Source organism: Anomalospiza imberbis, chromosome 1 (genome assembly GCF_031753505.1).
Source record: "Anomalospiza imberbis isolate Cuckoo-Finch-1a 21T00152 chromosome 1, ASM3175350v1, whole genome shotgun sequence".
Lineage (NCBI taxonomy): Eukaryota > Metazoa > Chordata > Aves > Passeriformes > Viduidae > Anomalospiza > Anomalospiza imberbis.
Window position 1 is genome coordinate 50,508,625 of NC_089681.1, and position 121,896 is coordinate 50,630,520.

At 38.6% G+C, this 121,896-nt stretch overlaps 1 protein-coding gene across 3 annotated transcripts; it reads left to right on the forward strand.

Annotated features, from left to right (window-relative positions):
* Positions 1 to 50,081: 50,081 nt before the first annotated feature.
* On the forward strand, positions 50,082 to 121,636 carry ARHGAP28 (Rho GTPase activating protein 28). Of its 3 annotated transcripts, none has more exons than XM_068192003.1 (15): positions 50,082 to 50,483; positions 90,475 to 90,674; positions 95,207 to 95,424; positions 100,983 to 101,070; positions 102,984 to 103,141; positions 106,755 to 106,920; positions 107,033 to 107,124; positions 108,463 to 108,540; positions 111,708 to 111,870; positions 113,073 to 113,155; positions 116,005 to 116,202; positions 116,898 to 117,041; positions 118,575 to 118,729; positions 119,389 to 119,453; positions 121,307 to 121,636. In XM_068192003.1, the coding sequence occupies exons 1-15, from the start codon at positions 50,353 to 50,355 to the stop codon at positions 121,396 to 121,398; spliced, it is 2,031 nt and encodes a 676-aa protein (XP_068048104.1). In that variant the 5' UTR covers positions 50,082 to 50,352; the 3' UTR covers positions 121,399 to 121,636. The 3 variants fall into 3 exon arrangements, with proteins under 3 accessions (XP_068048104.1, XP_068048109.1, XP_068048107.1); XM_068192008.1 differs by lacking the exon at positions 50,082 to 50,483 and adding an exon at positions 62,501 to 62,673; XM_068192006.1 differs by lacking the exon at positions 50,082 to 50,483 and adding an exon at positions 74,635 to 74,854.
* Positions 121,637 to 121,896: the final 260 nt, after the last annotated feature.

Genomic DNA, 121,896 nt, shown 5'->3' on the forward strand with positions numbered 1-121,896 from the left:
CAGAAATCTTGCCCCCTTGTTATGGGTCTTACCTGCTTTCACATGACTATGCAAATACATAAAATCTGAAGAAATACTGAGCTGAATGAGAGCAAAGAGCCATCTAGAGTGCACAGCTGGGAAAATGTAGAAAGGTAAGGCACACACAGCAAGGCCTGTGTACTTGCAGCTTTCAGCCAGCAGCACTCTTAAAATTTCAAAGGTAGAGTCTGCATTGAGAAGGTGCATTTAACCTCTTCTGAAACACCTGGGATCGAGCAGAAGTCCTGATTCAAGTAGCTCCTCTCCTTGCTCATTAACTGACTGCATAATAAACTCTTGAGACTCATGAAATTGTGTCACTGAACAGGAGATGAGCAGTTAAGTAATGTTACTTAAAAACAATTTTTTGACCAAACAAAGCAGTGAGATTGATGGAAGCACAAGAAGATTTGTGTCATCATGGCTGGTACAGAATAAAGACAGTATATTCATCTATCTTTATCTGTACCTTCAGCTAACAGAAGTACGGATTATCAGATACTACTGGCATCACACAGGCAAAATATTCACTTAGCATGTAGCCTATACACTTATTTTTTCAAGAACATAGAGGATCCTTGTGTGAAAAGAAATCTAGGGACACTTCATGTTTGCTTTTGCAAATAGATTAGCAATAGTCATTTTCATGGTCTTTCAGAATGTTATTTTTGACAGTACACCGACAATGATTGTGTTATAATTAATGTTCTTTCCTATGACTTATCACATTAAACTGAAATATTTAATTATTGATATGTTTAATATGCCATGAATTATTATGCAGTATTTTATTTTATAATATTGAATCTTAATTACTCTTTATTCTACATTCCTGCATTAAGTATAATTATGCATGTTAGCAGAGGAAAATAAATCTTTCCTTTTGTGAAGGGCAGCTGTCTTGTGTTTTCACCTTTTCTCTGCCCACGTTTAAAAATTGCACATTAGTCCATACAATAATCAGTTCAATACCGTAAGCATGCTAAGAACAGTAGCTATTCTTTAAAGCGTATCCCGTCTGTCTACTTAAGTGTTGAATAACAGCAATTTTAGCATTATGTAGACATTTAAAAAGCAGCAGTACAATAGTTCAGAGTTGTGCCTTAAGAAATTAAGGTGTTTCACTCTGGAAAATAAAATACTGTCAACTGCACATGTAACTTGTTGGACAGGAATGGGCATTTAGTAAGAATGACCAGATGATATCTCAGCTACTAATGTATCTTCACCAGATCCTTATAGTCTAAAATAATGCACCTTAATCTTTAATAATTAATCATAAGCATCTTGAATTTTTAAAGACACATACATACGTACATACACATATATAAATAATACAAATGTTACTGAAAGAGCCTAGCACTGCAAACTGTCCATAGTTTTTCAAATAGGATAGTATAAAAACGCCATGAATGGAAGGGTCAATGTAATTTCACCTTTTTGAAGACCTAATCTATAGCTCAACAGAGTCTTTGGAAGTCATCTTAGAACATTCCAAATAGTTATATTAGCAATTATTTTGGTTAATAGATCAAGTTTAAAAATTCAGATAATGTGTGCCATTGAAAGTATTTATACTATATAAATATAATGTTTATCCATCTGTGAGTAAAAGTTATTTTGCATTAAAGCTTCTTCAGTAAACCCTTACTTTTCAAACATTTCTTTTCAGATAGTGCAAGGGACTTACAAATCAGCCAACACACCTGAGCACACAGAAAAACATATAAACTCATATACATTACTCATATCATATACTCAAATCATTACTGCTTCTTCAGTGCTTTGGCATACCACAGGATTGTTGTCATGCAAGCCTGAGTGAAACGTAATAACAGAATAAGTAAAAACAGCCTAATTTAATCACTTAATTTCTTGATTAGCTATTGAACATCCTTGTAATAAGGATGAGAAAATTAGTAATTAATGTATCAGAAGAACAATCTCCTGATTTGCTTCTTTCCATGTCACTATAAACACCTCTAATTTCTGCAGAAAAGATGGTTGTTGAAAATCTTGTTGTTAGAGCCATCTAAGCTCTTATGAATAGATTTGTGTTATGTATATTCATATTGCCTTATGTATGTTCACTCTACAATTCACACTCTAATTCATAATATCAGTGCACATTGATTAAAAAATTAATATAAACATTTCCATTAGCATCACCTCCTGCAGAGCATATTTGTCCCATCCAGTAGGAATCCTAACATCAGGTTAAATTGTATGTTGCATTGCTAAAACATAGTGACTCTGTGCTTTGTTATGCAATCTTTCTATATAATTTGAATACCATTTAAAATGTATGTGCTTTTAATACTCTGATAATCCATTGCTATTAATGACAATTGTCTGCAAGGTATCAATAAGTACTAAGAACTCCAACCTCTCTTGTTACTTACTTGGTGACTTCCAAGCCAGATAAGCATCTCTTTTGTAGCTTGAATACTCAGTAATTTCCTACCAGGTTGCTTCTAAGAGCTCCTTAGGAAGGTAATGAGCAAGAGCTGGGTAGCAATCAGAGGCACCTGTCTGTCACACAGAGCAGCTAATGGTTCTCTAGACTGTAGCCTCCTGAGTTGTGGACTGCATTTCCTTCACAGCTCCTGTAATTGGAGCTTCATTGGGTTTTTTCCAGAGTGTTGTCGTTTAGGAATGGTATTTAGTGCCCCCTCCACCAGGACTCCAAAACCACAATGGATTATCACAGTGCCTCCCGCTTGCTTCCCCTCTCCCTCTCTTCTGCCCATGGGTGTCCAGAGAGGAGAACTGGAGGCACAAAAGGCAAAGATGACCAGTTGAGATAAGAACAGTTTACTGGAAACAGCAACGAGATAAGAAAAGGATCAGTAACAGCAACAATATTAATAATGAAAGCATATAAAAGACCGAATGAGGAGCTCAACCCACCCAGAGCCACGCCACTCAACTGCACCCTCTGGCTGGGACCAGTATTACCACACCACTCATCCACCAACCTTGCTCCACTGGAAAGGAATGCCCTGGCAGTGACGTGAAATAGCATTGAATAATATTTGGGTCTTGGCCACACCTATATTGCTCCAGGCTCCTCCCCCTCAGAGGTACTGCAAAAAATTAACCCTGTCCGTGATTAAAGACCTTGACAATGACTAAGGTCAGCTGGGAATTATCAGATTAAAAAGCACGTATTATGCTAAAAAAATACTACCCTTCTTACCTGCAAACATTCTCTGAGTTTAAAAGGGAAATTAAGCCTACATTTAATTGACTGTTTCTTGATTGTTAAACTTGCACATGCTATGTTTCAATTTCCGGTGATCATCATTTATAATTTAGCATGCCTTGCTTCTGCATCAGTAACACAGATTTACCAATACCAATACCAAAGCATTATACAATTTTTACCACATTTAATTAGGCAATTCTATCTGATTTTTAGCACAGTGCATTATGTAAAGAGCGCAGCACGTTAAACTATTGAGCTCCTATTCAACAACCCTCCTAAAAATGTTCCATCCAATGTTACAAAATTTATGACTGCAATAAGTGACTAGAAAGAGTCTTTAAAAGGCTGTAGATTTCAAAGCTGTGAATGCACTTACACTGCAATGTATAAAATATATGTTCTGGAAGTACTGAAACAAATGTACATTTCCTCTAAAATCATTATAGTTTTTTTCTTTCACAGATGTTGCAACTATAAAAGATCAATTGATCTCCAAGAAAGGATGTAGGAGAGGGGAATCCTGGTCCGTGTCTGATGAAGGGAAGATTTTGCGCAGCATGAGAAAAGAAAATGTATACTTTGTACAAGCTAAATAGATTATTTCACTACTCTTCCAAAGCAGGAATATGTACTTTTTTAAGTAGGTCTAGACATAAGAACCTACAATTATACTTAATTGTATATCTTATTGCACATAAGTGATAATGTTTTCAGATAGTGAATATTGTGCTCTTGACCCACTAAAGATTAATCATGAAATATCTGCCCGGGCTGTGAGTTAGAAGTCTTTATAGTTAGTGTCATTTATTTTAATGAGGCATTGGTGGGTTTAAAATCAAGGTAAACCTGCTAATAGGATTGTTAAGGTCAATGAAGTTATCCCTGACTTCAAGCAAACTATATACTTAATGAGCTGGCTGACTCACATTCTACATCTGAAATTTGATATGAAATTGGACTCAGGTACACATTTCATCAATGTCTCTTGAGGGTTTATGTACATTTTAAAATTATTACAGCTAGAAATTATTGTGTTTTGGGGACATAAACCAACCTGCCCTAATACAGGAGAAGGAATAAAAAGCTAGAGGGAAAGAGCATTTTAAGATTCCCCCAGCTGTAAAGGGCCATTATATTGTAACAGATTTTTCTTTTTAAAAATGGTCCAAATTTAATGATATCTTTCTATATTTTTTCCAAAAAGATTTTTTTTTCCTTCCAGCATGAAAACTACTATTGACATATTGCAGCTGTGTTTCCACTTTTACATGAGTATTCTGCTATGTCTTTTTTTTAATCTCTTATTTAAAATCCTTTGTTACTGCAGTTATCAGTTATGTGAGAAAGAGAGTATTTTTGGGGGGTTGTGGTGTTTTTTAAAGATGTGATTCATTCCTCACCATAAGAGGGAAATTCTTGGAAGCACTAATTTCAATTTCAAAACCAAGGGAGACAAGAAGAAGAATCTTTGTCTCTTTGGGAGCAGGCTATGGAGGTAGCAGCATGGCCTCCTGTGCTGCAATATATATGCTCGAGCAAGGGCAGATGAAGGAGACAGACTAAGAGGAAAGAAAAAGAGAAAGGGTATAAGGATTAAGAATTGGGCAAGATGCAAGACTTAGGAGTGAATAAATGGAGGTGATGCTTGAATGTGTTGAACTTTCCTCTTTCATGACTCAAAGGGAAACCATCAAGTAAGTGGATATATTGATAGCTAGGAGGGAGCAACTGATGTGCACTTGAATTCATCCAAGGCAGAACATATCTTTCCTGGAAGCCTAAACAGACTTAGCCTGAGATACTGGAGCTATTAAAAGTATCATTGTACAAGCTGACAGCTGGGTAACAACTTTATAGCCAGACTGGCAGAGCTGGCTCAGGGCTTCACAGAAAATGTGGAAGGCTATAAAGGCAAAATTCACATCCTGACAAAAGCACGGGAAACTCCAGTATTTCTAACAATTTTTACCAAAGTAAATTGATTTCTTTGAAAAAAACTTTCCTTTTAAGTAAGGCTGGACAGCAGGAGGGAAATAGCACCGTGGATTCTGAAACACACATGACATTTTGGATACCTGCACCCATGTCATTACTACAGGGTTGGTTTTAAAATAAGTTACATTATCCTTCCTCTTGTGGGGAAAGGCCCACACAAATTAATCTACACAGTGAGTTTCCTACCAGGGATATGCTCAAGTCCCCCAATACAGGCCAAGCAATAACGAGTAATTACTTTTTTCTTGGGAATTTAAGACAAGAGACCTTTCAGTAAAAGTAATGAGCCTTTCCTGCAATGTAAGTGTTCACAGGACATAATAAAGTTCATTTACTTTCAAAGTTTAATTATAAAGTGTTGCATTTTAATTTAAACACAGTTTTCCTCTCAGTTATGCTAATCTATTCCAAGTCAGATAGTGCTGTTTAAGAATAATCACATTTCTGGTCCTCTTCATGAGGATTTCCATATGTATGTTGAACAATATAAAATCATTTAATGAAATTATGTTATTTACTTACCTTTATTAAAGTCGGTACAACATTGTGGCTTATATAACAGCAAGAAGAACAAGAAACCTTCTGAAGCAGTTAGAGATAAACATTGATAAACATGTCACAGCTAATTGTTAAAATTTACTATGTAATTAAGAATTTTTACATTCCACAATAGGTCAAAAAAACAGGACATCCCAAATTCACTGGAATGTCTTGTGGCCTAGCAGGTTGTATAGGACAGCCTTATCTTATGAAGATCTAGCAGGGCAGCTCTTCAGAAACATCTCACAATCACAACAAACTGTGTGTGTTCCTTCAAATTGATGACCATCAAATACCCCCAAAGTCAGTTGATGTTTATAATTAAATACCTTTCCAAACAAAGAAAAAAAGCTCTATATCTATCCATTGTTAATAGGATGAAATCTGGGTAAGCTTACCAGGCTCCTTCAAGGCAAAAACCATAATTTAGACTTGAAGGTGAACTCAAGCTGTGATCAAACTTAGTGAAGTATGACTGGGCAGTCTGGAATAGAAGACAGAAGCATTTCAAATTGCATCCTAGCTGTAACTTACTTTTAAATTGGCCTTTTTTCATCTGGTTTTGCCTTGATGCTTTTTATAGCAGAAACTGCAAGAAAACAATAGGCAGTAGCCTTTTGTTTCAATATAACCAATTTTATTCTTATATGCCAGGAAGGACTTTATATTTTGTGTAATCTTGAGACTGTATTTTCAAGGCTTTGAATGTTTTGATTTGTGAAAGTTTTTCAAGATTGCAAGATCTGTAATGCTCTGAAAGGATTGATGCTGACCATAGTGACACGTTTCTGAAAGAAAGAGATTGGATGAAAAATACTTCTGGAACACAAAAAAACTTCAGGTTAACCAGCCCCCAACCTGTGTTGGTCCTTGGAGTTATTCTACCCCAGATGCAGGACCCTGCACTTGCCGTTGTTGAACCTTATTATGTTTCTCTCTGTCCAATGTCCAGCCTATCAAGGTCCCACTGAATGGCAGCCTTCAGGTGTATCAGCCACTACCCTCAGTTGTGTATCATCAGCAACTTTGCTGAGGGTGATTCAATCCCTTTTTCCAGGTCATTGATAAACAAGTTGAATAAGACAGAGCCCAGTATTGATCTGTGGGGAATGCCACTGACTACAGAGCTCTAACTGGATTCTGCTCCACTGATCACAACCCTCTGAGCTCTGATCTAGACCCTATGAGCTCTGCCTTTAGTTCTTGATCCACCTCACCCTGTCCATTCATTTCCTGAGCTTACCTATGAGGATGTTCTGGAAGACAGTGTCAAAAGCCCTGCTGAAATCAAGGCAGACAACATCCACTGCCCTTCCTTCACTGTCCCATCCTGCCATGTCATCATAGAAGGCTACCAATTAGTCAAGCATCACTTCCCCTTGGTGAATCCACGCTCACTACAGCCTTCTTCTAAATGCTTGGTAATGATCTCCAGAATGACCTGTTTCATCACCTTTCCAGGGACGGAGTTGAGGCTGACTGGCTGGTAGTTTCCCTTGTCCTCCTTCTAGCCCTTCTTGAAGTTGGGAGAAACATTGGCCTTCCTCTAGTCCTCAGACACCTCCCCTGTTCTCTGTGATTTTTCAAAGATGATGGAGAGCAGAAGAGCAACAACATCTGTGGCTCCATCAGCACCCATGGGTGCATTCCATCAGAGCCCACAGATTTATTGGCATTAAGTCTGCCTAGTTGACCTCTAACCCAGCCCTCTATGACCAAGGGGAAGTCTTTCTTTCTCCAGCATTCTTCTCTTACTTCTGAAGTCTGGGACTGCTGAGAGCCATCTTCAGAAGTAAAGACTAAGGCAAAGAAGGTCTTCAGTAATTCCACCTGCTCTGTGTCTTCCATTAGCAGGACATTCATCTGATTCAGCAGTACCTCAGCATTATCCCAGATCTTCCTTTTTCTGCTGATATATTTGCAGAAGCCCTTCTTGTATTTTACCAGTTGCAATTCCAGGTGGGTCTTGGTCTTCCTCATTGCATTCCTGCATATTTTGACAATGTTCCTATAGTGCTCCTACATGGCCTATCCTTTTTGCCACATCCCATAGATTTCTTTCTTGCCTTTGAGATAGGAGGTCTCTGTTCATCCATGCAGGTCTCCTGCTCCTTTTGCCCAATTAGTTTATCATGTCTTGACCTTAGAGAAAGTAGTTCTTAAATATTGACCATGTCTCTTGGACGCACTTTTCTTCCAGATCCATAACCCATGGGATTCCATTTAGCAGGTCCTTGAAGAGGCCCAGGTTAGCTCTCTGCAAGTTTAGGGTTCTAGTTTTGCTTATTGATTTACTTCCCCTGTACAGGATCCTGAGTTCCACCATCTCATGGTCACTACAGGCAGCCTGTAATAAACATCCACAAGTGTCACTCATATTAGATTGTCCCTTAATTCTCACCCATAAACCCTCAAATCATGTGTCTGCCCCAGGGTAGATCTCAGTATATTCCAGCTGCCCTTACACATAAACAGCTCACCTCACTTCTCCGTCCTGTCCTTTTTTAAAGTACATAGCCATCCATGACAATATTCCAGTCATGGGAGCAGTACCACCCTGTCTCTGTAATTGCAATGAGATCATGGCCCTGTGACAGCACATAGGTTTTCAGTTCTTCTTTATTCCCCATGCTGTGTGCATTTGTGTACAGGCACTTCAGAAAGGTAATCAAGCAACCACATTCCCTAGAAAGAAATATAATAACACCAGAACTTTTCCTGCTGTTTTCCTCTGAAATCATGTTCTGGGGAAATAAAGTTCTGGGGAAATCAAGTTCTGGGGAAATTTACCTCACTCCAGAAGAATTTGCTTCTTAACAGATTTACTTTTTATAAAAATGAGCACATGGAATTAGACCAAAAAAGCCATTTGCCTCGATATCCTGTCTTAGACAGTGATTGGTATGCTTAGGGAGGTATATATGAGATGGAGAATGCATAAAGGATAATATTTCCCCTGGTACTCCATTTCGGTTTTCAGCAATTAGGTAGTGACTTCCTGATCTGGAGATCATATCTACACCATCATTCTCCATCACAACTGATACAAATACCACTCAAGAAATCATCCAGTCCATTTCTGCTGAGTTATGATGGTTTTAACATACAGGAATTGGTGCTAAAGGAACACAGTTTATGGCCTCATACACCCTACTACCAAAGAGAATGGTTCCACAAGCAAAACAATTCTTCCAGTTTAAGAACCTTCTCACGAGTTGTGAAGGAACAGAGCAATGTAAAAGTAAAGAGCCTGTGAAAATGGAGTTTGAAAGAAGGATAAAAAGTTAAATACTTACAGGTGATTTGCATATTGTATTGCAGTAGGAAAGGCTTAAATGAAAACAAGACAGGATGGGAAGGAAAGGCATTTGCTAGGAACAGAAAAACATTGTTCAAATTGCTGAAATCATGCATGTTCTAATTAATATAAGAAAGGTTTTAATAAAATTTCAGGCATATCAAATGAAATGGAAACCAGTGAAGATTAAACCAGAATTTGAAGCTAATACTAAAAAGATAAAATTAAAATTAGTACTAAATTCTTCACACACATCAGAAGAAAACCACAGACTTTAGGCAGGGAAGGCTGATCATGAGGATATAATACTACACAATTTTTTTTGCCTTGACATTCACGGTGGAAATAAGAGAAATTCCCCTTCTTTAACCTTCTTGTAGTGCGCTCTGTAAAGGCCCAGTCTGAAACTGAAGTGCTTGCAGGAGGGCCATGGAACAAAGCAATGAAACAAACACTAAAACATCACCAGACCTAGATCATGTGCCCCCAAGAGCTCTGAGAGATCTCAACGAATGAAACAGTTAAATTACTAACAGTACCATCTAACTTCTGCTTTAAGGCTCCCATGGCACCTGAGGACTGGAGTGTAGCATCTGTGATATCACAGATTTGATATATTTTCAAAAGCTCCTTTGGGATCAAGAAACCTCTAAGTCTGCCTTCTTTACTGAGGAAATTACTACAAGTACAAACCAAGTGTAGAATTGGTGGATATCTTGAGAAATACAGCCTGCCTGGGAAAAGCTAGTGTGGCTTCAGTAAAGGTGAATATTTACCAAGTCATTTATCAAATTTCGTACATACTAGAACTACACGTCTTGTTTGCATTTATCCTAAAAAAAAACCCCACAGTAGAAGAAAATAGATATAGACAAAATAAATTTGAACACCTTTTTGGTATCTAAGAGTTAGAAAAAAAAATTCCCCATAAAATATAGTATACTCTTTAATGTATTTGTATAATTTAATGGAATAATACTTATCAAAGCTTTTAGAAAAGTAAAGTTTCTAATCATAGGCAAGATAATAGATCAGATTCTTTTCTGTCCCAGGGTATAACCTCATGAAGTTCAACTAGGGAAAGTGCCAAGTCCTTCACCTGGGATAGAACAGCCTGAGGCAGCAGGAGATGCTGGGTGCCATCCTGCTGAGAAGCAACTTTGCGGAAAAGGCCTTGGAGCTGGACACCCAGTTGACCATAAGCCAGCAATGTGTCCTTGCTGGAAAGAAGGCCATCCTGGGCTGCATTAGACAAAGTGTTGCCAGCAGTTTGGGGAAGGTGATCCTTTCCCTCTGCTCAGTACAGGTGAGGTCCCTTCCTAGAGTGCTGTGTCCAGGTCTGGGCCCCTCAGTGTGTGACACACATGGACACATGGACATAGTCCAGTAAAGGGCCACAAAGGTAATTAAGGTTCTCCAGCACCTCATGTGTGAGGAAAGGCTGAGAGAGCAGGGACTTTTCAGCCTGGGTAGGAGAAGGCTCAAGGGGTTCCTATTGATAGGTAAAAACACCTTAGGGACAGGGTGCAAAGAAGACAGAACCAAACTTTTCAGTAATGTCCAGTGACAGAGCCAGAGGCGATGGGCACAACCTGAAACACAGGAGAGTCCCTCTGAAAATCAGGAAACACTTTACTGTGAGAGTGACTGAGCACCGGCACAGGTTTCTCAGAGATGTTGCGGAATCTCCATCCCTTAGAGATATCCAAAACCCCTCTGGGCAACTGGCTGTGGGTGGCTGTGCTTGAGCAGGAGAGGTTGCACCAAATGGCCTTCAGAGGTCCATTTCCACATCAGATATTCTGTGATTCTCTGATATCCTTAATGCCAGAAGAAAAGGAGAATAGAAAAGATGCAGAGGGATGATTACCTTCCTCATCCATAAACTTCTTCAGCCCTGGATAAACTGGTATGCATTCATGGCCAGTCTAGTTTTAATTGTTATAAGAAAAATTCCACCCTGAAGGCTGTCAGGCTAGCTTTGGAACGGCATTGCTTTCTCTCTCCCTTTTCTTTCTCTTTTGATCATTCTCTTCCTGTCCTGGCCATCACTAACAGAGCTATCCTGGTTTCACTTGTGCTGAGAAACCTCAGTCTCAAGATGGGCCTGCTGTAAGAGCCTTTCCAATTTTTTGGGTTAAGAAATTCCTCACCCTTTTCTCCACACTTTATCTTTCTGATTAAAGCTTAAGAGTCCTATTTCATTGAGGTCACCTGAATCTATATAGGTTGCACAGGTCACACATATTTGTTTTCATTACCTCTCTGTACTCTAGAGGTTTCCTGCCAGAAAGTACTTGCAGGGGAAAATTGGCAGTGCATTACTTTAAAACATGGAAAGTTCATGCTATTACTCAACATTTGTACCAGTCTACCTCCTCTCTGATCAATCTGCCATTATACACTTTTTACTTACTTACTTACTTACTTATTGTTCCTTCTTTTACACAGCCAAATTTTATGCTTATCTGACATTTTTAAACAAGTTTACAGAGGAAATGCAACTCTAGGTCACAGCTTCTGGTGGGGTATTTTTCATTTTTATCCAGGAAATCTGACTTGAGCTGTTACAATTCCACCTCACAGTTTAACTGCTTTGGCTTTAAGAATGCAGAATACTATCCTGTGTTTCTGCTTTCCTGAAGCATTCATCTGGAGTGAGCTGTTGTAGTTGTGGTGCCTCCAGTCTGCAGCAGCACTCCAGCTGAATTAGTCTGGCCAAGAGGAAATAACTTGAAAGAATTCATAACTAGGATCTGTTTGGCTGATAAATAAAATGTTTTGTTTCTAGTTTCTTTTAAGCTCTCTTTTCAGAAGCAGCCTTCTTCAATTCTCTTAACTATGATTTTAAACAACATTTCAGGCTTGAATTCTGTTGTGTTACTCTTAACACCCTTGTGCCTCTGTGCATGGGCCAGGGATAGAGCTGGCTGTACTTTGTGGTCCAAATCCCTTTCTTCTTCATAGGTGTTACATGGATCAAGCTCCAGCAATAAAAGGGAGCAGTAAAGACCTGCAGCAGAACAGAGCTGCTCTAAGGCCCCTTCCAACTCAGCATATTCTGTGATTCTGTGATCAGACCCCAGGACCAGACAGATACATCAGGAAGGGAGCCAGGCAGAGGGTTCTCAAAATGTGAAGAGGGAAAAAAACAGGAGAATTTCTCATAGGGTTTCTACAGCCATTCTACAAGATTTACCCCTTACAAACAGTCAGATATTGAGTTGTACAGAGACCTGTGAAGATTTATTGATGCCTATTCTGAAAGCTTAATAATACCATGACACTTACTATTAAGATGCCTTTTTTATATCTACTGGTCTTGTCAATTGGTAAACACAAGCATTTTCTTTAAAGTACTTTAAGTTCTTTAAAGTACTTTAAGTACTTTAAAGTGGGTAAGAAAAGTAAGCAACGGAGTAAGTTATTACTTACTTTAAGTAAATGCAAGGAATTCTATTTTTTATATCTTTCCACTCTCCAAAATGTGGGATTTTTAACCCAGATAAACTCTGTGCATGCCTAACAATAGCTGAATGCCACAGTTTAGAGAAAGCCTGTGTAAACATTTGTTTTGGCTAAGTTAGTTGCCTGCTCAGTCTGCAGGGAGTAGATTCAGTCCAGGTAATGAATACAGCAGTTCCCTGGGAAGGAAAGCAAGAAAAAGTAAAGATTTTGCATTGGGGCAAAAATTTATAAATTTATAAATTTATAAATTTATAAATTTATAGCAATACTGTGTGTGAGAGCATTTTTCTCAATGGGTAGGAGTACATTCAGAGAAAGAGAATCTGGGCAAGGATTTTGGCTGCTGTGCTGGACTGACTAACCTTACCAGCTCACACTGAATATTACCATCTGTCATTTGCAGCAGTCTGCATGTTGCTGCTGACTCTGTATCACACACTCGTACCCAGCATACTTACCCAGGATTCACAAACACTGCAGGCTTTCTCTCAACTTTAGTAAATCAAATGTAGACAGTATCTTTGGCCCAATCCAGAAGGAGGCCATTAATACACTGTTTTGATCAATGATGTAATAAACTCATTTCCTTTATCTAATCCAGATAAAGGGAGATAGGCAGATTACACAAACAACCTCAAGAACAATTTAGTGCTGCTAGAGGAAGCAGGCAGGATATTTGTTTTAAAACCAAGGTTTTAAGATTCTTTTTTGGCAATAATTTTATGTCCTTCTGAAGGCTCATGCTGCCAAAAATCCATGAACTGCTGCATTTTATTAGCTCTGTTGATTATCATAGCACTGGAAAGCTCAAAGGGAACACTCTCTCTTACTGTTTCTGTCACCCTGGAACGCGTGGGTGGTTTCTCCCTTACCTCTGTTTCTCATAAAACACAAGCTGCTAAAACAGCTTTGTTTTGTCCTTCTGTTATTCTTCACCAGCATAATTTCATTTAACTGAAATTTCCTGTAGTGCTTGTTAAGCATTAAGGGTCTTCATAAAATAACCAAGCAGATTCCAAAGGGAATCCAAAGCCATCTCAAGATAATAAAAGTTCAAAACTTCTTCACTCTGCATCCAAGGAATGGTGTGCAATTATTTGCGAGTGAAAACTCCAGCCTGAAGAGTAGAACCATAAAATGCAAAATCAGTAGGTGTGGGGAACTACCAGAAAGCTGCACATTAAAAGACCAACTGTATTAGAATTACGAATGCTAGTGCTTTTCTAATGAAAAGGACTCATTTTGTTAGATGGTAAAGTGAACTGGATCATTATTTTTGATCACTAGAAGAAAGTTTACAGTAATGGGATTCGATAATGGTTTTGCTGAAAGCAAGGAAAAGACACTTACAAATTATTCTCCTAAGTTGCACTTGTATAATCCACTACTGTACAATCCATGGGGTTAGCATAAAGATGTAAAAAGGCTTAGTTTTGTCCTATTATTTTTCTGCTCCAAAGTAGTTACCAGTGGATTTACACAAAGAACTTCTGCTGCAGGCAACTTCAGTGACTTTTTCAAAGGAAAACAGGGAAGTTGGCTTATTTGCCTCATCAAGTATAAACTGTTAAACAGCAGCCACAGCACAAACTTGTAACACTAATTTTTAGAATATGATCATATCTGCATCAGATATCATCTGAACAGGACACTAATCTGAAGAAAAGTGACATGTTCAGTGCCAAAGGATGTGAGCAGAGATACTCTGTTGTGCTCGTTATGGTGAGTTGGCTGCAGATATATCTGTTGAAGACAGCTAGACAGACAGATTTATGTTTTTGAATATTATTCATCTGAGAGAACTTATATTTGCAGACATCTGAAAAACCTTCGGTAGCCCCCTTAATGTGCTCATTATGGTTAATCTCTTTTGCAGACCTCTGAAGTCTAGGTTCACTTATATGAACCAAGATAAACTTGACTACTAAAAATCAAAATAATTTATAGACTCCAAAGTCAGCTGTCTGCAAAACCCTTAGAAAGCATGAAAAATCATTGGTTCTAGAAACTTAACAGCAAATAAATATTATGTTAAGCATCATAGCAATAAACGCTGTTTCTATCAACAAAGGTTCAGACAATGGAGCATTTCCCTTTTTTTGTTCTTTTTAAGCAGTTTTTCTTTCCTATGTTGAAGAATATTATTGAATTATCAAACTGACAACACTTCCTAGCTTTGTAAGTAATTATTCATTTTAATATTGATTGTATCTTTTTTCTTTGAGGAAGAATTTAGATTAACAGATGATTTAGGGGGGAAAAAAAGTATATCCTTGGATTTCTGCTACTTACTCTACTAATGGCATTCTTATTCTTCTTAAATGACTGTATCCTCTATTCTAAACCAAGAATAACACTGGAAGGGATTAAGTAGGATCAGCCTGTTGAGACAAATATTGAGAATATAAATAATTACACAGTTCCTAATGTGTTTGTGAATTTTGTGGTTGTCTTTCAGTTTTGTCAACCGTACAACCCTGCCTAACAAAGCACAGTTTTCTGGTTGTTTCCCCAACAGGGAGCACCAGGGCTTGACTTTCCCACCATTCATACATGAGACCAGGAGAGAGTTCAGCTGTTCAACAGCCACTCCAACTTCATCCAGGTATAACCATGTCCCAAATCTCCTTCAGCACAATAGCACTTCATAAGGGAACTTTGAAATCTTGTTGACCCCATGGTTTTGGCCCACACTTACTATCTTGTCTGCATGGCATGTCCAATTAGGATCCACAGGATATCATCACACATCCAGAACAGCTTTGCCAAATTTCTGGGCTTAAATAGTATCAGTGCCTCTTTTCCCTTCCTTAGGTTTAAGGGAAAAAATGCAACCCTGGTCCAGATGTAGTGCATCTTCTGAGTAGTTATATCTGAGTTTTAAAGAGATTTGGAGGCTTGAAGTACATTGTTGTGTTGAAAATAAAACCCAGCCTGAGAGGTATGAGTTAGGAAAAAAGTAAGTTATGTAAATTATTATTGACACATTCCTTCCAAATAACTATAAAATGTCAACAATAAACATATCTATACTTGTAATTAATTTATTAAAAAATCTTAGAATGAAAACTTTCAAAGCTATTTCATTCCAGTTAATGAGTACAGCCACCTTAAGAAAACACTTTTTTTTCAAAATATATATTCTTGGCTTCTAATAATGGACAGATCTGAAGACTTGATGCCACTGCTCTCTGAAATCATTCAGAAACTCCATCTAAAGAGACGTTATTTTCTCAGTTATTTTGTATTATCTGAATTATTAGTGTCATATTGAGAATAATATTGTTGTCATAAATAAATCCTGAATGTTTTTCTTACATTGCATAGTATGTGCTAGAATTTTTTCTAGGATAACTAAAACACCAGGTTGGATTCCTCTACATGTGAACACTAAATACAACTTCTTTTATTTCTTAAGTCTGTAATTACACAAAACACTACACACTCTATGTGGTTACATGGAAAAGCTTGTTCTGGAAATTTGCAATTATTACAAATAAAGATTTATACAGTCATTACTTACTCACAAAGACTGTAACAGGGTTCTCATCTATCTATCTGGCAATATAATTTCATGAGATTAAATATTTTGATTTGTGTTGCAGATGTGAATAAGCAGTAATTACTAAAAGGGATGCTTTAACCAGAAGCTTGCAAAGCCAGAAGGAACATAATCTGCATCAGCTTTAGAAATCAAATTTTGTTAAATTTTTATTTGGATTATACGTGAATATATGGTATTTGTTTTTCCACACTCTACTAGCATTCTGTCTAATCACAGAATCAGAAAATCACAGAATGGTTTGGGTTGAAAAGGACCTTAAAGAGCATCTAGTTCCAACCCTCTGCCATGGACACCTTTCACTAGACCAGGTTGCTCAGAGCCCCATTCAGCTTGGACTGGTTGGGTTAACAAGTATAAAGAACAAGGTTTATTGATTTTTAAGAAGATCTTTTTAGTTATCCCAGGGGCAGTGCTGACAACCTCAGGACCCTGCTGTCATACATATGTTCTGTGTTTGCTTGGATTAGAAGTTTCTTGTTCTACCTTTCTGAATTCCGGAGTGGGAAATATATGGAGGAGCCTGTTCAAAGAGAAAGAGTCCTTGATAGAGAAGCTGGCATATGCATTCACTATGAATTCTTCCGAATTTGTTTTTTAATCTTTATTCATAAAATTTAGCATGCTATTGCTGCACTCTTTAGAGATTGGGTTGTCTTTATACTTCTAAGCTTTCTCAAACCAGCAAAGCCCATCAACACAAATGTTCACATTTAGGCTTTTATATAAAATAGAAGGGATTTATACAAAAACTGTTGAATTGAAAAATGGAACAAAGTTAGTGTACATTAAAAAAAAAAAAATCCCCAACCAAAAAAAAAGACCACTAAAAGCCACCTAGAATTTTACCAGTACTTGGAACACATTTGGTTTTTTTTGACAGTTCAGCAAGGTCCACTCCTTATTTTCATCCTCTGGGTGTCTCTCTTTTAATTTTAATGACCCATTACTCAGTGCAGTTTTAGTCACAGATGGATGAGGATTTGTTTTTGTAGTGAAAGGGGTTTATTCTTAAGGTTCTCAAACTGTACCAGGCCTTAGTGTGAACAACTTTCTTTTTTTAAGACCTTATAATTAACATAGAAAAAAGGATAATTGCTTACAAATTAAGATAAATGCAATAGCAACGAAAAAGATACAGTAATTTGTCATGGATTTGGCAATATTACACATTTAAATTAATAGTCTGGACAGTAAAGAAAGGTGTTTTTCAAATTAAGCCTGTATGGGATCTAAGCAAGTTAGAAGACAAAATATGAGTTCAATATGTTATTATTACAATTTTCAATAAGGAAATCACATTGCAAGAGGTCTCTTTAGTTACACAAAGAGACACAGAAAGGAATTAAAGGTAAAAAAGGCCCTGTGGCTCACATGGCACACAAACTAAACAGAGATAAACTGTGTTATATTCTCAAAAGAAAAATAGGAGTGGGGAAGACAAAACCAGGATCTAGAAAATATATTATTCTCTACAAGACTTAGGAATCTATGCTTTCTCTTGCTTCCATAAGAGACAAGTATTAGAGTAAATATCACAGCAAAGGGATGAACTAGGTAATCAAAATTCCTTTTAGATCTGTTACTACTGCTCTTGGTACTTCTTGAACATAGGAACTATTTTGTGTTCTACTGGAAAATCTGTCTGGCCAATGTAAGACAACTAACAAATCATACCATGCCTTCTGAAATCTGTCTGTGCTATACTAAATGTGGCAAAATATTTTTACATGTAGCACATGTCATGTTCAATAAGCCCTTGGGAATCAGGAGGCAGGCACTTAGTAATCAGATTTGTCAGTGGTGGTGCTCTGTCACTTTTATGAACTGTTCAAAAACTAAAATTGGATCAGTCAGTAGAGACTAAGCTCAGATTTCTGGAAACACATAGTTTATTCGTATCAAAGACAGTTAATTTTATAGATGTTTACCTAAACACATTTGTCTGATTAGAGATGTGCCAATGCATTTCTTATCATACTAAGTGAGCTGATGAGAATTTAGTTCCCACCATGCTTACACAGCCTTGGCAATACTGGTGATTTTGGTCTCCTGAATAATTCTGTGCCTAAGGGTCACGGCAGTGCTGGTGCCTGCCGTGGTTTTCCTAGCGGGGACTGCATTATTTTATTGCCTTATCTGGGCCTTGCAGAACTGCAGTTTTACCTTTTCTGCTTCCATCAGCAGCTGCCTGAGAATTCTCAGATATATCGCCTATTGCTTGTACTTTTATCTCCACTTAAGCTCTCATTGCTCAAAATATGTCTCTAAAAGATAAGACTATGGTAGACTGATTTGTTAGACTGATTTTTAGCTTCTTGAATTTCTCATTCTTATTGAAAATCTGTCTCAATGTTTCCGTCTGTCTATACAGCTAATGCATGTTGTACCTTCTTTGTTATAACTTCATTGCTAATTTCATTGTGTGCAAACTTCAAGTTCTGCATGATTGCTTTTTAGTGTATTTTAGGTATAATAATAATAATAATAATAATAATAATAATACCAAGTGAACTTTTAAATAAAAAATACTTAAATAATATATGAAGCAAACAAGATTTTTTTCATATTCTGCGTCTTTTTCAACACACATCTCACACTATGCTTTGATTTATTGAAGAGAATTCTCTCTCTGGAAGTTATGTACTGCCGCAGGAAATCTGAGATAAGTTTTTAACCCATAAGTATTATTATAATCTGTGTGCATCACTCAGACTCATCTTTGCAAATGCAATCAGCAACTAACTCAAGATGCAGGTTCTCTCGTCTTCTCATTCATAAAGCTCTTTGTTCTCACCTTTTATCACAATTTGCCTTTATTCTGATGATTTGAGGCCTTTTTTTTTTTTTTTTGATTGGAAAAGATTATTGGAATAAATTACATTTTAGAATTTAGAAAGTAACAAAATATGTAAAATAAAATCTCTGAATGAAACTGGTTTTTTGGCACTTAAATTCAGTTTTAACTGTCTTACAAGAATAGAAGGTTAACAGCTAAAGAAAAGGAATGTAACTGCATTTCCTGTTTAGAAAGTGATATTACGAAAAATATATATTTGGGTAGTTACATGGAATCTTAATGCTTTTACACCTGGAACATGTTATAAATTTCATTTCCAGTTTCTGTATTTTTTTCCATAGTAAAGAGATAATTTTCTCAGAATCCCATTGCATTGCACTTTTGTAATCATTTTAAATCACATAGTTCTGCAATTAATATTTTTGTATTTCACTCTGAATCACGACTGCACTGTTTCTTCAGCATTAATTTTAAGAATGAACGTCAGGAAAATTTTATCTTTTGCCCATCTGAAAAAATGCAGGTTGATATTGTGGCTCATTTCCTGACCCATCCAAAGGAAATTTTGTCAATTTAGAGATCGTTGTTTCAGGTGGGAAAAATTGCCCTTTTGGGTGTACTTTTCTCATCACTGGCTTGGAGAAATGGACAACATGTACAACTAGCTTAAAACAGACATGTTGGTTTAGAGTGCCAGAATAAGATATCATAAATCCTAATATGTTCCACGTGGAAAACACAGGCAGCATTGCATAGATTTTGTTTTCAAATGATGGTTTCCTATTTCTGCTGATTCCATGGGCTTGAGTTAAAGTTAAACTAGTTTCCTTTTAACACCACTCCACTGAGTGTAATCACACTCTGTAAACAAACCTGGCTTAATCTTTTCTCCTTTTGCAAAGGAGAAAATGAGAAACAACTTTGGCAAAAAGATTGCTATTTTTCAACTCATTGTAAATATATTCTCTATTGGAAGACTTGCACGATTACCTAATACATCATTAATAGTGTTGTGTTTCATTATAAACATATATATAATATGTTTCGGGACTTCATTACCTCCACTCTTATTTGAGGCAGATCATATTTTTAATATACACCCCTATTCAGCACTGGTCTGAGTTTCTGTGTAGCTTCAGCTCCCAAATTTAACAAAGTGTGCGCATATCTGTTATCATGGTTTTTCTCACTGAAAATTCCTTTGCTGCAAAGAAGGTAGCTATACCAAGTGATTTATTGTTTAATGCCATAAATATAACACAGACCCTTTATTTATGTTACTATTTGATTTTATCTGTATTTTAAACAATTTTTAAAAGCCCTATTCTAAATATAAGTGGTCTTATAACTGAAGGTGTACTTATTTCAAGGACTGAAGTCCCAGAAATTGTGTTTATGCTGCATAAATAGGCATGCTTTACAGAAAATACGCAATCCTCCTTCCATGACCATATGGATCGTCTATGTGTGTCCATCCTCCCCATGATGGAAAGGAGTAGGGTCTCGCCTTGCCCAAACTCTGCCATCCAAACATTCAGGCAGGGATGAACCCCAGAAACACTCCCAGATGTGCTTATATTAAAGATAAAATTTAAACCAAATCCCATCAAATAGCTGCAAGGAAATATGAACTAAATATGTTGGGTGGCCAGAAACAGCTGCAATCAACATAAAGTTTAGTGTCAAGAATTACATTCTTTTTAGCTCCGGAGTTGAAAACAGAGCAACTTGCAACTGTAGAATTTTTCTTCTTCCTTTAGAAGAAGAAGAATTTGGCTCCATTTGGCTGGATCTAGCTCCATCACAGCTCGTGAAAAAATATTTTGAAATATAGCCAATATTGTTTTACTGAAAGAGGATCAGTCATTTCCTCACTGAAGAGGTGAAATATTTACCTGATTAAACTATTATGTTATGTGCACTGTAATTAGCTACATGAATGCAATGACTTTAAAAGTACCAAATCAGCTTGACTAAGCTAATTAAAAGAATATAAAGATTTGACCTATGAAAATCAGGAGGATATTTTTCCCTATACCTCTAGGTAGAATACTAAGAAAGATGATTGCCTAAAAGCTCAAATAAGACTTAAAGTTGAACATGTCCAAAAAATTCTGAACAGTACAAAAATCTAAATCCAGGATAGAAACTTACTAGAAAGTCAGAGGAACCAGATTAGTTAGAATTTGTTATGGACAACAATCAATTTATCACCAGAAACCAGACATTTCTTGTAAAATTTTATTACCATTAGAATATCAGTGCTTTTCATATGGCCATCACTTTCTGGAACTTATGAAGCCTTCTGTTCACATTCGTGTTGGAAGGAGATTAGTTGATACTCCACTTGTTTTCCAATGCATTTCAAAAAATACATGCTAAAATCCATTTTTTAATTCTGTGGAGAGGAACATTGACAACCAATTTGCAAAATGACTGAAACTGTAAACACAGAAAAACAGGGAAAGGAAATAGAAACACTCTGATTTGTAATCTAATGAAGAATGAACCTTAGCTGAAATGTTCTGCAATCAACACCAGCTTATCAAAGAAGCTGAGTATTCAACTGAGTCATATGGACAAAAACCTCTTGCAAATCCATTCTCAAGTTGTGATCTCTGGAAATTTATTGTCCTGGCAGTTTAAATTAATGCACATCAATACATTTTAATCTCAGTATCAGACTAGAACTTTGTTAGTTAAGAATCTCTACTTTTTTATAGAAATCTTGTAGCTTGTAAAATCTTATTAAAAGCTACCTTTCTGTTACCACTTCTGTGATGGAAAGGTGCTGAATTTTGTCTAATTTTCCTTAAAAAGACTCCAAATCTAAACTGATTTTTACGTGTAGATTTTACATGGAATAGCTTTATATTGTGTGTAGAATTTTGACGAGAGTGAAAAGGCATCTACATGATGGACAGCAATGTAACTCTATTATTCAAAGCATCTCTGTGGGAAATTCCTAGCATATGCTTTTCTTCCTGACACAGTTGTTTTCTAACAGCTGTGATCACTGGCTTGATTATCTTGTTTGTTATCCATGTGTGAAGGATACATCAAAAAGAAGTGATTTTGTGAACAAATCTACTTCCCAAAGTGCCTCTGGCTCCTCCTGCAAGTTTGCAGAAAAATCAGAGCTTTTTCAGTTGAACATCTGTCTGCAAGAAAAGTTTTGAAAACACCCTGCCACATCAGATGGCTTTCTTCGTAAAAATGCCTCTGCTGTTCTGCAAATGATTACACTCATTTTCTTCTCAAGACTCAGCCTCCCTTTTAAATGTTGCTAGGATATCCAGTGCTTGATCAAATTTAAAGCAGGACAGCTTAGGATCACCACTTGTTCATACATCAGCAAATTCCTTTCAGGAATGTGCTGTTCAGCATATTGTACTCTGGGATCAATTGGTTCCTGTAAATGAGGTCATGAATCACTTAATCAGGATACAGTCCTGCAAAACAGTACAGTGGTTTGGAAATCTCAACATTCTGTGTTTTTCATGTGCCTGGATTTGCTAATGCCATATTCAAATTTAATTGATACAGACAGATACAGCTGTAAGATTCCACATGACAGTATGCTTTTTACAGCAGCCATAAGTACTTGTAATTGCTCTAAGGTGGTAAAGAGAGGTACCAACCAGAGTGACACACACACACACTAATTACTTCTGGGGTTCTGGAAATTAAAATACCTACCCTGTATGAAGTAACAGCTTTTTTTATAGGTTTCTCAAAAAAATCAATCATGTCTGTAAACACATTAATTGTTTTTCTACCTTCTCATCCTTTTATCAATAAGTGATTCCTCTGTTATGATCTTTGTAGCTATCAAAAGTTAGAACAAACACAGCACGGGGCTAAATCTGATCCTTTTGGCCAGACAACAGACCCAGGAAAAATAAAATCAAAAAGAGCTGAGCATTTATATTGGACTTAACAGAGTTATGCCTTGGTTTGGCAGTAAACTGTAGGACATCTCCTTCCTGCTCTACTGCCCTAATTCCACATTTGCATGTTGAATTCAATGACAAAATTACTATGAACTTCAGATGTCCTTTAACGAAAATAAACTGTCACATTCAAACCACATTGGGAATTATAACTGAAGGATTAAATTAAGCAACAGAAAAATAGCAAAGTGTTGGGAATTAAATGCTCCATTCACACTGATCTAAGGAAAATTAAATGTCAACTGCAGAATTTATTTCCCTATAAGACTTTGCCATGCAAAGTTCTTATGATTGTTTGCATGACAGAGAGAATATGAATCCTTCATTTTTTAACCGAAAATAATCAAAATCCCCTATGACTGTTCTGAATCAGTTTTGTTAAAGAAAACCAGCTGAGACTACTTTAAGAATCAGCATGATAGTTCTGGACAAGTCTGTGTCTCCTAGTCAGACTGAAAGGACTAAGTTCTTCATTTATGCTGCTTATAGCAGATTATGTGAACATCTCCAACCCTCAGCAGATTCATTCAGTGTAGATTTGTAAATAAGAAGTGTCTCCTAGTGAAAAAAAAGACTCCCTCACCTACATTCTCTGTATGCCAGATTTCCTTTGGAGTAGGCTGCTAGAAATCTTGTTGGTTTATGTTCTGCTAAAGCAATTCCCTCAATGCTATTGTGCTCTCTCCAGCGTGCTTGCTCAAGTGTGAATAGATCTTCAGTTTAGCTCCCTGTTCCTGAGATAGGAGACACCACATTCCTGTGAGAAATGTCCTTATCAATCTTCTGTACTTGACATTATCTACACAAGGGGCAATAGAGCCCTAAAATACCTTGTGCCTCTGGACAATCCTGTCATCAGCTGTAGAGTGAGCCTGTCCTCACTGTTTTCCTTTGCTGTAGCTCTTCAAAGGTTATTTAACCCATGCTGGCCACAGACAGCTAAGCTGGACCCTACATCCAGTATCACTGCCTGCAGCCTTCTCACCAGCAGGTGATCACCACAACCACACATTCTCCAGAGGAATAAAGCATAATGAGAGTCATCTTCATCAAGGAAATTGCCATTTTCTCATCAAGCTATTAACACAAAAAATACACCCAGTTATTTATTTTTCCCAAATAGCTAAAAACATATTCCTTAGCAGAAACATAGGTTAGACTTTTATCTCACTGGCCTAAATCTATAGAATAATTATATTAGCTGCCCTGGTCTTACTTTTATGTATTTGAAAGAAGAACTGGGGCCTTGATACATTAAGACAGCCTTGAAACAGCTTTCGGACTCTAATTAGGAATCCACTGAAAGGGAAAAAGTGTTTGTTATGATAAATACTGACAGAAATGTAGTTACATAAGCCAAGCATTCCTGGTGTAATAACACTACCCACCTGTAACTCAGCCAAACAGAAGGCTAATGCCAGACAGGGAAACAAAGGGGGATCAGGAGGCCCAGACAGAACAGGAACCGAAAGGCCATTTGTCAAGCAGTGGCCTTTTCCTTCACCAAATATTGGCTAGGACAAGTCCTTATATGTAATGGATCCATAAAACAATTAGGGGTGAAAGACTGAATGATCTAGCTCAGCTTCATAGATCAGTTGCCATACAGAATATTTCCTCCCTGCAGTTTCTCCTCTGACTGGAAAAACAAGATCCAAGGATTAATGCCTTAACTTTGAAGTCTCATTCCTCACCTCAGATATTCACAATTACAAGAAGTTTCAAAGGAATGTGAAAAAGATCCATAGTAAATTGTTCTAGGAATAATCCCACAGAAGTTCATTTCTACTTTTTCAGTGTAATTTATTCTTCAATATGGAGTTTATATTTGATTTAGATTAGGCTTGATTTTAACTAGTTCCTTTAGAGGCAAGGTATATTGCAATCATGTCTTTTATGTCAAGCCTGCACGCCCTAATCAATTTGATTAAGGCAATGTAAAGATGTGTGATGAAAGATTGAAAATTTTAAAGACAGTTAAATTCGTGAGTTCCACAAAAACTGTCACAGGACTAAAGAAGAAAAACACAGTTAGCAAACTTTCTGTGCAAAAGTTAACTCATTATCTTTCATGTTTTGTCTGTTGATGGGCCAGATGGTGCATAAGCTGCTGGCCAAACTATGGTACATACCTCCCAGACCACGATGGAGTAAAGAGGGCAGCTAGAACTGCTGAGAAATTCTGAAAATTCTCAGAAAAGATGCAGAAGGATGGATCTGAAGGTATCAAGGCAGATTTCTGAGACTAAAGTATATGTACAAAGGACATGAACTGATGCAAGGTAAATAGTTTGACTTTCTGTCATAAGCAGCCACAGGATAATAAGCCATAGAAAAGATCAATGTTCTGCTTCCAGTTCTGTCACAGCTCTGTTGGGTGTCTTACCAGGTCACTCAACTAATCAGTCAGTGCACCAGATTCCCATAAAATAGGGATAAAATGCTTACTTTACAGGTTATAGAGAGGTCATTCGCTTTTGCTGGGAAAAGGCTTTGCAGCATTTGAAAAATCCACAGAAGTGCAAAAGGTACATGAACAGAACACAGAAGTAAATGTAGGCAGACATCATGTCATTTAATGTGACATCCATTTAAAATTGACACTAGAGTTGGCCTAGGTTAATTTCTTACCAAAATTCATTCAGTGAAAATCTCCACATTAAACCATCGAGCATCAGGATTTTCCTTTTTTGTGTGCCTACTTGTTCTTCAATTGTGGAACCTTGCCACCACCTCCTCTGACAAGTGGGCCCTTGAGACAACAACCTAACACTGAGTCCAGCATAGGCTTCCCAGAAGGACTCTTCACCTATCCTTCTCAGAATCTTCATGCAGTTTTGAGTATTTCTGCTTCACACACGTGGCATTCCCAAATCTCCAGCACCCTTTTATTTTTCATATAAAACCAACCACCATCTGAAAGTAAATAGTATCTTACCTTTCCTTAAGGAAACCTTTGGGAGCATAATAACTATATGCAAGAAGACACATGTCATCTAGACCTCCTCTTTCATGAAAGCTGATCTATTTGCTTCCCCTCTCCTTATGTCCAAAGTTTTCCATGTCTGCATTAGGCTTACTTATTGTGAAACTTTATTTAAATCTGTGCTTTACCTTTTGGCTTCTGTCCACAATGTTAGCACCCTCAGTAGCCATGACAAACTGGCCACTCTGGTTTCTGTAGGATAGGTCTATCTGATTTTCAGGGTATTGTAACCACAAATTAAAATGTGATTTATTATTATAATATACAGTTTGAGAACAAGATATGTTTTCAGAAGCAAGCTCTATATATGGATATAGAGGTATTTAGGTGACAATAGATGTCAGAGAAGCAAGTGCAGGTTAAAATAATTAATTCAACCTGCAGTTGAAAGTTCTCGCATTAAGTTCACCAAACTACTATACTTGCCTCTGTTTTCCTGGACAGCTCACTACATTTCTGATCTGATCAAATAGACATATTCTCACTCATGTTTGACAAAAAAGCTTTTATGTTTAAAATACTTATAGTGGTATCATAAACATATGAACAATAAATAAGTTCAGACAACTGGGGTACAGAGAATGAGAATTATGATACATCCATGTTGGATCACCAAGTATCTTTAGTATGGCAACCACAGACAACTGTTGGCATGTGGTGTGGGCTGTAATTGAAGCTTTGTTAATAATTAGAGTAGCTTTACTGGAGTGCTTCCCTGCAGATTCTTGAGATTTTGTGGAGGTCATTCCTCATACTATTCCAACTACCATAAATACCTTTGGTTGTCTTTCTAACTCTCAAATTAGCAGCTGCTATTCCCTTTCTAAAATGACCTTCTACTCCAGAGATACCAATACTTAAAATAGCAATATGGGTTAAAGAATTGAAATGGTTTACATCTGAATTTTTCCTTCTCAGTGACAAGAGTTTCTCATCTAGCAAATCTGGCTTCGCTATGGCCTTTGGTTCTTTCATCACATCTGAAACAGGTTGTCATTCTGTTACCTCATTCACCAAAATTTGGTAAAAAGCTAGATTTTATGAAGATCCATTCAGAAAACTACTCTTAAAACCAACAAAGATCATTTCATGCATGTTGGGAATTTAAATCACTTCTGGTCCCACAGCAACCTGACTCAATTTTTTCAGAATAGCATGACAAATATAAAATAAGATTAATTACTGTAGGAAAGAGTAAAAGCTGCAAAGGCTTGTCATTTCTATTTTTCTTATAAGATGGGTAAGCTAAGTTCAAAATATGGATCCTGTTAAATAGCAGATCTCTTAGTACAAAACAGTAATATTATTACATTAATTTACATTTTCATTATAGGCACTATATTTAACTGGCCTCACTGTATAGGTTATTCATATCACAACTTTTGTTGAGTTTGACATTGTTTGATTGATCTCTCCTACACTGAGAGCCATCTGCCCACATTGTTATAAGCAGAAGGACAGCAGAAATTGACCATTTGTTACTATTAAAAATGGAAAACATTATGTTTTCATGATGTCCTTAAACCATACATGTCTGCTTCTGTCCTCAATAAAACAAAGCATATCGAACTTCAGTATTCATTATGTTCAGATCAACTCTTTTCTGGTTTTACTAGAAGCTCTGCTTTTTTTTAGACCAGGGATGTTGAAAAGAGTATTAAGCTTAATATTTCATGCAAAACTAGGTTATATAATGGTTTCACCTGTGAAGTAGGTGAACAGATGGATTTCTGCTCCTGTGATCTGAACTAGATTAAATTAGAACTAGATTTAACTAGGTAAAATTGCATGGTCTTAATAAGGTCATTTAGAACAAGAAAAAGCATTAAATAAAGGAATAATGAATTCCGTCCAAAAAATATAATCAACATCAAGTTTTATTTGAAGAAAAAGAATTAGAAAATTTTAGCAATAAATTATTTTTCTAAGTAGTAATAAGATAAGTTTATGAACATACTCCATGCTCGATAAGCTGTCTTCTAATGTAGGAATTTTCTGTTACAAGAACAATTTATTCCATTCACATCTCTTATCATCTCTATGTGACAGAGGTAGCAACTGCTCATAAACAGATGCTTGTATTTGTCACAGGTATTTCGGCCCACAGCCAGCAGTAGCCAGACAGGTGTTTTGTGGAAAACCAAAGTCCGCCGCACAGGAAGAGGTTGATGTCTAATGACTGCCTAATAGCTGCTTCTCCCAGAAAAAAATCAGTATTAGAGCCACATCTTCAACTCTTCTTGTGTCCCAGTAGCTGTATTTGAAACTCAAAAACTTTCTAGGCTAAAACATCTTTTCTTGATGAAATTCCTCAGCATTATTTTCATGCATCATGCAGCTGATTTGTCACTCTGCATGATGCACAACCTAGTTATTCAGGCTAAACTCATGGCTAAATGAGAACAGGATTTAAATAGTTAGGTAAAATTATATTTCATTAAATAGAGGTCAAAACATATTTCTTAATTCTTGTTCTGAATAGGGATTTTGGTGGGAAAAATAATAAACATTGGCAGTCCATAAACAGTGATTTGTATTGTCCAAAGCCTTAAAGATTAATTTTTCACACTGCAGCAAGCAATGGACAAGTAGACAAAGACAGAATACATTCCTGAACAAAGCAAAATGCTTTGGCCCATGGCCAAATGTGTTTCCCACATTTTTATTCTGTAAATGTAGTCAGAAAATCTTCCAAAATTAGTGCTACTATTCTCAAAATTTCTTTAGACATGCAGGAGGGGTGCATAAACTAAGAACTTCAGATTATGGAGTATTTTTTATTATTATTTCTCCAAGAAACAAATTCTAACCTACTCAAACTCCATGACGAAATCTGGTAAGATTGATGGGAACTTAAGACACTCACAGCAAAACACATGTTGGAAAGAGCCAAGTAGACAAGAATGTTCCCTCTTCTAAGGGAAAAACAGTTGACGAAAGAAACATGTAATGCTGAAATACCTCCTATGAGCAGACTGAACTGGTTTTTGATCTAGAGGAGAGTTTAGTAAAAATCCCAAAATCCTTAAAAGGAAGTTTTTTATCTCAGTTCTAGACTTCTTTGGTGGTGTTTTGGGAGATTTCTCTGTGGCAAGGAAATTCTGAAATTCTACTTTCATTGGGATGCTCGAAAACATGATCAAGAAGAACACAAAATCCTTGGAGAAGAAGTATTTTTTATTTTGATAATATATTTTGATCTCGTGGGGAGATAAAGAGAGTCTCTCAAGTTGGAAGAATAGAAAAAAGAGAAGGCTCTTAGGAAGAAAATATCGTATTTGCTTTTTAATGTTTCAGATCAGTTCTTAAACCAGAATTATTTTGGTTAGAAAGGTGAGATGAAAATTCCCTATTATGCCAAGATGCATTTCTTCTTGCTTATAAAAGAACTATCTTGGCACAGTTTCATTTTCTCTTTGGTGGCTGGATATTTTTATAAGGACCTTGTACATCAGAGGTTTTGAAGGTGTTTTAAAGAAAATATATCTACAAAAACACTTTTGTTTGCCAGTCTTTCACACCTTTGCAGTCTTTTTTACCTAATCCAAAAAAGGCTAAGCAACTCAAATTTTTATCCTAGTATTTTTATCTTTAAAAAGGATCTGAATGACCCCCTTTTGGAGACAATCAGATTTGAGGGATTCTAGTCAAAATTTTAAAGCTATTTCAAATACTCAAGTGGATTCCATAACTTTATTTACTTCACAATGTCTCACAATTTTTAATGTTTACCCTCTTACTATTTTAAATGGCTTGTATAAAAAGCTATTCCAGTGTCAGTAAACAAAGGCAATCCCAATTATCTGAATTCTCCCCTTTGAAGGAAAAAAAAACCAGAAATTTCTTTTTTTCAAAGACTTGTTCTGCCTGTGTCTGGCAGCCTTTTTTGGAAGTTATATCTGCCAACCCTTGCTGGACTTAAAGTGGTATGATAAGGTGGTGGGTTTTATTGCACAAATAGAACCCATTGTGTTATGAATCTATGGTAACACTGTACTTATCAAACAAGAAAAAATAAGTTCAATTGCAATGCCAAGTACTTTATGTGCTGACACTATTTTCGTTTTTATCAAATTTTGTGCAAGAATGAAAGGGGTTTGGATAGATCCTGGTAATGTATGTCACTTCTGAATTCTGGAGAAATGTAATCAAATCTGTAAGTGTTCTAGAGACTGATATGCCATCCCATCATCAAGCCTGTAATCTCTATGAACTCATCAGAGTATGGAGAAGACCAGAAACAGCAAGATATAACACATAAGATAGATCGTATATCATTTCATACGTGTCTCAAATATTCCCACAGGCTTTAGTTAATGTTTTTTAGGTTTTTGGCTTTATTTCTGATTCCATTTTCAAGTTCAGAAGAACTCATGAATTTGCACTATCAGGAATGAGTGCCTTTTGATAACGACAGGGTTTAAAATACTGTATCAGTGACAGACCAATTGAAATCCTGCTCATTCCATGGCCTGTAGATGCACAGTCTGGAGCCTCTGAATTGCTCATTTCTTTTCATCCTTTTCTAGATTGTCTGGAGCCCCTGGAAAACAGTAGCGATGAAAAAGCATTCCTACATAATGAAGAACATGATCAGTGAAAAAATCTTTGACAATTGGAGGGGAACAGTCTGTACTAATAAATACAAGACTAGGTAGGATGTAGAAACCAAACTAGAGTCCATCCCACACACCCTGTGCACATTCAGGTTAAGTGTGAAAAAGCTGTGAGCAAATAGGTGCCCATTTCCCACAGTTGCCTTTTAGAGTTAGATTTCTCATTGCCAATTCACACGCTACCACCTTAGCTCCACAGTAGTTCATTGTAATATAAAATAATGAGCTATGAACTCCTGCAGCCTGATTTTGGTGTCTGATATTGTACTGAATCAGAAATAATAGCTCGCAAGACTAAACAAAGTCAAATTTTATAGACAAATAAAAGCAATTGTGAGACCATAGTAAACCAAGAATATTAATAGAAGCATAAAAAAAATTATCAGCCCCATACCTGCCAAGAATTACGTGCTGAACTTTTATCATTTTACTTCAGCAAGGTATTTGGCACAGGAATGCTTAATGATAATCAGTGTTGGTTTCTGGTTTATGTTTAACCTCTGAATGTGCTAACCAGGAATGCAGGGAATCAGTCTGATTTTGAAATACTACTGAGTAGTTATGTGGGAGGGACTGTACAGCACTTGGTCATAAGGTAGAAAAATGATAGGGAGTAGATTTTGCTCTGGAACATTACTTTAATGCCATCTGGGAATATCATTCATCTGTGCCATCACAACCAAACCAAAAACCTGACAATGACGCTCAGGCAATGGATTCTTAACAGCAACAGAGAACACTGTATATGATGGGCACAGATTAAACTCAGCCAGGTTCAGCTTAGTTCTATTCCCTTCTGCAGAAATGCTGTACACTGGGATTGTCCTTCTGGCACTGTCAGATCTGTTGTGCAGGGCATCGTTCAATGCTGCTGTTGAGCCACTCTTTCACTACAGGACAGGGGTAAAATCTCCCTTAGTCTTTATGTTTTAATAGATTCATAGTTTGTTTTATTTCACTTCTTTTACAAATCACAGCTTTCTGAATAAAATTACATTAACAGTCACTGTTTACATACTTTTTCTGCTTACTGAAAGTCAGCTGTCATGTAAGAAGTTTTCAAATGAATAATGCATTTGGAAGTAGCAAATTCTTCAGCTTTGCAAAACCAGCAGGGCTTCAAAATGTATGAAAGCTTTAGTTTGCTAAGATTCAAACTGGAATGCTGAAAAAAAAAATAAAGAAGATTCAAGAAAAAGGTTAATTTCAGGACTTTTCAGTAATTCCCCATTTATTTACCAGAAAGCCCTAATGAATTTCCTCTTCAGAGTTGTTATGAGAGGTAGTTTGGTGGAAGATTTTTTTAAAGAGTGAAAGACTTTTATTTCTGTTCATTGCCTATATCATGATTGACACAGGAGTATGATACTAGACTCCTTGCACATCTCTTTCAGCTGAAACATTCTTGTGGAACCCTCTGTGTTGTTTATATTTAAAATGGCATTTCAGCTTCCAGGGCATCCTATGGTCAAGCCACTATCTACTAGTGCATTCTGATAATATTGTTTCTAAAATCAGATGACACATTGTGAATACTGGTTTCAAGGACTGGTTAAAACCCTCAAGGTTACACCCTCCTCAAATCTTTGAATTCCCAAATAGGAGGATTATTAAAAGAACATGATCAAGGTTAGTGGCCCCTAAAATTAGACCTCACAGCTGTGTTTTGACTTTGCTGTCTGTGTATGAACACAAAGATCATTGGTGCATTTGGATTTCTTTAAAATATAAGAAAAATCTCTTTTTCTTTCCAAACTACCATACCATTCATTAGAATTCAGGAATCTCAAGGCACAATATTTGTATTTTACATATATTCCTGTATCAGTTCATGTTGCATGCTAACTGATAACACAGACATGTAAGGAATTCCCTTAGAAAGCTTTTTGGAGGAAGGTAACTCAAATAGTCCCCTAATTTCAGATTTAGTTGACTTTTTCCCAGTTTAATTTATGTTAGATACTGTAAAAGGGCAACACATCATATTGATGTGATGAAATGATAATTGTAGATGAATTAGCTCTGAAAACATAAAGAGATGAGTCATTGTTATCCTTGCTTATTTTTAATTTGAGCACTTACATATCACTCTTCTGCTTTTACAGCAGTTTCACTTTCTAGGAGGACGTAAGCGTTGCTTTGAATTACAGTGACTTCTAATGACCCCAAGGCTATCTAGAAACTGAGGGACTGCTATGCTGCATTTGTTCATTGCATCTGTGGTGCCCTTTCCATGCCAAAATCATGTATTTGGTGGTGGAGGCTGGTGATCTAGGACTGGGCTCAGGTAGCATTTACTCAGCAAAGGGGGACAGTGTGCCCTCCACAGAGAGCTGGGCACCTGCCATGATGGCAGGGTCTAGTTGAACCACGTCACACACTTTGATATCCAGAAGGATTCTGTGATCAGTAAAAGTGAGTTTAAATTTTCAATTTTAAGCAAATGAAGTCAACAAATGCAAAATTTAACAAACTTGTGGTAAGAGGACAACCAGAGATAGAGTTTTTACTTTCCCAAAGTAAATAGATACTCTGTTCACCATATGCATATCTGAAACTGAGGCAGCTGAGGCCACTGTTCAGCCTCTCCTCTCAAGGATGGTTAGTTTGAAGTCTGCGGTAGACAGCAATCTAGACCATGCCTGTGAAATCCCTGTAAGAGCTAAACCATTGTTATTGCCTTAACACTTTGCTAGTTCACCTTTCCTAGAAGCCACCCAGCAACTGTCCCTAGATTCCTTTATTCTGTGCCAAAGGGAAATAATGTGGTGAAACAGGATTTACCAGGCTGGTTATATCTCTATATAAATGTTAGGAGATTTCAAATTTCAATTTCAGTATGTGCTTTCCCTCAGATAGACTGGGCTTTGCTGAGACCTTTGGACAACAGAGGTTTTAAAGATGTTCCAAAAGCATGAATCCTGGGTTCAAATATGAGCATATATAAAAACCTAGTTGGGGTTTGTTGTTTTCTTCCAAAGGTCAGTAACGTAAATAGTCATGTGAGAGAAGGAAGTGGTAAAAGGCACTAGACTGGAACTCCAGGCAGGGTTGAGCTCCTGGCTCTGTTTCAGCTTGTGTCTGCAGGCAATTCTTATATGTATAGCATTTCACTGCTTCAGCAGGCTGCTATTAATTAATGTCTGTGTCTGAGCTCTGTGTTAAGAGGGATGAGAGCAGGGAGTCCTCCCTGTGAAGCAGCAACAGGGATCTTTCTGTGCCCAAGGCACCTCTTTCAGAGTTGACACGGGTGTCTCAGCACAGCTCTCCACAGGCAGTCCAGGCAGTTATCTGCTTCCTGGGGCTGTGCTTCACTTCTTCTGTGCTCACTGCAGTTATAAAATTATCATTTCAGACTATGAGAATCAGTTACAGGACTATGAAAATCAGTCATGGGGGGAAAGAAAAAGACCTCATAGTTCAAGAATGAGGGGATGGGGTTTTTTTCTCCAGAACATATGAATTCAATTTTGGAGAAAAATGAATCTCAGACAGTAAGCACATGAGGAAATATACGAGGAGTCAGAACAAAGGGCCTCTTAAATGACAATCAGTCATTCTATCAACCCATGACTGTAGCAAAATGTTTTCGTTGTAAAACAGTTGTCTGACATATGCTTGTAAACCTGCCAAAAAGGATATCCCACCTAAACAAAACAGAAAAAAGTGGGGTTCCAGTTCAATATACCCCTGATTTTTCATAAGTTTTGTTTAGTTCATGCAAATACCTACAAAGTACTGTTAAAGTAAACCAGAGCACCACTAAAGTCCCTCTGTTTAAATAGAAAGGGTTATACTACTGACACCACCAGTCACAGAGACCACTGCAAACCCATTCTATCTGCAGCTCAGCACAGCAAAGGAGGGAACAGGGCTCCTTCAAGCCCTCAAATGGGGATCCTGATGAGGGGTTCCCTCTCCTTGGGCACTGCTGTTTAAGTTGGGCTCCTTAGCCATGATTTGCAGGGCTGCAAAAGCATCTGGTTAACTCAGTGCTGGTGGAGGCCCAGAGCCTTTCTATGTGTGTGGAAGCTATGGGAAAGGATCTGAAAGGTCACTCACTACACGGTGGGAGGGACCTGGCAGCAACAGGAATGGAATCAGCCCAGGCAGCCCTTCAGCTCAGGAGAGACAAGTGTTGAGAAGGTACTTTGCAAGCACCAGTGAAATTACTAAGAAAAATTAAATTATTCCAGTGTAAGCTTAAGGTATGCTTATAGCTATGCAAGTGGAACAGGCATTGGCAAGCTGGCACTTCCAGAACATTAAGGGAAAAAATAGTAAAGCCAAACCCTGGAAATTATTTTTAAAATTACATCACATTTTTAAGATTACATTAAGGCTAATCCATCATTAGTGACAGGATAGCTTTCAGTATTAAGATATTCTATGAATCCAAAAGCTCTTGTTCTATCTATCTATCTATTACATATTGACTGGAATTTTGAACAGTGAAAAGTTAATATGGGGTTAAATACAATAGAATTATTAAGTCTATATTATGGTTCTATTCTTTGTATAGGAAATACAAAACAAACTGTTCTCACTAGCAATCATTCTTCAAAGTCACAGAAGAAAGAATATATTCTGTTAGGTATATAATGTAATTAGTTGGTATAATTTCATTTAATCAAAGCAATGTCCATGTAGATGAGAGGAGAAAGAGAATGAGAACCTTTGAACATATATTTTACTTTATGTTTTATACAAAGTTCAGTATCTTATCAGGATCCTTGTATAAAACAACAAAGATACATAATTTAAGGTCAATTATAAAAAATGCTACATGGGAAAGATAGGATGAAATGGGGATCCAGTAACTTTTGAAGACTGTTTTAAGAATTTATTGAAAGCTATTTAAAAGAGCTCTCTGTTAGAGGGATAACATCTCAAAATACTTGGACTATATTAAAGCAAAAGTATTCAACTTTAGCTAACTTGTTAGAATTCTTTGAAGATGTTGCTGCCATGATAGATAAAGGGAATTCTAATTTAATTAGATTTTGAGAGGATACTTAGCACTGCTCCACATCAAAGATTACTGGATAAAAGGTATAGAACAAAGACTAAGAGCTAGAGTGGAATAAAAATTATTTCTCAAAGAACAAAAAAGAATGATGTATAGCTATTTTTAAGGAAGAAAAGAGATTGCTACATATGGCAGGGTTAGTTGAAGTATAAGCTTTAAACATTCTGAAATTTTTGAGGCATGTGTAGTTTGAATGGGATTTTTATAAATCAATGGGGACAGTTTCTGAAGCAGTATATCCTCTTTGTCGCTCACAACTACCACAAATTTACCTGCCTCATGCAATATGAGAGCTGTTTCCAAGTTGATTAAAAACTAATGGACTAGGGGAACTTACAGATTTCTTCCAATATTCCCTTGTCCTGACAATGATTAAATGGGAAAAGAAATACTGATGCGATATCTTCATGCCAAACTAGTCAAAAAGCATGGTAACTGTGGTTATCTAAAAGTTTATAAGAGCAGTTTTCAGGCTAATCTAAATTGGCGCAAGAATTTTAAAACTCAGCAAAGTTGTAAAGCATACACAGCTATCAGATGAAAGCTGTGTGCTCACTGTCTGCACTGGCCTTTAAAACTACAGGCAAAGAGATTAGAGCTTCCCCAAGTTCAAAACAGAAGAAAGTGGGAAATGTTGCCATCACAACTACTTTATGCCAAGACTTTATGTAGTGCTAATGGAAAAAGTGCTGGAAATTAAAGACAAGTTCAGAATGAGTTAGAGGAGCAGAGAGAAAAAAGAAGGGAAGTGAGTTTCAGATAAACAAGGGCAGAAAGAAAATACCGGGCATATAGAGTCGGACAGGCTTTTCCTGTCCTTGTGCTGAACATTTCTTATGCTGCCTTCTCTGTTTCCTAGTTGTATAGTTCAGGTGAAAGGGCATGCTTCGCTCTTGGAGCAAAGTTCCAAAACTCATGGAGTTTTTTTTTCATAATTATGATAACTGCTACCAGTCTAACCCTTTCCTAAAAGGTGTGTTAGTAGTATTGGTCTCAAAAACAGTATCACAGCAGTCAGAGAGCCAAAGTTAAGGACTATATACCAATTTTGGGGACTGTGCCTCCCTCTTTGCACCTTTGTTGCACAGTGAAGCAGAACACTATAAAGCCCTTTAGGGGATTACTTGCAACTTAAAATGGCACATATGTATTATAATTACACTGCATTCCAATAGAATCACCACACCATTTGCAGTAAGAAATCCCTTTGATCCTCTCCACAAAGTCAGGTGAGTAGGTTTCTCTGACAGAAAGTCATTTTATTGAGTGATTTGATGGAGACAATCTCTCTTGGCTGGTGTAGTAATTGCAAAGTAAGAAGATCTCAGTAGCTATTCAGGATCATGAAAATATTTTTTAAATTATATACTTTATCCTTAAGATAAAGAATATAATTTTCAACTTATTTTCAGCACACAGGCTGCAATAATTTTGCAGTATATATGAGGATACAGTTCTCAGACAAACAGTGGGAATAGGAGTTAGTTTGATTGGTAAAGGGCAAATTATCAAAGTATCTGCAGCACCGAGGGCTGCTGCCACTGCAGAAGCAGCCCTGTGTGTGTTACAGAGAAGACCACATTTGGATGGTTGCCCTCCTAGATGCTGCAAGCACAAATACCCGTTTTCATCAGTTTATGAAGGAAAAGTTGGCTCCCATAGACAGCGGTTACTAAGAGCACAGGCTGCAGCACAGGAAATGCAGTCTTGTTCAAGTCTTTTCCTCTGTTTAAATCCACATGTTCAGTGTCCTGTATTGTTTGCTGTATATGCACTACCACTTTGATGTTCTTTGGGGGTCCTCAAACTGACCTTTTCTTATTTGCCCCAAAAGAATCGTACTGAACAATATTCAGCCCAGAGAGACAATTAAGAACTAAAATGACAGAATCAACTTGCAACCTTGTCTATGGGGTTCAAAGAATCACTGGAGAGATGGCAGAGGGTCAAGGGGCTAGGAGGGTGGTCTAACAAAAGACCAAAACTGCAGCAGAAGTTTCGGGTAATAAAGTTTTCTGGAAATGAGCTTTTCTTGAGCAGTGCAGAACCTCAGAGTCACAACTCCTAGCACTTGTCCTAACCCAGCCATTACAAGCTGGAGCAGTTGCTTTGATCAACTATTTGTGCTAACAATGTTTGCAATGGCATAAATAAGGAGTACTTCTATTTTGGTCAGAGAAGTTTAGCCCAGAATAAAACTGCAGTGACATCAATATGAGACCACAAGGATCACAGTCTGCCAGTTTATGGAATAGTTATGATCCCACATAGACAATGTTTCCCAGGAACAGGAGTTTTGTATAATTCATTACTAAACTTTCAAATCCTCAGAAGAGTGACAGTAAATCCATTCTATTTATTGTTAGCTCAAGGTCAGCTTTGCTGAGTGCTTATCCTCTAGAATACTCTCACAGACCAGGTTGGACAAAACAGCCTGTAAATAAACCATAAAAACATCATGTGCACCCTCCATAAACACTCAGTTTCATGGTTGCATTCACAACTGCCCCAGCATGATGCAGCTTTTCTGACTTTCTGTTTCTATACATCTACCATTAACAAAGAACCTAAGATTAAGCTGATGGCTCTGCCGGTGGTTTTCCCTAAAACAGGAACAACCCTTTGTCATGGACTGCCATCAGGGGATGTGGGATTCCCAAGCAGACAGATTCTGGTCTTCCTAAATAGGTAACACAAGGCTCAGGTGGACACCAGAGCTCAGGTCCAGCACAGGTTTCAGCAGTCAGGAGAATGCTAAAGGCTTTGCATTGCACCAAGATCTGCTAACTCAGAGAGCATCCAGGAAACCATAGCTGACATGAATGCAGATTTGGGAATTTTTCATTAGCAGGATAGTAATTGAAATTTTAAGGCTGCATTGCTAATGATAATAGGGTGAGGAAGTCACTGTAATGTGTTATAAACAAGTCCTCATATTGCAGTAATTCTCCCATGAAGTGAAACTCTTTTTAAGGAACATTATTGTTCCATATCATTCCTGGTGTTTTCTAATAGTGTTCAGAGGAAATGACTGGCTTTCTGAGTGCCAGATCCCAGGATATAGAAACAATGGGGGGCCATATTAAAATAAAAATTAAAAATAAAAAAAAAGAAGTAACATTTTTCAGGCAGCCTTCTGACTTGCAACAGAAACATCTTCAACCCTACTGATGTTCCTTGCTAGGGACTGGGATTTGTAATAAAGTTAGTGGTTTTCAGCCAAAATTCATTGCTGTTTTCAAACAAAATACTCACTATATCCAGATCAGCCTTCTCATTTAGTTTTCTGTATTCTCCTCCTTGTTTCAAGCATATTTCTAGGTAGAGCCCTTTCCTGACCTTTCAGGTTATTCCTAGATTTTTCTTTCAAGGAGTGGGTGGCATTTCAGTAGGCTGGGTTCACTTGCTCAATCAAAACAAAAGAAAATAAAAATAACCAGTGAAAAACTGAAGTTGCTGGAATGTGTAATACTCAGCATTAAAATGGCACAAAGTGCCTGCCTATTTATAGCTCTTGTTTTGAGAAAGAGTGAAACACACTTTGGGCACAATGCATCACCCAGGAAAATGCGTGGCCTTGCATTCTGTGTGTGAAAGACTTTTTGTTTGTTGCAATACCAGTAATTTCCCAGGAAAATGAGGTTTATTCAGCATTTTGTTTATCTCTTTTATGCAAGCAAATGCCAGATTTGACATGCTAGTTTGGTTGCTGAGTAAATACTTGGATGACTAAATAAAACTGTGTTTTCTGTAATTCAGATTAATCCACATAACTTCATCATTAAATCTTTGCTGAGACATGCATGCTTTGCATGATTATACAATAAATGCATTTTCATGTATTAAAAGACCTGTAGTTATCTCATTCATCAAATGATAAGGTTTTGAGGAGGACAAAACACTTCCAATTTACCAGTACCTGTATTTATTTTATAGTTTCTTTCTCCTTATTTGGTTCATGCTGAACTATATTTAATAAATTATTACTTTCTTTCTTTCAAAGTTTAATCTAATTTTTTATTTTGTTTTCCAGTTCAGTAGAAGGTAGGAAAGAATGAAATGTCAGAGAGTAAAACAACTGGAGAGATATAACAAAATTGCTGTTTGCAAGAAATAGAAGAAAGTTATGTTGCAAATACCATGCAGAAGACCTATACAAAAAAAGACAGCACTCTCAGTAGCAGCCCAGAGATTTTTGATCTTGTGTTTAAAAGTAAGCCAAGCCTTACTGTGCACCATGTGGACTGACAGCAGACAAGGGTAAATAGTAAGAATACTTTAAATAATAAGTAAATAAGAGTTAATTAAAACTCATTCTGTGAACTCAGGACCACTCCTGTAACTCCCTGTGAAGTCAGAAGGTCAGGTCTGTGGTCCATCTGGCTCAATCCTCTGTCTCCAACACCAGCAACAGGAGATGCTGGTTAGGAAGAGCACATGAGCTGAGCCCTGCAGGCTCTTCTCTGCGTACTCCCCAATACTCCCAGTTCCTGGAGCAGAGGCCAAGAGGGCACCTTTGTGTCTATTCCCTTCAGCATGTCCCCATATGGCACTCAGTTTGGAAAAAGAGCTAGATTCTCCACGCTTTTTGAGTCTGAAACCTGTAATCACATCAACAAAGGTACGATCAAAAGTGGGGAAAAGCACAGTAGAAAAAAGAAGAGAAAAAGATTCTGAAAAGATTCTGAAGTGATTCAGCAAAGCACTGCCACTGAAAAAAAAATAAAGAAAAAAAAAGAGAGAAAAAAAAAGAAAAAGAATTTCTGAACTGAAGCCAAATAATAAACCCAGTCCTGTGGATCCATTAAGGTACATGAATGCTGCCACTTCCCCATCTGTTCCCTGAAGTTCCACACCAAAAACAAGTCATCTGCAGTCTTGGCTCCCTTATTGTGTGAAACATTCATCTATTAAATTAATCTGGAGAAAATGTATCTATTTCATCCCTGGTGGGACTTTGTTTTGTTTTGATAGGGTTGCATACCATGGATTGTAGCCCACTGAGGCCACAGATAAAAAACATGTGAATAAAAAAATAACAAATGAAACAAATAAATAATGGCTACATGCTATTTTTTTTCCCTCTAGCAGAAATGCCTTCGGAATAACTACAATTTTTTTCTGTTGTTTTGAGAAGGCTAGCAATTTACACTAACAAAATTGACACAATAACCCTGAGAATGCTTATTTTTCCATGAACAATGTACAATGACAAAATTTAATGGGAAATTTCCATGTTCTTAAACTCTAATAAAACTTTCAACTATGAAACAGAATTCCTTGTGCCGGTATCAGAGAGGGAAAAGCTCATGTCTGACCTCATTAAGCAAAAAAAATCTAAAATGTTCTTTGCAATCTCCTGAGCCAGTAATTCCCAGATCCTTGGTATTGCAAAATTCCCTTCTGTTTACCCCCCGATTATGATAACTCATTTAGCTCACTATGGTGATGCAACCACCTCCTTGCAACAGGGAGAAAATCTATTTGAAGTGCTTCTAAAACATATTTAAGTTCACAATGTTCAATACCGTGACATAAAAGTAGCCTAAAAACATGACTGTTGATATATTTAGCAAAGTTGTGTTCATGTATGTGTTTTCACTTAGGGCTAATCTGTATGATTTAATAACCATTAGGTGGAAAGCCCTCCAGTCTCCCTAGATACCCCACCAAAATTGGCACACACCACTCGCTGCAGAGAATAAATCTCTAACTAGCCACTTCCAGGGAAGAATCTGCCATTTCTGTAGCTCACATGGTATGCTCTCCATATCTCCTGTTGTGGTTCTGTTTCTGTGGCTGATTAAATGTATTATCTTTTTTACCCATTCCTTTACAAAAGTACTCCCCAAACTGTTGATTAATTGTGGGTTCTCTGCTTGTTTTTTCTACCTCTGTCAAGGTCAGGATTGATGGCACTTGAGACAGTATTTCATGTTTGGACTCAGGTGTTTATTATTTCTTATCAATGTTACAGCTTCACAGCCATAAGTTCTGCAGTCTTTCATTAGCAAGGCACAAAATGGCCAACTATCTCTTGTTACAAGGTCTTTAAGACTAAACTATCCAATTAAGAAATGACACCTAGATTATTTTCCCTTTTAACCCAATAACTGATTCCTCAAAGCCTGCAATGCGGACTTTTTTGTCCAATTACAAAACATCACCCAAACCCACAAAGAAGAAGGAAGAAGAAGTAAAGAAGAAGAGCCTGCCTCCATCCTAAAACCTCCATCTTGCTTTATATTTATTTCTATATTCTAAAACCCCAAACTCCAAGTTTCTACCCTGTGATATTACACAATTCTAACCAACTACACACCCATAATCCCAGTGCTGTTAATCAATTTTGGAAGTCTTCTCCACAGCCTCAGGTCACATGCAGTGCTCACTTGCGAGTCTGTGCCTTTCAGCACAAAAAGTTTAAAAATCTCAGCATCCAGGATTCCAACAATTAATTAATCTGCAACCTCACATGTGATTAGGGCACAGGACTGTGAGTCAGGCAGTTCCCTCTATAGTTACATCTGGCACCCAGCATTTTCCTGCAAAAGACAGTTACAAACATCACAGAATCACAGACTCAATTAGGCTGGAAAAGACCTCTGAGATCATTGAGTCCAACTTATGATGGAACACCACCCACATCAACTGGACTGATGCACTAAGTTCAGTCTTTTCTTAAACACCCCTGTGGACAGTGACCCCATTACCTCTCTGGGCAGCCCATTCCAAAGTCTAATCACCCTTCCTGTGAAGAATTTCTTCTTAAGGTCCAACCTAAACCTCCCCTGGCACAACTTAAGGCTGTGTCGCCTTGTCCTTTCCCTAGAAGCCTGGGAGAAGCAGCTGATCCCCACTTGGCTACAACCTACTTTCAGATAGTTGTGTCATGAATGAGTGTTTAACAGCACTTAAAGAATCTTTGGAAAAGTTATCAATAAAAACAGGTTTAATATAAAAGCAACAGCACAACAAACTTAGTTGGTGAGGTTCACTCTACTACTTACTCTACTATGCCATTTTTAGGGTTACAAGAGAGTGGACTTTCCTATTTAGTCATAATTATGTTTCATCCTGGCCACACTTGGGGTTGGAAAGTTTCTTTGGAAGTTTGAAAACTCCTTCCAGCCCTTCTCGTGGATGGATATCATACTGCCAAACATTCAGTCATTCAGGACCTCCTGATTTAGCCGGGACTGATGATAAATGATGGAAAGAAGTTTAGCGAGCTCTTTCACCACCCTAGGATGAATCCCACCTGCTCCCATAGACTTGTGAGCATCTAAGTGGCACAGCAGATCAGTGCTCCTGGAGTTTGAGGGGTCCATTCTGCTCCCCATCCCTGTCTACCAGCTCAGGAGACCAGCTGTCCTGAGAATAACCAGTCTTACTGTAGAACAGTGAGGCAAAGAAGGCATTAAGTACCTCAGTCTTTTCCTCACCTTTGGTAACTATATTCCCCCCACATCCAATAAAGAATATAGATTTTCACTGCACTTCCTTTTTTGTAAATTAATTTTTGTATTTATAAAACCACTTTTTATTATCCTTTATATAATTGGTCCAATTCAGTTCTAACTGAGGTTTTGACTCTATTTTTCTTTCTGCATTAACTAATGACATCCTTAAACATTTCCTGAGTTGCCTGCCCCTTTCTCCAAACATGATACACCCTTTTTTCTTTCCCTGAGTTTTTGTGAAAAGCTCCCTTCTCCACCAGGTCCGTCTTCTTTCCAGCTAGCTGGTGTTTCAATGTCTCTATTCCTAAAACACAGAGTGTTCATAGAGGGGTTTATGAAACATGCCTTTCCCACAGGTATCTTTAATGCTATAAAGTGAATACTGGCCTTTGATAATATGTTTTCAAAATGAAAATACATTTATATTAATAATGGTGCCATCCAGTGCTCTTCTGCTGCATATTAAATTTATTGAGATATATTTAGTCTGTTTTATTTTAAATTTTAAAACATCCTCTTCCTACTGTTCATATATTATACAATTAGGGTTTAAATTTGTAACAAACCTTCAAGTAAATTCTAGCATTAAATTTACTTATAGAGATTTTAATTGGGTTTATTTGTGCTTCCTCTTACTGAAAATCCTTAGAGGTGCTGTAAATCAACACATATCAATTTACTTTTGCAGCAGATCTGAATTTGAAGTTACTAACTTATAAAAATGTCTCTATCGTAAAAGCAAAATCCCTTTTTAATCTAACTCACTTCATTGTGCAATAACTTACCTAACACAAGTATTGCAGGGAAATTCTGAGATATCACTCCTGCAGGACCAACACAAGATTAAGATTTCCTCTGACAGCCTTAATAACTATTTCTGTGGTCATATGTCAGTTCTATAAATAGCAGATGAGAAGTGTACTTTCTTCACTTTTGCATAGAGAAGGCAACAGTAAATTTAGTAAGTTTGGGAATTCAAGTCATCAAGACACAGAATGCGAAAGCAGGATGAAGATGTAAGCTGTGCTTTTTGAAATACACCCCTCTTCTATAGATGGGAAGGTGAATTTGAGGTTTCACCCCTTGTATGCAGATGTGAAAAATCAAGTTAATCGTGCTATTTGACTCTGTAATTTTAAAAAATGCAGCTCTTGATTACTCTTGTAAAGGAGCAGAATGCAATCAAAACAAGGCAGCTGATATTGACATGTCTGGCTATGTGCCCAAGGAACATTAGTGGTTCCTGTTAACACCTTTCTACCTTGCTTCATCAAGTTTCTCACATATTCCTCAGAACATAGCTCAAAGAATGGTTTAATTAACAGAGCTGTCCTCTGGTGAACACATAGCTCAGTACAGCTTTCAAATACACCAGCAGAGCTGTGGTCTACTACTACTGCCTGGGAAAAAACTCAGTTATGAAATGGCAAAATGGAAAAATCATTGGCCGGGTTGTGGGGAAATACACACTGTATTTTACATAAAGCCATCCCTAGTAAATGTTGTTGTTTCAGGATTAAAAATGTTATCAAAATGCTGAATGTGAAGTGATTTATGAGTGTAAAAAGAAAGAGGCAACAGTCTTTTTCTTGTGTTTGGATATACTACCAAAGTGCTGCTGTAAGGGCAAAGGTAGAATCACAAATCATTATTAACATCAGAAATTGTATTTTTCCTTTGTAGCCTAAAAAAAAAAAAGGAATGCCTTTCTTAAATGCTAAAATGGTGGTTAAAGGCAGACAGTGAGGAGGAGCCATGTGAATATATATACATATCCTAAACAAATACATATAAATACATATATACACAGACTCTTAGGAGTTTGACTGGCCCCTGGAAAACAGTACTTTTCAAAAGAATAAAGTTATAAATCTATATCTGGTTGGCTTTTTATACAAAAACCTATCTTCCTATTTCATTTTTCATTGCTAACCTATTTGTATGATGTGTAATCTATAAATGTTTATAAATAAGTATCATCTGAATATGAGGACTCAATTTCCTTGTGCCAAATTCAAATACCTAACCCAATTCTGCTCTTTCAGAGGTACCAGGACATAGACATATGTACTGAAAATGCTCATTTGCTCTCTATCCATGACCACTTTTCCCCTTCCACACTGCAGAAACAAATACCCATTTTCAGCTTGTGCTTAGAGGAACATTTCAAAGAAGGAACCAGCCTCTCCCAGTGCTACTTTTCTTAACCACATTACCACTCCTTCATGTAATTTTAACTTACTGCCTCAGAACAAAAAAAAAAAAACAGACCACAGTATTCAGCTGTGGATGTCAGCTGTCCCAGCTGAAGTGCTTAGATCAACATGTCATGAAGAAGTATAAACTTCATGGATGAATGAAAGGATATGAGCTTTTTCTTAAAGTAAGCCTCCAGAAAGCCCTATTGTGGCAGACAGATAAAGGAAGTTTCCTTTTCTGAACATAATTAACATGGGAATAATATGTGGGTAGTTTCATCTGGGTTAAGGAGAAGCTCAACTTTTGAGCTCAAAGAAAATAAATGAGGGTTGCCGTTAAGCAAGAAACTACACAAAGTTGCCTAAATATTTTTTCCCATGCTTTAGTATCATTTTTAGGATAAAAGAATCCATAGTAAATCAATTTTTAAAAGACCATGTTAAAATTCACCAAAATATGATATAAATTTAAATTGAGTCTGGAACTGAAAAATGTGAGGCTATATTTAACAAAGATGAATGTTTGTTTCATACTTTAATTACAAACCTTTGCAAAACCACCAGTTGCCACAATACCTGATTTCTGTTCTCTTTGCTTAAATAGCCTTGCTAATTAACCTGCTTTTAAAGGACAAGCAGCAGTTTTCTCTGTTGTTTCTGTTCTCAGTTTGAAAAGACAAAGGAGAATAACAAAGATTTTTCTCGAATTTTTTTTATTTTTTGATTTATGACTTTTTCAGTGTTATAAAAGCAGTAGGTTTCACCCATGCCCTCACATTCCCAGCTGACCAGAAGAAGGCACACGAACAGCTCTCCTTTATAGTAGAAAAAAGGACTCTAATCCTTCCAGTATCACCAGAATATAAGGTTCAGAGGGTAAACCAAGATTAAAAACTATCCTTCATGACACATAAAATTATCTGAAAGGAAATAGACGTCAAGACACAGCGAAAATTCTCCTGACACAATGTCAGCCCCTTCTCAGACTCTTTTTTTGTGTGAATTGGTACTGAGAAGTAGAAGATGCACACACCACTGCCCTTGGTTTATATGCAATGTTGTGTCACTACTTGTTCTCAGACTGTCCAGGTGCTTTCTGATAACACCATCTCTTTGGTGCTCTCTTTCTGCTCCCCACCCCTCAAACATCTTTCCATCCAAAAGAAAAATCAGAGAAAAGTAAAAGATACCCTTTGCCTTCCCCACCCCCTTGCTCCCCCCCCTTCCCGTCAAACCTCCCAAAAAAAGATGAAGACATACAGTGGTTCTGGATTTGGTTACTTTCACACAGAAATATACAAAATTTATTGCAAGAGGTATGAGGAAATTTAGACACAGTGCAAGGATAACATTTTTCTACGTATTATTCTACTCATTTTTCCCTTGATTTAACCAGTGAAAAATGCTGTGCTTTACACAGCTTCCTTATAAAACTTAATCTAACATAAATTGAAATTAATCTGGTCCAAAATTAACTTCTGGGTTTTGCTAATTTTGTCTAACTTTGCCCTGGGTAATTTAAGCTGGAAATGAGCAATGAAATTCAATACTCAGAGATTTTTGTGTGTTTCATAGTTCAAAGCGGAATCTTCAACTTTCCAGGATCTACTCTTAATGGTGAATGCGCCCACCATGCCAGGACAAGAATCCCTAGCTGACAAATCCTATTCCTTTAAGTAACAACACCCTTGAATTTGACCAGAAAAGGCTGCTTAAAATCTGTTTGAAAGCATTAGAGTTCCTTTCGAAGCAATAGGTACTAAATGTGCTATGCAAATGTTGCCCATCATCTTGCTGCCAAAATGGTTATTAATTAATTCAAGGTAAATACAGAATTGGTATTAATATCAGCAACATTTTCATTTCAGTAACCATGAACTAGTGACTTTCTGTGTGTTTATATTTCTTGTTTATGGCTGTCACAGATATTCTTCAACAGATGAGCTGAAGGCTTGATCATACAAGTATACAGCCACTAACTTACATTTCTGAAGTAACAGGTCAGTAAAGACTTCTCACTCCTAGTTCTCCAAGTTCAAGCCCACTAATCCTTTTACAATTAGTTTTTATTAATTATGTTGCCAAATGTGTGAAAGTGCAAAGCACTCCCCTTGACAGAAGCACAACTTAAAATGTGAAAGCACAAGCCCCTTGCCTACAAAACCCAAGACAGCTGCTCATGGGATTATGGGCCACAGACTCCCCACAGAATCTTCTCTTACTGCACCTTCACTTTACTGCTCGCCACCAAAAGCATCCTCACAATATTTTTTTCTCACTAAAATGTAATTTGCATAGTATTTGAAAGGTCTAGAAGGCTACTAACTATCTGAAAAAAACAATTAAAACTGTCACAGTCCTGAGTACTTCCCAATCTAGTATTCAAGAGAATCTTGCAGAAACACAAACATATTAGATTAAAATACTTTCCTACTTGTTTCTTTATAAACCAGGAAAATAACTTCTCCATTGGGAACAGAATTGCTCAGATAGAGCTGGAGTACAGCTCATGTTGTCTCGTACACTTTTCTAAAGGCTGTTCACTAGCCTAGTTAAAACCCTGTTTAAAGGCTGATGTGCGTGTCTAGTTGATTTAGCATATTTTTGGGGTTTCAATAATATGCAGATGTCTAACCCCAAGAGCCATTAGGCATATAAACATTTTTAGCTCTTGGTTTGATACATGTCTTTTGGCTGATCAGTTTTCAAAATATCTATTTGTACTTGTGCCAAATAGTCTACCATTTCTATATATGCCTCCAGTTTGTGCATCAGCACTTTATAAATTTCCAAATAAAATCTTCCATGTTTATTTTTATTAGAGAGAAAATCCCATTTAATAAGTGTGGGCCTCCTTTATTTATATGTATTTTTCTATTGAGATGGTATCTGTATACTTTCTAAGTAATTTTGGTGTTTGAGGGATTTTACTATGGAAAGAGAAAATAAAAATAATACTAAAAATATATTGCATTTCTACTGTGGGCTTTATCTATACATAGCTTAAAACACATAATCATCACTTTTTGGCTGATGGTACTGCAAAAAGACTAGTGTTATGATAGAAAGGAGAGAAAAAAGGCTTTCCTGGAGTTAAGCCAATATTTTGTCAGCACGCTGATCTCCTAAAGGACATCCACTCCCTTTTTGATAGTGTTTGGTTCATTTCACTACGTGTGCTTTTTCAGGTGTTTAATTTCTTGAAGTAAATTGTGAAGAACGTCCTTAAAGGGTATTAGCAAATATTTTATAATATATATTTCTCTTTTTTTTGTGCTCAGATCCCATTTGATATATACATTTTGGTTGATTAATATTCAAAAGATCTCTTTGCATTTGTGCCAAATATAAAATTTTATTAACAATTTACTCCCCCTCTTCAGAGAAGGGGATTTCTCACCCTCTGGCCCAGGAAGGAAAACGTAAAACCAGGACAGGACTGAATACCCCAGTAATCACAGAACACTGGTCATTGCATTCACCCCAGCCATCACTGGTGGCACCATGGCTTATGGTCCCAGTGGTGCTTCCAGGGATTACTCAAAGCCTTCTCCTTCATTTCTATCATCTGTACGTGGCTGTATGGAAGCTCCTAGAAGGCGTCCATGCTGCCATGTAAGCAGCCATGATTTTATCCTGGACAACCTGGCCTGAAAATATTTAATCCAGGATATCTTAACACCATAGCAAGAGCAGGCTTAGAGGCTCTGTACATTCAAATATTTATGCTTCCTGGGTGAGTCTGGCAAGAAGCGCTGCCAAGTATACCTTTATCAGTGTCCTATGCTGGCTAATTCAAAATTAACTTGGGCACTGCCTACATGAGTCGCAGCAACGTGTTTGACTGAAACCAGTGTCCCTCCAGGCATGGTACCCAGTTCAGGGGGAAGGTGGAGGTGAGAAGATCATTTTATGATTCAAAACCTGAGCTACTTCACCAGAGAGACTGACAGTGTAATACAGCACTGTATAGCAGTGCTGGAGAGAGCAACCTCCTCACTCAAGGGAGACGCAAAAGAGGAGACCAACAAGCATTTTGGAGAGAACCTGAGCTCAGGATGCCGCTGGCAGCTGTGCCAAAGCTGCATGGAGGTTGGTCTTTCACAACTGTGCTCAAAAGTCGCTCAGAGACCTGTGGCACAATGAGCAAAATTAGGAACATCCTTGGCATGATTTCATAGGCAGGACAGTAGTTTTCAGGAATTTGCATTTATCTGAAACTTAAAAAAAAAAAAAAAACAAAAAAAAAAAAAAAAAACAAAAAAAAAAAAACCAAACCCTGAAGAAGTGGCAGAGGAAAATAACGGGATTTGCAAATTTTCTCACTTTGTCCTACAGAGTTTTCTCTGAGTATTATTTCAGAATTAGACCCTGATTCTTCTTCTTGATTGTCTCCTTTTGAGTGAAAAGCACTTAATTAACATAGAGAGATCAAGTTAAGTTATGAAAAAATATTAAGCATCTTGGTGTGTATTTATTTACAGGATTGCTCCGGGTGAACACACAGTTGTAATTCACTCATTTTCCACTGCCTTTCTAATTATGCACACAGCCATATCAGGCAAAATGAAAGCTTCATCTGTTTTCAGGAGACAGCAAGTGCGGTTCCTCGCCATAGAAATGATCCAGCATGTAGGAAATCACAGCTCCCGCTGCTTGGTGATTTAAACGGAGCAGATCCCTCCGGGTTTCTGCATCCCTTGAAAAACTCCCTGCTCCACCAAACCATGTGCTTGTGTGTTTGAGTAGCGCTCTCCACCAGGTCGTTTCTCCTAGACAAGACTAATTCAGGAACAGGAGGAGTAGTACGAATTTGCTGTTAAAAAGGAAACAAAACAAACAAACAAACAAACAAAAACAACACAAAACAAACAAACAAACAAACAAAAGAAAAAGTAAGTAGGGAACTATTCGGGGAAGAAGTGCTCGGGCAGGAAGTGTCCCGTGCAGGACTGCAGGATTATCTCAGGTTTCTCGTTTCCTAGGAATGCAGTAACTTCCCCGTGGGTTGTTTTGTGGGCGGCGTTTTTGAATTTATGCTAATTCAGCTTCGCTGACAGGGAGAGGAGCCGTGTCTCGGTGCCACAGCTCTCCTGACAGTCGGCAGTGGCGAGCGGCTGCCGCCGAGCCAGGCCATGGGCTGGTGCTTGTGACGGGCTCACTCGCCCTCCCGCCGGGTCGCCTGTGTCGCCAGCAGCGGGGCCGACATGTGCCTATGACCATGGAGATGAAGGACTCGGGCAGCGTGGTGCTGACAGCCTACCATCCCCACAGCCCGGCCAGGATCCCGGGCATGGAGCAGAGCTTTGTACAGGACATCCCCCCCAGCCATTCGCCCGCCAGCAGGTAAAGCCCGAGGGGTGGGGACCGCTGCCATGGCCCGGTGTTTTGGCAGCGTTGGATGGATGTGTGGTCTGTGTCAGCGTGAGAGCTCGGACACTTGAGAGCACTTCGCTCTGCTCATTTCTTGTCTCCGCCGGGGAAGTGATTCAGCCCAGGGCTGCGGGCTGGGGTTGGGAGGGGGAAACACGAGTGCATATTTTAAATCTTGTAAATCGAAAGATCAGACCAGTTTCCTGCCCAGGATACTCAAAAAGAATCCCTGCGCAAAAAGACACGTGAATCAGGCTTCTGCTCAGATCGTTTCGGACTGTGTTGACAAAAAGTGAGGTGGTGGGGCCGGCTGAGCTTGGCACTCAGAAAGTTGATTCTGGCTTTGATTTAGATGATTATTTAATTCCTTCTCCGTTCACTCACTGGGTCAGAACCAACCCTAGAGCTCTTCTCTGTGAAACTGAGGTTGCTGCTTTGCTTTGCACACCCACCTACACACAATGGGAGAGTGCATCGCTAAAGACTTAGTCTAAATACGAAAATTCCTTTGTGTTGCAGGAAACTAAGTATTGTCTTAATTAGTGCAGTCGTGTGTATGTTTACCTTCCTGCCTTGTAAGAATGCATGTATTTGCACAGTTCAAAAACAAGTGGTTTGAGCAGTTTCACTGTTTTAGAAAATCTGGTCTTTCTCTTAAACATAGATATCTGAGGTTTGCAACTTTCTCCAAAAGAAGTGATATAAAAGTTTATAACTGTAAAAAGTTGAAGAAGGTAGCAAGTCTTGCATTATGGCTTGACTGAAAAAATAAGAACTAAAGTCTGAGGAAACAGCAGATGACATTATCCCCATGAATTAAGTCTGTGTCTTCTCTTAATAAAAATAATGATATTTACTTCATGTTGTTTATTTATAGCCCAATTCTATTTTGTTTTCAATGTCATTATTTAGATTAGCTGCATCTTCCTGTTCTTTGTGTGTTTCCCTGGCTGTCCCATAAAGATAACTCCTTTGTTCTGGTAAACTGCTGTTTGAGAGCAGTACCAAAATACACAATTACATGTTGAGAAAAGAAACGGAGTCTGGGCTTTTAGACGCAGTAAGAATGGCATTTGCTACTCAAAACAGAGAGCAGTGGTTTGGCATTGGGTTACAGGGAAGCATGTAGTTCTTTTCCCTGTGCTCTTCCCTTAGGAAGAACATAAATTCAATCTCTCAGACTTTTAAGTTTGTGAGCAACAGAAATGCGGTGTTTTGCTGTTTTTCTTGTAGGTGTGCTCATTGTTTTAAAATGCACTTGAAACTTAAGCTCAGAGTGTCTGAGGGTTTAAATCACACATAAATCATATGCATATCACCTACAAAAAGCAGATGTGCCAATTACAGTTCCTGAAAGAAAAAACTAAAGCGGATCCTGACATTTTGATGAGGAACGTATTTTGGAAGCTCCTGCCATGAGGCAAAGCCATGTGTCTCTCTATGTCTACATATCCATAAGACTTTGGTGCTGTCTCCCCTTTCTTGTCCTCAACTTCCCACAGCTGTCTAATTGCCAAATTCTGCCATATGGGCAGTCATTGGCTATCTGAGTTTCCAAAGCCTGTTTGAGAGAATGATTTTATTAACCCAGCATGAAGTCCTCTGGAATGCAGAACCCATGAAGGCAAATGCACTGAGTGTTTTAGCAAATGGTAAAACAGGCTCTGGCTTAATCCCTACTTCATCTTCTAAGAACTCTTTCCTGGACTGCATTTTCTGTATAGTTTCCTCTGCCACCATCCTAATTCAAGAGCTTTTATAATAGGTTCTGTCTGGTGTTCCTTGATCCCTAGGGCAGCTACCCCACACTGTGGCATGTTAACTCCTTAACTCTTCAAGAAAATTATTCAAAAACCATGAAAAGAACAGAGGTGTCACCCTTTCCTTATTTGATAACAAAAACAGTTGAGACCCAGAGCCTGAAGTTAGCTGCTTAAGTTACATGTAGCTCTAAAGCAGTCTGTGTTTGAGATGTTTATCCATGAGAATATAATCTGTCTTTGGCATTAGCCTTTAATTTGGTAAACTGCTGACCAGTTCTCTCTCAGTTTAGGAATCAAGATACTTCATTTTCCTTTCTCTTGTCATAACATTTTGCTTGCTTTAGAGTGATGCACTCTTTATATTAGAATAGCTTCACTCACCAGAGTCAGGCTTGGAGTTGTTTTCCAACTCTTTTCTCATGCAGAAATTTTCCTTTTGGAAACCTGATCAGAGTTTTCTCACAAAAAGTGGAATCTAATGCAGCCTCAGCCAGCAATTAACTGCACCACTCCCCACTGTTAAAAAAGACACTGATAAAAAAAGAAGGAAAGATTTAAGTAACCATCATGAACCCCTAAATAAATGAGTAATCTTAAATACTCTTGACAATTCAGACACACAGCTGAGAAGCTAATGTACATGAAAGGTTACACTAACAGATGCATCAGGCCACTTGGATTCATATTCATGCACAACTCTCACAGGGCCAACCAGGCTGGCATCCTGTGTGCATTTCTAGAACACACTGCCAGCATCAGGGTCAGCATGAAGTACAGCAGCTGCAAGTATTTCCATTTCTAAGCCCAGTGGGTATATACCCCATCATAAGTTAGGGGATAGTAGCTGGTGGGCTGTAAGGAGAACAGGAGAAAATTTGCTTAAATTGCTTTGAATGGAGGATGGATCAGTGTGCAGCGAAGGATGGAAAATTCATAGAAATAATGAAGAGGAGAGTGGGATGACAGTTTGACTGCATAGTGATGCCATCACCAGTTTGCAAAGGAGAATTCTAGCTTCCAGATGTAGCACTGGATAACATCAATAAAGTGGCTAAGAAAAGGACCACAGATTCCACCCATCCTCCAGAACAAGAGTTCATCAGAGGGACTAAAGACTTAAATATCTTTACTTCGATTATCCATATAGTTCAATTCTATCTTTCTCCGTTTGTTGCATCTTGCAGACTTATTTAACCAGTTCTATACATGAGCTGGAGTGAGCCCTGAAAACTGCACTGTTGAGTATCCTAGAGCTCCAGGAGAATTCTCCAGACAAACCTTCCTTTAATGCTAATATAACTAGCAAGTTCATTTTCCATTTTCTCATGGGATATTAAGGTCTCTTTCCTAAGCTTAACATCTGCTTTTATGTGCATTTTATAAGCATTTATAGTACTTGTATCTTTTTTGTTTTTTATTTATTGCTTGTGAGAATGAGGTGTTGGGGAGATCTCTGTTTTGTTTGCTTGGAAGTCAGGCTAGCTTTTCAGCATACAAGTATAATGGGAAAGATTCCTGTTCTTGTGGCAACCTCATAACTCTTTTTTAATCCTGTTTATTAGAAAATAGATTTCACAAGTACCAGCACCAAAGAACCCAGAATATCACACTATCCCAGTCAATACAGATTCTGTCTTAATGCAAAGGTGAAAGTGCTGATTTATGTTACATAATGGTCAACTTTGGCTTCCTCATTTCAGAGAATGAAGGACTTTGTAGTTGTGCACAAATACTGCTCCTGGGTTATATAGAGGAAAAGTGGGGCCATGGCCATATGTCTTTCTCACATCCCCTTTCTGTCCTGTTAGGAGTAGCACAGGAATAACTCCCGTGCTCAGAGGAAACAGGCATGACCTTTATGCCAAATGGTCAGAGAGCTCTCTAAGGTAATTATGCAATTAGGGGAAGACAAAGCATTCCTAAGTGAGTCATGCTCCAGCTTTCCTTGACTCCATTGTGATAATTAGTGTGCTCCTCTGTTTGCTACAAGCACATCTACCAGAAAAGAACTCATCCTGCACTGCAAATCACATTTTCACTGCAATGAGTGGCTGTCACTTACGTGAGCATGAAGTAAGAATTAGGGGAAAGAAAAAGCATGTTCATAGGGTTTGTTTCTGCAGAATGGTGTGAGAGCAGCTTTTAAAGTGCACATTAAGCTTTTTATACATGGAGTAACCTTTTCAATCAATAATCATGCAAAGAGCAGTATATATATACAACCAAACGTAGGAGCTTGCTTTATCTTGCATAGGTAAAGGACAAAGTAGATGTCAGCACTACTGATCAACACAGCCAAGAGCCCTTCTTAACTTCCCTAGTCCACTGCAAGTCTGGTACTTCCAGTTGTTTCAGAGAAAGGCCTTCCCAATCTCTTTGCATTCAGCATGTCTCCCTCCTCCTGCTATCAGGGGGTTGACTTTCAGGCAGACATCACTAAACTGAAGAGTCAAAAAAGAATAAAAATATTTTTATATTGGTTGAAAAATACTGTGTGGATTGAGTTACCTGCTCTGCAAGTCTAAGACTTACAGAGTTGGAGCTGGTATCAAGTCATTACACTGGACAAGCATGACACCAGATTGTTTTGTAGGATTCATTCCTCCTTGCAAGCCCCAAGATACTACAGATACATGTCAAGGTGAGCTAAAGTGTCCTGAAATAATTCCCTGGAAGAAATACAACTGCAGGAGGAGTCTTTATGCACCAAAATTTGTCTTTTGACAGGAGGAGCTATGTGAACAGCTCGGGTTTTATCCCAACAGAAGCAGATTTTATCACACTGAAGTAAGGTCTCTAAGCCCTGGGGCCATGTGATCTGGGTTGGATTTCTGTCAGTGCTGATTGAGCAGCTCCCCTGCTCAGTTGTATACAAGTGATGTCAATAATGTCTTCTTGGTGAAGCAGGATAAACAACCTTAACTATTTTGGATGTTTTTCTCACCTTATCATAAACTTCCCCAGAAGGCAAAAATAAAAATCTGGCTCCTTTTCCACAGTAGATCTTGACATGACTTGAGCCTTTTGCAGTAACTTGGACTCCAAAGCTATGAATTTAAAGTTTTAAAATGTACTAAATGTGGTAAAAAAAAAAATCCCACAAATCAGTAGCCTAGGAAAAAACAGCATTGGCACCAGCACAAAAAAATAAATTTTATGGAAAAAATAACCCTTGTTACAACTTATAGAAGCTTTCTAAAATATGATTTTAAAGTATATTTTTATAGATGCTAAGAATGATAATTCTTAATAAAATACTTACCAGGAGAATGAATATAAATAAATCAGACAATAGTAGACACGCTTTTCCTGTAGGTTTTAGAAATATCCTTGTCCTCTGGGAGCCACTCTGAGGAATGCAGTATTTATAGCCAGCTCCTCATGTTATGGTTGAAACTAGAGTTGGCTTCTCTGGTTTCTTTTTACTTTGGTGCTCCTGCTGCTCTCCCTGGTACCTCCATATGTAGAGCTAATGAAAAACATCTGGCACTGTCCCTTTGATCATTTTGTTGGGTTGAGCATTTAGCCAGCTGCCCCATTCATTTTTAACTAAGTCACTTATCTCTCATTACATGAGTGTTGGAGCTGCCTGCAAAAAAAAAAGAGTAGGACCTGAGAGCCCTGCATGCCCTACACAGACATGTTCAGATTGCATCTGGCAGCCTGACATCACTGGCATAACAAACTGCCAGGAGTCCACAACCTTAGTGTTACTTTTGCACAGGAGATCATAATAATTCAGTGCAAATGTGTGGAAAATGTGTAGAGGTGGCAACTGCAAGACACAACTATGGAGTACTAGTAAAAGTACTTAGCTAGAGCAGGATCTGAAAAGTATCTGGTTAGTGCTGTACAAATATAGAATCACATCCTGAAATAGTGTGGGGTATCCACAGCAAACAGTCAAGCTAACATCCTGGATTTCAGCTAACCACAGCAGAGCAGCCATTTGGCCCACTGCATTGCTTAGCTCCAGCTGGCCAGGAGCACAGCAGAGCTAGCCCAGCTGGCAGCACATCTGCCAGAGGGGCAGGACCATGCTTTGTGCAGCCTTCAGGTACCACCATGGTGGGTGCATTCAAAGAGCACAGGAGAGGTACCCAGAGAATAGAACCCAGAGTCCTGTCCCAAGGTGGTGACTGAAACAAAGCATCCTACCTAGCAATTTGGCCCCCCTTTTCCTGCCTACTACTTTCTCTCTCAGTGAAAATCAGCTCATACCACCCTGGTCTTCCAAGTCCTGCTGGGTGCTAGGGACTCAGAACAGGAAGACAAAAAAAAAATACAAGGGGGTGTGATGTGTTGCACAGGAGTGGGAAGAAGAGGGGAGCAAATGAGGACAGGAGAAGGACCACATTCCTAGGTGCATTACCTGATTCACATCCTTGTGTGCAAATAAAAGGATCTGGAGTCAGAAAGAAAGAACTCATAAATGTTGTTTTGTGGTGGGGAAATTTACAGCTGGGCCTCAAGTCCCACCAAACACATGGGGTTTGGAATGGCATTTAAGTAGTGATTTTGAAATCAAAACATGAAATGGTTTAAAAGACAGGTTGTTTGAAAAAAGTGCTCTATTACCCTGAAGGACTTTTTCAGCAGAGATCAGCAGAAGTGCTTGAGTTGGCATCCCTTGTAATTGATGCAAGGAAAAGATTGATGATCTGTGAGGGATTCCTCATTTCTGTAATTTCATTTTTTTCCCCGCTATATCTTAACTTTCCAGACACTGTCAGAGTCTCTGAGGAGAGTGGAATAAACACTGGAGCAGGGAGCCTTTTATCAGCTTGTTTGTTTAAAGACAGTTATGTTGTCTTATTTGGGATGCTGTGTAATACTCAGCTACTGTAGGTCTGCAGGATTTTCAGATGCATAAAATCATCCAGTTTAGGATGGACTTATGTTGGACACTTAGGCAGAGGGCAGGTGAACAAAGGAGAGACAGAAATCTTTCCTACTAGATGTTGCTGTTAATTTCTACCTGAGGACTACACAAGCCTTTTTAAAAATCTCTTGGTGCAGAAGGTCCTCTGAGCAGATAATGAGCAAGATAATGACCACAAGGCTTTTTATGGAGGGGAGAAGAGGCCTACCAGAGAGAGACAAGAGAAGAACAAGTATATATAGAGAAGTATCAGATGTCCAGAAGTCATCAGAAGTCCATCTGTTTTGACATCATTTATCAGATAAAAGATAAGTAAAGCAAGAGACAAGCCAGGGAACTGTGTTTTGTGCACCTGTGCATGAAACCTCAGGACATCAGCTACCAGGTCACTCACAATTTGCTACCAGAGATGGAAGAAGCTCTAGAGCTGTAAGTCTTCATATTTTTCTAGAGCTAATTAAAAAAACCCTAGCTTTCAAATGCTCAGACTTGGAAAAGGCATAATAAATGTATAAAGGCCTGAATTTGACTCATGGAATAGTAGGTTCTTTGCTAACTATACCCCTGCAGAGTCTGCAGAAAGCCAGACTCTGAGTTAATCAATGCAAAATATAGGTATGGCAGTGGAGAGCCTCCTCAACATCAGCTTCTCTTTCTCTGGCTAATGAAAACTCAGAACAAAATATCATCCAATCTTGTTTTCTGGCCCAGTGATTATCATACCTAGTGGTCAAGAGGCAATTTAGAAGTGAGAATGACAGATCCTTTTTAAGGTTAACCTTGGTATAAGAGCAAGAACTAGATAGCATTCAAGCCAACATGAATTAGTCCTTTTCTTAATTCTAATTTAATAAAACATTATTAATAAATCCGGCAGTGAAACATCAAGTGGGATATGAGTCTTGTTTGTACACATGGACTGAGGTAAAGGACACTTAGGCATAGTAAATAGAGGTTTTACCTCTGGATTTAGTGGAAATGGAATCAAGTCATTAGAACTCACATCTTTTTGTCAACAATTTTGCTTACAGGGCATGATTTGATTATGCTATCTCCTGTCTCAAGTCAGGCTGACTTCTTTAACAGTATTCTTGCAGAATAGGACATCCATATGAAGTCTTAGATAATTAAAACATAACAGTGGCTAGGCCTGTCTTCTTTTTACACTACTTCCCTCTGTTACTCAAATATTTTGAAAACTTGAGTTCTAAATATTTGTGTGGCTGTATCAGAGATGATTATAAAATCTTTGCTGTAAATGCAGGTGAAACATGGAGCACGGGGGCCTAGGGCAATCTGTGAAGATGTTTTTTCAGGTTCTGCTGTCCTTGGCCATTTGTGGGCTAGATGGTGCCCATGTCATGCATGTGCAAGGAGGTGAATGGAAGCAGAGAGTTTATCCTGATGAGTAGAGACAAGGGAAGCCTTGATACTCAAGCTGCAGCAGGATTTTAAATTGCGAGTGTTCACTTCTGGAGAGAGGGTGGGAAGAAGGAAGCTAAGACACCCTTCCAAGAAAAGGAAACAAGTTTTTTTAAGTACATGGGAATCTTTTGTCACCTGCTGAAACAATAGTATCTGCCTCATATGAGGTCTTTCTTACATCTTCCACTCAGAGTATGCATTTCACTGTAAGGCCCTGTGATACGCTGCAATTCTGTGTTGCTGCCTTGTTTGCTTGCATTCTTCCCGCCTTCTTTCTTTCAGTTAGCAAAAGGAATTAACACTTGAGCATTTAACATTACTGGTAATTTGAATTTTCTGGAAGTATTCATTTATTTAAATTAACCTGTGTGTAGAATATGTCCAAGCATGAAGTTTATGGTTACCACATGTCATTAACAATTCAGAGTATATGGCAAACATTAGAATTACTTGTCCTACAAGTCAAATATTAACTGGAATTTTCTTCAAGCATATTTGTTTAAACCATCTGTTGCTTCTGACAATGAGTGCCAATTAAAAATAAACAAGACAACATATGTCATTTTCTGAAGAGCTTTCTTCATCATACAGGACTTCCATGTTCTGTATTTAGAAGCACACCACATTTTTGGGAGAGACGTTGATTCTGCAGCTATTTTGTGTGGTCAAAATGCATTTCATCCTTAATGGACTCAGTCTCTTAGGCCTTTTTTTTAACTACTAAATTTGTTTTACAAGATATAGCTCACCCTGGCCTGAAGTTAACTGTGCCACACTCAGCAATGCAGTAAGATCATGCAAGCCAAAACAGCTTGCTCCAGTCTACACTGAACACAAGCAAATCTGCCTTACATGTCATGCAACAATAAATCACTAGTTTTAAGTAATCACACATTTGTACATGGAGTTTATTGTCATGGGATGTCCTTGGAGGCTCATTTTCTCTTTCCAGATTCAAACATGGGGTATAATTAACACTTAGTGCTATCAAGAATTCTAAAAGATACAGTTAAGTTGTAATTTTCAGAGGTAGCCTTTTCCTCCTGACATGAAACTTTCTGGAGTAAGAAAGAAAATCTGCATTACAGGCAAAAAAGAACCACATAAAGCAATAAAAAGAAAAAATAAAACCAAAGAAATTCAGTCTGACATCATATGGTTTAACAGCAAGATAATAAATCCGTGGCTTTAGTGGATATCAAGATTGCCACGTAATGACTGCACACAGGAATTCAGAACATACTTTCATGGGGTGGTTGCTAGCAAATCTGAGCTCCCTCTGCCTGTGTCCAGGAGCTGTAGGGCCACATTAGCACAGAGTTTTGCTCAAGCTGAAAACAGCCTTGGTGATGCACTAGCTCAGCTGATGGCTTCTGGCCCTGGGAAGCGCGTGTCTGTCCCACTGACACGGCTGTAGGAAAATTGAAGGCTGGAATTCAAAGCGTTTAAAATAATGCTTCAGGACTGATAAGGAAAAAAAAAGGTACGTGTTTTTGCTTTGCAGCCTGGAAGGGAAGCTTTACCCAACTTACTTGAACCATAGCAGAATATCTTGTTCTTTTGTGGAAATCAGATTCCTACAAGGGAAAAGCACATGAAAAAGGAGTGCTGCTTGTGATACTCACTTAGAAAAATTTATTGACAAGAATATGAAAGTATTCATCATCTGAATCCCTGTAGACTCCAGCAGAACAATCAAGGGTACAGCAGAGATCCAGCACTAGTTCTGATGAATAATTTTAAAGAAGATTTTACATTTTTATTAGGTTAGATATTTTTTCCTTTAACTTAGGTAATCCATCTGAAGAGTAGAGTTCTGATTTTCTGGAAGAATAGAGCTTGAAAACCTTTTATTTCTTAAACAAGACTGAAGCCAGTCAGCATCTGAATATCCACTAGAATCTCCTTTCTAATTAAATTTCATCAGCTGGATCAGAAATATGATGATGTTCAGAAACTGCATTGAGCCACATTCAAACACTGTAAATAAGGTTTATGACCTTTATTCTTGAGCTGTCAGTTCAGCCTTTGGTTTCTGAATCATTTCATGGCATTGATCCAGTGGTTCAGTTATGCTGAAAAAGACATTGACCACTGCAAAAGTGGGTGGAAAAACATCATTCAGCAGTCAGCTGGGTATATCTGCTGAAAGTATGTCTGTAATTTTGTGAAGGAGATGGTGTTACTAAGAACAGATTGGTTTCTGAGACTGCCTTGAACCAGGCCAGCTGTAGTTAAACCCTGAAAGGCTGACAAAGTGCTTTTCTAATTATATCAGTGGAGTGGATGGCTAGATTAAGTTACCTCCTTTGAGACTATTGGTGATGAGTTTCCATCACTGGGATAGATTATATATTTCATACAAACCAAGGGGACCTCAGGCTGCGCAACAATAGGAATGACCCAAATTCTGACATGATACACACCTGCCAGGCTATCCTAAAGCTCACAAATAGCCATATCCTGTTAATTCACTGGACATAATGACAACATTTGATAGGCAATCTTGAAGACTTTGAAGAAATTTAAACTTAGTATGGGATTAATTTTTGAAATTAAATACATCAGTTTTCACCAGATACCAGAAAAAAAAAACAGGAAAATCATAGACAGTGGTAAGAGTTTTTTGGTGTCTTTAGAAAAAACACATATTTATTGCTTTGGCCCTCTTCACAGGGTCTTAAAACAGTCATTGACATCACTATGCTTAAGCAACTGGTATGGCTGAAAATAATAAGCTCAGTGTTTATTCTTCTGTACTTTTCTATGATATTTAGTTAAAAACTTAATACCACTTTTCCATCATTTTTAACTACCTGTAAAATGAGTAATGCCCTGCAATGTGGTTATAGCAGACCAAACTTACCATCTTCTGAAGAATACTTGAAAGCGATAGGTAGATCTCAGGGATAAGCAATGAACTACACATCCTTGGGTACAGTGAGAGGAGTGACCTATTCTTACAGAAGGGAAGGAAACCTCTTACTCTTCTATATTAATTTCATATCTGATGAAAAGAGCTTGCTCACTTTGCAAGACTGCTGTTCTGCATTTTATGTTTGGGAGACATAAGGAAAATTCCTCTTTGCTTGAGCTGACATTCCTGCCCTTTCTCATGCTTAAACCATGATATTTAAAGCCAGAGAGACAACACAGTGCTCTGTTCATGACACCTGGAAAATCCTTTTTAGAGTTAGGTGCTGTGGTGGGCTGATCAGATAAGTCACTCTGGAGAAGAGTACTTGTTTGTTTTAACTGTTGAACTGTGGAGGCTAGACAGAGTTGAGTCTTTGGATTACAAACGTAATTGATGTCTCCACACTGCAAGTCAGACCTGGAACTTCTCCTGGTGACAGTAGGCTTTGGGTTTGCCTCTGAAGATCTAGATGTCCTATGTCAGCATTCTGTGACTGACTTTGTATCTTCAATACATGTTGCAGTTCTTTTTTGTCATTTATCCTATTCACTCCATTATTTTATTTAGGAACTCCTAAATTCCACACGGGGATGAATCAATTACTTAATTTGTCTGTAATTGCATTTCTATTGCACCCACTTTGTGCATTTATTGGACTTTGATGAAAAACAATGAACTTAGCCAAAAACCACTGAGCTACACAGGAAAGATAATTGAGTGGGGCAATTCTGTAATGGTCACTCATGAAGGAAAAACTTAGCAAGTTCAATGGGATATTTTTCCTTTTAGATTCATCACAGTCACTTTTTTGGATTACACTCAGAGAAATATACTTACGAATGGAAATATTATCACAAGTTAGCAGCGGACCCCAAAATCCAAACAAAACAATGAAGCAACGCAGACTTTCCTTCCTATTCTGATTGCATCACTGGAACCACTGCCTAATAAAGGGATTTTGTTTGAAAAAACTTCCTTCTGTGTTTTTTTACAGTGCTGTGTGTCTGCATTCCTGTTCATTTGTATGCTTGATTAGCTGAAATCAAATACAATGATGCAGATCTCCAAGCAGCTATAAAAACTCAAACTGAGCAATACTAACAGAAAAAAAATTTCTACATTGCAATCTTCATGGGAATTGCTGTGCAGAAAGCAAAAGAGCTGATGCAAAACCATGTATGTGTTTTTCCTTCATCTTATTCCATCATTTTGTAAGAAGAGTTTGCTTTTTAGTGGACTTCAAATAGTCTTGTGAACAGGTAACAAAGGATGTACTGTTTGTGTCTCTGCCTCATGTACCGCTGTCCTCTGGCCAACAGCTTGAAAGACTGCTAGATTTTAAGAAATTCTGTAAGCATTAATTGTGGGATTTTTTTCCTCTACCTGTGATATTCTGTGTGCTTTTGGTATTACTTTTGACTTTTGCTGAGTTAGTCTTGTGGTTTTGGAATGAGTCCTGTAGATTTTAGGAACGGGGAAGGTGTTTTGGTTTTTGCAGGTGATGTTGTATCTTCTAAAAATGAATCATCAAATTGATTCTGATTATAGCCATCAGTTGAAATTAATAGAAATATATAGATGTATAATTTTAGGCACCTAAGATAAGAAAATTGGTGAAGATCTGTGTCATCCTATCTGTATATTCCGAATGTATCACTTATGTAAAGATAGAAGAAAATAATACAGTAGACATCTGAACCTTAAGCAAGAAAACTTCCAATCATTAATACAATCTAAAGGAACTTAGAAGAAAACTGAAAAGTTAAGAGTAAAGTGGCAATTACTTAATAAGAAGTACATAAGTAAAAAAGAAAACATACCTAAGATCTACTTGAATGGCTATCCCAGAAGTGCCTCTTGCTTGGTAGTTGAGGGCTTTTTTTGCATTTGCCTTGTTGTTGACAAAATCTTGGCTAGTCTTTCTTTGAAAATGGGTGATATTTTGACAGCATTGGAAGAGATCTTTCTGAGTAGATACACTTTCCCATTACTAAGTAGTAAAGTGAAGGATAGACTAAAACCATGATGAAAGTAGATGAAAGATCATCAAAATTCTTTAGCTGAGGTTTGTTCTTGAATTCAGGGGTTTGTTTTGATGTGGTACTTTACTTAAATTACTGATTTAATCATGCACTTGTTGAAATCAAAGCTGTTGAAAAGTTCTGTGATTAGATTATGTGGAAAAGAAGTAACTGAAACACGTTATTGGGCATTTTCACAAAGAAAGCATTCGAAAATTCACATTCATTGCAGATGTGATGGCAGAAGTTTTTTGACTGATTCTGTACATTTCTTTGATGCAACCTTTGAAATGCTAACAGTCAAATGATTTACTACACTGTATTTGAGTTTTGACTGCTGTCCTATACAATATGTAAATAGGAAAGTCCTGCTTCCCTGGAAATTATGATAAGAGCTTAGCTTCTTGGTTAGCTGTGATTGACTACATGCTACTATCCAATGTTTGCCGAACAAAAATGAAATGAATTTGTTTTGCATGAAAAAAAGCAATCAGATAATATCTTGAGGGGAAAGCCTTGACTTAGACACATGTACTGTCTGTACCATAGAAAATTTTATGATTTACTGTATTTCTAAGTACTTTTAACATTTTTTGATTGATGGGCTGGTTTAATCCCATTGACAAGATAAATAATGAGAGCAGCTCTGTGGCTTGTCTGAGTTGCTGTGGATGTCTAATTTTCATTGGACAAAAACTTTATCATGAACTTACTCTGAGTAGCACTTGCCCTGTGTTTCCTGCAAGGTTTGCTGGACTTGATTTGCACATTGTTAGTCATATTCTGTTTCATATAGAAATGTTCTATACAAAATTGCTGGGTTGTACTTTTTTCACAGAGATTCTGTGAATCTTTTTTCACAGATTCACAGAATCACCTGGGGTGATTAATTGCACTGTCCAGTTGCTCATGCAGGACAAATTCAGGTGACTTCTAAGCTTGACTGTGGGCTGTGGCAGGACATGCTCTGGGGTTCTCCTGACCATTTCCCCAGCTCATATCATCGCCCCAATATGTTACAGTGAAGTCAGAAAACTCTCCCTGTCAGTTTTCAGAACTGCAGGTCTACAGCAAATCTATGGGCATAAAGTGTAGGAGAACCAAAGAAAAACCTGCCCATAGACTGGTGTATCTCATGCAGTTGTGACAACTGCATCTATGGGACCATTTTCTAGAGGACAGTTCTAGAGGACTAGGCAGTTCCCAAAAGCAAAATGGCTTAGTTTCAATTCGTTCCTTGCTTGATCAAAAGTTATTGTCAAATTCCCACCAAACTCATAGGTTCTGTCTGGTAGTCAGCTATCCCCAAACTACCTTCATTCTTTCCTAGTCTACTGAGGCTCAGAATCACAACCAAGTTGTGATGGCAAAACAAGCTGCCACTTACACTGTGAGCTTTTATAACTATTTAGGGACTTGCTCTTAGCACACGGCTAATAAAAAGTAACTTAACTAGGCTTTTACTTCTTTCATGACAGAATTACTTTGAATTATGTCACATTTGCCATGGACAAAACTTTCATATGGCAGTTAATATAGCTCAGTTGCTAATTAGGAACTTTTCCAGCAGTAGCAATAACATTATTTGTCTTAATTCTTATAATTATATTCATGTGAAACTCCTTTCCCTGAACTACAAGAACTCCATAACTACACCTAAGAAAAGATTTTTCTTGGATGATACATAGATGTAAAATAAAGGGGCTTTACTGCTTCCTCCAGTCTCCACCACCAACTTTCGTGAGAGGAAAATCTGTGTTTCTCAAAAGTTCCAGGTCATGGTAGTCAACTGTCAGCTTCTTACATAACAACACAGCAGCAGGAATTGTCACTAAAATTATTATCCAGTGAAGTTTAATTTATATTGGCCAATTCACTAGCCTTATCATTCATCAGTTCAGGATGTACAGCATAAATAACTTTGAGAATGAAAGCTCTGAGAACACATGTTAAGTTCATCTAAAATTTCTCTCCAAGGCCAGGAGAAGATTAATGCAGTCATGAAAGCAAAGGTCTGGCGCCTCCATCAGCTCCTTTTCCAGTTGCCTGAATGCTAAAATGATCACAGAAATTTCCTCTTCAGTCTAACTGCACAACCCACACACATGCACAGCTCCAACAAAGTGATGACTTGCAGCCTGCGCAAAAATACCCCTAACCTGCCTGGCAGCCAGCTGGCGTGCCCTAATCCAAGCTCTGAGGCTCGGACTTGAGCCCAGACTGCTCTGTCTTGAGAGTCAGCAGTGCCAGCAGTGCAGAGAAAGAGGCACGTGTCTCACCTCGGCTGGAGCCCATGTCCTCCCTGCAGCAAAGTGGCTCCAGCTAGGACAGCTTCCAGTTGAGCAGTGCTCAATTTCAAAAACATCCATGTAAAAACTAGCCTCTGCACAAATCACAAGTCTGAGGAAGTTCTGGAGATATTTGTAACCATGCTGGAAAGGAAAAAGGGGAAAGCCATGAGCTTGTTTTAAAAAACAAAGCAGCAACTAGAATTTGATTTTTTTCCTGCTGCCTCCTGGCAGGTGACCTCAGTGGATGCATGAGTGCTGAACACTGCCTGGCAGCATTCTCTCATCAGTTCAGTTTGAACCAAGTTTATAAACAGGCAGAAAGCTGCCTTCCACTGTTCCTGCTCAGCCATCCTACCTGCCCCATCCCCAGAAAACCCCAAAGTATTAAAATAAGCTCTGATGCAGGCACTGATTCTCTCAAGTTCAGTAGCACACTCAACACAGTTTGGAGAGCTCATTAGAGGACAGTCAGCATTTTCCTTCCTTCACCAGCTCCAAACTCCTGATGGTCCTTTTCCAAGCACTGCTGATTTAGTTTTATGCAAAAACAAGCAGCTGCTTTCCCAGCTCTTGCTTTAGCTCTGTACTTGTGAAAAGGTGATAAGGGGCAATTTCAGTGCATTGCCCTCCTCTGTTGGTACACATGAATTGTTTTATAGAAAAGATAAAGCAAAAAGGGAGAAAAGGGGAAAGAGAGATTAAAATGCAAAGTAAATAACTTATTAATGTGGCAAAGCTGACATAATGCCATCTGGTTTATGTCTGGTGCTTATTTGGAGCTTGATCCTGCCGGGTACTTAGTGCTTGGGCTGTTCCCTGCGGCACTCTCCAGAGCACACTTAATGTTTAAGTGCTTTACTGGATCGTGGCCAGTGTGCTGAGCACCTCAAAGGAATCGGACCTTGCTTAATTTTTCTGGCTTGTAAAAAACTCTTTCCAGTTCTGAGTCCTGGCACTTCTAAGTGAGATTTTTCCTTCTCCACTCCACCCCAACACCCATATTTTTTATTCTGAACAGTCAGTTCCAAGCAGGATTAGACCACTGGTTGCCCACAGTGGAAACTCCAGAATAGACAGCTGACCTCTGAGGAAACTCCAGGGGACAATATTTTCACTTGAGCTGAGGTCCTATCTAGAGTTATTCAAAGCTCCTTTTGCTCAGCCTGTGAAAAAGTTCAGCTATAGAGCAGAAAGGCGAGAGTGTAATAAATTCTGGGGCACACTGAGCATACACTCCAAAGGTGCAATAAGCTGTTAAATCAAATGGGAGAAATCCCTACTAAACCAGAATTCATGGTGTGTCTGACAGCACACACTACATTAAATATATCAAGTCGATAACTCCAAACGTGGCTGTCAACATGATGTGCAACTTTCATCTCTTTCCAATAATAGTGAATCTTTCTGAAGAGCTGCTGTAAATTGCAATTACTAAGTAAATTTTCAAATCTTACAGCCAGATTTGTAACTAGTCTGAAGACCATGGTGAGAAAGGAATGATGAAGCAAGCAGAGACACTTTTTACTGTCATGGCAAATCTGCTCAAGGTTTTAGTTTCAGGGTCAGGCTGTGTAATTCCTCTATCATCTGATCCTTAATGCTTTAAAAATCCTTGAGGTGTACACAGTCACTGTGATGTGGTCTTGCCTGTGCTCTGCGTGCATCCATGCATGTGTGTGTGTGTGTGTGTGCGTATTTGTGGGGGGTGTGTTTGTCACCTGCAGTGCATCACCTGTGTTGCTGAAGTGCTGATACCCAGCATTTTAGCCTTTCTCTAGGAACACCACTTCTGCTCACTTGCTCCCTGCTCACTCTCTACTTCCACTACAAAAAAATTTTACCAGCATTGCAAAACATCCATGTTTTCAAATAGCTGATGTATTTTTTAACCAGCCAGCTAGAAAAAGAAACAAAAATAAAGGAAATACGTACCTCTTTTCCTCAGTTACAAGATTAACGTAGGGCCTGAAAAAGACAAAAGTATAGTGCTGGATTATTGGTTGGATTGAGTCCACATATGTCCATAACCTCTAAGACTAGAAATCATTCTTCACTGGAGCAGAGCACTATGACTCATAGGGCCCAAGACAGCAGCTTTAAAATTGCCATGTAATTGGGTATGGGAAAATCTCTGGCTTTTTGTTTATATTGCTATGCTTTTCTTATATCCCTAACTTTCTGAGTGTATCTAATGAGAAAGAAACAGTTCTATCACTGAAATGTAGCCATCTTGAGGTTATAAAATGACATTTTCTGCCTGAACTGCAGTCAGAGCATGGCTAGGGAGCATAGCACTCTGCATTGGTACAGGTGGGCTGCAGGCTGCTGATGGTAAACAGTAATTTTCAGGGTAGCTGGTACTAAGGACAGTGAGCAGGAGGCTTTTGTGTCTGACTCATACCTCCAGTGAATAATAATAATAATAATAATAATAATAGTAATAATACACAGCAACATTTTCCCAGCACATGGAAACAGACACAGGTGGCATAAGCACAGGCGGCATAAGCAGCAGACTGAAATTTCATGATCACTGTAAACAGAGCTGGGTGTATGCTGGAATTTGTCCAGAATACTGGACACAGCACTGCAGCCTTATCAAGAAATGGATTCTCATGGGAATTCTCGGTAGGCCTTTTGCACCCAAACCCCCAACCAGGTGTTGGTGGGGCAGAGAGTAAGGGGCACCTTCATCAGTTAGTGCTTGTATGTGTCCTGTGTGGGTGATATTTTCAGATTTCACTGACAATCCCTTTATAATGTATGCTTTTGCCCATCAGCTATAACCCACCACTAAGTTACCAGCTCATGTCCTATAAGACATAAATTGCCTTCTCAGCTCTTATGAGGCCTCATGAAACACTTGTCCATTGGAGCGTGTGAAGAGCGCTGCCTGCAATTGCATCAGCTGGCAAAGGAGGCTGTTACCGCAGTCTTGGCAGTGTTGCCACAAAAGCCTTTTTGAAACCCCATCTTTTATCAAATATCTTGAATTTTCTGTCTCTCCGATCCAGAGCTTTCTATTAGTTTTAATCAGCAATTTTCTTCTGTCTTGCCAATGCCAAAAAGGCTTTGCCAGTGAAACCATTGGTGCTGGGATCAGTACCAGCTGTTAAATGCACAACAGAGAGCTGAAGAGCTTTGCTGCAACAGAGTGCTGCAAGAGGAAATAACTGTCAGAAAACTATCTTGCAGGACTCCATGAAACCTGTGACATTGTCATGTGGCTGGTGTCCTCCCCATGCTTCCCACCGGGGTTTGTACAAGTGTAAGAGGGACTGGGAAACAAAAGCTGTGAAGGGCAGGTTCAGGCTGGCCCCTGAAGTGCTGTTCTATCTCTGTTCATGAAAACCATGGGTCCAGGTATATCTTGTTTGCAGGGCAGTGCTGTTGAAGCCAGGGATTGCTCAATGCTGAGGAAAGCCTTGGTCTTGAAAGCATGAAGGAATCCCATTCAGGCTTTTGAAGGCATTAACATTGACAAGGAGCATGCCCATTTCCCAGTCCATGCCAACCTGAGTCTCCAGTAGCTTCAGCCATCAAGACCTGCACAATTAAAGGAAAACACCACTTTCCGCAGTACTAGTGATGGTCTTGGTTCCTCAGGTGGCACTAACATGAACTTGGCTGCTCTGGGTGTGCCAAGTGCTGATCATGGTGGGCTCTAGTTCTCTGGATTGAAGCCAGGAAAATAGATCTGTGGTGTCAGCTACAGTTCCTGCCCTGTGGCAATGGTAGATAGTACTGTATCCACTTTTATTTTTAATCTCATGCTAATATTCTTACATGTCATGTATTTTTGGTTTTTTATGTTGAAATGTCTGTGATAGAATGAATTACATAGATTCTTTCTTTTAAACTTGGTAATAGAAGTTTTTTTGTCCTATCTTCTATTTCACTGCATTGTACAAGACAGGCATCCCAAAGTCTGCCTGCCTGCCAGGCCCAGTTCTGCTTTCATGTCAAAAAATTAGCAAAATCTTAGACTAACATAATATTCATACACCGTAATTAGATATGTCTTTGGCTTATGTATGTTTCTATTTAAAGGAATGGACCTTGGGGATGGGCAATTTATAATGGATTGAGCATATTCAAAGTCATAATTGTGTACAGAAAGTAAAAACTTCTTTTTTACTTTGTCTATTTGTATATAACAGAATTTTCAGATATGATGCCTATTTAGTTAGGGATTTTTTAAAGTCCTTTTCCTGGAACACATTTCATGATTTACAGTCTCACTCAAGTAATACTGCTGATTAAATTAATATTACCTAATAAGTGAAACTAGTAAGATATTTTGTCCAAATTAAATCCTCACCTTTAAGGAGAAACAAATTGGTCATCAGAAATTCACCCTAGTTTTTGAAATAAAAGTTACTGGCCACATATGAATCTGGCAGTTACTTTTGAAGTTACATTCCAAAAAGCAGATACTTTTGAAGAACATCTGTTAATATAAAAATATCACAATACATTACAGTAGTTTAGCTGTAGTTAGTTCAGAAGTACTTGGTTAACATCTAAGGGGGGAAGGAGAATAAATGTCTTACATTTGGCAATCAGTAAGCCAGGGTTTTTACCCATTGCTTGGCTTTGTTTGGGTTTAAACAATGTTCCTCTGTTTTTGCTCAAGCTGCAGTAATCCTTTAGCCCTTGATGTCATGCATCCTGGGTTTTCTATACTCGTTATAATAATCTTTGAATGCTCAGCCCACATCATATGTTATGAATATTCTTGTTTGGAGTAGAGAGGGAGGCAATCATTTTAGACAGCAGGAACCCTACCCCTAACATTTCCCTGTGTGTCAAAGACATGGAGCAAGATGAAGAAGTGAAAGAAAAACAAGTTTGAAAGATGGTTTGGGATGAGAAAAAGCAAAATGGGAAAGGATCGGCAGAAAAGATTGCTTTTAAGGGTCAGAATTTCACTTCTTTTGAGGAGTAATCCAAACTATACCTAGAAAAGCCTCTTTGAGGCAACAGTTGTTTCAAGGTGTAAGCATGGTTGGACTCATGGTGAAGGGTTGGAACATGGTTGGGGGTTAGAACTAAATGATCTTAAAAGTCTTCCAACACAAAGTATTGTAACATTCTATGGTTCTATGATCTACTGTCAGGCTGTTGTGAGAAAGTGGTTCTGGAGAATATAGAAAATGGTGGTATTACAGAAAATCATCTCAGATCCTTCTTTTCAGGTGAAATGGCCTCAGCAATATCATCAATGCTATAGCTTATAACAATGCATCAGCAACATCAGCAATATGAGCAATTATTTTCTACTTCTCCTTGTTATGTCACTTGGAGTGTTTGATAGTTGTGTGCTCCTCAGTCAGTAACTCTTCTTCCAGACTGCAGTCTTTTTATTTTTGGCCTTCTTGGTTTAGCTTTTAAAGAAATATGGCTCTAAGGGACACTAAGTGGCTTCCTTAGGGAACTATTCTGTAAATCTTTGGAATTAGGATAAATAAAAGCTTGTCTATGGTACTGTTTAATGCAAGAAGCAATATAGGCTTTTCTTGGAGGATCTAATAGGAGAATATTGTCAGAAGTCACCTTTGACAATTTGACTGAAAACTAAGCAGGGAAATAGTATTTGTCTGATTACCAAAGAGTCAGCTGAGAAAAACTGTGAATTCAGCACAAAACCCAGCTCCCCCCTCACACAGCTCCAGACACTGTTACCAATGTATATATGGCCCTGGCTTATGGCTGTTGCAGTGGGCCCTGCAAAACAAGCTCAGTCCCTTCCTGCTAATTTACTAGTGGAGGAGGTTTTTTCCGTCGGGCAAGTTCATTTGTCAAGGTGACCTTCACAGCCTGCACGAGCACTCCTGCAGATAAAGAAAGCCACCTCAGCGTGTTTGTGAAACCCAGCTTGGCAGCCCACGGGCCTCCTGCAAGGAGGCACAGGGGCATTGCCAAACTAAAACCTTCCTATTGGCACTCCAAGGTTTTTTTCAATAAAGGCTATACCTTTTGCAATCCTTTTATCATGCTCTGTAAACTCTCTCCTCTTTTCTGACTGCTTTTATTGTCTAAATGGTCTTGAGGTTAAGTATTCTCTTCTGAGAAATCCTTGTTCTGTAAATTAATGGTCTCCTAGGCAGAGGTAAGACTACAATTAAATCTTAATCGATCATGAGTGTAGGTAGGACATTTCACAGATCCTCTGTCAAGGCCCAGACAGAAGAAGCAGATCTTCAGAGATCTCCTAAGAGAAGGTTTAATCTTCTGTAGCATCTGAGGAGTTGATGTCAAGTCTGGACTGCTTGGCCATGAAATACTGTTTTCTTTCTATCTATATAGTTGCTTTCAAATACATCACTTATTAAATTTTAGCATATTGCCATTTTTATACCACAAAAAATAAGCCAGATTTGAAGCATATGCACTTAATGTATCCCAGAGTTAATGTAAAATCTAGCTTGGAGAAGAGCCTCTGGTTTTTACTCACTACAGCTGGAATAGATCAGTATATAGAGACTCTGGAAAGAGCAGTCTTGTTTCAGAAGAAACCACCACACAGTTATAATCATGCCAGTTGAATTTTTGTGGAATAATTAATCCAATGACAATTATTCCAGTTCCTTCCTTGTAGTTTTATTTTCATGCCTGCCATATGACATCAGTTAGGCAAGTCCTTAAAGCTATTCCCCAACAGCCATGACCTGTTAAAACAGGAGACTGTATTCAGAAGTGGAACCAAAATAGAAGGAACATTTCTTTTTCAAGGGAAAAAAAAAGTTTGGGTTGATCAAAATAATCTACAAGAGCATGTTTCGAGCCAAGGAAAAGAATTGGCAAAAATCAGAAAAAGCTGAAACATTTAATTGCAACATCTTCTAAAATAACTTCTTTCTTTCTAATTTATGTGGATTTAACTTTCAACAGAAAAGTAAAACAAATCTCTGAGATCAAACTGTTTATTGTTCCTCTGAAGTTCTACAGGAAAAGAAAATGGCTTTGTTTCAGAATAACTTTAAATTAAGACTTTTTGCAATTACTTGTTTGGCCAAAGCCCTGAAAAAAATCAGTTATTTACACAGCTAATTGTTTTTGACTGGTGTAACATTTAAATTTAGGAAAAGAATAGCATGAAACCGTGTGTCAGTATTTATCAGATGTATAGCATTAAGTATATCTGCTGAAATATTCCATCATTATGTCCCATATATGGAATTGGTTCAGAATAAACTTTTATACAAACCATAGGACAGAAAACTCAAATAAGAATAGAAATGACAGGGCAGGCAGATCCTCTGAGGGACACCTGTGTATGTGTGTTCACCACACTTTATTTTTAATAGGACAGATATAATTAGGGCTCATCACTGTGCTGGTCCTGAAAGAGTGAGGCCAGAAAATTATGTTTAGGCATATTTACACACTTCTATGGCAAGATTTTAAAACCTAAAGCTTTGTTTAAAATTTAGCTAAAGAAGATACTGTATTTTTGGAGGTAAAATATGTTCAGTAGGACACTCTAGCTAGAGGGTCACACCTATCTTAATTTTAAATGCCCAGTGAGCAGTTATCCATTTGCAGCATTTATTAGCTCTTAGTCATCATCAGCTGGATTTGTAGCATGAATAGCCCCGCAGTCCACTACGAAATTCTTGAGCCATATTCCCTCTTCCTTGCAGCTTTTCCTTTAAAGCATGACCTAAACATGGTCCCTGAACAGACCAACAGACAATGGTAAACAGCTAGTTTTCAAAATTTACAAGGATTTATGCAATCATAAAAGATTCCCAGAAAAAAAGAAAGGTGGCATTACGTTTAAAACACAGAGCAAATTTAACTTCAAGATGAACTGTAAAAACCAAATCACTTCTGGTTTTGTTCTTTTCTGCCCCTTAGGAAATCTGTCTGATTCAGGAAGTCCTTTCCTTTCTCTCTCCTTTGTTTCAGTCTTTTTTTTTTTTTCCCTCTGATTAAATAACAGGATTTCTTTTTCCTTTATTCTCCTGTAGGGTTTTAGCCATGTCTTTGAAGGAAGTATAGAATATCAAAAAGCTTATAACCAGAAAGTTAGCTTTTCCTCCTGTATTTCAGGCTGGAGGAATGATGACAGGAATGCTGTAAATTTGACAGACCGGTTTAAGCATTTCAGTGCATAAACAAAGGTTTGGTGGAGGGAGTAAAGTCTGACCAACTCATATGTTTTTGTGCTCAAGAGTTTTTTTTCTTAGGGCTCCTTCGACAACTGCCTGTGGCAGGGAGCATTTTGCACAGTGTGTTTGCTCATCCCCCAGCTGCAGCTCAAAACCATCCCTGAATCTCAAGACTTTACTGATCTTGTGCTCACAACCCAATTCTGGGCCACTATTCATATAACCTGGTGAGTGCTTTTTTCAGTATTCATCTAGGCCCCCCCACTGATCATCCCACTGTAAGAAAAGGAAGAAAGGTTTCCCCATAAATATTTGATTTCTTAACAGCTCTACTCTGGCTCCCTTCTCCTTCCTCTCTGTCTTTGCACACTAGGCTTCTCCTCTGGGTGGAGCAGCCATCTCCATGCAGAAAGAGCTCCTCATTAATTTGCATCTGGCCACTTAGGAGCTTCTGCATTATGCTAATGACAGTATCTCATACCCCTTTTGAAGAAAACACATAGGCTGGCTCTGTCTTTTTCTGAGCCACCCCATAGGGACTCTCCTGAATTACAGAGCAGCTTAGTGCTGATTACTTTTTTATTTCTCCTCTTAGGAAACGGATAAAAGGTTTAAGTTCTGACACAAACAGGAAAACATACTAAGAGGATTTATCCTGAAGGCATCTGCTCTTTAAATAGTGATGGAGCAGTGTTAGTCCATTTCCCAGAAGGGCCAGAAGCTCCACCATTCTTTGTTCCTGCAGCCCTTGTGTGACTAGAGGCAGAATATCCTGTCACAGGCTTTCAGATAACTCCCAGAATATGCAACTTTGTGATTATAGGCTGAGGAGGGATTCACTGCCATTAGGAGCATGAAGAAGTCGGGTTTAAGAAAGACTCTCCTCTTCTCCTTTAAGGATAACAGCAAGGCTCTATTCTGCTCTGAGGTAAGACTTTGTAGAATTTACTAAAGCAGTAATTTCTCAGCCTTTCAGACCATGTTCCCTCCCTCTTGCTTTCTTAAACAAGGAGCGACAGGAGGGGGAGTGAACTGTCAGAATTATCACTAATGGAATTTTCCAGCTTTACCAGGCAGGAAAGGGGGGACAAAAAAAAAAACGTTCCACTGTAGAAAAACAACTGGACACAGTGCAAGTGTAAGCAGCTTCAGTAGGGGCATATGCACGGTTTGATTGACTCAAGCTGTATGAAAATATGCCTTGAAAATCTATTAATATGAAACCTTTTGAGGTTTTATTAATAAGGTGTTAATCTAGGAAGTGATACTTTATTACAATATTTTATTTTTCTCTGTAGTAAAACGTGTTCCCCTGGAATAATAGTCCAGAGAGAGAAGAATCTTCACTTCAAATTGCATTGTTCACAATTTTTCCTGGTTTTGCTCTCATTTGATTTGAGGTCATAAATTTGCCTTTTTCAACTTTTGCCTTCTGATGTTATATAGTTGTTTATGGCAATTACATGGATTTCAGCTCAGTGTCATGGCCAGACTCTAACTTGCACAAGAAGAGCTTTATGCAAACCTAGCTATAAGGAAAGAAGAAACTTATTACTTGTTCCATGGGAGGAAAGCCAGGACTGACAATTTAAGTGATGCATTTATAGAGATTACATGGGTAAAGGAGCTAAAAGGCTTCTACGTTCACAAATACATTATCCTAATCCTCATTTTTCAAATTGTGCTCAAATTTGGCTTGGTCCTGTACACTTGGCAGACAAGGATTTGCAGATAGTGCAGTCTCTTTCTTATGGCTTCTTTCAGTTTGAAAGTGCTTCTAACTGATAACCAGGTAAAATCCAGCGTGGCAGGAGACTGGTGGGAAAGAGCTGCTAAAACTGTTTACCTAGTAATGAAAACAGGAGAAATTCAAGGAACTTGGAAACTAGGACTTGTCCACATCATTTTAAGGAAATCGGAAGATGCTTATGTAGTCTAAATAAATGGAAACAATAGACTATCAGCCCAACACTCACAAACAGGCTCTCTCCTCTGTTCCACAAGGATTCCAGGGGATTTCTCTCCTGCTGGCTGGCTGGCATGACACTCATAGCTCTGCACCTCCAAAGTAAACATCAGGAGTGCTAGAGGAGTTTCTTTTAGCTGTGCTTGCTCTGGGATAGTTTTCTCACATAGTGAAATGGCTAGCTCAACCTTTCTGGTTCCAAAGTCCCCCTGCAGCAAAATATCATGAGCCAGGGTCATGACTATCAGCAGAAATAATACTCTTTGCCTTGGGGAAAATTTTTCAAGGATTTCTCACCCTGTTATTTCCTCCATAGGGGCCTATACTGAGGGGTCAAAGGGAAGTCTGAAATTGCATCAGATGCTGTAGAGCAGCACAAAAAGATGACCATGGTCAAGATGATGAGCATATAATTGATTTTAATTGACTTTGATCAGGATGAAAGAGCAATTATTTTCTTCTTCCCTTTTCAAATATGAAGTCTCACTGAAAGGAAATCCAGGCAGCTAATATCTCTGGAGATTTGACTTTTGCTCCCTAGATTCTTGATTGATTTGTTTGGAAGTTAGTCTAATCAGTGGGATTATTGAGAAATTTCTACTGGAGAATTATGCTCCTAGCACCAATAGAGTTTCCAAGTCCCAGCAGTGTTCTGTCAGGATGGGAGATAGAGTTTACTGGCATAAATGATTGCCCAAGCTTCTTTTTCTGATTTTGGTACCCATTTCTCATATGAGTGGAAGAAATCTAAAGGATCTCCCATCACTTGGTTTTCCTGTTTGTTCCCAGTGAAGGTGATCATGTATATACCATGAAAAGGCAGTTCACTCTTACGTGTTAGGGCTTTTAAAGGCAGGGCTTTACAGGAAAATTGCAAAGTGATTCCTAATTCAGAAAGTCTCTGTGAAGCACCAAAATGTAGATTTTTCTAGACAGCTACAAATTCTCTACTGTTGAGGTTTCAAGATGATGATCAAATTCTAATGAAAATTAACCTAGCAGCTCTAAGCAATATTGTGTTTTTCTTCAACTCTTTTAATTACTTCTTACAAAAAAGTCTCTTCAAATGCATCATTTTGGAAAACCTTAGGTGGTGAGCAGCATATAAGTTATCATAATGATACAGCAGTCTCCTAATTTGACAGATCTTTCTCCCACCCAAATGATTCCAACTTCTTTGAAGAAGAAGTTTTCTTATTCTGAATTATGCTTTCATTAAGCAACTGATAAATGTTGATTCTCTGCTTCATGTTGTATAAAACATTCCATGTTACGTGTTATCTGGACTTTTTCACAATGGCTTTTAGGAGATTACTAAAATGTTCCCTCCATTTGTTGCTATCTTTGTTGTATATTCATACATTTATTATATTATATTTATATGAATCCATATAAATGTATAGTAATCTTCCCCTTAGGATACTGTAGATGTATGTCATAAAGGAAAAGGAGATTAACAGTAGAATACAATAAAAACAGGCTGACTTTACGGCAGTCTTGCAGAAAATCCTGCCAAGCAAAAGAATAAATAACAGCTGTGTTAATCAAAGCCAAATTTAAAAGATAAGGCTTGAATTTAGATGTTCAAAGTCCTAGAAAACTGGGCAAGATGAATGCCCACTGAAAAAAGAACTCCAAGGACAAAGAGTGTAATAAGATCTAGTTAAGTTGAAGGCAAATTTTCAAAAGTTCTCCTGTGATTTAAAGGTCTAAGTCAAAACTGACTTTGAGATCAGGAGCATTTACTTTCCTGTAAGTCCATAGGGTTTGTGCTCTGGAATCCTTCAGTCTTTCCTGAAAATAGGAGTTGGGTGATGGCCTGCCTTAGTCCCTTTTTGGAAGCATAATCTGTAGTCGCCTGAAAGTCCAAAACATGTTCTGGTCCAAGAATATCAACCCGGACTACCGACTCACACCAAAGAACTAGAGGTACAAGGACGATTATTCCCTGTTATACTGGAAAGCCATATGTCATCTGGTTTGGATTAAACTCACAAAGATGTGTTAGCCTGTTCAAGATCCTGTGGAAGCATTTTGAATCAATTTTAACTGACGTAAATATAGCTTTTGATTGGAAATCATCCAGAGAGAGAGAGAGCTGCAGCAGTTCAGCCAAGATGCATTATATCAAAAGCATGGATAAGTAATTTGGTGTCCTTATGGGAAGGATAGCATTACAGTTTCACAACATTCATAAAGTGCCTGCACAGTGAAAGATCTAACACAGTCATTAAAAGATGAATGAATGCCTGATGAACCTTCACCTCCTATAGTGGATCATGGCTCTCTTACCTAGGCAGGTGTGGGAAGAGGAGCATGAACCCACAATGACAGAGGGCACAACAACGGCTTAGTCGTACTCCTTTGACAGGAGTATGGGAGTTTCCAGACATGATTTACTATGTTTGCATAGCAATATTAATAACTTCTTAGTGGTTATCTAGACAAGAATATGTACAGGATTGCAAAGCTCAGATAGAAACTTCTACCAAGCTCTGTAGGACATACAGAAGGAGTCCTTTTACTCACGCTATACCATAGCTTTAAGTCATGAACTAGCGCTTGTATTTTTAGCCCTCTTCTGTAACAAAACATTTGTGTCATTTTGGAGATCTCATTTCACCCGCGTCCTTAATTTTTATTTGATGTCTTTGGAGCTGTGATATGATGAATTAGCTCTTACCTATATGATTAATGAAGTTCTACAGGGAGTGGTTGAGGTGTTTTGATAATTACCAAATTCTGCTGTTATCTACTGCATGATGATTTGGTATCTGGGTTCAGACTCTGGGCTGTGACTTGCAAGGAAGTACTCAGCTTAAGGAGGCAATTCTCTAAAGTCCTCTTTCCATTGTCCTAGCACAACCTGGTGCAAACTCTGAAGAGCTTACAAAAAGCCAGTACAAAACAGTAAATGTCAAAATAACCAAGAGTAATTCCTTCTTGTAATACATGATGTCTACAAAAGGTACTGAGGAAATTTCTAGTGGAGTTCTGGGCCATCTAAGGTTTCTACTTCCCAGGAGAACATGAATGGGCATTTGCTGCCTATGTTAAGATGCTTCAAACTAAGGTACCATTTCTCTATGTCTTCTGTGTCTTGAAGTCTTCCTCTCAACAAGAGTTTTTTTGGTTTTTTTTTTTCTGTAAGATTTCCAAAAGCTATTTCTTATTCCCCCAGCATCAGTACTAAAAAAAGTTAAGTCAAACCTTATGCACAGGAGTAATTTGGCTGACTTCAACAGGGCTGCTTGTTGGACTCAGAATTACTAGCATCACTGAGGCACCATATAGTGTAAATATTAATAGCCTCTGTAGCTCTAAGAGCTTCAGGAGCTGCAGTATATTTGAAAACCTAGCTTTGAAATACCTGGCATGCTATAGCTTTCCTCAGAGTCTTCATGGATGATATATTTGAGACAAACCTCAAAAATCATATAAGCAGGAGAACAAAATGGTAGTTGAAGGAAACTAGAAAGCTTTTGGGCATCATGTATTAGTTTTTCCATTTAAAAGGTGATTTTTCTTGTTCTGGTATTTGCCTTTTTTATGGGTATAGGGAAGAAGTGTGTCTTAGTCTAACATTTCCACCTCTCACTGGCATCCTACTGGTTTGGAAGCACCTCTGATTCATTTGACTGCTTGCATAGAAAGGACATATTTTTCAAAGACATGTAGTACAAACATTTGGACACAATTAGAAAACTACCACTTAAGATCTAGGAAGTTGCCTTGACAGCTCTCATGAAGATGTTCTTTCTATCTCTTTACGATAAGCCTAGAAATCACTTTAAGATCACAGAAAACCTTTTATACTCCAGTGATAGGAAATATATAGCCAAAGTATAAGAAAATGCATTGGGTTTTTTTTCTCTTGACTCCTTCATTCCTTCATTGAAGACCTGAGAATATAACAAACTAAATTTGATTTTGTGGTCCGTTGTTTCCTCTTAATCTGGGAAATTCTGCTCTTTAGAAGCCTGTGAGGACCTATTTGGTGTTCTCTTTCTGTTCTGTTTGTCTCCAAGAAATGTTAGCCTTCTCTCATTTTCAGCTCTTTTCTGTAATTTCTTAAGATGTCATTTGCCATCACCTCACTATGACTTTTCATAGTACTGGCAATGCTATTAGATTTATCTGGCAACTCAAGAGGTTTTTGCAAGCAGAGTTTTGTACCTACATTTTAAATGAAAACTCTTTAGACCAATCTCCAATAGGAGTCTTGTACCAGCTTTTGATTTAAATCACCTTTATGTTTACACAGTTATGTTTGTATAATTACTGATGTCCTGAATACAAGAGATTATAAAATAATATACTGAAATTTAATTTTAAATTGAGTAAAACAGCATAAAATTTTAACCAAAAGAAGATGAGTGAATTATCAAGAAATACAACCTTCAGCATTCCCCACAAAATGTGGGTCAAATAGCCTATTCTGATACAGTTTTCTTCTTAAAGCTGAAAGGTGAAGGTGAAGATGAAATGTACACCACATTAGCAAAACATCTATTGGTTCAACAGAGACAAGAAGATTTACTTCTGTTAATATTGCCTGGCTGTTTGAGATTTTTTAGTCATTAATTTTTGTAGAATGTAAAGTGCCCTCATTGCTTTGACTGAGCTTTTTGCAAATATTTGGAACTGAGTGGAAGAGAGACTGGTGTGTGACTTCTGCTGATAAGGAAATATGACAGTCAAATGCTGCTGGAGAAACATGGGAATATATCCACCAGCTGCAATGCCCATCCCATGCCCTGTGTGCTTTGGCATTGGTGTCACCTCCCCTCTGCACAGAGAGCCCTTCTCAACTTCTCTGCTTGCTACACTCCTACAGAGCCTCACCCCACCCAGCAGCACTTGATTTCTGGAAAATGGAAAGGGAATGGAAAGAAGCAGGGTTCAGGGACATTTGCAGACAGAGGGATGGAAAGGGGGACAGAATTAGAGAATGAGGCCTCACGTTGCCTCAGGTTATCAACAATAAAGTCACAGACCATTCAGGACATTGACAAGAGTTTCCATGTTGATCTACTTTCTAGCAGTTTCCAGCTGATGTATAACCATTTTTCTTCAGGTAAAAATAGAAACCCAGTGCTCTGAGATATTCTCCAAGATCCATCTACGTTTCTTTATTCCTTGCACATTTTTTATCTACACTACTTTTTAAGCAGTCTCATTAACAAAAAGACAGACTATTCAACACGTGTGGAACACTTTCCAAAGTAACTCATGCAATCTTTACCAATATACTTGAGTGGCAGAAAATCGAATTAAGCCCACTCGATTTTTGTGTGGCTACAGAAATTTCCAGCAAATTTTTCATTCCTTCTGACTGATTCAATATAACACAAAGTACAGTACAGCACAGAAAATACCAGCTTGGAGTCTGGAATTGCCAGACAGCCAACCCAGAACTGCTGAGAAAAATTTAAATGGTGTACATTTGCTCATGGAGTTTTTGTGATTTGTAATAACTTCAACATTGGCAGTACCACAAAGAAGGATGTTCTGAATTTAAACATAAGGGATAAATTAAGCCAAAGGGGTTGTAACAGTTTACTGCAATCTGAGAATCTGATCCAGGATTTTCATGACAATGTGAAGTTGTTCATTACTCTGTCAAAAGATTCAAGAATATCTTCAGTGAATATGCATTTTTTTTCAATAAAATAACTTCAAAGGTAGTATTTTGCTTAGCTTTAAAAGTTCAGTGTGTTACTTTACATTACTTCAGTCCAGTCTTGTGAATACTATTAAGCCCAATGTTCAAAAAAATTTGTCATGAATACCATGCATGACGAAAACGTAAATGAATACATTAGAGTTTACTTATTCATATTTTATAATTCAACTATGGCCTTCAATATACATTAAAAACATCTAAAGGAAAAACCAATAACTCAAGTAATGTTTGTTTGCTTAGGTCCTGAAGCCTTTGAAAAAAGTGTAATGGGTGGAGTGGTGACATTTACTTAAAAGCATTCATTAATTATAGGAAGGAAGAAAGTAACGGCTGGACTTCACTTAAAACTAAGCACAAAGGAAACTTCAAACACAAATTGCATGACTTTAAGCTCCTGTTTACATGTTCACTCTCTAGATGTATCTGCCTCCTTTCATTGCTTATATCAGGACCTTAAAGTCCTTATACTTGCAATATATGCAGTTTCATTAGATACGTTCCAGTAGACAATATAGTCCAGTTCCTTCTGCTGTTACCTTAAGTCAATCAAAATGACTGACCTTGTTTTTTGAAGTGTTTCAGAAAGTCATACAAATACTCTGAGTTTCTTAATGATAATAATCATGCTGGTTGAAAGAATAGCTCCTCTAGAATGATTTAAAAATAAAAATGTGTATTCTTTCACATTTTCATCGTAAATGTAGGCAGTGTTAGAAGATGTATTGAAAGCTGTAGAAAGATTGGTCCCTTATGTTTCATTACTTCATTGTGTCTGCTGAGTATTTTAATATTTATTTTTCTTTAAAAACTCTTAATTTGTCATTCTGGAGACTAAACTCTTCTAATATTGTCAAGTTTACATCTCACATGGATTTTACTTGGTTTACTTCTTTGCTTGGTGAATCATTTGGGCCCCATTGGAGCTCTTGAACCTGGGCATTTCCTGCAGTTTTAACTATCTTTATGAGTTATAAATAATGAATCTGGCTAAATGTAAGTTGCTGGCAGATGCTAATCAATTTTACTGTGAAAAAATATTCTGAATCTGTCTGCACATTACTTTCCTCCTCCTCCTAACTCCTTGGTACTTGTAGTTGCACGCAGAAGGATGCACAGTGGCCTGATGTGCTCCAGCTGACATGAGACCATGCTGAACCCAGAGAGTGTTTACTCTTGGTTACCTTAGAAGTGACACTACCAAAGCAGTAGGAAGCAAAAGAGCATGACAGTTTTTCCACTGCCTTTTGTGAGATCTTCCTCACTGCTACAGATAGCTCTCTGAGGAGGGACTGAGTGCATGCAGCGGACAGCATCACGCTTCGTGAAGTACCAGTGTTTAGACAGAATCTAATATATTTGTGCTTCCTGCTCTCCTTTTCCTTCATGTGACTCTTAGCAATCTTTGCTTGCTACTTTAGTTAAGACACTGCTTGCCCTAAACTGCAGAACAAAACGCTTCTGCCTCATGCTATCTGTGTGCCTTCACTGAGTAATTCATGCCAAGGACTAGTAGTAAACCCAGAGCTGCCACACAATATATTTTCAGGTTCAGTCCAGGTGGAATCTGAAGGGTTTGCCTTGGATTTCAGAGTGCTCAGCTAACTAGGATCTCTCTGGGTGAGTGGCAGATGGAATTTATGGAGGCATCTACTCAACAGAAGTGGATAAATTGTACAGTCATGTTCACTGAGCCTGGTGCTCCTGGAGCCTTTCATCAGATCTAACTGATAAATTGTGACATCCAGTGGGTCAGACATAAGTTGTTTGTACTGTAAAGGCAAACATTTTCTGGAAGCACAGGATCTAAGCCCACAGTACATGGCCCACATGCCTATGTTTCCTCCTGGAAAACTTTGTCCTACCCTGGATACATGTATTTGTTTTTCATATAAAAGAAATAGGTCTTAGGTAAGCATCAGCGCAACAAAAGAATTTGTCACTTCTAACAATACATATGTGTGGGAAATGTTTAAGATGTTTGAACTAGCTGCTCATGTCCAGCTTTTGCCTTCTGCAGGTCATGTCCAGATGTTTCTTATCTTGCCCATACCCACTGAAAATTACATGTAACATACTCTGCCATGATCTGTTCATGTTCTTAAGTCATCAGCATTGAAAACTAGCTTATACTGCTTCCTCTTAATGTATATGAAAATAATTCTTTCCAATTAACTTGAAAAAAAATGGTTAACAGAACACACTCTTGTTAATCATTTGGGAACCCCTTCTGCCCTTTAGCAATAGCTTTGTTAGGAGAAAGAAGATGAAATAGAGTCCCTTTCAGATTTTGGCAGACACATTGCAGCCATGTAGTGCACTGTCTCTGTTGCATCGGGCCAATGCTGAAGTGATGTGATTGCCAGTGTGGAGGAGAGGTCTGGGTTATGTCCCCAAAGGTCACTGTTGCCAGCAGGCAGTACCTAGAGAGTATATTCCCTGAACTCCCCAAACTCAAAGGGTTTGATTGTGAGAGCCCTCACACTGAAATCCACAAACAGAGAGAGATTCTTCTGCAATCTCCATGCTTGGTTGAAGAGGGGCCACAATGTGGCCTTTGTTATAGCAGGGAACTTCCCTGGCACTTACACGGACATTGCGTAAGAGACAGCTGAAGAACCCAAGGTGAAACACATTTTTAAATGTTGGCAGGTAACACTGGCATGCAAATTCTGCAACTCAATCTCCTAATTTCTGTTACTACGTTGATGAATTGCAGACAAAATATAATTAAATAAACAAAACTTTTATATCCTGTAAATATCACAGATCTTTTCTCTTTTAAGTCTTTAAATCTTAAGATTCAGTAGACAACCCCTTTTGGCCCTAAAAACCATAGAAGCATAGAACATCCTGAGTTGGAAGGGACCACAGGGATCATCAAAGTCCAGCCTCTAGCTCTGTGCATGACAGCCACAAGAGTCACATCATGTGCCTGAGAACATTGTCCAAACACTTCTTGAACTCTATCAGGCTGGTGCTGTGACCACTTCCCTGGGGAGCCTGTTCCAGTGCCCAGCCACCCTGTGGTTGAGAAAATCTTTACCTAATATCCCACTCAAACCTCACTTGACACAGCGTCATGCCATTCCCTCATGTCCCATTGCTGGTCACCAGAGAGAAGAGATCAGTGCCTGTCCCGACTCTTCCCCTCTTGAGGAAGCTGTGGACTGCTGTGAAGTCTCCCTTCAGTCTTGTCTTTTCCAAACTGAAAAAACCAAGTGATCTGAGTCACTTCTTCTCATACAACTTTCCCTGTAGACCGTTCACCATCTTTGTAGACTTCCTTTGTGTGATCTCTAATAGCTTTGTATCTTACACTGTGGCTCCCAAAACTGCCCCCAGCACTCGAGATGAGGCTGCCACAGTACAGAGCAGAGCAGGAAAATCCCCTCCCTTTCCCAGGTGGTGATGCTGTGCCTGATGCCTCTAGGACAGGGTTGGTCCTCCTGGATGCCAGGGCACTGCTGACTTATGTTCTACTTGCTATCAGCAGGATCCCCAGGACCCTTTTTTGTGGTGGTGCTGCTCTCCAGTATTTTGTTCCTCAATCTGTGCATATATCCAAGGTTGACCCACCCCAGCTGCAGAATCTGGAGTAAAATTCAAGTTGACGGGAACATATTTTGAAGAATCTTTTGTAGAATACAAAGACAGGCAAAACAGACAATTCCTGTGTTTTGAAATCTAACCTATAAAGTAAGGTGATAGCTTATTTTCAAACCCATCTTTGTTAACAAAGAGCGATAAGATTCACATGTTTTTGGAGTTCTGCTGGGCCACAGGATGAGAAATTTAATAATGAAATAAAACCTTCCTCTGCCTCTCACTCAACTACTCCTTTACAAAGCAGGGCAACATGACAGAAAGAGTGAGCATGATATTTAAATATTTGCTATAGCAGATGCTAGAGAGAGGACAAGGAAGCTTTAGCATCCACTGTCTACATCTTCCCTAACATCTGCAAGATAATCAGAAACAGAAGCATGTAGATGGAGTTGGGGGTATATTGTCTGATATATACCCTTCCCTGTGATCAGAAGCCATGAAGCATGAGGAGAAGGAAATAAGCAGACCACAAACAGTGCAGGAACAAGGTCATGAGGAAGGAACCAGAAGATGAGAGATTTGGGTCAAAGTGAACTGTGCACAAAAATACTATTTCCCACTGCTGGTCTCTTCCTTTGCCTGGAATTTGTATACATTTTATTTAGAAGAAAGAGATATATTGGTACATGACTGCTAAAAATTCAGAACAGTTCTTAATAACGAAGAATAAATATTTTTTCCCTGTCAATGCAAGCTACTATCCCCTTTTTTACATATGGGAAAAGCTGAACAAATGTTTATACTTATAGAATTATTGCAGTGTGAAAAGGTGGATATTCATCCTACAATGACCAGGACAATTTGATTCCTTCACCTTTTCCATTCTTATAAATGTGACTAATTGTGGTGAAGCAGGTTCAGGACCCACTGAATGAAATGAAAGATAACAGCCCACAAGAATAAGATGTCCTCTCCCTCTGTGTAAACAACAATCAAGTGCTGTTTTTAACTACAAGTTGGCTTTATTGATCCCATTTGTTTTATGGATTCTTCACCATCCATTACTTAATTAAACTCAAAATACAAGCCTGGCTTTATCATTACTGAGCTTGTGAGCAATCATTAAGTGTCACTGAGCCAGCTCTTCATGTGGTTTTACAAACCTTTACTTTGAGGATAGGGTAAGAAGAGCTTATTTGATCTGGCTTGGCTGTTCTGAAATCAATAGGTGGTGTCAGATCCTGAACATACTAATGCAGTATATATGCAAGATAAAATATAGGGTCAGGAGGCCTGTTTAGCTGATGCTTTTCATCAGTATTATAAGCATACACCAGGCCAAAACCAGAGTCAAATACAGTTGAATTAGCTGTCTAGTGCTCCATGGAAATACCCTCCTTCCCTGCAATAGTTTTTCCACAGAAAGCTTTCTAAATTATATCATGTTTCTCCTTCCTGAAACTCTTTAACTCTTTCTTCCACAAATATCCAGTAATAGACAAGTTCTTTGATAACATTAGTTCTCAACATACTTTCCCCTTCTTTTTCTTTCCTTTCTCAGTGTTTTATGTGGCTTTTCTTTTTTATTTTATTCTATCCTGAAAAACATTTCAGCTCATTCAGTGGAGTTGCTATAATTTTTGCTCAGTGCTTTTATGTTCATACTCCTCTCCCAACTTTTTCCATCAAGGAAGCCAGGATCTGAGATCCCTCCTGTGTTTAATTTAATCAGCATTTCAGATTAGCTCATTACTAACATGTATGTGAGGGAACAAAAGAAACTTAGCATGAATTTTGTGATCGCTGCTTGTTTAACAGGACTGGTTTACAACTTTTCTGTAGTAACAGCAGAATCAGCTTAGTGAAAACTTTTTATTGTTCTAAGCTTCTCTTGAGACACTAAGAAAAAAAGACCAAAACAAAGGATGGCTTGAGGGTGAAAAAGGTGTCAGGAACAGAGGTTGTCTGCTGCAAGAGTTCCCAGGTAACAGGCAACCTGGTCTTCTTTATCTGTTTCTGAGAGAGGCAGATTGCTGAGTCAGTGCTCTTACAGTGTCCTTCAAGAATTAATTAAAAGCAGTGAAGAATATGCTTTGCTTCCTCGGTAGGATTTTTTTTTCCTGAAACTGTTTTGAGCAGATTTGCCTGGAGGAAATGGGAGACAACTACCATTATCACATAAAGGCAAGACCACTTCCTCCCAGACAAAAGTCACAGGTATATGGGTCAAAACAACAGCTGGAAGTCTTTCAAACACATGAGCTTTAATTAGGCAGACTCGGAATAATTGGAGAAGGTTTGTACCAGACCACCTGGAAGCAAGCTTCGGATGTTTACCAATAAGGATAAAGCACCTTTGCCTAACCTTTCTTGTTACTGGAATTGTACATGGCTTGATTTAATCTGGGTTGGGAGAACAAGCCTCAAATATGAGGTTCTCAGGAACTTTGTTCAGCTGGTTTTCCAAATAAGCTCTGTACTTGTAATATTGCTGTAAATGCACATTAATTACACAGGAACCTTAGACATATTTGGCAAAGCTCGTTGCCACAGCAGTTGTTGCTGTTTTACATGGTCTATTTAAGTAGTTAGCTTTCTGGTATGGTAATATTACAAAATAAGCACACTCAATGTGGGGAGAAAAGCAACAACCACCAAGCCTCTTTCTTCCTAATATGGTGAAATAAAAAGCCTTGGTCTGAGCCAGCTGAAGTGCTGATAGAGTCAAAGCCCAAGGATCAGTGTTGTGTGTCGCCTGAAGAGCACAAAGGTCATGGTCAAGATTCACACTGGGAGGGCAGGAAATGTTTAAATTCCCTGACCATGACTAAATGATGGGAGCCAGTGATGCTATCAGGGATGCCCTCTTCTCGTCCCAGCTCGTGTTTGATTCCAGAATGGTGAGAGCATTCCTTCCTGCAGTTGCTGGCTCGGGAGCTCTGGGCTGTGCTATACAGCACGAGTCGGGACTTACTTTCCACAAAGATTTATATTAAGCAGGGACATGAATTTCTCAGTGAGCAGTTGTGCTGGACATGAATTTCTCAGTGAGCAGTTGTGCTGGGGTCTCAGGCCCCAAGCTGAAGAGGAGGCTGGTGAGGGACAAGCTGTGACAGGAGGACAGACACCAGCCCTTGGTGTCTCCTCTGCTTGCACAATGTCCAGTGAATGGGAGCCCCAAACACTGTGGGAGTACCAGGCAGTTTTGCTTTTTTCCTTATTTGTGATCACTATCACCTTTTAAATGAAAGAGCTCAGGTTTTCACAGCAACAAGCAATGGGTTGATGGGTGCTGTTTGCCCCATCCCACCTGAAGAGATGTGGTTTTCTGGCTGCTTCTTAGGAGTTCTGCTTCTGCTGGTTCAAACCTCTGCTCAGGGATACTTGGTACAGTATTAACTCATCAGATTTAAGTCCAGTGATCCTTGCATTTTTCTTGCTTGCTAATGTAAGGATGAGACATAGGTGAATCCACAAAAGAAAGGGAAATCCGTACAAAAACCCCAGAGGCTGACATGTCCAGATGCATAATTCCAGTGATTATAATTTATCAGGTAGCCCAGCCATGTGAGGCTTTGGGAGCAAAAGCCGACTGAAACTCACATCTCCCCAGAGACAGAGCTACAACGAAAGCATTTTAACCGCACTTGTGTCACAAATTCCTCTTGCATTTAGCGACTGTGGCTTGTTCTAATTAAAACAGTAACAGTTTCAGCACTGTGTTTTAAAGCAAGCAAACTGTTTATGAGGATAGAAACGGAGAGAAACTCTGAAGACAGCACTTCTCTTCCCAGAGAACGTGTCTCCACCACCACATAGCATGTTCTCTCCTGCTGCAATGTTGTCACCCATCAGAAAGCTTTGCTTCCCAGCTTTGTTTCCAAGAGCACAGGGGCTGATTTGGCAGATGAATCATCCGTATTACACCTATGAGTGTTCAAAAATAGGCAAGGGCCTGAGCTTTGCCTTTTATAAAGCCTGATCATGTCCAAAGCTGAATTTGCTGTGCTCTGCTGTTCCCACCACAGCTCCCCAGCCTGGGGCTCAGATCTAGCCCAGAAGGACCTGCCCAGATAAAGAGAGGAGGCTCTGCAAGCCCCAGGGAAGCATCCAGCCCTTCACTGGCAAGGAAGGATAAAGCAGAGGCAGCAGCACAATGAGGGGGAAGCATGCTCAGTCAGCTTTATGAAATAATACATTGTTTATACATCCATTAGGAAAACTTTGATAAGGAGGGAAACACTGAAAAGGAAATATCTTATTTTTTAGTGGAGTAAAAGTGATGCCTGTGGTTTTAAACAAAAGTGTTTTGGCAGGATCATGCCATACAGAAGAGGAAGAGAAAGGGAAACTGCATTTGAATTAATTCAGATAAGTGAAGGTCAAAGACCTTATGTCAGAATTTTCCATTAATTCCTATGGTCTAGCTCACTGCCACAATTGTGTTACCTCCTAACTCCTTTGTACAAATATCGTTGTGGTTATTACTACTGATTACTGTATCTACTGCAATTACACATACAAAAGCTGTTTACAGTATTGCAGCCTTAATAATGCAAAAGAACAAAGTCAGACAATTTTCATGATGGGTGTTACATGAGATTTTGAATGAATTTGTGTAACTCTCTTCAGCTGCAAGTACTTACAGTGGGGGGAAAAGACAAGAACAAAAGAGTAAGGAGCAAACTTTGTTTTAATTCAATCCCTGTATTGAATCTTAACTTGAAACTTTGATTTTTGAACCTGTGATCAAAACCTCTGTTTGACCTAGAATATACTACTTTAATCAAAAGTCAAATGTTGTTTAAAATTAGTTTAACTTAATAAAAAACCCCAAACATTTTTAAAGGGTTTTCAAATAAAAAGTAATTATTTTTCCAAATTAAAATCTTTCAAGTTTTTTTTCTTTTTTGGAGTGAAGATGAGTTTGTAATTTCAGTGTTCCCAATTCTCATTATTTTTCCCCAGAGAAGTTTTCACTGAGGCATTTCAGCCAGTAAGCAAAACAGGAAGGGATAGAAAGAGAAACTGAGGCAAAAATAAGTGAAAATAGTTTTCCAGGATACCTGTATGAGAAATAGAAATTGCATTTCCTGAGTTCCCTCTAGATTGGGAAATACTGAAGGGCATTAAAGAGATAAATTATCAGATGCAAAATATATATCCAGCCATTATTGTTGTGAGCAGCGGAGATCGTGACAATTACCAGAACTGTGTACTTGGCCTCTGAAATCTTGTTCCCTACTTCCTGGTACAGTCACAGGTCAAGCACTGGTTGCCTGCTCCATTTGCATGGCACAAGTTAGCATGATAGAAAGATGATTTTTTTTGTATGGCTTTCTCTTTTCAGAAAGTCTCTCTCTCGTTGTCGAAGAATTAACAGGATGCTTTCCAATGAGTCAGTACCTCCTGCCTTCAGTCGCTCCAATTCTCAGGCCTCCATGGACAGCACTTCCATGGAGGACTTCTGGTGTGAAGTAGAGAGCATCAAGGAGAGCAGAGAAGATGGATCTGAAGAAGCAATGCTCTTGGAGTTCAAACCTGCTGATGGTGAGCACATGAACACCACTTATTCCTCATACCCTGGCTTTGCCTCCTCTCTAAAGAGTCATGCCCTGATCTCCTTCCTCACGTCACTCAGTCTGAGCAGAAGTACTAATCTGGATGTGTGATCATTGTAGCACATCTTCTGAACATCACAGTTAATCACTAGCAAGAAACAATAATCGTCTGGTTTATACACTGAAGCTAGTAATTAACTTCTGAAGTAAGTTTTGTTGCATTGATTTTGTTTGTGCTTCGGGAGGACAGATACAGTGTAATTCAGAAAAGAAAGGCACTCAATGAAAACTCCATTTCCATTATTAAATATATTAAACCAAAATATTTAAAGTAGCAAAATGTTAATTTAGTGTGCTATAATTTTAAACATTTTGGCTTTTGGTAGGATATGATTCAGAAATTATTAAAGTCTTAAAGCAGTTTTTGGTTAGATGTAGTATTCTTCTATCAGGAATTTGATATCTGCCTGTTTTGCTGAGATTGCCCAATTAAGATATCATTCAAGGAGAGGTTAGAGATAAGTCTGAATGTAGGGATGCCTAGTCGTTCAGGCTCCCCACTTGACCACATTCATTCATCACTTATACAATGTATCGTGAAGGTATTACTGCCTCATTCTGTTACCTTAATGTTTTCCCTTCTCGTTAGGTACTGTATTGGAAAAACATGCAGTATGTGCTAGCTTGTTGCAATGCAGCTTTGTGTTAGATGATTTGATAACATCTAGAACAGTGGTTCTCATGTTTTGTTTTTTTTTTTTCAATTAGGACACCCCCCCCACCCCTCCGTTTAAAAAAGCATTATATTGTGTAATACAAAATACCAGGTGTTACTATAGAATGAAACCAAATTTCTTCTGAGGTCGTGACCTCCTGATAACTGCTGCTACCCTTCTGTGGCTCCTGGCCACTGGTCTGTTAACTACTGATGTAGGGATAGATTTTGAAACGATGGCATGTTCTTTCCATACAATTATTAACACAAGTGATGATGTATTTTTCCTACCTTGACGTGCAGTGGGATGTCATTAATTCTGCTACCAGGAAGAATGGTGCAAAGTACTACTTTTTATTAAGCAATCAAATACTCAACTAGTCATGGTAAGTAACCCGTGCTGAGGTATCTAGCTCCAACCATGTACTATTTCCATGGGAAACACCTCCCATTCACTAGTTTCCAGCTGGTTCTCCTGGAAGCAAAGGGAGAAGACCACCAGAAATCTTGGTCTGCTGTGAGGGTTATGATCCATCAGCCTAAATCCACTGTTCTGCAGTCCTCTGTTCCTTATTGGGAAAACTGCTGTCTGGTCATACTCTTTAGCTTGGAGACTCCATAAAGAGATTGTGAGCCTCCTGGTGACTCCTCCATGCAATTGTCAGCACGAACTAACAGGTGTCCCTGACTTGTCTACACAGTCAGGGAAATGGCATAAATCTGTGGGCTGCCAAGCCAGATAACTTAGTAGAACAAGGCAATACAGGAGCTTATTTTCCAGAAACATTTCCATCAGTTTCATCACTGCCCAAACTCTGCTGCTGTCCCATGTTACCCTTTGTCTGAGTACACCTCATTACATCACATTGATTTTTCCTCTCTGCCCTGAATTAAAAATGAGACTGCAAGTCAAAATGCAATACATCTTCACACTTCATTTACCTTCCTGTTGTTGTCTTAAACACATATATATGTATTGCATACACCCACACACAATCAGGCAGTGTTTGTCCTAGTTATTAACATCGGGAATATATTCAGTCTGGGATTATAAATCTTGGAAATAATAGTGAGTTCTATTAAGGTCCTAATAGGATAATACTCCTTGCCAATGATCAAAACACTAAAAATCAATGTGGAAAACCTCAGGGCAAAATAAAAGCAAATATTCATCACCCTTTTGAGATGTCTTTGAGAGGAGGAGATGAAGATCCCTAAGAAGGATGCCAAAGGGTGGTAGAAGCCAGGTAGGCATGACTGTCAAAACCTCAATATGATTTACCAGACATCATGAGCAAAGGGCAGACAACACCATACTTACTCCGTTGTTGTTAGCAAATACAGTCAAAAAAGAACAGAAGATAATGACAAGTGACACAGGGGATGAAAATGTAGGGGAGGAGAAAGTAATGGTGTATTTAAGATGTCCATGCTGTGCAGAATTGCTTTACAACTTTTGTTACAAGGCTTGAATGCTGTGAGTTATTTAAGGTTATATCTCTGGGCTATTTCAGGTTATATCTGAGATTCAAAACAGGACATGCCTCTTTCCTAGCAAACTCTTATGAGAAAAAGAGAATTACCCTTTCAATTTTCTGTCTTCAAGTGGAGCAGAATCAAACACAGTATCAAGACTATGCTGTATTAGTAGCTAGCACTATAAAAATAATGCTTTCTTAAACAACATGGGGGGTGGGTGATTAACCTTAATTTTATACCAATGTGTCATAAAATTTTGAGCATTTTTTAATGCATAAATTTCTTCTCTTTAATACTTTTACTCTTCTGATTACTGTTGTTATGTGTTAGTCTATTCTTTGTGTGTGGTTGGAACAGGAAAAGGGTAAAGTCAGAGAAAACAAGTCACAGGGTGACTAGTAAGCAGGCAGAATTTAATGTCTGCCCTGCTATATTTCATAGTGAGTTTGATTACAAGCTCAATTCTTGAAAAGAATATGTCAGGACAAAAGCCAAAATTAATGTAACTTAAAAGCTGAAACATGGACAGGTGTGGCTCCAACAGCAACACACAAGAAAGAGAAGAGACCTTCTTAGAAAGAAGAGTGAAAATGGCATAAGAACCACTGGTTCAAAGCTTACAGAGAAGGAAAAGGAACAGTCTCCATCCTGTCTGTGGATACAGAAAGGATAAGAGCAAAGACAAGCTTTTTTGTGGGATACAGGGCTGGTCATACCCCCGGCTAACACAGAGCAGGGGGTTTAGAAGCAACTATTTTTGTAGTCCTTTGTAAAGAGGCAGGGCAGTTAACAATGAAGTCAGTGATGGCACATGTATAAGATGCTTTTACTTGTTTCTTCAGCCAAGTCCTGTAATTTTCTCTTTTATGTATGTAACTGCCAAAGTGCAGCAAACTGGTGTCCATCAATCAGCCTGCATTCTGATGTCAAGAAGAGGCAATAAAGGGAGAGTGGAAATACCAACCTGCCATTAAGACTGGTGCTGGGACAAGAACAATAAGTGCATTGATGAGTTGTTTTCTAAAACATGCTGCAAATTAATCCATTTCCTGTTTGACATGTTTATTTGTAGTACCTCTTCTTCAGTCAGCGCTGGAATGAAATTACTGTGTTGTGTCAAGCAGCTTACTGCTGAGCTAGGATTGCTCACAAAACTGAAATGAAGGACCTCAAAATCTCCTATGTGAAGAGAGACTTTAAAAGACTATGACTATTTATTTTAAAAAGAACACAAATCAAAAAGCGGTGACAGCAAGATTTAAAATTACTGAATGATTCAGAGAAGGTAGATTGGGACCTTTTCACAGCCAGATAATGACAAGGCACGTTGATTTCAGGTAACAGGTAGCAAGCTGAAAACCTATATTGTCTTCACATGGACAGGTTTTGTTAGTGAGGGGGCTGCAGATGTGGCTCTGTGAAAAGATGACAGAAGCATCTGCCATGTCCAACAGAGCCAGGATAGAAAATAATTCTTCCCACAATGCATGCCATCACTGTGGAACCAATTGCAGTATCGAACCAGTTGGGAAGCAGGTATTGAACAGATTAGAGAAGTCAGTAATTGAGATCCCAAAAAACACTGGGGTGTACAGTGCTAGCAAGTCTTTAATAATTAGAAGTTAGGGTGATACCTAGCATGCCAGGATGGCTATTTCTGCATCTTCCTCCCTTACATGACCTCTTAGACACCTACCCCTTCCTGACCCTTGTTCTTTAGTGAGCAGCTCTGGTTCTTAATCATCTCATTCAAAGCAAGCAATTGGACTAGGTGGACATCAATCTTCTCTCAGTGTGGCTTCTTCACTAGCTACCACCAACCCTCTGGAATATGAAACTGCATCAATAGTGTGTAAATATATTATTCTGTTCTATACACACCTCCAGTATTTCTGTTTATTTGAATTGGAATACTGATTTTATTTCGATCAGCCAAATGGCTTTCTCCAGTACACCATGCTACAAATGGTGAGTGTGGCATAAATGGGAACTGAGGGGATTTATTCTTTGGAATTAGGGGTTAATTTTTAGGGACCTTGCTTTGTCAGGCTGGTTATTCTGCTGCCTTCTTCACATGCATATGTTGATGAAATGCCTCTTCTGTTCTCCTCATAAACCTCTCTTGTGAAGACACTGACAAACTGAAAGTTTGTCAAAGACAGTATGTTTACAAAACTAAGTTAACTTGCACTTGTGGCCTAAGAATGGTTAGAATTAGACTATTCTCAAGGTAGAAGCTGTGGTAGCAGTCCTTCATGCCAGCTCTTTTCCTTCAGCCCCTTCTCCTTTCCTTGCCAGTCTTATTAACATGCTGTCTTCCTCCACAGAAGGGGAACTGGAGGCAGAATGGCTGCAAGACGTAGGTTTATCCACGTTGATCTCAGGAGCTGAAGAGGAGGATGGCCAAGCCCTGCTGTCCACTCTGACCAGAACTCAAGCTGCTGCTGTACAGAAGAGGTACAACACCTACACTCAGACCCTGAGGAAGAAGAACAAGCACACAGTCCGGGATGTGCGAGATATCTTTGGCACCAGTGACTCTTCTGTAAGTATCCCCGTGCATGCCTTTGATCTTAATTTTTATGCAATTTGCAAGTAGCTCACCAGAGTTTCTGCCAGACAGGAACCCTTTCCTGCTGACAATGCACAGTCAGTCATTAGCAGTTTCTGACCTTAAGACCAGACATTTAGTGCTGTATACAGTACATTTGAGAGGAACGGAAGAAACCAAATACAATGGTACACAGTTCTGTAACTAACGTGTAACATGAAGTTGTATCTGTTGCCAGCCTTCCTCCTGAAGCCTCATGTCAAGACTAACATTTACTCCTTTATTTTTTGGAAATTGGTGAGTTACTCTTGGCAGCTATTCAAATTTTTGATGGTTTCTGGGGACACTTGCTATTTACTCAGCAGTCTCAGTGGTGAAGTAAAACTTGTGTAATGAAGCAACTGGGGTTCAAATAGGCATAAGCAATTAAACACCTGCCAGCACAAATGCAACTTGTACACTGGCAGTTACATTTCACTTACATAGCAAACAAAAACCTATTAACTGTTCATTTGCTTCACGGCTTCAGAAATCAGCAGTGCCTCTGGCGGTTTCATCCACTTTTCCCTGAGGATAGCTCTGAATGCACCAGTTCCTGTCAGTACATGTTTTGATTCTGGTGAACACAGTCAACTGCGTGAGTTTAGTCCACTGCTCAAAACAACATGTGTGATTTTACGTTTATCACTCATGATATCTTAAATGGGAGTCACCAGTCAGATCACAAGCTCACCTTTGAAATTAATACTCAATTGTTGCCATTATAAAACTCCAAGAAACTGTTTTTCATTATGGCATTGCTTTGTCCTTTCCTGTTTGTTCTACCATCTCCTCAAGGCTTGATATCCTGGATTATTTACAAAAAAAAAAATGGGAACAAAATTGTAGCTGCACAGTTATATTAAAATTACAAAGATAAAATGTCCAGATGTTTAACTTACTTGTTTCCAAATTAAATGTCTGGATTCTTTGGAACCTCTTGCACGTATCCCACAAATACATTCAGAAGCATCCAATAGTTTCCTGTGGGCAGACTTTCTTTCATGAGAGATATCAGGCATGTTTGCATGAACACTAAAAAGCTGGTGGTACTTCTAGCTAGAGTAGCTCACTTCTCCTGATTCAAGTATCTGTAAACCATAAGGTGTTTAAATTTTTTTAAAAGCTTGATTTTCCTAATAAATTTCAATCAGCCAAATAAGTGTTGTACATTTCCTCTCAGATGGGCACATTATTGATTTATTTTTGACCTGCTTATTTTCTCCTTCTTACTTGATAAAATTTCTCACTTGCAAAAGGAATTTGGAGCAACTGCCCTTCAAATCAGTGTTTTACCTCCTCCAAAATTCAGTTTGCTTACTAGTTCTGCATTGTGAAAGTCTAAAAGATAAGATCAAATAAGTAATTAAGTCTTCTAATTCTTCTTCCCACACAAATACACAGTTCTGCAGGTGCTGACCTAGATGTTAAACTCAGATGCCCAAAGTGAAACATTATATTTCTAAAAGCCTGCAAGGCCCCAACTCTCTAATTTTCCTATTCACCACTGCTCCTATCTCTGCTGCTTGTTATGGGATTTAGAAACTTTGTCCTGATTATCAGCCCTTCAGGGATAAACACACTTCAGGAGGGCTTGTGTCCCTGACCTAAGGGTTTCCCAAGTAGTCTTTTTAAGGGGTATCAGCAGTCCCTGGAGCTTTGCTGCCTCTTTGGGCACCTGCCAGAGAATCTTTGTGATTAATCAGTTTAGGAAAGAGAAGCACATTAAAAGCAACCCAGCCAAAAGAAAAGAGTGGCAGGAGATAGGGACGGGCGGATCTTTTCAGCACAGCTGGGGAAGAGAGGCTGGTGAGGAGACTGCTTGAAATGACATGCAGTTTTGCTTTCCCATCCTGCCTTTTAGTTGGGAAGGGCAGAAGTAAACAGAATATGCTGCAAATAGCAAACCAGCTCTAATTGTTTCACTTAACTCTATAATCCTCCCCATTAGGAGAATGGATTTGCACCTCCTCCCAGCAACCTAAGAATCACAAAAGCCCAGAGGGATGGGTCACAGGATGGATTACTCTCTTCCTTGGCTAATGATGAGAGAAAAGGTGATTAGCTCACTAGGGTCACCTGAGATGAGATCAAGGCGACCACTAAATAGGCATAAATTAGTTGTCATCTGGAGTGGGGGAAGAAAAAGGTAGATTTGCCCTAGTTTTTTTCTCTCTGTTCTGAAAAAAAACCTGCCTACTACATGTTTTGGTGCTACTGCCTGATGGCCAGGCTCTTGCATGGGTTAACAAAGAACAAAGTGTGCTTTTCCATCCATCCTGCCTTGAGGTCCATGCCCTCATGGCAGGAGTGTCCCCTCAACAGACAAAATGGACTGAAATAAAAGGAAATGCTTGTTTGGTACCTTTGGGGTTTTTGGGGTTTTTTTTCTGTTGTCTGTCCTGGAAAAGGGCCGTGATCCCTAGGGGCAAAATGTAACCCTGTGGTTACAAAAGCCACATCTTGGCAAGTAGAGCAGCCTGTCCCAGTTGAGGTGCTTTTGCTCTACTTCAAACAGGTCCACAGCCAGCAGACTCGACTGACAGCCACACTATTGAGTTTTAAATTGGAGGGTTTATTAATCAGAGCGGCCTGATTTTCCTTACTGCTGGTACCCTGCTGCTTCCATCAGAAGTTATCAGCTCTGCTAGTGCTCAGAGCTTAGAGAAAATCAATAGCAGAATACAAATGGGGGACACACGTACATTCATTGATTCTGTTATTGTAGAGAGGAGATGAAGCACTGTGTTCATTAACACAGTGTACGTTGCAATTAACTAAAACTCCTGAAGACTTTTTACAAGCATTTTACTTCAGCAATGCATGACAAAATCACTTCCTAGTTAAAGAAGAATCACTTACTAACCCAGAGCTATTTGCATGAAAAGGTGTTGTGATGGCAGTGCTTGGCAATATGAATATATTCAAAGCATGGGCAAATTGTATCCTGGCCAGAGCTATAATATTATCCTCCTTTGCCTCTATTTCCTTAGCTGCAGGGCTGAAAATAAAATTTGGTCTCTTTAGTGCTCCAATGATTTGTTTTTACATCTTCTGCAATGAGGGTAGCTACTAAAGAACTGTCTATCTACTTAATCTCCATCCTCTCCTTGCTCTTCCGATTTCATCTTCCCTTTGGAAATTCCTGTGTATGTTGTGGCAGCAAACAGTGGGCTCGTTTTTAGTGTGTCTAATGAATCACTTTCAGTCATAAATCAGGATATGGAAAGCCTCACCTTTTTTGGAGCCCCAGGCAAATGAATAAAGCTGTCCCAGTTTATTTAAGGACACAATCTGACTTTTAGTCTTTCACATTCATTGAGAAAAGGTCCTCAAAAGTTCTTTAATTTTCTTTTACCCTATAGAAACAATCTGGACCTTTAAATTCATGCATTAAAAAGGTTTTATTCCCAGTCTTCCTAACATTAAAAAAATTAAAGGGATGTCAGGGAGGGGAGGAAGGAAGACATTTTCACAAAAGAGACATAGATTTGGTTTCATTATAGACTCTCGCAATGGAGGCTGGGAAATGGGACTGAGAATATGACATTTTCAGGTACCCCAGTTATTGTGCACAGTTCACATTATTCAGGTCCCCAGGCTAGGGCTGCCTGCTGCCAGCCCTGCTGGGTGCCAGGCAGAGGTGTGCAGTCCACTCCATCTTCCATATCTGTGTCTGCCAGCTCTGCCCTGCTTATCAGAACCAGGTTACTGCAGGTGCATCGCGACTCATTTCACCCATGTAACAATGCTGAAAGTGCTTGTTTTCTTAATAAACTTGACTGACTGTAAATCTATTCTGAATATTGTCCACAGGGTCAGACATTTTGAGCACAGAAAGTAGATGAGCCAGTTGCTAATATTTACCATTAATTTCTCCATCTGCATCTCAAGCAGAAGCATAACTGCTTTTATGGTTGATTTTCCCAAATTGCTGAGAGAAGTTTAGCCATCCTCTCCAGTTCTGCACTCCCACCTGAAATTTATAGTGCTTTTTGGAAGCTTTTTGTGTAAATATTGTGGGATTTTATCATAAAAGTATCCAGTTCTCATTTTTAAAAAATCTATGGTCCTTACAGTCTTCTGGCAGAGGAAGCCCATGTGACTCAGATCCTGTTTGTTATCAAGTTCACAAGCCATTGAATGGACTTTCTCAGAGAGATTTTATTCTTGTTACATTTGACTTTGTTACCCAAATGGCTTAGAGGATAAGATTGGATAAAACAACTGAAACGTTATTTCAGGCTTCCAATTGGAAGAGCTGCCTGTCTTTTAAATGTCTGATATTTTTTTGACAGCCTAAACACTTCTCCCACACATTGACTACAACTGGGGAAAACAGAATTTCTTCCCTGAGGCATTGCTACTTGTTGATAAACAGCTGACTTAGCAATTTAAAGAGCAATTAAAAGAGCTGGTATTAAGGGCTCTTGGGGGTCTACAGCTGCAGGTTCAGCTGGAAAACTGGGTCTGTTCCATCAGGCTCAGGGTGTGTGAGACAGCAGGTTTGAGAAAGGCTGGGGGCTTCAGGGCCTCCCACAAGGATGCAAATAACAGCAGAAAAAATGTAAGACATGTTTGGAACATTGTAGTTACTTTCACTGTGTAACCTTCAGAGCAGTTTTATAATTCTTGACCTTGTTTTTGGTTTTATTTTTTTGTTTGTTTTTTTTTTTTTTTTTTTTACTCAAGAACAAGTAGTTGAGCTGCTATTTCCCATGGAACACAGACACTCAGATTTGTCTTTATGAGCCACAAAACTGCTGAGGACAAGGCCAAAACTCCATTGCTAAGAAGAGGTGACACTGCTTGAAAGTCACCCCCTGGGCTGCCAAGCACAATAACTGGGGTACCTGAAAATTCTCAGTCCCATTTCCCAGCCTCCAGAGGGAGAGTCTATAATGAAACTTCTCTGCAATGCAGAATGGTTTCTGGAGTGGAAAGAAATGAATTTAGATATAGAAAATGTTCTTTGTTCCCTCAAGTTGTTTGTTGCAATTCACTGATAAAAGTATTAGTGTATAACCCATGGGAGGACATCCATCCTTTAATAGCTTTCTGGTGCCCAAATCACAAGAGGTAGCAGATTGACTGATTTCTGACAGGTCCCTGGGAATAGCGGGTATTCAACATGTGCCAGAGAGTCTTCAAAAAGATTTGTGGCCAAAATTATTAAAGCCAAGATGAATTACAATTTGAGGAGGACCTTTCAGTTAGCCTAATTCTGTACAGAAATTTACTTAGCTAATTTCAGTCATTTCATAGGACAGGACTCATTAGGTACAGCAAGCTGCAGCATTAGTGACCTCCACATGGTCGAAATCTGTGCAGTCTGGGGAAGATTGATTCTCAGGCTTGGCTATAAAAATATACTCTGACGAATCACAACATGTTGTTTAATCTTGTCAAGAGAGTGTAAGCTGAGAATGATACATCTTTGCTTGAACTGTAGCAGTTTCTGTCCATAGACGTTTGCCTTCACTGCAGTCTGATCATTTTTCCTTGCCTATCAGCCCACATTTGAGACAGTTCCAGTGTCACCAGTATCTTCTAATGGTATCCAGCTTCCTGGGCAGAAGCCAGTTTGGAAATCAGTTAGCTGTGAGTATGACAACATGTAACCAGCGTTCACTTCCTCTTAGTAAAATGACAGACAGAAAGACCATTTTCTGGTTCAGAGGTTAGTCCCCTCTTTCATGTTGGGGCAGTGCTGCATGTATTTCTTTAAAATCATTATCAGCTTATTGTCATGCAGGAACCAAAGTTTCCTATTAAAGACCAGTGTTGTACGGACACAGACTGCTGCCCTTGAGGCATCAGCATCTAAAAAATGCTGATCATTGCAAGGCTGGGAATGTAAAAATAATCTGTAAGCAATATCATGCAGAATTTGTCCAAAATATGTAATCAGTGTATTTTCTTGTTGCAAATCAAATAGGTATATTTCCTCCACATTTCTTCACCAGTACTTCACCAGTACTGCAGAAATTGTAGTATCAGAAATTTATAAATTTTCCTAGTTCTGCACTGTTATTCTGATCTATGAATGGTGTTATCCCTTAAATTCTTTGCCTTGACAGTGATTGGCAGTGCTAATGAAAGTAATAGTTCTCCTCTACTCAGTGTCTGGATAATTGTCAGCAAACTTCCAGGAGAATGTTCATGTCTTAGTTTGAAAGCTCTTCCCATCACCATTGTTCAGGGCTTAACTAAAGGGATATTAATACCCAGATTTCTAAACTAATCCCTTAGATGTTTGCATACAGTTCCATAGACATTTTCCTTGGTGGCAAAAGCTGCTCTGCTGATACTTCTGCTCTGCAAGCAGTTTTACTGAAACAGATGAGGAACCAAATGCCCAGGGGTACCATGAGTAGTCTGTGGTTCCAGGTCCAGGAGAGATGGAAAACATCTTAAATGGCTTGGACATTAGACAACAACTAAAGCCACAGTTCAGAAACAAGAAGCCACTTAATAACACACTTAACTTATTTCATATCAGACTTGTAAAATATGTGGTGTTGCAAAAAAGTCCCTGAACTGTAAACACAATGATTCAGAGAACATGAGGCATGCACAACTTTATAAGATGTGTAATGTTTTTTAATTCACTTTCTGATTGCCATGGCTTCTGAATACACTTGTGTCATGTTAGTAAATTCTTCTCTGTAGTCCTGGGGGCTGAAATTTTACTTCACTTTCCATTAAATGTATGATTCCCTCACAAATGGATTTAGGAGCTCAACCTTACAGGAAAAATAAAAACTGACCTGAGATACTAGAGATCTGTCAAGAAAGTTGGCAACCCTGCAACTCATTTATGTTTTCACACTTTGGCCTCCATGACAATAGCATATTTCTGAACTTGATTGTATTGATTTCAAAAATTTTCCTCTGACATCCAGTAATTTAAGGAGGTGACTAAATTTTAGAGAAGAGCAATAAGTAATTTCACAATATCTACTATAAATGCCAGTAGATACAGTGTTTTTCAAACTGGAATATTGTATGTTTTGTCCTATTATGGTGCTATACACCTAAACTGTCAACAATGAGAAATACGTGTATGTGACTACTTAAAATATATGCACAATGTCTTGTGATTGTAAATAAGTCATCAGTAACCTGAGAAACTGTGTCAACAGCATTTTTCTGTCAAGACCTTTTATTTGTAATTGTTCATTTGACAAGTGCCACCACAGTTTGCTGGCCTGGGAAGACAAGGATGAAGTAAAAAAAAATTGGTAATTCCTGATAAAGAGGAAGTTCCATCTTGACTATCTTTCTCACAGAAAGCAACAAGTAAAATAATCTAAAATGAAAATAAGGATTTTATTTCTAAGGGGTTATTTCCTCAAGACAAAACAGGAACATGCTGTGGTTTGCACTGAAATTCCTCTTTGAAGTACTTCCCTTTATTCCTTTCTCAAGAATTTTGTGTTCTTGGTTCGATTTTTTAATGTCTCTGTACTAAATGCAATTCATTATTCATATATAGTATCCGTTATTTTCAGCTAAGAGCTGTCTAGACTATGGAACAGATAAGGGCAGCCCATCCATAACAGAAGAGCTCTCCTATGATGTCTCTTTCTCAGAATCCATTACAATCCTTCCGAAAACCCAAGAGTGGCCAAAAAACCAGAGGTTTAAAAAGGAAGACTCAGCTTTGCCAGTAAGTTTCTTCTTCATATATTTCCTCGATTGTTTTCTTTAACACAGCAATTTCCTGTTTTATATCCTCAGCACAATGGAGTCTGTTGAGATACATGATCTGGCCTTTGCAGTATGTGCTTTGTAGAGGCTTCTTGGTGTGCCTGCCTACTGCCTGTGACTGTTTCCCAAAGTTAATATGGATATCCAAGCCAGGTTTTTACTTGTACCCATCATGAATATGTGCACCCAGATGAGTATGTGTTACTCAGACCACAAATATTGCATCATCCACAATTTTTTCACACAGAAATAAAAACTGCTTACTGGCATTAAAACTAACAATCATTTTCATTACCAGTCTGCTTTCCTACTTTTTTCCCCCACAGATTATCTGCCTTTGTTAACACAGGGATTTAAAATTGCTTTGCAGATGAAGGGAGGAAAGCAAACCTTATTCCTGCAGCAGTACTGGCTGTTTCCAGTCAGTATTGAGTGCAATCACACTGTAGGAGATACTACATGAATTGTTCAAGAAAAGTTTGCCATATCATCCAACCAGACATGCACTGAGCAGTTGTGTCATTATCTGGAATTATTTCATGAAGTCATGGAAGTCAATTTTCTACTCGCATCAGTGCTCACAACTTCCATCACTGAAAACTGGAGCATTAATTTAGTGCTTCCAATACCACCTCTTCAGTGACATGTATGAAGTAGCTGTGAAGTATTTGGAAAAATTTCCTGAAAGTTATGATGTCCTGAGGTCCCAAACTAATCTGAAATTATTACAATCCACACAGGCATTGAATTATCTGAGAATTAGGCACTTGTCCATCTCAGATTCCACCAAGGAAGAAGACGAGATGCAGAATTAAGCTTCTATGTTGAGTGATAAGACACCAAGTAGATTACATCATTTATGTGAAATCCCTGTGCTTTTTTTTTTCTATCTTTCATTGTTTGGGGCTTTTTTTGGGGTTTTTTGTGGGGATAACTTGGTGTCCTTTGGCGACTAAGGGCATCTCTACACTCATCATGATTTTGGTGTTTACTACAACACATGCACTCTCAAAATTGTTCTCTGCAACAGCACAGACAATTCCCAGCTGACAGAACAGGGAAACTGATTACAAAGACGGAAGAGACGATGCCATATTGAATATCATGGATCTCATGTGGACTCCTAATTGATAAGCCTTAGAAAACGCCAGTATTGTGCTGGAGTTGAACTGCTCTGTATGCAGGACATAATTTTATGAGCTCAGAAGTCCACACAAGAAACATGCCAGGTCATTGTAGACTGTTTCTGAATAAAGTTCATCATAGCTGTTGATGTTGGCCTTTCCCTTCCTTCATCTGCTGCCGCTCATGGTGTTTGGTTTTTTCCCATGATGACTTAGACCGTAATGGGCCTCAACAGAAAAATACCTTTCACTCTGTTACACTGAGCAACCAGTCACCTACACTCGGAAGGACAATGGGACAATGGGGCTACTACACTGGAGGCTGTGCAACATCACACTTTCTCCAGGGCAGGCCTGACAACGTAGCCAACTTCATTGATGGTGTGTACAGAGCTGCACACATATTATTTATCATAAAATAGCATGTCCCCTGCAGCAGGGAGTCCTCTGACTCCTACAAGAGTCAACTCAACATCCCCAGGGGCATAGGGATTTCCCCAAAGTACATGTGATTTCTCCCATGTGGGACCGTGGTCCATGTGACTTAGTTGAAGATACCACAGAACTACAAGTCTGAGTACACTGCACAGTTCCACATAGAAACAACATCACAAATTATCAGACATGATCTTTAGCCAAGACATTAGTAATCCAATTTCAGGATAGCACAGCCTCTTTCAGACCTGCATATTACACCATAAGAAAAACCACTGGAAAATTGTGACACAAGACAGAGAGACAGACCCAAAGTTTGTATTAACCACAGCATCACATCTTAGTGACCCCTAGAAGTCAAACAGCCACTGTGTAAAATCTTTGTAGTATCCTTTTTAATCAGTTTTGCAGTGCTTAGAATTTTTTCTCTTTCGCCCCAGAAAATATATGTATACAGTCTGGATTTTTTTCCTTTTTTCCAAGGTGAAAACTTTTGCACTTTTTGCATCACTGGAACCAAAATGTCTAGATATTCTTTAGTATTTTATGTTTCTTCAGAAGGCTAACTCCCATGCAGCTTTTGTCACATTAAGTCTCAGAAAAAAGGCTAACAGTGGAATCGCTGCATTTTAAGGAGGGAATATTCTGGGCTAAAAATGCCCCAGGCAGCAAGTAAAAAAGTTACTCCATTCCCTAAACTCTTTCTCCCCCAATTATTTTTAACACCTATTGAAAGATCCTATGCAATGTAGTTTGTGAAGTCCTAAACGACATGATCTAGGTGTCCTTTGTACTCTCTTCCTTTTGAAATCTGGTGCAAGTTTAATTTCTGTTTTGATTTGGTTTAGGGTTTGTTGGGGTTTTTTTTGGGGTTTTTTTGGGTTTTTTTTTTGGAGGGGGGTTGGGTTTTTTTGGGTTTTTGTTTGTTTACCTTTTTCTTAATCAGTTTGACTGGCTTAATTTAAAGATGGGTTAAACCTTTTGAGTCCAAATTTGTTTAAAAAAAATAAGGACTGGGCTGAAATCTCCAGAAGCAAAACATTACTAGAGGCTGAGTTTCCACTCAGTTCCCTAAAGGAAGGAGATAATTTTGTAATACTATTTATGCCTCTGACTAACAATGCCTGGTTTAAATTTAAAACAAAAGTACAATACCAAAGATCCACGGTTCTTTGGAAAGCATGGTTTTTACCATGTTTTTTACTATGACTTTGTTATTATGTCTAACAATTATGTCAGAAACTGATGTTTTTTTTCTTTTTAACATGTGTATAAATGCATCTGTTATGATGCAACATTCCTGGCTCAGGTCCCTGACACTGCAGTTTCTAAAATATGTAGACATCTTCACATGCCCCCAAATTACTGAGTATCATTTAGTTTAAGTCTACTTGAATAAATTATTTTTTAGTTGCTGGGAGTCCTGTTTCTAAGCTTCCTTGAGTAATAAAAAATACTATTAAGTTGGCAGGTTGGCTTCTGAACTAAGCAATTTTGCTTCTGGGCTTTTCCTCAGATCTTTAGTTTGAACTCCCCTGTAAGACTTCATAAGTTAATAGCATTACACAAAGCAGGCATGGATTCATTACACACACACAATTGATACAGAACCATATAGATGATTAACTGTGTCAGCCACTTCAACAGCATTCAAAGATGTTTTGGGGAAGGCAGAAGCAGAGCAAAATACTACATCCTGCAGAAACTGGGAAAACTTTTAGAGAAGCACGTAACTCATTTGTCCCAGCTGAAGTGCAGGCACTGAAGTGCTCCAGCACCACTTCCCAATCAAACTGCAAGGGTGCATGGTGAGCAAGAAGCTCAGTTTTATGTTCAGGTGGATGCCAGCTATGTCACCATACCAGGCCAATCTACAGGGCTATAGTTCATTTCTTTATTGTTATCCATCTACCTGAACACGACCTCCAATCACATCTACGCATGTCCTTTAAAATAAAAATTCACTTCCTGTAACTTTGGTGCAAATAAAGATGCAACCCATTTCTACTGTAGAAGTTCATTGTTCGGAAAAGCCGTTTTGGACTGACAGAGGTTGGGGACCTCTCTCCCGAAGACATGAAGAAGATCCGCTACCTCTCCCTGATCGAGCTCACAGCCTTCTACGACGCGCTGGGCGTGGAACTGAAGAGGAACCGCCTGGAGAGGGTGCGGGGACGAGGTACCATGTGTGGCATCCCCTTTGCAGTCACCTTCATGTCCATCAGTTTTGAAAGAAGGTGCTTATGAGGCTGTGTTTCCTTGTTTTCACATTTGTTGTTATTATGTTTAAGAGAATGGTCTTTTCGGAGTCCCTCTCACCGTACTGCTGGAGAATGATCAAAAGAAGGTTCCTGGAACAAAAGTGCCCCTCATCTTCCAAAAAGTGAGTATCACTTGGCCTTCTTGGTCACTAGGATTTGCTTTTCCACCATTTGCATTGACACTCAAAGGCGTCATCGGATAAGAACGTTTCTGACAGGGATTACAGACTGGCAGGTGTCTAGAGATTGTCTGACTGAATATTGCGGTTTGAAGACTTTGTGACAAGGAGAGATAATCTGATCCTTTTTTGGTTTTTTATCTGTGGTGGGTACTCTTTTTGATTTTTGTAATTATGTGATACCACGCAGGAAACTTTGGGAAAAAAATGTCTTTCTGTTTCCCTTTTTCATAAAAATAGAGAGCCAAGCAAAATTATGTGTGTGCAGAAGTGGCAGAGATGAGTTGTCTCAGGAGTTTTAATTTCACCTTAATTCAAACCATAAGTATTTACTTGGCTACTGTTTCCAGAATGGAAACAATATCTTCTGATTGAGGTTTGATGACAAGACAAGGGTATTTAAATGAAACATTTGGCTGCACAGGGACACCCTGTGGATGTCTTGGAGGCAGGTGCACAGACACAAGTATGTGTGCAATTGCACAGATTTACACAGACTCAGAATGGCAACAGATTTCCTTGTAAATACTGACAAAAGAAGAAGTGTTGGGGAGTGTCAGGGGAAAGACTGACACGACTTGAACATTTACATGACTTTGCGATTAGCGCCACTGCTGCCCTATCAAGATAACACTGTAAATTAGAAGATTCAAGGTTAGGGCAGGAAGCAGCTCTGCTGGTGAAAATCCAGACCTGTATGATTAAATGCTGGATTTTTTTTCCCCTCAGTGTTAAAAATGACATAAAATCAAAGCTTTTTTTTTTTTTTAATAACCAATTGGAGTGGAAAGTTTAGTCCTCTATTCACAGAAATTTCAAAATAAAATATCCCAGGATCAGGGATCATTTTGTAATCAGAGTTCTTAGTCCCAGAAAACCTATGTTATCTAGACCTTTCCATCATGTCCCTTGGGGTGCACTTAAACATTTCTCAGAGGTTATTTTTCCTTCAAAACACCATTGTGTTTAAGTATATCTGCTGTTTCATTAGTATATTTATGTGTTAATTGTTCTATAGCTGTGCCAACTTTCAAGTCAAGGACAGAGGGGCCTATTGCATTACCAGTTTTCTATACTCTGCATACTCCTTACTTCAGGGTCAGGACTATGGAAACAAATTAGGCAGATTTATTTACATGAGCCGGCTGGATTTCAGTAGCTGATTCCATAGAAATGTATCTTTTTTTCAGATTAGTTTTAAGGATGCCTAGATTGAAAAGAAAGTCAGGAGTATTCTTAAGCACTTCTGAGTATTTTCCTGGATTTTTTTGTCTCTTTCAGCTGCTGCTCAAGCTTGAGGAAACAGGTTTGGAAACTGAAGGAATTCTGCGGGTTCCGGGATCTGCCTCCAGAGTCAAGGTATACACTCAAGACAGTTTTCCGTCTTCTGGACCACAGACTCTATGTAAAATAATACAGGATACACACAAATTCAGACTGCACATAAATACTGATCTGTGTAGCTCAGCATTCCTACTCCTGCCAGTGAAAGGTCAGATTAGTTCCTGGGAACCAATAAATTACAGACCATTTAGTCTATTACTTTGATTTAGTTAATGTTCTATATAAAGCAGAGAGGATGTTGAATGTGATTTTTCTCCACAAAACTTTGAGACATCCTTTCACTTTATCTCTGTCATCCAAAACTGCTGTGGTCTTATCTCTGTTTTAATTTATTTCTGAAATGCAGAGTTCTTAAACTGAGTGAACATCAGATAAAGATCTTATTCTATGTCATTTTAACCTCTGTGTCATTTTATTTTTCATTTATCATCTGTGATCTCACAATTTCATGATCCAAGTGAGAGAAATTTGGCCTCTGTTCACTGCTGGCAGCCTGAAGTAATGCATTTTCACAGGCTATTTGTGGGCTATGAACACAGTATAATTGGCACCCAATAACCTGACACTGTGGCCAGTAATATTTGCAATTGTTTCTCCAGACCAACTTCATTCCAGCAGCTGGAGGAGGCAAATTAGAAAAACAAGGCAGTTTTTTGGTTGGTTGGGCTTTTTTTTGTGGGCTTAGTAGGGTCTATCTCTTTCCCAGATTTTTGCTTTTTTTTTTCCATAGGCTTTTTTTTTATCTGGTTTAAGCAATATCTTACAGTGCATCCTCTTCCCACTTTTTCATTCTCAAGGAAGCTAGTTTTGTGTTCTGAGGCAGGAAGTGTCAACATTGTGGGAGCCAGACAAATGATGGGGATTGCTAAACAATTGGGTGGGCTGGGGTTCATAAAAAATGGCTGAATAAGAAAAAGCAGCATTACATGAAACACAACAAAGATAGGCAGCAGCATCCCAGCTCCTTCGACTCCATATATTGATAAAAGTACCCAAAGTCTTGAAATGTGCCACATCTTGCAGAAGGGAGCTCCTAACTTGTCCTGTACTTTTCAGCTTCCTAATTTCTTGATACAAATTATTCAGTCTTATTTCACACAATCTCAAATTTTTCCAGTCTTTCCCTGGAGATTACACAGCAGGGCTGTGCTCTAATTCAGTTATTTTCATATTCTTTGCATACACTGCACTGTGTCTTGTTCACTTCTTTTTCACAACCTCTATCCTGGGAGCTGTTGTGAGATACGACTTCATAAGCAACTCCTCCATACTAGGTGGTAAGTTAAACTGCCCATACAAAAGTTTTAAATTATTTGAGTTTTGGTTTCATTTGAGTCTGCACAACAAACCAATGAGCGAGAGAGAGATTTTTTCAAAGCAGATCCAGATTTCATCCTGCAAAAGCCTTCATACATTATTATGACATTAGGACCTGAGGGCATTCCAACTTTATTTCAGTCTTGTTTAGAAAAGAAAAGGCATATGGAAATGATTAAAGGTTTCTCTTCTATAAAACAAAGAGTAGAAGAAATGAATACAAGTTTTCTTCTGTAACAAAAGTTCCAGTGAACCAAAACTGTATGATAGTCTAGTGAAGGATCAGTCATGTTTAAAAAAATTGCAGCACATATTTTAAAAGTATTAGGTGCATACATAGATACATGTATACAAGGCAGGAAGGCTGGGGAGGGAGGGAATTGAATGTATAAAATATATGCTTACCTGTGCGGATATATAACATTTATGTTTCCAAAATCTTGCATTCTGTTTTTGTGGCTTTTTCCCACTTCTCAGCAGAAAAATGTGGAGTAGAATTCTGTCCTCTTGTGCTTTTGATGAGGTGAGGATTTCTGTTCCACATTTCCAGTCAGTTACAGGAGAGAATTCAGTCTAGGTGTTTGTATTGATTATGTGCAAAAGATGTGAATACAGAGGAAGCTTAGATAGCCCAGACTAAAACCAGTAAAATGTGCTAGTAAAAATGACACTGTAACATTTTATGCCAAATCCTGAACGACTTTCTACTTCCGTTTGTGCAACAATTTGGCTTCATTATTTGTGACTATACTTGATATGTAATTTCCTTCCATTCATGTGAGACGTGGCAAGCAGAATTCATTTTTAAAAGCTTTTCTGCCTGAATGGACTGAACTTTTTGCATAATATTAAAGTACATCTGACAAAATCATGATCTGAAACTGAATATTTGCTACAGATGTATTTTGTCATAAATGGTCTTGTAAAAAGCAGCAACAAACTTCCTATAGATAGGACAGTGTTTGGCCAGTAATAATTGTGAAAGCTGCATTATTTATGGACGACCTTGTATTAAAATACTGTCCTTCAATCTTTTTAACTCAACAATTTTTTGAGGACCTTGCATTTTTTGAACGGTGATCTGGGTTTGAAGCCAAATCCTGTTCCTACTAGGAACCTTGCTGAGTATTTCCCTTTCACAAATGTGTTTTGAACACTGGATAGTGACCCTCCAGAACTTGACTGACCTCTGTTATGGAGCAGGATGCTACCATTGGAGAACAAGGGGATTAAATGGGAACCCAAATGGTACCATCATCAATTCTATCTTAAACCTCTTCTGTGTGTTTAGAGGTTTGGGGGAGTTTTTTATGCATTAAGGTTTTTTCTGACAGTAATGGTTTTGAATTTTTCTACAATTTGACCAAATCTAACTATAATTATCCTAACATAAAGCTTCTTTTCAAAGATGGAAAGACCTGAATTTTAAGCTATTTGCTCAAGGCCCATGGATTCAGAGTATCTAGCAAGTTCACTGGCAGTGAGGAAGAAACATCACTCCTTTGTGACTTAAGGGTCAAAACCTCTGGAGAATGTTTTAAACAAAAAGAACAGCTGTGCTAACTGAGTTTTCTGCTTCTAGTTCTAAGACGTTGCACAAAATGTCTTGCTTTAAGGTGGTTCAAATTGTTCAGTGGCAGAAATCTAGATATAGCAAACCAAATTTAGCCTGGATTGCCAAATATCTGCAGGAACTTGACTTGTTAACCTGCTCTGAGCCCCACATGGCTGTCACTGGGTTAGGGCTGCTTTAGTTCAAGTGATGTACAAACCTGTCTGCTGCTTGTAATGGGATTTCTGAAGTGATCACAAACTGCTGGATCAGCAGCAATGATTGAAGGCCAAATGTTTCTTTTATTTTTCAGAATCTCCATCAAGAACTTGAGGCAAAATTTTATGAAGACACCTTTGACTGGGACCAAGTACGAAATAACGATGCAGCAGGACTGCTAAAAATGTTTATAAGAGAACTCCCAAGCCCACTCTTCACAGTAGAATATCTGCCTGCATTCATCACGCTAGTAGAAAGTATGTGGAAATTGAGTTAGAATGGACTGATAATATGATAAAATGCAAGAGCAGACATTACATTTCTTTTCTCTCTCTGAAGTATATGGAGAAAAGTCATGTAATTTTTTTCTCCCGCTGAAGTAGAGAGAAAAACAGACCCAGTGCTTTGCCTAAGCATTTTAATTTTCTGCAAGGTTTTGTTTTGTTTTCAAATGAGAAAGGTGTCTGCATTCAGCTAATAGCACAGGCTTGTTATGTGAACAAAACAACTGTTTAATGTAAAATTTGGAACCTGTGAGTAAACAGTGACTGAGTAGTGACTTTCATATATAGACTCTGGTTCATATTAACTGTAGGTTTCATAAATGAAAATTTCTGCAAGGTAAACTCAAATCGCTGTCCTTTATCTACTGGATCTATTTTATTTCTGTTAAAGTTTATGTTGAGGTCAGACCATTGGTACAGAGATACAATGTGTGAGCACAGAAAGGTTCAAGCAGCTGGGCTTTGTTTTCAGTGTACATACACCCTCTCAATCTCAGCACATTTTGTTCATTTCTCTTCCAGGAAGAATGCAATTGTACCTTGCCATACCTATGACTTCACTGTAAAGTCACTCAAGCTAGGACAGGCTGAAGGTCTCAGGATGGTGAATTTGTTAGCAAATTGGTACAGAAAAGTGAGGATCTTTACATAAGGTTGCAGTCACACTTTCAGTGTCTCCATGAGTAGCTTAAAGGGCAGAAGGAGGTGACCTCTCTCCATAAACTTCACATACCTGAGTGTGTGTGGACTGCTTTTGAGTTCCAGGCTGCATGCAGTTACAATGGCTCAGCAGCTGGGAGAAGACTGAACAGGAGATGTCTGTGCAGAATAAAGTGACTTTCTTCCCTACAACAAATACACAGATATCTAAGAGAAACTAGCTAGTACTAAAAAAATACTGGATTGTATATTGATCCACACAGTAATATGGATAGAATTCTATAGCTCCTTGTGTCCCTGTGTGACAAAGATCCAAGATGATGAGGAAAAACCCACTCATTAAGGTGATTTTGTATTTGGAGAAAAGTGTTTGGGGAAAGGTGTTAATTAACACCTAAGCATGCTAGTCTCAACCAGGCACTAGCTGGTATTTCTAGAACTGCTGACACACAAGGTTTTTAGAACAAACCAATTGCAGTTGGGATTTCAAAAGCATTAATTATTCATGTCCTTAGAAATCTCCAAGATCAAGTTACAGCTACAAGCTTTGCATTTGTTGATCATGCTGATGCCTGAAGCCAACAGAGACACAGCCAAGGTAAGTTCTTCATTTGCTATCACCTGCTTCACCTGCTATCACCTGTGGTGCTTTTGACTTTTAAATGAGAGACTCATTTTTTCAGATGCTACACCAGGACACCGGGAAAGTATTCATCTGTGTTTTTGATGATTTCCCTCAAAAGATGTTTAAAATTCCTGGCTGTCATTTCTTTTACAAGCAATTAAGAAATAGTTGCTGGGAGTATCCAACTGCTGGATCTCAGGCATCATTTTTATGGAGCACTCATTTCAAAGAGGCATATTCATTGCTTAGTTTGAACAAAGGAGGTCCAGTTTCTGGATTTTTTGTATAACTGAAATTCTCCAGGATGAATTTGAAAGAGAAGCTGCCCTGTAGGAGCTTGCCTAGTGCACTTCTGGTACTGGAAGGGCTTTCAGGGCACTGGACCAGGCTGCAGCATGCAGTCCAAAGTAAAAATATGCATCTGTAGCACAGATGTCAGGAGCTCACCCTCACTTTGCCTTATAAATCCATGCGCACCCCCATGTACTAATTCCTGATATGAACACGGTGGCTACATGCATTTTAGATGTTTGGGAGCTCCCAGAGCTGACTGCAGCTATGTCCTAACCCTAAGAGACACTGGTTGCATCTTTGAGACTGTTTCTACATCAAGGAAACCTGAGTGAAGAAGCTTCCTGGGATCCTCCAGACAATTCATCAGGTCTCCCATCTCTGAAAGCCTTTCATTAGTCAGTTTAGACACAACCTTATAAGTTCAGGTGCCTTCTTTACCTGAATTTATTTATACAGTAACAAGGGACAAGAACAACAGCTGTCTTCAAAGCACCTGGAGGTCTACTAGTGCTCTGTATAGAATGGGGGTTGTTTCTGCTACCAAAGTTCATTTGGATATAGAGCTGCATATGTAAAACACATGCTAGAGGAGTAGTCTTAATTATTACTTTATTATCAATTAGGCTTCTGTACAAAAATAGAAGTGATGACAAAACTTTACACAGCTCCACTCTCTTGTCTATAACGAGATCATAGAAACTTCTTCAATACAGTTTCTATTTTGTAATTCTTGGGTTTGCAAAAATGTTTTAATTGCTATGTCAGGGTAGCAAGACAGTGGTTTTAGTGGTACGGTTTTCATGGTTTAACTAAGAGGCAGCTAATACCTGTCATGGTTTAACCCTAGCCAGCAACCAAGCACATGCAGCTTCTCGCTCACTCCCCCATCAGTGGGATGAGGGAGAGAATGAGTGTAAAAGCTGGAAAATTAATGAGTTGAGATAAATGTAATTTAAAAGTAAAACAAAGGCTGTTCATGAAAGCAGAGCAAACAAAGGAACTCCAGCTTCCCATGGGCAGGCAGGTGTTTCAACCATCACCAGGGGAGCAGGACTTGATTGCATGTAACACTTACTTGGGAAGACAAATGCCATCATTCCAAAAGTTCCCCCCTTCCTTCATCTTCCTCCCACCTTTTTACACTGAGCATGATGTCACATGGTCTGGAATATCTCTTTGGTCACCTGTCCTGGCTGTGTTTCCTCCTGATTTCTCGTGCATTTTTATGTGACAGCATAAAAATCAGAAGACCCTTGGCTCTAAGCAAGTCCTAATCAGAAACAGCAAAAAAATCTATATTATAAACACTGGGTTCAGCACAAGTCCCAAACATAACCCTATACCAGTCAGCATAAAGAAAATTAACTCTACTCTATCTAAAGCCAACACACTACCACACAGCCATTCCTTCACTCCTCCCCCTCCCAGTGAGATGGGTGAGAAAATTTGAAAAGAAAAATAAAATTCATGGGTTGAGACAACAGTTTAATAGGGCAGAAATGAATGGGAAAATAATAATGATTATTTAATTACAGCACACAAAGTGTGCACAATGCAGTTTTTCACCACTCACTGACTGATGCCCAGCCAGTTCTTGAGTAGTGGGCCAAGATTAGTTTTCCCCACAGTTTAGATAGTGAGCACAATGCCATATAGGATGGAATATCTCCTGGGAGTCAGCTCTCCAGGCTATGTCCCCTCCCAACTCCTTGTGCAGCTCCAGCCCCCTTGCTGGCAAGGCAGCATGAGAAGCTAAAGATTACACTTGACTAAGCGTAAACACTGCTTAGCAACAACTAAAACATCAGTGTGTTATCAACATTATTCTTACCCTAAATCCAAAACACAACCCTGTACCAGATATAAGGAAGAAAATTAACTCTATCCCAGCTGAAACCAGAACAATATTGCAGAAGGACTCATTGGAAGACCCCAACTCTAGCCACAGCTGCAGTGTGTGCTATTTAATCATTCAAGCAAAATTCTGAATAAACTACCCAAAAGGGGAAATTAATTTCCTTTGATTCTGCCAAGCATGTGCAGAAGATCAATGAACCGCCACTTAGCTCTTCTTGCTTTTTTTATCCCAGAATAAAAGTTTGTAGGTTGCTGGCAGAAATTTCAGGAGAGACTAATCACCCCAAGTGACTGTGATAAAAAGCTCTGGCTAGATACATCAGAATGGACATTTGGTAATCTATGAAGAAAGTAACTATTCCCTTGCAATACGTGCACATCTTACCTCTACTACAGGGTTCAAAGCTTTACTGTATACACTGTATTTGCCTTAAAAATTTGGGATTATGGTCTAAGTGATAATTTATTAATGTGTATTTTGATAACATTAACTATTCCTCTGTGGTTGACACAGGCTATTGTAACAATATCCAAGTAATCCAAATACAATGAAAAGATCACGAAATTTTACTCCCAAGTGCAAATATAGCTGCTAGATATGTGCATTTGAAAATGCTGCATTTCAAAAGTAAATTGTTTCCAGAGATGAAACAAGTATTGTTTTTTTCCAGGCCTTTCTTCAGTTCCTGAAGAAGGTGGTTGCTAATGAAGGGAAAAACAAGATGAATTTGTGGAACGTGTCTATGATTGTTGCACCAAACCTCTTCATCTACAAAGGGAAACGTGCAAACCAACAAGAAATGCAAGCAGCCGCCACCACTGCACACATTGTGCGGCTTTTAATCCGGTACCAGGACATCCTGTGGACAGTGAGTAGTGCTGGTTCCCCCTTTATGGTTCCCTTGCAGTGCAGTACTTTGCTATATGCAGGACATGTGCAGAAGTCAGAATAAACTGACCTTCCAAGGAGAAACAGTTTCCTTGGAAACTGGCTGGAGTCTTCCATGTCTAGAATGAGACACCCTGACAGATATTTCTGAATTGAGAGCTACCTTTCTTATCTAAGATACCTATTTCAGCATCAATTGCTGTCTGGAAGTACCTCTCCCACACCATTGTTTATACAGAGTGATGCATAGAAGAATTATTTAATCTGGATGTGTAGGTGATATGTCTAAACTTGAATGTGGTTAGATATCTCTTTAAAGTCTACACCACAATAAAATGGGACAAAAGTGTGTACAACTTTTTGAGCTTCTGAAGGTTGGCCTGGAGATACTGACAGCCTCAGCTTGTTTGCTCATAACAGAGGGGGAGTATAAATGGGGTTGCAAGGACTACCTCCTGCAGTTGCAAACATCGCTTTAAAGTTCCATGTGGCATGAAAGATGATCTATAGTTTCACCAAAGGAATAACTGTAGGCTGTTAGAGGAAGCTACTGATTGCATGTATCTTCTAGGAATAAACAGAGTTTCTGCTGGGTAAAATTTGTGCCCTTCTAAAGACCCAACACATTGGGGAAAAAATTACTGTATATTCTCAGATTTGGTTTCCTCCTTCTAGGTCCCATCCTTCCTGATTTCCCAAGTGAGAAAAATGAATGAGGCAGCAATGAACAACAGCAAGAGACAGCTGATGTTTGACAAAGGAGTGAGAAAACTTTTGAGGAGAAAGACCATGGAACGGGAAAGACCTGAAAGACCAGAGGTATGATAAAAAGATACAGATTTCAAGGGCAGCTTTAAACAGCCTCCCTCCTTTATCTCATGAGAGATTCTGGGTGTGGGGAGGAAATTTTGCCATACAAAATAAGCTGATTTGAGAGTTATCTTGAAAGGTGTGCTTCACAGTCTAATACTCTGATAAGACAAAGTTATGGGAATTGATTGAGAAAAGGTAAGGAAGGCAGAATGATTTACAGCAGCCAAAGCTGCCAAGCCTGTTTTATAAGAAATGGTTATATATGGACTGTCCCTGACAGAGAGCATTCCATGAATGTTTAAAAGAATGAAGACTGGTGAATTGTAGGAGAAGTAATCAAGGAAAGGGTAAAGGATTCTATAGGCATTGAAGAATAGTCTTGAAGAACAAAAGAAAAGACAAATTAGGAAGGAATGATATCACAAGGTTATGAGAAATAAAGAATGAGCCATCTAGTACAGGCAAGAGAGAACATGCATAAGATAATGTATGGGTAAAAATGTAGAAAGATAAATGTTATGTATGAATGGTGAATACATTCTAATTCACCTTTGTTAAGAATTTGCCAGCACTGACTGAAGTATTTTATGTAGGGTAGGAAATACATTGGTGCTGCAGATGGAGACAGAGATGTTTGTTTAAAGTGGCAGTGTAGACTACTGCGCTGCAGAGTTAAATTCAGCCCGGGATGAACACAGATAGACTCCTTCTCTGAGGAGAGTCAATCACTGAAGTCATTGCACCTTTGGGAAGACAAGTCCATTGATCGGAGTAATTGGCTTTACATCTAATAAAAATGAGGGTAGCCATGGCAAGGAGCTGAAATATGAAGGGTAAATTGGAGGCAAACTCTGTTTGGATAACTGAGTTTAATGTTGAGAGCACTTAACGCAATCCCCAGGTCTCAGATGTTCTAAATTACATAGAGACAGAGACTGGAGAGACTATTGTGTTCTAGTCAGCATGGTTTTAACTGGATTAGAACTGGAATCCAAACCTTGCTAATTGATTTATCCACCATTAATCATGGAAGAGTGCATAAACTTCATAGATGATCATTTGAACCCTACACAAGGTCAAATTTCAAATTAACCGAAACCATATGGTACTTGATGTTTTACTGTACACACACTTCAATCTAGTTGAAGATATATGAAGCAGAAACAGAGAACTGGATTTTTATGCCTCAGGAGAATTTCATCTTTAGAAGGAAAAACAGATATTCTTAACAATTTTTATGTTTCTAAATAAGCAGTTGGTTCACTGACCAGTGTTAACAGAAATAAGTTAAAGTTGCAATTCAAGGGCTTTACCCTGGGTGCATTTATGTGCTACTTACCAGAGAGTTTGTGTCTTTGTGTTGTATCTGATTTGTGTCTACAAATTTGCATTTGTATGACTGTAAATGTCTTTTGAATAGCCAAGAGAATGCAGGACAGTGAGTTCTGCAAGCAGCCTCAAATGAAGTTGCAGAACTGCTTCCAAATTGAGCTAGAGCAATATTTGCCTTAGACTTACTCTATTGAATATTGATTTTAGGGAGCTGTCACTTTCCCTCCATACTTGCAGTCTGACATACCCGAGGGGGTGATAAGAGTTTATGCTCCACTGCATTCAAAAGTCTCTATGGCAATTCAACTCAACAGCCAAACAAAAGCCAAAGACATCCTGGCTCGATTCCACTGTGAAAACAGGTGGGTAAAGCAGAACATTTTGTTTTTCCTGAACAACAATGTCAGAACTATAAATTAATAGATTGCTCCCTCTTCAAAGATTCATTGTGTTACAAGAATTCTTTTTCTAATCTAAAATTGTTTATTTATGGTTATGTCAATCAAAGAAATTTTAACACTTATCTTACTCTTTTTATTTTACTTAATAATTGGCTCTGTACAGAATCAATCTGCCCTCCCTTACACCACTACTAAAAATGCACATTAAACATATATTTTATAGACTTGCCACATAGAGAACCCGAAGGCATTGTTTTACATCTATCCATAAGTCTAGAATGCTTTTATTTCTGTAGGGTAATAATTATTAACACTTATGGGAAATGGCAAATTGTGTCTGAAAGTCTTTTCTGCAAAGTCTTCCCATGTTACCACATAATTCTGTTCTTCGAATAAGTAATATAAAATAAATAATATAGAAGGTTTAGTTGATTGTAATGCAGTAATGTACCTCTGTAGCAGATTCATTATTCTGCAGTGGTCCATTTGGCAGAAATTGTTGGTTTTGACAAGGCAATTTACAGGGGAAAAAATACCAAATTTTAGCTTACCATAGATGGTGGGTGATAAGGCAGTGCTTATAACAGAAGGACAAACTGAAAGGTTTTTTTCCATCCTAGCCGTGGATCATCACAGAACATGAGAGGCCAGATCCAAAGTTTACATGAAATTGGAGGAAATATAGGTAGGTCTTAATTTTGAAAATTAATTCTGAATGTCCTTAACCTCCCAAAATACCTCAGAACAGCGCTGTTTTGACACCGCTGGGTCTCTCCTACCCTCCAGTCCATTTGGAGGAAAGGAGCCTAACCCAAAAGCTGTTAGAATCAATGTCATTATTTATTCCAACTCCAGTGTGACAGGAGGGACACCCCACAGGAGAGGATGAACCCAGCAGCTGGATCTCAGCAGCACTTCTTACAGTCTTGCCAAATTCATCTGACCTTTTGCTTACCTCTCTCACTCTCATAACTGAGCATTTTTCCATGGTTAAGAGATCCTTAGTCTTCCTCTTGCAAGCACATTCCACCTTGCTGTCAAGCATTTTTCCAAGACCTCTTTCTTTCTTACTGTATATAAGTGTTAACCTCCTGCAGATAAAAACCCACAGAATTGTGAATTCAGCCCCTGCATATATGGGTGCTCTGTACTCACGCTAATCTGCGTGCTTTATTTAGATTGCAAATTCCTTGCATTAGGGCTTTTGTCATCTTCTGTTTCATGCAGAGACATTTCTTACAATAACAACAACAGTGGCTCGCCCCACAAGTTTCTGGCCTAAAGGTTAAAAAACATATTTTAATTTGATATTACACAATCCTTTCTCTTCTTACTCTCTCATTTCTCTGTTCATGCAAAAAATTCTGGATTCATTCTCTGTTGAAGTCAGTTGTGAATCACCTGATTAGATTATTTTTTATTTCTTCTAGATTCAGCTCTAAAGACTTTCTGTAAAGTTATTGCAAAACATCACAGACTTACTTCAGCAGCAATCAGGAATCAGTCTGTATTACTGATGATAACAAAAAACTAAATTGGATTAGTGATTTGTTTTGACTGTCCAAACAGGATGACCAACTGATGCTAAAACAGAAAAATGATCCTAAAGACCTTGTGAAACAATCCCAAATATTCCTACTATCGTCTTCCAAAAAATCAGGACATTTAATTTGCATCTTCATTTAAAATCATTTTTATAGTCCTAGATCCTTCAGGGTACCTTAGTCCGCTGATTATGCATTAATTCATTTATACTGCTTTCACTTGAATAAAATCATGAGGACCCCAGTGACCTTATAAGTAACCATACAAAAATTTTACCATAATCTTGTGTCAGAGCAAAGTAACCTTACCAGTGAAATTACTTCATTACCCCATGTAAATGCAATATAGCCCAACAAATCAATTTAATTCTAGAATTTATTGCCTTATTACTCAACTAAGAGGCACAAAATCCTCATTCAGGCAAAGGCAGCCACAACTTCCCAATCACCAGCTGATGAAAGAGCCAGAGTGCAGAGCGAGTTGTTTTTTTCTTAACCAGCAAATTGGCAACTCCCAAAAACCTTGTTAGAGTCTCTGCATTTCTTTCCAAGATCCTACTGTATGGGAACACATTGTTTACAGAACTACTTTTTCAGCATTTAAAAATAGTGTAGAAGTCAGAGAGTTGTAATTCCAGCCCAGTAAATCCAAAGAAATAAAACCCCCCATACTGCAGCACTTAGAGTAACTGTGTTGTTGATGCTTCTAAAGAGACCATATTCACCGTTTGACTAAATGTCTTGTCCATTACTCAGTGTAATGCAGGACATCCTGCCTGGAAGTGGCAGTGAATTCATGACTGTCACAGAGTAAAATCACTGGCAGATTTACCAAAGACCCTCTCTGTATTCAGGCAAAATGTTAGCTGGATGGACACACCAAACTAGGCTTGTTGTGAGCAAGCCAGAGAAACATTGAAGGACATATTAACACAGCTCTGTCCCTGTGTGCTCAGAACATCTTATGATTCATGGCTAACAATTTCCTTTTCAGGTCAGCACTGTTTGGATCCAGATGCATTCATGCTAGATGTCTACCATGCAAATCCTCAGGCAGAATGGGTGATAAAACCAAAAGCCAGCTGAAGCAGAAGGCAGCAGTATACTGGACAAAAGCCACATGGACAGGAGTGATGCCTGTCATTTTAAGCAGCTCTTGAAGAGATATAACAAAATGGTATTCACAGGACATCATTCCTTCCTACTGTACTGTCCAACTAATGGTCAGCACATAGTACTTTTGGTATTCCAGCTTCCAAACCATCGGAAAAATATCACATCAGTTACGATTTCATATGGATTACACTTGTGCCAGTTGGCCCAGGAGGTGAGGAGGGCAGACCAAGGTACGGTGTTTGTTTCCTGACCTGGTGTTAGAACAATTTTTGGAAATAATGCAGTGGCATCAGATGAATGAAACACTAGTGACCACAGCATGAGATAGAAGCATGACAGACGTTGGAGAAGGCAAGATGTCTGTCAGGCATGGAAGGCGGGAGCTCAACATGGAGCAGTGCCAAGACAGCTGTGTGAAAACCAAACCTTTCTCCTGAAAGTAAACCCATACAGTGTGTGTTACTGTAA

What these genes read in the sequence shown, in the direction of transcription:
- ARHGAP28 (XM_068192003.1), top strand. Translation starts at nt 50,353, where the DNA reads ATGACCATGGAGATGAAGGACTCGGGCAGCGTGGTGCTGACAGCCTAC. An exon ending in AGTTTGGAAATCAGTTAGCT is followed by an intron (nt 101,071 to 102,983) that starts GTGAGTATGACA and finishes CGTTATTTTCAG; the next exon opens with CTAAGAGCTGTCTAGACTAT. An exon ending in TGCCCCTCATCTTCCAAAAA is followed by an intron (nt 107,125 to 108,462) that starts GTGAGTATCACT and finishes TGTCTCTTTCAG; the next exon opens with CTGCTGCTCAAGCTTGAGGA.